The sequence below is a fragment of the Colletotrichum tamarilloi genome, assembly GCF_030869305.1.
Source record: "Colletotrichum tamarilloi strain Tom-12 chromosome Unknown Scaffold_27.1, whole genome shotgun sequence".
In the NCBI taxonomy this organism is placed as follows: Eukaryota; Fungi; Ascomycota; class Sordariomycetes; order Glomerellales; family Glomerellaceae; genus Colletotrichum; species Colletotrichum tamarilloi.
Window position 1 is genome coordinate 86,303 of NW_026849410.1, and position 134,453 is coordinate 220,755.

Sequence of the window (134,453 nt, forward strand, 5' to 3'; positions counted from 1 at the left end):
CTGTGGGACGCAAGCCTAGAGACGCAATGGGAAACGCAATCGAGGTCATCGTAGGATCGAGCTCATGATGAATTCCAACTGCTGGATGATAACATGGTGTACTTACATTCCAATTCCATGAGGTCAAGCCCTCGATAGACTCCGTACATGAAGTGGAGTCCACGGGTTGTCTGTCGCGTTTCTCATGTGCGCGAACCTGTGTTGCCATTCTCACTTGGTTTTGGAACCAATTTCAAATACAGAAAGAAATTCAGCAGAGAGGGTGTGCTTAAGCAAAAGACGATTTGATGCCCTAGAATATGATAATGATAATGTAGGAACCATCTTTGAGCGCTTGAACCGAAGGCTGCTTCTTGTTGAGGCTTTATGCCTTCACGACCAACTTACATGCTGCCCTCGAGACGGGAGTTCGGTGAGAGAAGATGTCACCACGGTGAGCATGGCACGTGAGCAAGCCTCATTTCTCATCAAGGTGTGGCTCAAATCCACTTTACACGACTCACGGACCACCTCCCCCCGCTGTTGCTCGTTGCCCTCCGCTGTGGCAGGACCCCGGTCCCCTGAGGACTTGAGTCCCGAAGGGCGTAGGCAGGCACGCCGCACGCAGAAAAGACCGGGCGGGCAGGCTCAGAGGCTGCACCGGCCGTCATGCGTTATCGATAACCAAAAATTTCTTTACTTCCGACCGCGTCGCGTCCCGCACTTGACTCTTGACTCTCTTTCTTCCCTCCCCTCCATTCTGCCAAACAAGAGTTGATCGCCACCAGACAGCCTCGCCCCCCATCTTGAACGTATACGATACCCTTCTTACGAACGATTTTTGTTGTCCTGTCGCAAAAAAATCAGCCATCATGCGTTACGTTCTCGTCTCAGGCGGTGTCATCTCTGGAGTGGGCAAGGGCATCATCGCCTCTTCCACGGGTCTGGTGTGTATCCGAATCCCTGTTGAAATTTCCTTATCTACGGGCTGTGACTTCACACTCTGAGACCACACTTTGAGAGCTTTGCCACACCAAGCCATTGGGGATAGCGGGGTGTTTTCTTCATGGGATCTCACAGCCATATCATGCATGCATGCAATGCAGCCAGCCTCGAATGATGCATCATTGCTAACGGTTGGGGTTTCCATGAACAGCTCCTCAAGACCTTGGGACTGCGCGTCACTAGCATCAAGATCGACCCGTACCTGTCGGTGAGTGAAACCTCCCCTGAACCCCTCTCTTGACCGTGTGTCCCAGTAACTGACGATGACATACAGGTCGATGCTGGTCTTATGGCTCCCGCCGAGCACGGCGAATGCTTTGTGGTTCGTATTCCTTGAACCCTGGAGTGCCATTCCTGGTCCGGGGCATAGGGACTAGTGTCTCTATCCAAGCCACACCTAAGATGATGAGGTGTTGGTAATTCTCGGAGCAGTCTGTAATGTTCTGATTTGACGGTAATCGCTGACCATCATCAGTTGCACGATGGCATGGAGGTAGATCTCGGTAGGTGAACCTCTGGACGACAGCTGGCCCATGGATCCCTCCCCCTTTTCTCCCCCGGGGGAGAAGCTATTGCCATTCTTATCAATCGCAAATCTCTGACAACGAGGCTCGCACACAGACCTGGGCAACTACGAGCGCTACCTCAACATCCGTCTGACGGGCGAGCACAACATTACCACCGGCAAGGTCTACAGGCATGTCATTGACAAGGAGCGCCGCGGCGATTACCTTGGAAAGACGGTTCAGGTGTACGTTTGGCCTCCACAGGTTTACCTACATCTTTCAATTTGCTGACAGATGCCAGCGTGCCTCACGTCACCGATGCGATCCAGGACTGGATCGAGCGTGTTGCCAAGATCCCCACAGACGACTCCGGCGAAGAGCCCGATGTCTGCATTATCGAGCTTGGGTAGGTTTCCAGCTAGCCCCCTTTCCAACATATAACCATATACCTGCAAACCGGTTCTTCGATTCGAGATCGCGTCTTCACGAATATCAGTCGGTTCAGATGCTAACATGCTACTACAGAGGCACAGTCGGTGATATCGAAAGCGTACGTTACTCCGGAGACGTGCTAGACGAAGAGGTCGTACTTTTTGAAGCATTTGAAGCATACTAACACCACATCTAGATGCCCTACGTCGAGGCATTGACTCAATGTTTGTGCTACAAACTCTCCCGGGCTGGTTCGACTGCTGACCTCTCATAGTGCGCCACAGAGCCGGAAGCGGCAACTTCATTCAGATCCACGTCTCCTACGTACCCACCATCCACGGTGAGCAGAAGACGAAGCCCACACAGCATGCCGTGAAGACGGTTCGCAGTTACGGCCTGGTTCCTGATATGGTAGGATTGGTTGTTTCTGATGGTTCGTCCCACTGCTAACGACTGCCCAGATCGCCTGCCGCTGCGAGCAGCCCCTTGAGGAGGCTACGGTGAGAAAGATTGCCCTTCTTTGCCAGGTCGACGTCCCTCAGGTCCTCGTCGTTCGCGACATGCCCACCATCTACCAAGTTCCTCTCCTCTTGGAGGAGCAGAACCTCATCCCCTGGCTGCGCAAGGCCGTCAACTTGGACGCTCTGTCCATCCCTCAGTCTCGCATCGCCGAGGGAGCGGCACTATGGAAGACATGGGCTTCCGTCGTCAGCCGCCCGTACGACGGTGAGATCAACATCGCCCTTGTCGGCAAGTACGTCAAGTCTCAGGACGCCTATCTGTCCGTTGTCAAGGCTCTGGAGCACTCGGCGATGCACCTGCGCAAGAAGCTCAACATCTGCTGGGTTGATGCCGAGCATCTCGAGATCCAGGCCAAGTCCGCGGATCAGGCCCAGTACCACAAGGCATGGCACGATGTCTGCACCGCCTCCGGTATCATTGTCCCCGGTGGCTTCGGTACCAGAGGTACCGAGGGTATGATGAAGGTTTCCAAGTGGGCGCGTGAGAACGGTACCCCGTTCCTCGGTGTTTGCCTTGGTTTCCAAACTGCCATCATCCAGTACGCCCGCGACTTCCTCAATATCGCTGACGCCACCTCGGAGGAATTTGATGCTCAGGCCGAGAACAAGGTCGTCATCTACATGCCCGAGATCAGCCGCGACAAGCTCGGCGGTACCATGCGCCTCGGCTTGCGCCCGACCGAGTTCCAGCCCGGCAGCGAGTGGTCTAAGCTGCGCGCCCTGTACGGCGAGGCCGACTCGGTGGAGGAGAGACACCGCCACCGTTACGAGGCCAACCCGGCTTACGTCGAGAAGCTCTCCGAGGCCGGCTTGAACTTCATCGGCAAGGACGACACTGGTGAGCGCATGGAGATCTTTGAGCTCCAGAACCACCCCTATTTCGTTGGAACCCAATTCCACGCAGAGTACCAGTCCAAGGTCCTCAACCCTAGCGTACGTTTGCCCACCCATATCCCCTTCCCTCGCGTGATACTGACAAGCAGGACAGAGACCCTACCTCGGCTTCGTTGCCGCCAGCGCGGGCTGCCTCGACCGCGTGGTCAAGGAGGAGCTCGCCGCTTCCAAGCAGGCCAACGGCGCCAAGCACGTCGTTTAAGAATCTGTTATCGATTTCGCATTTTTTCTTCCAGCATTTCTGAAAAGACGGGATACACGACAAAGAATGTTTATCTCAAAGTAGACATGACATGGGCAGGCAAGGCATCCGAGAAGGCAGTTGGGATTGTTTTCTTTTTCTTTACTCAAATCACTAGAGATTATATTGGGCTATCCAGAAATGAACCAACCAAGACAACTCATGAATGAACGCGCGTCTGATTAGATGGGGAACTTATCTTGGGGGCAAGGCGGATGGCATTCTCGGCGGCGCGGGCGTTTTCTTGTTTTAAAATAGGATAAAATCTGCATGTTAGATCATCCTGGGTTACAAATATAGGGAGAATTGCTCTCATTTTCAATCTTGACTGCACAATGCTGCATCTTTTCCAAACGTGCACAGCAACGATGACCGGCCTGCTTGGCCTTTCTCCATTCACCATGGGTTTTCCTTAGTGCAATGTTCCTGTGCTTTGGATTCCCCTTGGCGGATAGGGATAAGGTAGATTTTGAGTGCCTACAAAAAGATGGGTTCACGAGAATCATGCCAATGCATCTGCCGAAGCACGGAAAAGCTGCCAGCTGCGAAGCATACTCCAACGGACGTATTTCCCGCCAATGAAGGTCTGGCGGTTATGTTCATTGAACTTGCTTGTTTGGAACCCTAGGATATGAATGCATCTCACACTGGTCAGCTGCGCACGTGGACATATCGGAGCCATGTTACTATCTTGGTTTGTTATAGGGTTAGAGCGAGATGCGGTGATATGAGCTGCCGTCTTGGCGTAAACGTGGGATTTCTCGTACGTCTTGTATCTTGTCGTTGGTTCGTCTGGATCGTCACCCCGCAGTGAGAGTGAGGGGTGCATGCGGCGACATGGGGATGTTTTCGGGGTGAGGGATGAAGCAGGGGGTGGTTGTCATATCGCTCCAAGTCTATCGGTTGGACTGCCCGGTATCTCCAGATGGTCATCCTGGGAGGGCAAGGTCCGGGGAAATGCCGTCTGTGCGAATGGTTGGGAGCCTGACCGCAGTAGATGTCGAGCCTCTAATATAAAGTTGATGATGAGGGCGTCTTGCTCACCACCGTACCTAGCCTGAGCAGCCACCGCCGCAAGATCGAGCCTCTCTATTACAGATAGCTTTTCATGCAGGAAAGAAACACCAGCCATGGAGAAGCAGAATGAAGCTACAGGCCACCGCGTCGAGGCGACGACCTCCGCCTTGGACGACGAGAAGAACAACGCCCTCGCACACCGCCACGCGAAGGAAGTCAATGTCCAGTCCGTCGCCCTCGCCGACGCTATTGCCAAAGACAAACCCGACTACAAGTCAAAGTCACAAATGACGCTCTACGCAATGATGTGTCTCTGTGTTCTGAGTATGTCTCTCAAGCCCCATCAAAACCTCCCTTTCCATAAGACGTGATGACTTTGTAAAAAGATCAAAGACATCCCTTAGCTGACAATCTCCAACTCCACAAAAGACGGCATCATGAACAGCTACGACGGCTCCGTAATGTCCGCCATCAACGCAATGGACCCCTTTCAAGCCCGTTTCCGCATCGGCCTCACGGGCGAGCTCAACGGCGCCGTCTTCTCCATCTACACCGTCGGCAGCATCATCGGCAGCCTGCTGTGCGGGTACATCATGGACCGCTGGGGCCGCCGCGCCTGCATGTTCTCCGGCGCGTCCATGATCGTGTTGGGCTCCGTGCTGCAGGCGAGCAGCTTCCAGCTGCCGCAGTTCTTTATAGGCAGGTTTATCGTCGGTACGGGGACGCCCATGTGCGGGACGTCGGCGCCTGTGTTCTTGGTGGAGATTGCGTATCCTACGTGGAGGGGGTTGGCTGGGGGGTTGTATAATGTTTTGGGGTGGTATATTGGTGCCAATAGTGAGTTTTCCTTTTTTTTCTTTTGGTTTGCTTTCACTTGGATGGATGTCCTTGACAGGAAGCTGACTGTGAGTAAGTGGCCGCGTGGACATGCTACGGCACGAACTTCATCCCCAGCGACTGGGCGTGGCGCATCCCCTACATCGTCCAGCTCGTCCCGGCCACCATTGTCATCTCGGTCGTCTGGTTCCTGCCGGAGAGCCCGCGCTGGCTCTGGTCGCAAGGCCATACGGACCGCGCGGCGGCGATTCTGACAAAGTATCACGGCGACGGGAACCCGCACTCGGCGCTCGTCAAGCTCGAGCTCGACGAGATACGGACGTCGCTGGAGGCTGAGCAGGAGCTGAGGAACAACAATTGGAACTATAAGGTTCTCGTTAACAATCGGCCGAACCGGTACCGCATGTGGCTCATCATGCTTGTTGCCGTGTTTTCACAGTTTATTGGGGGATCAGTGATTTCGTACTACTTACCTGCGTGAGTAACACATTTACAGCACGAAGCAGGATGGTACATGTATTGATTGTGGATTTCTACAGTATGGTGCGCGGGGTTGGCATCACGGACTCGAGCCGACAACTCCTTCTCAACGGGATCAACACCGTCATATCCTTCGTCAGCGGCATCTTCGGCTCCTTCTTCGTCGACAAGGTCGGTCGCAGACCGCTGTTCCTCTGGGGCACCCTGCTCACGGGGCTCGTCTACATTCCCATCAACGTTCTCGCCGCGAAAGCAGAGCACCACCTAGACGAAGGCACCGCGGTCCCCAAGCCGCAGGCCTACGCCTTCATCGCCATGATCTTCTCGTACGGTATCTTTTGGGGCTTCTGCTGGACGCCGCTGCAGGCGCTGTACCCCGCCGAAATCTTGAACAACGAGATCCGAGCCAAGGGGATGGGCGCCAAGGGGTTCATCTCTGGCGTGGCGAGCTTTATCAATACGTACGGGACGTCTGTGTCGATTAAGCATATCGGGTGGAAGACGTATACGATTTTCTTGGTGTTGCATTTTGTGCATCTCGGGTTGATGTATATGTCTTGCGTTGAGACCAAGGAGAGGACGTTGGAGGAGCTGGAGGAGATTTTCAGTGATGCGAAGCCGGTGAAGAGGAGTTTGCAGAAGACTACTGTTGTTGTTGATCATGGGTTGGGAGTCAAGATCAAGGACGATGCTTGAGTACCGGGTTTCCTTTTTTGGACTACCTGAAGATCGGTACCCTAGCTTGGAATGAGCCATTGCTAGGACTATCCGCTCAGGACAAAAAGCCGAGGGGTGTCATGACTTCCTCTTATGGAGCGTTAGTTGAGAAGTGAGGAAGGACCGACCTGACGGTCTGAAGATTCTACAAAAATCAAAACTTGGAAAAAGAGTTAACAAGACCGGACCGATCGAGGTTTGAACATTGGATCCCGAAATAGACCGGAGACTTCACGGTCTAGCCGGGGCCTCTACAGCTCAGAACCCCCCGACCATGCGGCCCAATCTTGTTGGGATCTAGTGATGATTCACTCCCAATAAAAGGTGCCGACATTGAATGGGGAAGTTATACCTCAGGCAGCTTCCGCCATCTGCGTATTCGTCTCATGTATATTCAAGAAATCACAAGATCACAAGAAGCGGGAGTCATTGACGAGTCTCATATGATAGCTCTTCTCCGCTTCATCCAGTGATTCATGAGACATCTCAACGCAGTATCCTATTTACTGTCAAGTGACCCAAGCCTTCCCATCCGGAACCACACACTACAGACGAGAGAATCTGCTTGATTCAGGGTCTCCAAGGTCCTGAGCTCGATTCACCTTCTTCCCTCCTTTAACGCGCTCTCATTCGAGACTGAGGACTACTAAAGGCGTGTTACGCACAGCGACTTCGAAGGCTCTAAGCATCGAAGGAACTCAGTTTTAAAGGTAGTATGCGGACGGGTAGACAGCATTTGAATAACACCTGAAGCAAGAAACTTCACAAGAGATCGCCCTAGTTCAATTTGGTAGGGTCAAGACCCGCCTCGGCCCATCTGACCTTTACAACCCGGGTCATAGGGGCATATAACTTGCAGGGCGAATTCGACAGCTGACAGGTTTGGGCGTATGCAAACGCCTTGAAAACCCTCAGAGAGCCTTCCAAACTCGATGTGGGCTTGTCCATCCCACCGTAGTGTTGAGACGCGTTCTTCGTCTTCGATTTGGCTTCGATTTGGCTTAATAAAGAGTTGTGGTGAACTGTGGACTGACTACTTTGGCTGCTCGATACCGGTGTCACGTGTGAAGGTAGGTTTCGAATGTGACTCTTACACAAAAGACCAATTTAGAATTTGATAGGACAAGGGCATATATGATTCTCTAGATCGCAGGCAGCTAAATTGGAAGGTCATTACTTGACTCGGTCTGGTCGTGTGCCTGAGTCGCTCAAGCCTATGAGGTTGGATGTGCCTAGTAATAAAGTAAGGTTCTAACTCGTCCCATACTTAATATTTTCCCACGTGGCCCTGCGCATTGACTGAGCTCTCAATGGCCAAGATTCGCCGAGATGGAGTTCCCCGAGGCCGATAATTTAAAAGCTGCCATGAGTCGTGGTTGCTCGGCACTCGGTTGCCTAAAAAGAGAAGGAAAGGAAAAGAAAGTGGTGGATATTAAGCTTCATTCTGATACAGCCATAATTTCGTATCAACCACTTTCATTCCATTTACGCGGATTCCACGGAGAGTGGCATCCCACAATATGCTGTGCGATGAAGTATTGTCAAAGAGAGATTTATAGTTCACAGTTAGTCTGAGCTACATCCCTCATCCCGGTCGTTATATTCACGAACAAATTGAGGGTATGGATTGAAGAGAATTGATTTTTAGAGACTCTTAGGTACTTAATGCTAGTGTCTTGCCGCTTCTCGATTCACTCCTTCCAAAACGGACCTCCCATCAACGCCTTTGATTCCAGAGCTTCATCAGCCCCGAAACAAAATGCAATTCTCCTCAATCTCTGCGATACTGGCGCTAGCCACAGTCGCCACAGCTATCCCCGCAAGCGATGGGTGCCGCATGACGGAGGGCGTCAAGACCACCTGTGTCATGTCGAGCAACCGCATGGCCTGCGACTGGCCGGCGTCATGCCCGGTTGGCCAGAGGGTCAAGTTCGTCGACAACGCGCCGCAGTGCAAGGGTAAGGATTGGGGTACGCCTTGCACCGGATACTGGAAGTGTTGCCCTCGGTAAATGTCTTTGTTGGACTGAAGTTGGGAGGAGTGAAAGGTAATTCTCATAAAGAATAACTTTGCGCGTGTACTTTTGCAACGCCCGACTAATAATCAGCCTAGTATACCCTGCATATATGAGGATTTGGTGTCTGAGGTTCTGTGAATATAGATCCGGGCCTTCAGTGGGAGAAGTTGATGCTGGCTTAGCCCCCAGTGCATTGAGTCAACAGGGGCTGTTGTCCATAAGCTATCATAAAGAAAGATGTTTATATCGTGTGAGCCCTAGTCTCTGCCGTAGTGTTTCAAGTCTACGAAGGTACAAGGGAATGATGGAAATTGTCGTCAAATATGAAACCTGCAAATTTCCACCAAGAAAGATATTGGTATCCCTGAAGTTTGCTGACTTAAAGCCAGTTGTGAGACTTTAAGGTACGTCGTTGCTGAAATCTTTTGCTAAGAAAACTCCATTGCAACCTTTCACTTGTTATCACCACCATTTCCCGGCCGAAACGTCACACCTCGGTGGCTATGACGGAGAGTGTGTCAACTATTATGGAATTCGAAAGACTTCATATACCATTAAGACGCGCTAGGATTTGTGGCAAAGAAAATTAGCTTGTATGGGTTGATATTATGTTGCTATGCTGAGCTGCCACTCGTACCGATACAGCCCCCAATTCTCTCCGAGGCGAGGGGCTGGTATGACGCACGAATCCCAAGCTCAATCAGTTACCCGAGATGCTGACGATGGTAAACCTTGGTGTTGTCGATGCGCCACGCGACCGAGGCGCGTAAAACAAGCGACATTGTCCTTGATGCCTAGGTATCTTCGCTGACAAGCAAATTGAGGTCTTGTCCAGGGCTGCGGCAATGAGAATCGATCACGAGGAATTACGGAGTCTCTCCCTCCTCAAGTTCTCCAACTGTAGAACCCACTCAGGTGCATTTTCTTAACATAATCGTCTTCGTATGATCCGGTTCGATCATGTCGCCTCTCACGATATTCTTATACCGCTCCATGACACCTTCTGGCATTCGAATATCCTATTCCCATAGAAGTCTTGCAATGAGCATCTTAATCTCTGTAGCAGCAAAAAAAGCGGCCTGGACACGCGTGGCGGCCAAAGCCAAAGGCCATGTTCTCCTTGGTCGATGACACGAATTGATACTGTTCCTTGTTTGCATACTGTAATGGATCGCTGCGGGCCTCGCTGCGGATGGACACGAAGCGGTAGGGATCGAGTTGGGTTGATTCAGTGTAGTCAAGATTGTCTTGTAGTGGGCCGACCATGGGCACCGCGATGTTGGTGCCAGGCAGGAGCTGAGTGCCATCTTCAAGCGTCACTGGTTTTGTGATAGTTCGCATGAAGCTGATTAAGCTGGCGGGATTGAAACGTTGGGACTCGCGTAAGACTGAGTCGAGCAGCTTCATCTGGAAGAGGGCGCTAGTTGACCATTCGTTCTCATTGGCGGCTAGAACAGATATTGGACCTCTTTGCGGAGAGCGGGAATGACATCGGGACATCGTGCAGCAATGTCATACAACCTTTCGTCCGGTCAGTCTAATGAGCCACGCCGCCTCCTCGAACATTTTATGGCCTGGGGTGACCTACGTATGTGTGGCTGCCATTGTGGTGGTGTGCATAGCAACGACGCTCAAGCTGAGCTGCGTTTCGGCGAGCTGCTCATTCTTGCTCATGCCAAACTTGCTAGATTTGACAATGAACCATTGCAGCATGTCCTCTGGTACCTCGGTAACTTCTTTGTGCAATCTTTTGCGTGCTTCAATGACTGGGATCAGGACTTGGGCAGCGCGGCGTCTGTGTTCAGCCAACTTCTTGATCTCAGGGACATAGTGTTTGCCGATGAAGCGCAAGAACTTCGGCCACCTCTTTATCTTGGCCGCTGCCTGGAAGAGGTCGACGACAAACATAGTGCTGGCCTCTAGATACTCTTCTTTGTGGCAAAGCTCGGGGCCAATGAAGACGCGGCCGGAGATGACAGCTACCATTTTTAGTAGTTTCTCATAGAGTACTACCTCCTTCCATTCAGGACAGGGACCGATGTTGTCCAACACGGTGAGTTCGATATGGCTTGATAGCGTGACGGAGATCTTGCTGAGACTCGGCGTAAGATTTGATTTGATACGTTAAGTAAAAGGGTGTTGATTGGATGGTAATCCGTCCATCTGGTCTCGCAAAGCTAAGGCAGCATCAGCATCAACTCTGTAGAGTACCGAGTGAAATTCACGAACGGCTTCCAAGAGAGGAACGTTGTTGACAGTGTCATTCGGCATCGTCCGAAGATCGTCGCAATGTTGAAGCGGAATCATTACGATATCGCCTGTCATGGTGTGAGCTGCCTTAGCAGGCCTGGCGGCCACGAGTATTCTTCGGGTATACAATAACGTCATTACCTAATCGCGTGGCAGCCATGTCGTGACGGGCGGATAATGTCAATCTAACTATCTTACCGCCGAGAGAATCCTCAAAACTATAGGATTGAGAGCTGATCATGCTGGCGGTGTGCGTTACGATCTACGCAAGATTTCCAGCGGTGCCATTCACTCAATCGTGTACCTTGCCACAGTATCATGATGAAGGTGTCACCGTGCTCTGACTTTTGCACTTTGACGAGGAAAGTAGCAAAGCAGTCGACTTTTGAGAAAGTTGAAGCTTCGTCATCACTAACATTTTCAATCTGCTCGGAGCCGTCAAGCTTTGTGCAGTTACTACAGCCTTTGGACTTAGATTGCAACCATGGCATCTAAGTGGAACTGGTTGATGCGCGAACACGTCTGGTACATCTCAATCTCAGAGTACGCATCACGTTGCACCTTTCCGTTATGGAAGAACTTTTCGGCCCGAGGAAAGGCAACTGGTCTTGCTATCTTATCTTGGTCTGGCGGGAGCACTGGAGTCCTCTTCTTGTCGCTAAAGCCGACCCTTTTGACCTTTGAAGGGTCTCGGAAGCCCTCAAGGCCATTTAAACAAATTCGGCATGAACTAATCTCAGTATACTCAGCAGAATATCCAGTATAATCGTGCAGTGATACATAGAATGACCTGCTTGGTCGATCTTTTCGCTGATGCGGTAGATTGACAAGTCGTTTCTTAGACAGTCAGAGTTGGTGCGGCGAGGAGCTCCGCGGAAAATGACGCATCTTCCTGCCGCTCAGCTGCAACCAATGGGCACAAAGCTGCACGCGCTGACAGACCGACTAACTAGCCCTTCATAAACTTATGATACTCTCGACTGGATTGCTCTTATCCCGTTGCGTCAGCAAAATACTTCCCTTCATTTATGTTTCAACACACGCCACCTCCCTTGACCCCCCAGCTCTACTACAATAATAGCTCGGATGTATCCGAGTCGGCTGGCCAGCCGGTGCATCCGGATCTTGGTTCTGCAGCCTGGTCCGGACACTAGCCCTATTCAAATCGAACTTCAGGAAGCAAGTATCGATGACCTCCCAATGTTCGAGGCGCTGTCATATGTCTGGGGAGACCCATCAGAGCGGCGACAGATCGACTGCTCTGGACAACTTGTCTCGATTACCCAGAACCTTCACGATGCTCTGCAACACCTACGGCATCCAGACCGAGAGTTGTTGATATGGGCAGATGCTCTGTGCATCAATCAAGAGGATATGGACGAGAGAGCAGACCAAGTACAACTCATGAGAGACATTTACTCGCGTGCTGAGAGGGTAGTGGTATGGCTAGGCCTGGACAACGAAGGCCGGGCCCCCCGTGCGATGTCTTTGATCGAGACGATTCATCAAGCTTGCGAAGATCACGCATTAGCTAAGAACATCGATCTTGTGACCATGGCTCACTTTACGCCGGCGACACAAGCGCTAGAAGGACTCGCAGGGATCTCTATCGAGAATGTTGCTGCGGCTGGGATGCGTTTGAGTAAACCAGAGCCGAAGGCAGAAGACTGGGAAGCGCTGGGGTGGCTGCTGTCTCGACCTTGGTTCACGCGAGTTTGGTGCGTGCAAGAAATCGTTCTCGCCCGATCTTCCAGAGTTTACGTCGGCTCTGTATCCTTAGACTGGGTCAAGCTGGGAGTCACGGCTGCCTGGTTAAGCGAGCAGCATCTTGCAAATGACTACGATGTGCCGGCTGAGATCGAAAATATGCCATTTGACAATGCGCATGCCATGTTCGACACAAGCGATATACCAGAATCAACTTTCTTGGAAATTCTCATTGCTTTTCGAGATCACCATGCCACAAACTTGAGGGACAAGGTCTATGGGCTGTTGGGGCTCATGCGCCCAAAAGACCTCGAGCTTTTCCCGAGTGTTGACTACCGAAAAAGTGTGGCAGAGGTTTACGCCGACGTTGTCATTACTGCTGTCACAGACAGTAAAACATTGGCTTCTTTGTGCTATGTCCAACATGGAGTCGAGTACAAACAAACCGATGTTCCTTCATGGGTACCAAGATGGGATGTGAGTGGCGACGTGTCATCTATTCTCGATAGCCGATCCCTGACAGCCTGGAAAGAGGGCGACAAGCATGGTCTCCCGGAACTGACAGATTTTAACCCATCATCAGATGGCAAGTTAGCCGTAGCTGGTGTCAGATTCGACACCATTGCTTGGATAACCCGCGCTCTGGACGTTCAAGACTTCAAGGAAAGATCCACAGGCTCTGAGGTGTCACCTCATCCGATGCTAGATCTATGGCATCGTGCGTCTTCAAACATGTCGTATCCAGAATCTCAATCTGAAGACTCGCTGATGGCCGTGTTGATGATGGCTCTCACTCTGACTGCTGGGGTTACTGTTGGGTATGAGCGTGTGGAAGAGCTCGAATCATCTGACGACCGTGAGCAGTTTCATGCAGACTACCTGACATACGTACACAGCTTACTTGAGGTTTCTGGCCTAGAGTCTTCAACTTTCGAGCCTCTCAATATCGCATTGAGTGACGGGAACGCCTCGCGATTCAGAGTCGCAGCGTCCCGCGCTTGCGACCAGCGATGTGTCTTTGAGACAGCAAAGAGGTTCTATGGACTAGCACCAGCCTGCGCAAGAGAAGGAGATGTGGTTGTGATGTTGTACGGTGGCCCATCCCGTTCGTTCTTAGAGAAGTTAACAACGGGTGGTGGCTACTGGGCGACTGTTTCATCGATCCGCTCATGCCCGAGGCTGCTGACGATACGATCAGAGCTCGGTTCGGCGAGGAGGAAGTCTTTTTGCTTGTCTAGATATGACTTGAAACGTGTGCAGCATTATGTCAGTACATCGTAATTCAAAGACCTCAAATATTCATTTCGGTTCCCATTATCCTGAACCCCGTTTATTCAGTAAGTTCCCCTCAATCGAGAACTACCGAGGTGGACCTCGCTTTGCTGTGCCCCTGGCCTGCGTAACTTGCCCCAACGAGTTACACACAAGTGATTACATCATTTTTTGGCATGAAATGCTCTATGTGAAGAAACTTGTTGGTCGCCACGATCTTGAACCACGCATATTGGCCGATGCCATGACTTTTATTTCCGGGTCGGGGCTGAAGGATCTTTGGAAAGCGGAGTTACTCACATAAAGTCGGGGAAGTCCCAACGAACCCCTCAAAAACGCTCTTAATGAATCCTTCTCCAGAAAGAAAGATCAAACTTTGGACATTGTTTGATTGACAAGAAGTAAACGAAACTCTTCAGAATGCACTCCATGTCAGAACCTCCGGAAATCATCACCCCGCAGGACCAGGCGGGGTCCACTGGGTACCAAGAAAGCTGGAGCTTTCTGGACGATGTGAAGGTTAGTCATCGCCTTGTAGTGGCCATTCAAGCCAGTAATGTGAACGGTATTGGTTTTCCTGACCGACAATTCAGCGACGCTTCGAGGCAACTCGGCCGGAGGTTTATGCGGCCTTCATCAAGGCCCTGAGTAACTTCTACACTTCAACACAGAACCCAACCGGAAACTCTGAGGCGGTGCTCTTTGAGACCCACGAGACAGTAAAGGCATTGCTGCAAGGGCATGACGACTTATTAGAAAGATTCGAAAGCAGTCTTCCCCAAGAATATCTTTACCGAAGGCATGAAGCAGCGGCAACAAGGCAAAGCTAGTACCCTGTAAAGGCAGTCTTTACATTATACATGCAGTCTCTTATCTCACATCAAGCCACATCGGAGGAGCGTCATATGACAAGATAGACTCGGCTCATCTGTGTTCGCATGAGCCCGGGCCAACGGAAGGGCTCGGTTCACAAGCATCTTGGTGTCTGCTTCTGAGCTTATCCGGTTCATGAAGCGTCCAGTGCCCTTTTCCGTGTTGAATGCCTTGTTCGCGCAACGCTTATTTCTTATCCCAATGTCCGAAGTTTGACATACCCAACATCTTCCTGGAAGCTTTACCCAACATGCGGAGATCCTCCGCCATTCCCACATCCAAAATCACCCAACCAACCGTGACTCGCCAATGCCGCTTTCTCCACAGCTGCCAATTGCTCTTGGCGCACTTCCCCTCTTTCTGAACAAAAGTAGAGTCTCAATCCTACCGCCAGCTTGTGAGACATTACTGCCGGCTGTTTCTCACTTTTTCCAGAATGGGCCTAGGAAGATCCCTGAGAACCCTGGTTGTTCTTGCCCATCAGCAACGCTTTTTTGCATTTCACGTACGGGGTTTTATAATGCCATCCAACTATAGGCCATGTTGTCAACCCCAGACTTTTGCAACTCCAGTCTGGGGTGGCGGGGTGACTCGACCATGTGGGGATGAAGAGCCAAGGTTTCTTGATATTGACACGCCTTGAGAAGCCATTTACCGTATATGTCAGCCAGAACAGATGTACCTCTCCAGATACCGAGACCTTCCAGTGTGATGTTTCGGATGCTACATCATGCCGGCTTTTTAAAGAAATCCTATACTTTTTGTCCGCCGTATCTTTATATAGATCAGTCAGTGACCCTCACGGATCCGGAACCGTCCGTCCCAAACAATCATTGTGCAACTCTTAGCATTATCTCTCATTTAATCCCTTGTATAGGTCTGGAAGAATTGCTCAGTCATAATGGCCTTAAAAGGCGAATCTGAGGTGCGCCATCTACGTAAGGCAGCTGAAAATGAAGTCGAGGAAAAGCTTGGTCAGTCGGCCATTCACGAAGCCAAGCAAGCTTCAGACGATGAACATGCGCAGACCCTTCGGCAGGCACTCAGCGAGAACCGCAAGGCGGTGTTTTGGTCTGTTATGATATCCATGTCCATTGTGATGGAAGGGTGAGTAATTTCTGTTTTGGGTCTTCGGAAAACCCGAGATACTTGCTCAACGTTGATTGCTTTCAGATACGACGTCATCCTAATCAACAACTTCTTTGCCTATCCAGAGTTCCAAAAGAAATATGGCAGTTGGTATGGCGAGGAAATTGGCTATCAGGTCTCTGGACCGTGGCAAACAGGTCTAACTATGGCTTCCACGGTCGGTGCCATCTTTGGTTCGTGCTTCCGATCTGTTGGCCAACCCCCCAACTGGAGACTGACACCGGCCAGGCGGGTTGATGAATGGATACTTCGCATCCAAATATGGCTATCGATGGGTCATGATCGGCGCCATGTTCTTCTTGAACTGCTTCATCTTTGTGGTATTCTTTGCGCACTCTGCCGCCATGCTTCTAGTCGGGCAAATTCTTTGCGGCCTTTCCTGGGGTGTTTTTGCAACGCTAAGTCCAGCTTATGGTAATCCTCATCACTCATATCTGAAACCTTCTAAACTACTGACTGGCCATGCCATAGCTTCCGAAGTCTGTCCCACGAACCTTCGCGGTTACATGACTACATATGTGCGTTGTATCTATGGGCTGCCATCAAGTGCCACGACTAAACCCGAGTTAGGTAAATCTTTGCTGGGCAACAGGTCAGCTTATTGCTGCTGGTGTTCTCCGCGGTTGTCTAAGCATTGAAGGCGAGATGGCTTACCGGATCCCTTTCGCTATTCAATGGGTGAGTTTGCCCTAAGAGTCTACCTGGTACTAGTTGTCAAGTCGCACCACCTAATAGAAACCTCGTCACAAGCTCTGGCCTGTCCCTCTGATGGTTGTTTCATATCTGGCACCTGAGAGTCCGTGGTATCTAGTCCGAAAAGATCGCCTCGAGGATGCTAGACGGTCCATCGAGCGGCTCAGTGGCGACAAGACTCAAGACCAAATCAATGCCCAGCTAGCAATGATGGTTCACACAACTAAGGTCGAATCTGGCGTGACAAGAGGTGTGACATATCTTGATTGCTTCAAGGGCATTGATCGTCGACGCACTGAAATATGCTGTGTTGCGTTTGCAGGCCAAGTCATGTCTGGCAGCAGCTTCGCTTACACTCCGACGTACTTCTTCACTACCGCGGGAATGAAGACTGCGAATGCGTTCGAACTGAGTCTGGGAGCAAAGGGGATGGCTTTCCTTGGGACCGTTCTGTAAGAGTCCCGGTGTTAAAAAGTCCGACAATTGAGGTCGAGCTAACTCTGTATGTTTAGATCATGGTGGCTCATCACTCATTGGGGACGACGTGCGATTTATGTTACTGGGATTGGAGCCCTCACTGTTATCTTGTTCATTATAGGCATTCTTGACGTGTCCGCTGGTGAGAAGGGTCTTTGGCCATCTGGCGGTCTTTGTGTCTTCTGGCTTTTTATTTACGTGAGTGGGACTCCCTGTTACATCAGAAATACCAAAATCAAAAGGGCGAAGCTGACGACTACAGTCTCTCACCATTGGACCTATTACTGTACGTCACTGAGACCCAAGTCCCTTTAGTCTCCCTGTCAACCTGGCACGTAGGAAGAGGGATCCTAACAAAGGCAACAGTATAGCGTCATCAGCGAGACGTCTTCGGTTCGGCTTCGTCCACTTACAGTCGTACTATCGCGAAATGCCTACCAGCTTGTCAATATTGTCTCACAAGTCCTACAGACTTACATGATGTGAGTACCACCTCGCTGAAACGGATATTAATCGCGAAAACAGATGCTTATTGACGATGTGAAGGAACCCTACAGAGTGGAATCTGAGAGGCAAGGCCGGCTTCTTCTGGGCGGGAACCGCCGGGATCATCTTCATTTGGTCATATTTCCGGCTACCTGAGTGTAAAGGCCGTACGTACGAGGAGTTGGACATGCTCTTTGCAAGAGGGATCCCGGCTAGAGAATTTTCAAAGGCTCACGTGGATGCTTACGAGGAAGCTTCGGATCATGTCGAAGATGTTATGGAAGCAACACCACGGAAGCAGGACTCTTGAATTACGCGCTTTGCTATGATAATTCGAGATAGTCCACCCAGCGCTGCTAATGCCGCAAGAGAGGCCACCCAACTCACTCAAGATTGTTGATTCTGGCCTTAAAATTTATAAAGGCTTCTGGCCAGTGACGACAATGAAGTCGAAGATGGGGTGAACGTCTCTCTTTCTTACCGCCGCTCGAACCCCAGCATTGAGGACAGTGACCTCCTCTGGAGACCATCCCAAAACGTCCTTGAACAGCGCGGCGGTGAATGCCTCTACCCCTTCCAGGAAATTAACTCCCATAAGCGTGCCGACCTCCTTCAATCTGGCGTCTCTCGGCCAGCTGCCGATGGGCAGCTTGAATCTTTGCTCGCCCACCTTCTGGAAACCAGCCTCTTCAGTCCAGCGCTTAAAGGATGGTGCTGGGTCCATTGTTCTCCCAATCTTCTCACAGGCCTCCATGAGTCCGTCCATCATCTGGACCATGGCGTTGTCAGGCTTAAGTGAGCCATCTTCGGAGTACAGAGTGTTTGCAGATTCCTGGAATTCGACCCAGCCGCCAGGTTTCAGGTTCTCGTAGATTTGGTTCACCAGCCGAGGCCAGTCCTTGATGGAACCTGCCATGTAACGACAGTGGATGTAGTCGTATTGCTCGGGCTCCGCCCAGTCTAGCTCAACGTCGTCGATGATGAACTTGACATTCGGCGGCACCCATTGTGGCTGGATGGGGCTGAGGTCGTTCCCGACAATCACTTCGGCCTCGGGGTGCTCGTCACCAAACTGGATAGGCCAGATACCCGTGCCGGTGCCGATATCGAGAACCTTCAGTCCCTCTGTTTTGATGGGCGCAAGGTACAGGCGATCATGCATCAACCTGAAGAAGACATGATGAATCATATCAAGCCGGTCCTGTTCCTCCTCGTCGTTGGGAAAATTGTAAGAACCGGATTGATAGCCATGGTACCGGCGACCATGCTTCCATTCGTATGTTGACGTGACTGACTTGAGAGAGGTGCTGGCGCGAGAAGCTTCATCATCGCCCCAAGACGAGTCATTTTCTTCCCGATCGACTTCTACCTCCACTTCGGGAGCGGGCCGCTCGGGTTCGGGCTCGGGCTCAGCCACGGCTTCAATTTGGGGGCTAGCCGGAGTCGAAGCGGCAGGAGTTGGAGTCGGTTCCGCCATTTTTGTTTCGTTGGAGGTGATGCGAGAGTCTCAAGGACTGAATTGATTGAGCAAGAGACTTTTAACGATCAGGGAATGTAAGGTGATCCGGGTACTCGGTAACGCCTCGTGGAGAAATGAAGGACGATCAGAAGAAAAAGAAGAAAGCGACGCTGTTCTTCAACGGTCAGTCTCAGTCTAAAACCCGCTGCGGGGCCCCATAGAACATGGTGTGGCACCCGACGGGGGCATCACGGACCTGTAAGGTGAAGACTCGCGACTTTGGTCGTAATCTTGATGGAGCGCATAAAGCGGATCGTCCGGTTTCCCGACTCTGAGAGGTCGATTGACCGCTAATTTGGTGTGCTAAGTTCAGACTAGAGTCGCTGACGACAAGGATACTCGTGGTGCAACGTCCCATCAACGGCTGGCCATTGATAGTATTCGGTAATTGATCTGCAAAGTTGGGATGCCACGGGAATTTCAATGTGTCTGTCAACCATCTTTTAGTGGTGATTTTCAGGAATGATTTCAGTCACCCCAACACAGCTTATTCTACTAGGCAATCAGGTGAGGCATACACCGGATATCCAGCTGCTCAATGTATTCCATCAACATCCCTTCTTTCTCCGACTGGTATGTCCATTGGCACATTCATTGCTCTCCTGGGTTGATCTCGGCGCATTTTGGTTGCTATACACCCTGTATAAGAGTGAGGTGCTTCTCTACATGTTGATAATACAGAAAGAGATTTAGGGCAGGTTTTTGGTAACTTATCTGATAGTGAACTAAAAGTTCTTGTCTGATCTTTTGGATGGCTTTGATTTGGACGAGCTTACGGGAGACTATGAAGAGATAGAGGATCGCAGCTGTGATGCAGACTCGAGCGCCAATTAACGCAACTTCCAGATCAAATTTTTAAAGAAGTCGGAAGTTGCAACATGAGTTTGCGTCCAACAAACGAAAATTGATTGGCCATAATCAGAATACAGACGGTACAAGTTATGCATTAATGGGTGCGTAAAGACTTCAACATCTTGGTGCCTGCATCCCTTTCGGCACATCTGAATCTGAGCCTAAATTCTTCTGATTTGAGCGACTTTACTCAAGTTCAAATGCCATGGAAGTATTGGGAACACCACTTTCATGAGATCGGAACTACAATTAATTTAGGAGAAGCCCTACGCCTGGCCTCAAAAGACCATTCCATTAATTCACGGTGTATGAGGTTTGACTAATCGTTTAGCATGCAGACATTGATTCACCACAGAAAGAGGTGGTTCGGAATTAACTCGCTTGGTTTTTCAGGGACAAGAAGTGGTCTGAAGGTTCAACGGATGCATTCAATGCGTTGAATGTCACACACAATACAAATTGGGCCGCAGACAACCACTGCGTGAGACAGCCGTGGACTAGCAAGATTGGCCTAATCATTCAGCCAGCCACGCAAGGGTTTTTCGAATGCAGCTAACGCGTGAATCGGCTGACACTATTGAGCGAGCACTAGCCACATGCACATATGTCTCAAAGACCGCAGTTTGCTGAAGGAAACAAGCTGTAAGAAAAGTGGGATACCGGCGTATCGCAAACTCTCCAATAAGGAGGCAAAGCCACAAGGTGATGGATCCGAAAACAGAAGCGCCGAAATGATGATTTAGACCTCTGGCGAGAATTGCAATTACCATCAAGATCCGGCGAAATGCATGGTAGAAGCCTAAGACCTTCAAGTAGTTCTGGAAAATTCCGAGTCTTGTTGCAGTTCGAGGTTCGGCTTTCACGCTGGCTATAAGATACACCGATTCCGTACACGATAACCATTGATGACTTCTCGCACTTGGCCCTCTTTCCTTACTTCATTTTAATCATCTTCTATTCTGATAGCTTAAGCTGAGCAACTATGCGTTTAACTGTACCACCGTCCATAGTCCCAGCATGGCATCAATCCGGATCCTTGCTGGTGCTAGCATACTTTGTATCTCCGGCCATTAGCCAACTTGTGGCCAGCACCAGCTTGGTGACTCCTTTGTTCCCACTGCTGCAGAATGAAAATACTACAGAACTCTTCCCCATGCCCGTTTGCGCTGGAACCTTCAAGTTAGAAGAAGCGACCATCGACCAGATGCAGAAGGCCATGGAAGATGGCATTTTGACGTCTCAACAGCTGGTCATGTGCTACATGCAACGCACTTTTCAGACTCAAGAGTACATCGGGTTAGCGTTCCTACGCTGTATATCCAGCTCATATTTGATAACTAATAATTCCATCAAAATAGTTCCGTAATGCAATTGAATCCGGACGTCATGACGATTGCCGCCAAAAGGGACGAACAACGAAAAGCAGGCCAAGTTCTCGGTCCCCTTCATGGAATCCCATTCACTGTCAAAGACAACATTGCGACACAAGACAGTATGGAAACAACTGCTGGGAGCTATGCACTATTGGGAAGCATTGTCCCTCGCGATGCCTTCGTCGTTGCTCGTTTGAGAGCAGCGGGAGCTGTACTATTTGGGAAATCCACAATGAGCGAATGGGCAGACATGCGGAGTACCGGATATTCAGAAGGGTACTCCCCACGGGGTGGACAGCCACGAAGCCCCTACAACTTGGTCTTCAATCCCATGGGAAGTAGCTCCGGCAGTGCAGTAGGAGTTGCTGCCAATGCGATCGCCTTTTCTCTCGGCACGGAAACGGACGGCAGTGGTAAGACTATGGCATTGTTTCATTGATCACGCGCATTTGTCACTAACTCGGCATCAGTAATCAGCCCTGCTCATAAGAATGGCGTAGTAGGCATCAAGCCGACTGTCGGACTGACCTCAAGAGACGGGTACGTTGATAAATCATCACTAGATAACTGATACCCCGCGCAGATAAGCCTTTATTGACCTGTTGAATGTAGAGTCATACCAGAGTGCGAGCACCAAGACACAGTTGGCACCTTCGGCCGAACTGTCCGCGATGCAGTGTACGCCCTCGATGCTATCTACGGGGTCGATCCAAGAGACAGCTACACCGAAGCCCAGAGCGGAAAGACACCTCCACCGGGAGGCTACGCTCAATATCTGACTAACAAAACTAGCCTGCATAACGCAACATTCGGCATTCCGTGGAACAGCTTTTGGGCTATTGCGAATGAAGAAACCAAAGCACAGCTTGGCAGCTTGATAACTCTCATCCAAAAGAATGGCGGTACCATTGTCAACTTCACTGAAATTACTGATCACGAAAATGTTGTGAATAAAGCAGGCTGGGATTGGAATTGGCAAGGCAAGATCGGCCACCCCGAAAAATCAGAGTACACCATCGTTCTGATAGACTTCTATAACAACATCAAGAAATACCTCTCTGAACTCCAGAACACGAAGATGCGATCGCTTGAGGATATAATCAAGTTCAATTACGAAAACGACGGAATCGAAGGAGGGTATCCTTTCGATGGGAGCTACACAATGTCCGGACGTTACAAAGTGTTTCACGGCCTACCAGCTTTTCGCTCCGGGCAAGATGGATTCCTGATGTCTAATGCCACTCAAGGCATTCGGAACGATACTTACTGGAAAGCTCTCAACTACATGCAGACCACCACGCGTGTCGGCATCGACGGTGCACTAAACCACACTGGAAACCCGCTTTCAGGCTTGCTCGTGCCTATCTCAGTAGCCCAAACATATCAGATAGCTGCGCAGGCTGGATACCCGATGATCACGATCCCAGCAGGAGTATATTCAGACACGGGCATGCCCTTTGGGTTGGGAATCATGCAGACTGAGTTTGGGGAAGAAGAACTCGTGCGATGGGCCAGTGCCATCGAAGACTTACAACTAACCTCAGAGACACCGCTCAAAAGAACGCGGCCGAAATGGCTGAGACACTTGGAAAAACCTATTCCCATCGGCCGTGAGCCGAAGGGTAATTGAAATAGCCGCGAGACCATCAACTCAAATTGCGCAAAATGTCAAGTAGCAGAAGCCTCCAAGCGACGAAAGAGATACAGAAAGTCACATTCAAGATAGAAATTGTTCCTAAATACACAAGCTTCAATCATACTTACCAAGCCTCGTTCGATCCTCAGACCAAGTCTCTGCATGTGCATGATGCCGAAGATATCCAGCTACACTACAGATCTATAATTGTCAAAGCCTCAGGTAGTTACTCCCATTGCTTCAAAAACTCCACAGTCTCGTCAAAACTTTGTCGGATGACCTCGACATGCTTCTCGCTTCTTGGGACAAACTTCACCTTGTATTTCTTAGGGGTGTGCAAAAGCCCCTCAATGTACCCTTCAGGGCTCGAATCTAGTTCGACCTCCTTCCCATCAGGCCCAATCGCTGGCTCTATCTTGAATGCCCAGAGGATTTGTGCTACCATACGCCATTGAGACCGCTCAGCGAGATGCAGCCCGACGCACATTCGTCGCCCTGCACCGTACGAGTAGTGATCACGCTCTTCGTACTTGGGTGAAGCGGCGAGTTCAGGCGCGAGTTTGTCGGCGACAGGGATGTAGCGGTCTGGGTTGTAGGTGAAAGGGTCCGGCGACAAGTCGCTATTGTGGTTGAGTGCGTATGCTGGAATGAAGATGGAGGAGCCAGCTGGGATGAACATGTCACCGTACCATCGGTCTTGCTTGGAGGCATGAGGTACACCGGTAGGTACTCTAGGTGCATTGCCTACATCAGCATCATGCTCGAACTCGGAACGGGTTGATCACTGATCAGAATACTCACACTGGTTTCGCTCGTAACCCTTCTTTCACAATGCAATTAATGTACGGCAAGCTCTTGAAGTCAGACCAGTTGGGAAATCTTTCTGTGCCACAGACTCTGTCGAGTTCGACTCTTGCTTTCTCCTGAGCCTCAGGGTGCTTCGCCAGGAGCATAATATTCGTCAAGGTCGCTGTGGCTGTGGTATCGGCAGCTGCCATCTGTAGGCCTCCTAGGAAGTTATTGAACGCTGTGTAGCTAAGGGGCACATCACACTTGATTTCTTCGTCGAGAAGTTTGTCAATGAGAGATTCCCTCCTAATACCCTGACTTCTTCGCAATTCCACGTCTTCGCGAGCTTTGGTCCAAATGTTTGTTATGGTGTGGTATAGTTCCTTTCCTCGTTGTCTGGACTTGGCTAAACGATCCGGGATCCATTTCAGAATTGGAAATTGATCCACAGGCAGGTAAGAACCAGGCTCGAGAATAGTAGAAACCTTGACAAGATCAGCTGGGTTCTTTTGCAAGCTTTGAAAAAGACACATCGACGATAGAACTGCTTACTCCATCCATGGCGATGTAAACCGCCTGGTTTAGATTAGCTTGTGTAACATGGTTGACACACCTGAATCAAGGAAGATGAACTTACATATGCCCAGAAGCTTTCCCAACTGGGAGCACGCTGACCGAAAATTGTGATGGTTGCGATAGAAGCGGTTGTTCTTTTCACACTCTCCATGAATTCATCAGGCTTCTCTAGTAGGTCGTGCATTAGGACAGAAATCCTACTCACGTTAGATGCAATGCTTCTGGGGGCTATATGAAACCATTCGAAGTTGTGCTTAAACTCACTCAGACTCTTGTACTCCCCTTAGTGCGCCGTCGAGATTCTTGGGGGAGAAGTACGTGGCTGCAATCTTCCGTTCTGCTCTCCATACAGGACCATCATGCATCAAAGAAGTATTCTCTTGACGCATAGCGATGTCATACTGCTGATCAATCGGTCTGTCATTGTAATACGCCCCTTTTGATGTCAAGAGTTCATGAACGGCATGTCTATCATTGAGCACAACCATAGTGCTTTGCCCGACTTTGAGAGAGTAGACCGATCCATATTGATCGGCCCACTCTTTGAGTCTATTCTTGATTAGTGATAAGGATCACTCTCACGGGACCGGCTAGTACTTACTTGGTGTACAGGCCTCTCGAAGGAATCAGATGAGCATTCCCAAGGATGGGAAGAGTTGGTGGACCGGGCGGAAGATGTTTCTCTCTACTGCCGAAGGTGAGGATTTTGAGTGCGAGGAACGCAGCGGGAATGGTCCAAATGAGTGACGGGTAGCTGCCCAGCACGGGAATCTCGATCGTTGTCACTGTCATGGCGAGTGTTCTGGCATGAACTAGGTGATCAAACCTGAGGATGGAGGATTACGGAGGATCCAGTCTTAGTCTTAAGTATGTTCTTTAGAGAGAGCACAGGCAAAAGCGTGGATTTGGAAGAATCATCGAAAAGGCCCAATCATAATTGCCGGCAGTCCATTGCATTTTACACATCGGATCTGACTTCCTCGGTCTGAACAGGCTACCTTACTTGGCGCATGTCTATCACGCAGTGGGGCGCGAATCGTTCCTATGCAATCGCGTCCCGTCCCGCCCGTCGTCTTAGCCCATCGGGTATCTTGCTAGAGCGGACAAAGATTGGCGTGTTTATGCAACCCCAACTGCATCTCCCGCTGAGTCAATCGGATGTTGCCAGGTTCGGCAACTGAATCGCAGAAAAGTGGTCTCTGCGTGGCCTCTGCGTGGCCTCTGCCGGGCGCCGGGCCGAGATACGTGTAAATTGGCCATCGGGTATCATCCTGCCGCTTGCTACTACTGAGTAGCCCACCGGGTTTCCCGTTATGGAAATGGATAGACGGAGTTCGGTGGGTAAGTTCGCCATAAAAGATCACTTGCACAAAGTGCTTCCTGCAAGGTGACGTGGTTTCGAGACAAGTTGTTGAGAAAAAGCATGAAAAGTTGTGAGGGTTGCACCAGTCTTGCCGTTCAACTTCACAAAGCGAGAGGTGGTACGCGTAAAACGCGCTTTGAAGTGTGTGGCTCTTCGGGCCTCGTTACTACCGCCGAGAGCTTTGATACGATGTCTTGAAAGACATGACTATCCAATCCAAGTAGTTATCTACATATCTGACGAGAAGAGCATTTGATGGCCGTTGCCGAGTTGGGATACTGTCAACTTTGAAGTGATGGGGTGTGGTTCGTGAATGGTCAAGCTGACTGCAGCCGCCGTAATTGCTTTTAACTCCATTGGCTCCGCTGGCATGAGACCAACCCCGTATAAGCTGCATTGAAATCCCCTTTGGGCATCGTGAGCGATGGGATCTTCCCGGAGCAAAATCTCATGTGCATCCGGGACCTTGATTGATAGAGACGACCCAGTAAATCGTGCAGGTGACGAGATGCAGCGATTTTCACGCGAGTGCCTGCCCTTTGACATTAATCTGTCAGCCACAGTGGGGCAGCAACATCATTTCTCTCGTTTTGAGCTTCACGTGCAGCACCAAGGAAGACTCTGCTTGTGTATTCTGCCTTGTGACTCAATGTCTTGCCTCGTGATTAAGTTGAGGGATGTCACTGAAAACCTTTGACTCGGCCTTCTTCATTTCACTTAAAACAGGTTCAGCAGCGGGCATTCCATGCTTACTTACCTGTAAACTAAGTCTCTGACAGGCAAGACATGAGTTGTGACAAGATATTTGCACGTATAAGGTGCCATCTATTCAGAGTGACTCGCTCAAGCAAGTGCCCTCTCTAAAGAGACTCGACCGCGCAGGAAAGGCCTGAGAGTCTTGTTGGCAAGAGAAGGAATAGAAGACCCGAGATCGGGCCGTGTCTGTCCGGCATTTCCGGCCAACCACGGCCCACCACGGCCCCACTGCGGCCGTCTGTGCTCCCAAGGTCGCAGTGTCAATGTCATGGCCGCTATGAAACAGGGGATGAATGCTCAAAGATAAGATGAAACCGAGCTTGTATTATTGTATTCATTACTTGAGACGACAACCTGTCCAGAAACAAGACGCGGATCCTGCGCCGCGCGTTCTCGTCATGGAAAAGCCGGTCTCAGAAGAGTCAAGCTTCCGGCACTTGACAAGATGTGTCGTTGAGATGCTCGCGCCCTTGCTTAGAAGACGCTAGCAAATGCGCCCAGAAGACCAACTGCTACTGCAGTCAGAAGCGCATTGCTTGAGAGACTCATCGACTTGTGTCCTGAAGAGATGCCAGAGGGAACCTTGGACGGTGTTACGGCACCGGTGGGGGCGGTGGTGGTGGAGTTGCTCTTCTTCGCATTCGCTGCAGGTCCGGGGTTGGTGACAGTGAAGAAGTTTCCGGCTACCACCTTGTTGGCTAATCCAGCGGTGGTGAGCACAGCGTTGACATCAACCCCTCCGCGGGTTGACAGTGTCTGCAGGGCAGCCGTCCCGTCCGCCGTGATGTCGCTCGTGTCGACAAGCAGCTCGATGTACCGGTGCGAAAGGGGAACTCTTGCTGGTGGTGCGGGGCCCTTGTAATCCGCAATCGCGTTTGAGGTGGTCGTCAAGGTGTGGATGACGCGCTCGCCGTCGTTCAGCTTGACAGTGGTAGTCTGCGCGGCTGGCGTCAGGTCCGCCTGAGCCCAGTGCAAGAAGGTGCCGGTAGTTGGAGGGCTCGCGGTAGGGATATCGATGTCGACCATGATGATTGCGTAGCTCTTTCCGGTCAGGGGCTCGGTCGTGCCAACTGTAGGCTCCGTTTGCGTGACTAAGATACAGAGTTAGCTTATTTCCGTCTTTGCAGCAGAAAACTACTTACGGCTTTTGGCCAGATCCACGCCATTGAGACCCGACGTCTGACCGTATGCAACAATGAGGTCGACATTGGAAGCGGGCTCAAAGCCCTCGGGCGTCTTGGCCCATGCCACCAGGGCACTGCTCAACAAGACGACAAAGGTAGGGCGATGCATTGGAATAGCGACTATTTGGAAGAGCTGGGTTGACCAAAACTGAAAAGATTTGAAAGAAAGTTGGATGGGCTGTCGTCTTATATCAAGCATGCGGAGTCGTGAAACGCCTGTCCAGTCAGCAGGGATGTGGCTCGAACACGTTCCACGCGTCTGATCCCCAGACATGAAATTTTTCTTCTACGACCCAAACTGCATTGATGGACGAGCTCGTCTCTGAGACGACGCAGTGGACACATTACGCAACCAAACTATTTCGACTTGAGAGAGCCCTAGCTACTTGTTCCTTTTGCTGAAGTATTATGCAGTTCCTCGCATGTTCATCGGATCTGAGCTCGTAGGTAGTGTACTTATGAAACCCACGGGGAGGATAGCAGGTAGTGACCGATGCCCTCAAACCTTCCATGCATAGGAACTTGATACTTACGTTATCGGCCGTTAGACGCCATCGGTTCCAATCGTCTCACAAAGAACTGGACATGTGTCGTTCCGAGATGAAATTGAAGCAATTTGATTATCGTGACTCAACAATAACGTGCATCTATTATCTGATTATCCGAGCTAGGAAGTGTATATACTAGTGACATTGCTCTCATGCCAACAGATGTGGTGTCCCAAGCTGCTTGATGCTTTTGGTGCAAAATTCAAGCGGCTATGGCGATGGACGTACCTTTCGATACTCTTCCGCGTATGCACACTGATATCAGTACTATTGTTACCATACATCTATCGTCATAAAGCCTTCGTACCTGTAGAAAAAACCGCATACCAAAGCCTTGGTGATCTGGGAAACTTTGGGTCTAGCATGTGCTCGACGCAGCAAGTCAGCGACAGACCAGATGCATGATGCTAAGAAGTACCCGGAACGGGCCAAGTTTAGAGATATTGAGGTTCGCTAACAATAGACAATAATCACAATGTGAACTATGTGTTTAAGCAAGTTTCGATGCAAAGAAAGTTAGCTGAGGGAATGAACAAGCGCATGTTGATGGCATGTTCAGCCAGCTTACTTCACCGCTTGGATCTGTGTAGAATACTTGTAACTCTGTCAGAACATCGCTGAATCTCTCTTCTCCAAGGATTTCTTCAGTTCATGAAATGACGCATTTACTATAGGCTTGCGTCAGTCTTGTCGGCATCACGGCTTTCAACCTTGTGTATGGAGTTTACCGGTGCCAATGGAAAGTCGACATTTCGTGCCACATTTTGGTTATAGTCTTGCCTTAAACATCACGCCTATCTAAGTGCTCACAGGACCAAGAATGGTTGGTACTTAACACTCAACAGAGAGGAGCAGCAGCAGCAGTAGTAGTTATTGAAGGATACAGCCTTGTTTATTGTCTATGTAGCTGAAGTTGCCCAGCATGTGCTGCGGCCTTACCTGCCTCAACAGGTTAGGCCCTGGATCCAAGTCATCCGCTATCGTACGTCGTCAAATACTCGACTTTGAATTTACTCACGAAAATACAAACCAATCTGTGGCATGAATCGACACAATTCGATGCATTTAATAGCTAAGTAGATATGAAAAAGGGCTCATGCCGACGCAAGTCATAGTGCAGTCAAATTAAATGTGAATGGCAGCGATAACGTTGGATAAGCAACATGGAATATTACAAAGTGGATTTGTAACTTCGAAGTTCGAAGGGTGGTATGATCTTTCATCCAACAAGGGCGGATATGAAGGTATGAAGACGCGTTGCCGGTAACTTTGTCAACAGCTGTCCCTTGTTGAGAAAGGCCGGAACTCAAGTGTGTGTATCGACCGCACCAGCTTACAAGACTTTGTCGAGTGCGCTAATGTGAGGCACTGAGACCAGGGCCTCAACGTTGTGTTGGTAGGTACGTACTATGAAACTAGAGTTCTCAGCCATTGATACAATCCACGAACGGCTTCCGCCGAAGTGATTAGAAGACAGAAATATATTTGTTCTCACGGATTGGTAACTCGTTGCAATCGAAAGCATGTTATATGCTTTACTGGTCCGACATTTTCGGGCATACGGTGCTTCGATAGGCATCACTTACCTGTCCCCACTGAAGAAGACATTCGTCAATCTACAACTCAATCGCGGCATCGCCAGATCACATCACTGGGTCGGACCCTGCGCTGGGTTTCTCGGCGCGATCTCGACCGCCTCATCTTTCAAAGGTCACTATAAGTAGTTGTTTAAATAAGCCTCCAAAAGCGAGTGCCATGCCTTTTAGACGTTTGGGGCTGATCGTATACATAAAGTCGAAATTCGCCGCGGACCACCTGCTGCTCCGAGCCTACGATAAGCGCTGACCTGCAATCTTGTCAGCTGACAGCTTCCAAGATTACAAGGGGCATCGGATCCGGGGAAGCTGCCGGCTCCCAGGATATTGGCGTATTCCTCGGGAAGAGCGCCCCTTGGCGATAGGGTGCGAATCCGATTATTGAGCATGGAATAGAGTTACACTAAAAGCATCGCTGTTCCCGGTTTTCCTTGCGGCTGGAATTGCGCCACGCGGGACGACTTAATTTATTTTGAGCGCTTTGACCGTGCTATTTGACAACGTCAGGCCACATCGAGGAATTTACGACTCGCTGAGCGGTAGGTCCTTTTGTATCCACAAACCGACGAAGCGCCAATGTTTGACCATTTTGGAAAGAATTATACTTGATCCTTGTTGTCATCGGCTTCTCCTCAACACTTATTAGCCGAGGTAGACGCAGCCTTCAGTTTCAAGTTTCACTATGTGCCATATCGCCGTCTACACAGTCCAAAGAGGAACGAATACTACTGCCACGACTCAATAAGCGAGCTTCGTATCCATAGCAGCCCACCGGCTTACTATTCTCTCTCGTAGCGCGGAGCACTAGCTCAAACATGATTTATGCCGACACCTGCCCCAAGCGGATCATCCAAAGGGGAGTACGGAAAGTCGCTGAGGAGCGGAAAACATAGGTCTCCCATGCTCGTCTTCTCCACGCCGCTCGCGGTCCGGTCGCTATCCGCTGGGCAGAACTACCGGGGAATTTTTACCAATCACTCGATCGTAAGTTTGAGTTGAGAACAAGCGGAATGGTGGTATATGACGAATGCACGATGTAACAAGGTCTCGAATGTTAAACAGAGTGTAGTAAAGCTTGGTCCTGGAGACTGAAGCGGAGTGGGTGGAATATCCGTAAGGCCATTCAAGAATCCCACCATCCAGCGAGGTAGCACTGTAAGTTGAAGCATGTTTTGAACTCCGTTAGACACATCTCGCAGCCAGCCACCTTTTCTCTACCTGGTCAATCAAGTCCTCAAAGATCATACGGCTGAGACAAGCGCCTCGAACGACACCTGTCAGACAAGCAGGCCTGCAGATCTCGCTCAAGGCCACGTGTGTGGGGAGATAACGTCAGACATCCGCCGCGGAAGCCGACATTGACATGGTCTTTGACTCGAGTCCGAGTCTCGTTGAAGAATTGTTGTTGTTCCAACACCTGTTTTGCTAGCCCTTGGCAGGCGGACAGAGCACGATGCTTGAATCATAACCGTGGTCCCTCCACCTGCACCACTACTAATCAGGCCAAGCTAAACCAGGGACCGCAATTGCTGCGACCCTAACTTGGCGTCGTTTATCCTTGCGTTCATCCCATTTTGACCTTTTAATCTTGTTGATCAATCTAATTGAGTTTCTGTGCGCATCCTTCCCGAGGCATGGACCGAGTAAGTTGATGACTGCTGCGATGGACTTTGAGATGCGCGCGGTTCTGCGATTGAGGTACATGGTGGCCCTGATCCGTCCTTTGTCCGTCTGTCCGCTCCTCTCGCCAAGTCATATCTTCCCCATGTCAGCGACTTCAATTCTTTCATTATTCGTTGGATAGCTTCTCCCCGTCTGGATCTTCGTTTCTTCTTGCACCTCTTTGTGCGCTTCTTGGCGCAGTCGACTTCTTCTCAATGTCGTCGGATACTATGTCAGCTCGGGACGCCGAGAATAAGGGGCCAACTGCTCTGGCAATCGTCGTATGTGTATCAGTTCTCAGCACAGTCTTTACCGCGGCAAGACTCTTCACAAGGGGGAAGGTTCTCGGGAAAATCAGTCTGGACGACTACTTCATTGTTGCGTCTGTGGTGAGTTCTACAACTTTTATCTGTACTCCCTTGTTCATGGCAGAACGACTATACCAATAATACCAATCCGCTCTGTTCTTTCTCCTTCCATTCATCCGGTCTTTCTAAGACAAGTTGCCGCTATGGAAGTGGAGTTCAAAATGATCAGTTGTCAGATCGAGACATAGCATCGTTCAACTAACTGTTGTGACTTTAGGTTTGCGGTTGGATGAACGTTGCAACTGTAGCAGTTGCTGTTTCCTATGGATATGGACGCCATGCCGATACCCTTTCTGTCGATGAAAAGTCAGGTGCCATGCTTTGGAGCATTGCCGGTTACCCGCCCGGACTTCTTTCATTCGGTATTCCGAAACTCGCTGTCGTCGCGTTGCTCACCCGAATTCTGAACCCAAGCAGATGGCACAAGAGGTTTCTTTGGGCCTTGTCCATAATTTGCGTGGTCAACTTGATTGGGTTCATCACCATCATCTTTGCCCAATGTTCACCAGCACGCTCTCAATGGGATTCATCAGTGTCTGGTAAATGTTGGAGCAAGTGGATCCTTGTATCGTTCGCGACGTACTCAGGAGGTAAGCTACTATGGTTACCACTCAAGGAATAGCTTTGGATTGGCTAACAAATCCAGCATTTTGTGCCTTTGCCGATGTCTACCTTTCCGTGTACCCCGCCGTTGTCTTGTCGAAATTACAAATGAACCGAAGGAAGAAGATTGTACTCAGCGTAGCTCTCGGTTTTGGTTCGCTGTAAGGCTTCAATGTTCGAGTCGCACCCCGACAACAGTTGACTGAGACTCTTTTAGTTCGGGAATTGTTGTCATCTACAAGTGTATCAAACTCCCAAGCCTCACAAGCTCGGATTACACATGTAAGTCCTGGATCTTGATTAAGCGATTTCGCAGTAGCAACTGACACTTTGTGACAAAGATGACACCGTTGAGCTTGTAATTTGGACAGTGTAAGGCGAAGAACCCCTTACTCAAGACTCACAACAACTAACTTGAGCTCTGTAGTGTGGAAGGCAGCATCATTATCATAGCCGCATGCATCCCTGTCCTGCAACCCCTCGGCGAACTCCTATTCGGCAAACGCATCTTCTCCTCAGGCAACGGCAAATACTTGTCAGGAAACTCCAAATCGAGACTCAGTGGCAGATTGGGGACAAACAAGGGACTTTTTCGAACTCCTGTCAAGAAGGCTTCCCAAGAGGGATTCGACGCGGATAGTTTCAACAGCGTTGGCAAGACGACAGTTGTTGGAAGGGGTAGTCAAGAGAGCATCCTCGAGCAGCATGACTCTGATGGGAAGATTGTACGGACAGATGCTTTCACCGTCACCATCGAGATGAGCAAGACGGACAGGCATTGATTGTTTTCCCATTGATTTTAGTTACTTTGTTAAATTTCAACTGGGACAACACTCGTTGTTTTATCAATGCACAAGAACAAGTCTGCTATGTCGTAACCTCACGCAAATTTCATCAAAACTTTTTGCATGTCGTTTATTAAATATTAATCCAATCGTCTAATGTTGTTGCATCTTGCATGTCTCATGAGGAAACTACACAGTGGCATATCCGCTTATAGAGCTATTGTTGAGCTAAGGTACCTTAGGTACTGCTTTCGAGATGTCGACATCAGTGCCATGTTGAACATTGCTAACACAACCTTCGTCATCAATTGAGCTCAAGACCCCGGAATCATAGCGTGGGCATCGACTTTATGTGGATTCGCACTCAAGGTGCATACTTAACAACATGCTCTACATTATTGGTAGCAACTACTTACTTAAAAACTTCTGCGACGATTATCGGCCAAATTTCTTAGCGGTTTTGTTTCTCATCACATTGTACACGTATGTAAATATTCCAGTTCCTACCAAGTTTGCATTGCTTATCATGACACCAAAAAATGTTTTCCGCCCTGTCATCGACTACCTTATTGGCGCCATATGTATGGGGATGCGCAAGCTTGATGCCATTATTAGCCGCTTCGATTTGATACCAATGCGAGCTTTTATGTTTTGCAAAGGTCAAACCGAAAGAAGGAGAGTATCTTTGTAAATAGACAACTTCCCGGTACCTCAGCCAGCTATACTTGGTATAACAGATGGCACAACGCATCCAATGGCAGTTCAATGGCACAAAGGTGTATTCTGCATCCTCCGGGTCTGCCATAACTCGTAAGTTTTGACTCAAGCATCCATGGAGAATTTCTTGGTCATCGGTGCTCATATGTCCCCTTGGGCGGCTGGATCCGGGTTTGCAGTGGCATATCTCACCCTAAGATAAATATTCTTCAAACCGATGATACTACATGTAGGCTTATCCAAATCCTGATTCTTAACCAACCATATGTCTAATATTGTTAGTATCGATGTTGCTAATGCTAGGTAGCTAAATACTCAGGTAGGGTTTTTTGATGATGGCATTGTGTGCAAGTTGAATTCCCTCAATGTATTGCAGCATATGTAACTCAACACCTGATGATATAACAGTATTATAAACTTCGGAAATGGGAGTAACACCTGCAGAGAATCGTCATGGAACTTTCAGCCGGAGGAAGTGCGGCTGCCATAGACACAACCAGGTGTATGAAAGAGGTACCCCCGGCCTTTCCCTATTGACAAAGCCAGTCGAGGGGCTGGCCACAGACACTCGATGTGACAGACGGTCAAGCATCAAAACGTGGCCATGTGTGAAGCCGTCCCCTCACATTCTCACCCAGCTGCTGTCAACAGGAGCAACTTATTCCCGTTTCAAAATCATGTCTCACAATCATGAGGTTTTCGCAACCTCGCGTGGCTGAGAGCGAATTTTGCGGCTGAATTGCGCCAGTCGCAAATGTCTCAAACCCTGATATTCCGCGTGCGGCGTTCATTCTGGACCATGCCAGCGGGCTGCTGCGGGAGCACCCTTCCCCATTCCTCAACCAGCGTACATGGCCACAGGTTATGATACAGACTACGCCAAGTTCAGGAGTCTTCGAAATGTTCTCGACTGAACGGTGGCACTCGTGGCTTTGGAACTTACACGCTAGGGGCGGCAGCTGAAGGCGGGCCGCCCTAGTAACCCGACCCTTGGCGCTGGGGAGAGGATGGCCGATGGCGACAGTTGGAGGAATGTCGTGCCATGGAAGAGGCGCCTCGTCGTTGGATTCGTGGGTTGCGGTTGTTTTCGAAGCGCCACCGCCCACCGCCCGGGGATAAGTTCTCGGGCCGCAGGTTTCTGTCAGCTGTCGTTGATAGTCCGTGGTGGAATGCTCTGGCAGTCCTTCTCATTGCTTGAACTTCATGCTTGCAGCTCAGCCACGTCTCCTGGCTATTGGTTGCCGAACGACATATGAATTCCCTTTGCAATCTTTGAGCCAGCCACATGATTCCAGGTTTGTGTATGATGAAAGCAAGAAGTGGTGATCGGCAAGGGTTGATATTCATGCCACGTCAGTTTGATGCCAGACTACAGGGCGTATGTACTATAGTGTTTATCTGTAGCCTTTGAGCTTTCTGATCCAGGGTAGAGAATAGGGGGTCAAATTGCAAAAGATTCTAAGGCAGAAGATATGACTAGCAATGGAATAAAAATCGATCGCTAGTCCGCAGTATCAATGGGATGGAGTCCAAGGTGAGATGAAGAAAGTAAGATATTGCGCTTCGAAGTGATTCTTCTGGTAGGCGGAACCAAGGACTTGCTACGAGACGAAGACGAGATCTAGACCATCCTTCTTGACGCGAGTCTACCATTTCTGGCTAGGTGATCTCCCAGTCCGAATGCCAACCGATATGTTCATCCTCAGCCGCAGCAGTGGTGATAGGCTGCTTTGGCATGTTGATGTTCCTTCCGTGATGTTCCAATCCGAGTTGAGAAGCGGCTGAATGGTACTGGGTGACAAAATAAGAAGCACGACCATATTTATGCTTCGAGATTTGTGGTATAAAAGGTAGAGATATTCTTGCCAAATCGACCGTCGTGTCCTCATCATCAGCATCTACATCTTCACTCGTCTCTTCCATTTTCAGAAACAGGTCTCGACTTCTCACTTAGATTTTCTTCTCCATCTTTCAACTCCAAATCTCTACAATGGCTCGTCTCCTCTCAGCTACCGATATCGGCGCTCTCTACGAGAGCAAGACCCATCAGCTCGTCCTCACGGCTCAGGCCAATGGTCTTATCATCAACGCCAAGTTCGCACGCCTCGAATTCTTCGGTGGCCTCAAGTTCGCTCTGGAGGGTTTCCACGGAGGCCCGGGCCCTCATGGACCGAAGGATATCACGCCTGTCACTACCCCTTTCCCCATCACCCTCCCTCTTCCTCACTTCAACAACAAGACCGTCTTGGTTGAAACCGCCGACGGCCCCAAGACCATTGAAATCAAGTACACTGGTCTCAATGGTACTGCCCCGGCCGACTTGAGCAAGGACCTCAAGATCCAAAACACCAACATCGGCAGCGTGCTTACCCCCATCAATCTCCACCTCCCCGCCGAAGGCGAGACCTCATTCACCGCCGTCATCCCCAAGCCCGAGGGCGACTACCAAATCTCCGTCGTGCCCTCTTTCAACGAGGACCTCCTGAGACTCGTCAACGCCACCGTTCGCAACGGCGTTGTCACCTACACCTTCCGCTGGGCCAAGACTCCCACTGGTGACCAGAACCCCCAGCTCATCAACCTCACTACTAGCTACTACAACGGTATCACTGGTCCTGCCGCCCACACCACCAGCATCATCCAGGGCTACCTTGTTCACCTCGTTGTGTTCCAGAAATAGGAGGATGACTGGTGCCGAGGTACTACGCCTCTCATTAGCGACCAAAGCCATCCGAAAATTCAACCTTTTGTTATGTCTGACCGAAGCTGGTGAGGCTCTTCAAGAGCGATTGTTGTAAAGGGGACGATTTTGGTTCTTTCGCCTTCTATAAGACATTTTCTTTTTGTTTTAGCTGACTCCGTATTCAACAACAAACTTTTATTGTGTCTCCTACTCCTTCTTCATTACGCTAATTGCCACTTTCTTCGTGGGAGCGTTCGTGTGCGTCGCTCTCCCATCGAATGAGTCCCTGAACTTCCCCTGAGTGACACTGCCAACGCCTTTAGCATGTTCCAAAGCGATGTAAACATCCGTCCTCCAATGTGAGAGAACCCCAAGTGCCTTCTATACAGACTCACAAACAATCTACTAAGGAGTAGAGAATAAGTCCCCATTTAAGTACTTCAGACCCGAGTCGCACGCGATGGTAACTACCTTCTTCCCAGCCCCTATCTCCGCCGCCAACCGAATCGCAGCAACCACATTCAAACCCGTGGACACGCCCGCGAAAATACCTTCGTCTCTAGATAGACGCCGACACATGGCACGCGCTTCATCCTCCGAGACGGCCCGCGCCTCGTCATACAGCTTCTTATCCAAGAGAGGAGGGAGAAAGCCGATACCGATTCCCTCGACACCATGAGAACCAGCTTGACCTCCTGTGATGACGGGCGTTGACGCGGGCTCCAGGACAACCACGCGCGTCTCTGGCCTAGCTGCCTTCAAGACTGCCGAGACACCCATCGCCAATCCAGCGGTACCAACAGCAGCGCAAAAGACATCGACGCACTCTGGAACTTGCTGAATGATCTCATGGCCCAGGGCCGCGTATCCGACCAACGCGTCCCGGTTATTGAACTGGTCGGTAGAATACACATTCCCCTCCCTCTCGACCTCCTTCGCCCGCCGAATCAAGGAAGGAATCAAATCAGCAGTAATCCGTCCCGTCGGACTGTGAACAATATCAACCTTGGCCCCAAACGCCGCCATAGTCTTGAGCTTCTCCACTGCATAAGCGTTGGAGCTAACCGGTTGGAACTTGTAGCCCTTGACCGCGCAGACGAAGGCGAGCGAAGACCCCGTGCTGCCGCCTGTGGCCTCGACGACTTTCATGCCCGGCTTGAGGGCGCCTCTCCTCTCGGCTTCCTGGATTATGGCGGCGGCCATGCGGTCTTTGTGGGAGCCTGTTGGGTTGGTGCATTCGAGTTTGAGGTAGACATCTGCGTGGTTTGCGGGGACAATTCGGCGGAGACGGACAAGGGGTGTTTTGCCGATTGCGGCGAGCGCTGTTTCTGATGCTTTTAACATCTTAGGCGTTGGGAGTTTGGCTATGTTACGGTGTTTGATGGTGGGCGAAGATGGCGATATTGGGAATGCTGGCAAGGGGTTCTTGAGACTCAGCTGGGTGGGTCAGTTTGATGCTCGCGCCCTTTTGAATACATGTATGGTAAACATCAAAGAGACCCAAGAATGAGATTTGCCTGAGCTTCATTACGACCATATATATGTGAGTTATTCCCTGATCGATCCGGCAACTCTGAAGGACTCATGATACCACATAGACAAGTCTCCAAAAAGCAGTTGTGGTCTGCGATTACCTTTGGTGGTAATTGAAACAAGGTCGTGATCCTACCAACATGTCTTAGTCGTTGTGCCTTCTGACCTGGGCAAAATGTAGTTCATAAATCACAAGCAGTGCGTCAACACTTATGCAATCCAATGACTAGCTGGATGATCTCGATCGACCCAACTTAGAGTTAACTATGGATACCTTGTTGAAGTGGGTTGCTGAGGGGATTTCGCAACTCCCATGTCCGTTCAGGCCTAAGCGATGAAGATGAAAATGAAAATGTGACCGGTCACCGCGGGACGTTTGTCGAGGCGGCGATTACGTGATCAATCAGAGGTCCATGCGTCCGTTCAACGGTTTGGGTCCCACCTGCTGCACAGTCTCGAACGGTAAACCCACCACAGCTGCGCGTCTCCGGGATGAGCTTGCTCCATCGACTGGCACGCATCACAAGCCAGACGACCTTCACTTACAGACCTAGTCATTTCTTGCCCTCGTGCTCACTTGATTTACCAATCGCACATACTCAACTTACTTCTCAGTCTCGTGTTGCTGCTCTCACAATGCCCGCCGTCACCCGCAGCCTGAGGTCATCGACGCGCCTGGACAAGGCCGCCCCGCCAGGGGATAAGAAGGCATCGCCAGCGAAACCCAAGCCCACCACCAAGACAGAAAAGAAGACCAACAAGCAAACTCCACAATCTCCACCTCCGCCCAAGGCCACTGCAGGTCAAAAACGAAAAGTAGCAGCATCAATCGAGAAGGAAGAGGAGACCAAAGCCGAGGCTATCGACCACGAGGACGAGCCGAAGCCGAAGCCCGCCAAGAAAGCCAAGGTAAGCTGAGTGAAATTACACACCGGCTATCACTATGAGCCGTTCCGTTTTCTATTCTTGGTCTCATTTACGGATACTTATGCATGAACAGAAGCCGGCGGCAGGGAAGAAGGAAGCGCCGCCAAAGAAGACAAAGGACGAACTCAAGGCCCTCCGCGATGCGCCCGTCCCGGACGTCAACGCCGAGGCGGAGCCACGGGATCCGCCGGGCTCGCGGTACTGGCTCATGAAATCTGAGCCGGATGTTCGCATCGAGGATGGGTATGAGATCAAGTTCTCCATTGACGATTTGGCGGCCAAGAAGACGCCCGAGGGCTGGGAGGGTACGTTCATCGCCCTGGACTTTTCTGTGTAAGTGTGGAGCAAGTAATTGACAAAAAGCGCAGGTATTCGGAACTATGTCGCGCGGAACAACCTGCGGGGGATGCGGAAGGGCGACAAGGCGTTCTTCTACCACTCGAATTGTAAAGAGCCTGGTGTTGTCGGTATCATGAGTATAGCCAAGGAGCACTCGCCCGACTGTGTGTTCTCCCCCCTTCCAGCTCATACTCATGAGATTATTTGGTTGACATAGCTATCAGGGAACGCATGCATCAATGACAACCCGTACTACGACGACAGCGCTCCGCACGACGGGAGCAAATGGAGCCTCGTCCACGTCAAAATCGAGCACAAGTTCCCTCGCATCGTGCCGCTGAGCCTGCTCAAGGAGTCGCGTGGTAACGGCCCATTGCAGAACATGGAACTGCTGAAGCAGTCTCGTCTCAGCGTCAACAAGGTCACGCGCGAGGAGTGGGACGAAGTCATCCGCATGGCCAAGGAGCTCGATGAAGACAAGGAGTGGGATAAGACTGTTAAGGAGTCGAAGAAGTTTCCCAATTACACAGCAGCGTAGCGGGAGCGGGAGCAGGAAGGAGGATTGTCTTTAATTGACCTTGTTTGATTAGGCTGACTGACTCTGCAAGTGGTATCAAGAAATCGGGATACTGGATACATCCCGCCGGGGGCCGCTTCTAATTCCCAACGTGTTGCGCCGAAAACACTATTCAATACCCATACTTCTTTCTTCCACCTTTTTGTTTTGTACCAACATCCATATATAGTCAACAAACATATACCCACAGCGTAATGGCAGAGCTATGACTGCAGCTGATCTCTCGTGTGCTCCAAAACCGTCCTGATACCCTCGTCGAGACCCTTGAAGAGGAGCACCAGCTCGATCCACACCAGCGACTTGCTCTCCAGCGCAGCCTTGTCGGACGTCTCGTCCAGTCCCTTGCCCAGGCGCGACAGAACCTCGCGAAGGCCGAGAGGGAACTCGGGCGTGTCGGGGCTGACGCCGACGAGGGGCAGGCGGATGTAGCAATTCCACGTCGCCGGGTGAGCGGCGTCCTGCTCCCTCATGACATCGACGACGTGCTGGAGAATCTTGGACGCGGACGAGACCTTTGCGAAGGAGGCAAACATGTCAAAGAAGCGCTCGGCCACCTCGGGGTTGTAGAACGGCTGTTTTCTCGAAATGTCGAAAATAGCCATCGGTATGGCACCGTCCAGGGCCGGGTTGTGCTTGAGCGCCTTGCTCTCCTCCTCGTCAATGGCCTTCTTCTTCTCCTTGCCGGGCACGGGGAGGCTCAGAACGTCCTCGTCCTCGTCTTCCTCATCGTCCTCGTCAATCAGCTTGATCTCGTCGTCGTCGTCCATCTTCTCGCCAGCCAGCGGATTCTCCTGCTCCGCCTTCTTCTTGCTGCCGCCCTTCTTAGCCTGCATCTTGGCCAGCCACTCCATCTCGCACCGCGCGTACTCGATCCACAGCGTGCCCTCGCTCGTGCAGAAGCGACACCCGCGCATGAAGTATCCTCGGGCGCCGCCCATGTCCCCGTTGGACGCCGAGCGCCGGCCGGCAAAGATCCACAGGTCAGCGTCGGTGGGCATCATGCGGAGGGCGCTGGCCATGGTCCGGCGCCAGCGCTTGGTGGCCTTGACGTCGGCGGTGTATTTGAGGTACTCGAGCCACAGGTCCTTTCTACCGGGGTGTCTGCTGACGGCGCGGTCGAAGATGGCGAGGACGCGGGATTGAGTGGTGTGCTGGGACGTGACGTGGCCAATCTTCATCCGCTTGCAGCGTTTCTGGCGGAGGGACTCGAGGGATTGTTCCCATTTTGCATAGGCGGTGAAGTCGTCGGGGTTGGAGCGGGGGGCGAGGATGCGGTGCTCGTAGTCGCTGCGCTTCTGCACGATTGTACGGATCTCATCCTGCAAAGATTTGTTAGGGTACACTGTGGTGTAGATGTTTGGCCGTGACTTGTGGTCGAGGATGGGGGAGGGGTTCTAGGTTGCATGGTGGCGTGCGTACCTTTGTGAAGATTTCCTTTTCCTCCCATTCGCGCAATTGGGGAACGGAGCGCTCCAAGTAGAAACGGGCCTTTTCAGCGACAGACATGATTGCGGCTGTGTGGTATCGAGCACGGAATTCGAGTCGCCTGGCTGAGATGTGCTGCAAAGATACTCTGCCTGACGCTGCAGATCAAGAAGAGGGAAAAACCAGTCTAGGAAAAAAGTTGACAAGGCTGAGAAAGTAGACCAAAACTTTAAAGCGGGGCATCTGGCAAGGTGTGGCTCCCCTGGCCGAGAGTGGACTCTGAGTGGTCCGTGTAGCTGTGGCTGGACGCAGGAGTCCCATGAGACGGACGTCACAGACCTCAGCCTTGCGCCAAGCTCCCCCTGTCGAGCCCGGTCCAAATTGGGACTAACCCCCGACACCTTGAGGTACCTTGTCAAGTAGCTTTAAGCCCGAAGAGCTTGCCCTTGCGTGCATCAGCACCTTGCTGTCCCCGTACACCAAGGTAGCGCAGGCCTCAGGGTCAGCATCGGTCCATCAGCGGCAAGCTCAAAGCTCCGTCGTCTCCCGGTCGCGTGTCCCACGGGTGCCGCTTCTGTCATCTTCCCTGTCGGCGCCAAACATTTTGGACTGATTACGTTCAACAACCTTACCAGAAAAGACTCCGTACCGTCACGGAAACCTTGCAACTTCTCTCTCCAAAGTCTCCACGGTCAGGGGCCGCACTGTTGCAAACTCCCACGACACCCAACCACACGATTCCCTTCGATCCAATCGATTCCCCATCCGCGGGCCGCCGAGGCATGCTGGTTAATTAGTTGTGCAATTGCCAGGCACAATTCTTTCTTATTTCCGCCCTTCTCTCGGCTCTCCCCCTCCATTCATCCTTCTAAGTTCTTGCCCCCCCTCGTCAGCTCGTGTCATTGCATCCCCGGATCCCCCGGATGAGCTTCTTTTCTCTTTGTTTTTGTCGTTTGAGCTGAGAGAGAGAAACAGAGAGAGAAACCATCCCCCCGAGAGAGGTTCAGAGCAAGTAGAGGTTCGCAATGGCGTCAAGGTACAAAGACAAGGACGGCGGCGTCGCGCTGGTCTTCAATGGCCAATGGATCAGCTACCTGCATACTGTTACAGCTTACAGTAAGTCTTTTGCGCCCGGAGTTGTTGCCGCCGCTGGTCGCGATGCTGTCGCGGGGCACTTTTTGCCGTCGTACGACCGTCCGCGAAAGCTCCCAAAGCTGACTTTCCACGACAGCTGCCTTCATCAGCGCATTCATTGTAGGCGTTTCGCTGCATTACCACAAGATTGTCCAAAATGAGTGGTACGGCTACCCTGACGAGTGGTTTCCCTCCGTTTCCGCGACAATTGGCGACCGATACCCCGAGCGGTCCTTCTTCATGTTCTTCATCGCAATCACATCGGGCCCGCGATTCGCCCTCGTCGGACTGTGGTATCTCTTGACGCGGAGACCCGGACAGACTCTGCCAAAGTTCACCCTGGCGATGGGCATTCTGCGCACATGCATGTGCGGTGGCTTCACCTACGTAACCTCGACCGACGACCACGACTGGCACGACATCTTCATGATCTCCTACATTGTCGCATCCCTCCCGTGGACAATTGGATGCGTCATGCTGAGCCCGCCGAACCCCCAGGCCATCAAGTACCGCAAGCTGATTGCCAGCTCCTTCTTTGGTACCCTGGTGCCCTTGATCTACTTCTTCATCCAGCACAAGGTCCACCGCGTTGCGGGAGGTAAGGTTTTCGGCCTTGGAGGGTCTGCGCACAAGCGTTATAGCTAACCGCGCACAGCTTACACGATTTACGCCTTCTTCGAATGGGCTCTGATCCTCTTCGACGTTGCCTTTGACGCCGTGACGGCTCTCGACTTCAACACGTTCGAAGTGGTGATCAAGGATGTCAAGGGAGCAAGCAAGGGGTACGTCCAATGGCTCCCGAGATAGTCTTGTACATATTGTACACCAGGCACAAAAAATAGATCCAGTTGAAGAGCACAATCTAAATCTTGCTATAGTGAGAACCGGTCATCCGTTCCGTCCGCCGTGCTTGAGAAGCAGTAAGTTTTGTGGAAAATTGTGATCAAGGGTGTAGCAGCTGACTTGCTTCAAGGAAGGAAAAGGCGAGCGCAAACCTGTTGACTGGCCGATTCACCTGGACCGAGGCACTCGACACCGCCGCCGATGTCTACCACGGCTTCATCTTTTGGTCCATGTTGACCAGCTTGGGAGTTTTGGTGTGGTACTTCCCCCTTTGGCACATGGGCATCTCTGGCTACGAGGCCTTTGTTATGTCAACCATCTTGCCCGCAATCTTGGGCATTCGCAGTGTTCGCTCCCTCGTCGTCAACAATCAGCGCGCTATCCACCTCATCTCGCTGGTCGGACTGCTGGCGTACCAGGTTCTTGACCCTGCCTACCGTCTCTTCACCGTTGGCTTCGCCGTGGCCACGTCTTGCCTTGGCTGGACTGCTTCGTTCTGGTCCGAGAGAGCACATCAGAGCCGTCTCGAATCCAGAATCATGGCTTGGACTCTTGGCCTTGTCGCCTCATCCACGGCCAAGTTCATATGGTGGACCAACAACCCGCTATGGCCTGTTATGCACGCCGCCAACGGAGGCTGGAACGCGACTGGCTTCGCCATTGCTGTTGTAGCTGCTCTGCGGTTCACTCGGAGAGCGCCCCTGACTAGTGGCGATATCCCGGAAGACTCCAAGAAGGGCGGTTCCTCGGTCCTCGCTGCTTTTGGCGTTGGCGGTCTGTTCTTCGGAATTCACTCCCTCCTCTCCGATACCAGCACCATGATCCTCTGGGTCTGGGATGGGTACCCGATCCGGGGCCCTACTGCCAACACCTATGGCTGGATGACTATTGTCGCAATGACTGCTGGTCTCTTGGTTGGCCTCTACCGTCCTTCTTTGATGAGCTCGTGGACGGCCTACGGCGTTGGCTGCGTTGGTGCGGCTGTCTTGACTTCGTACCACCACTGGTTCGGTTACTATGGTGCTCTCACCACGGCCTTCTACCTGATGGGTCTGTCTGTGCCATTCCTTTCGACCGCCGCCAAGAGAAGCCCTGGCACGACATTTGGTCTCGGGTTCTTCATCTACAACTTCATGGTGCTGTTCCACGTCTGGGTCGTCGCCTACGCATTTGTTCCTGGTGGCCCCCTTGTTCGTGAGCACACTGATTGGGTCATGATGACCACATTTATCCTCATCGGTGCCGGTGTCTTCGACCTCACCTCCTCGCAGGCCCGCCGCCGCGATACCCGCCGCGCATCCCCGTCGCAGCACAAGAAGTACAACACAATTGCAGCAGCCTTCATCAACATCGTCTTCCTGGCCGCAGCCTTCATGCGCTTCCCTACCAACGACTACAAGCCCTACCACCCTGAAGATCGCATCATGACGGCCGGTATCTGGACCATCCACTTCTCCCTCGACAACGACATGTGGTCTTCCGAGTACCGCATGCGCGACCTCATCAAGGAACTCGAGCTGGACGTGGTGGGTCTCCTCGAGTCCGACCTGCAGCGCATCATCATGGGCAACCGCGACACCACGCAATTCCTTGCCGAGGACCTCGGAATGTACGTCGACTACGGCCCAGGCCCCAACAAGCACACCTGGGGCTCCGCGCTGCTCTCCAAGTTCCCGATTCTCAAGTCGACGCACCACCTGCTCCCCAGTCCCGTGGGCGAGCTCGCACCCGCCATCGCCGCCACCCTCGACGTCTACGGCCAAGAAGTCGACGTCTTCGTGTTCCACTCCGGACAGGAAGAGGACCCCGAAGACCGCCGTCTGCAGACCGAATACCTCTCCAAGCTCATGGGCGAATCAAAGAACCCCTCCGTCCTGCTGTCCTACCTCGTCACCAAGCCCCTGCAAGGCAATTACAACACCTACGTCAGCAGCACATCCGGCATGCACGACGTCGACCCGACCGACTGGGACCGCTGGTGCGAGTACATCCTCTACAAGGGCCTCAAGCGCACGGGCTACGCGCGCGTCAGCCGCAGCACCATCACCGACACGGAGCTGCAGGTGGCCAAGTTCGTCATCCCGCAGTCCAAGGACGAGGCGCTGCAGATCGAGGCGGTGGACGACAACACGCGGAATAAGCGCGTCACGGAGGACGAGGTGCCGCAGGGCTGGCGGTTCCCGGCCATGTTCCGCGGCCAGGGCGTGCGGGACCACCGGTACCACGTCTTTAACGAGCCGAGGTACTACAATCATTGATTTATGGAAACGAAAACAAAGTTTATGGGGGACTGGGATTGGATGAAGGGTTGTAATGTTGAATGTTTTCTTATGTTGATGGCGGAGGTTGGGGGCGTATATACTTAATACAATGCGAGAGCGTGTTCAATGAGCATCTGGGTGTTTGCGTGTTTGGCTTGAGAGTTGCTGCTGGGGGACGTTTCTACTATGTACACCCGCCACTGCCTTTCCATCATGCCATTCCTCCGCACCGCTGTTGTTGGCTGGACCATGATTCTTCTCGAGCTCGTCCATCAAGCCTACGTCTCGGTCAGCGCCGTTCACATTGTTTTCTTCCTATCTCAATACCGCTTCTTTCAACCTTTCTTGGGCCTTAATGCCGGCCTGTCTATCTTTCAGGCGTCGCTGTTGACGTATTCCTTCGAGACCACTCCGCTAAGGGTGAAGAGTAGTGACTTTGTACACACGCACATACACGCCTTTTACCCAAGGTATCAATGTGTAAGATATCTTGGCACCACACTTTTGGATCTAGGGAACACACACGGCAAGTATCATGGGCCCATCTAACTATTTACCCAAACCAAACGCTTGCCTCGTGAGATGCATCTTCTGTATTTTGGTTCGTTTCATATGAGGTCAACACAGCATCGCGAATCTGCCTGCTCAGGGGCTCAATAGGTCCTGTCGCTCTTTGAGTAAGAATAATTTGTCCGCTACGATAGGTCTTGGCCTCTAATACGGACCATTTTCAGTTAGTGCACACATTTGATGCTTCGGGAAGATGGGCCGGCTCAGTTTAGTTTCGCACTGAGTCGATTATCTCCATTCGGTTTACAGAAAGTTGTGGGTGTTTGGATTCCCAGGGGTGCGGCCTCGACGGAAGTCTGCCGTGGTGATAGAAAAGGACCTTGGACTGCGGGTACCCATGATTCCTGTTGCCCGTTACACGAGTAAGCAGGTTGTTAGATAATCCTCCGTCTTGCCGCCGGTATGATCAGGAATCCCCTATTTCTCAAAGAGGTACGATGCCACTAAAGACATCATAGCAAGGCTGTTGGTGATAGAGTATGTAGGTAGTTGAGATACTTGAGAAACACCCAAGTTGATGTATTAAGCGGGGATCTTCCGGATGAGCCAGAAATACTTCTACCTACTTCCACCTGTTCTTGGTATACCACATCTGGAATATGTTCCAAAAGGAGGCAGTCGGTGGAGAGAGACGTAGCTTTGGTATGGACTGTGTACTGAACTTAAACGTCGAACAGGAAAACGGCAAGCTTCCACATCGAGACCACGACCTAGATGCCGTCATCACCATGCTTCTTACGGATTGCGACAAGTACCAATATACCTCTCACCCTATTGTGATGAATCCAGAGCTGTGGAAGTACGGGGTGCCTTATCTAAACGTGTTGCATTGCTACCCAAGTTGGGTGAGAAGCCCAGGACTTATTGTATGTATGTGTGTGTCTATCTATGTATCTCCATGACTATTGTCTTGCCAGTCAATAACACTCCAAACCCCCACACCTCTTCAAAAACGAGCCCACAACGAGTCAAATCCTCCAAGCCCTCAAGCCGTTGCCAAACGAGGAGATCGCGGACCTGGAGCGGAATTCCTCCCCCGCCATCCAAGTTTACCTTCTTCCCCCGTCTTCTCCGCAGGACCCGCAACGGTGACGGCCGCCGAAAGCCGAGCCCGATGCATTTCTCTCACCAATGATTCGTCCAGTGTCTCCAATTTCTCCAAATCCTCGGGAAAGAAGAAGCCCGTCGGGAAAGAGGATGTTCGGGAATGATGACAAGGTTTCGAATGTCGGAAAAAAGGGTACTAGAGCTCGGCAAAGAGACAAGAAAAGGCCAAGAGGCACTCTGAGCAATGAGGGTGACCCTTACTCACCGCGCATGGAATGTGTAATCGCCTCGTCTCCGGTTGGCTCACATGCACACTTGCGAAACCTTGCTGCCGGGGGAGCGCCATGCCATCCACATATATTGCATTCGTGTGGCTTTTGGCGGGCGTGGATTGGGGCGGGGGAAGCTTGCCGGGTGGGTAAATAGCAGATGCGAGATCTTGGGGTAGTATGGACCTACTGCGTAGGGAACCCATGGCAGGATGGCTATCTACGGGCTGAACGAGCCGGGGAGAGAAATGGGAACGCAAAGTCTGGGGTAAGCAGGTATTGCGGCGTCACCAACGAGATCCAAGTCCGTCTGCTCTCAACCTCCCTTTCTCTCTGTGCATCCCCGCGAGTAGCCGCAGCGTTCCAACTCCCGCTTTCGAAGGCCACCTGAAGCAGGAAGGTTGGGCGGGCGCAAGCGTGATAAGAGGGACCTGCGCCCTTGCCCGCCTCTTTTCTTACAGGCGCACCTAAGTAGGTACCGGTATTGGTAGTAATCAATGCCAGACACCTTAGGGCAGGTAAGACGTGTTGCGCATGGGGACTGTGTCACTTGTTACAGCTGATATTTTGGCGCTGGCACAGTGCCTCGTACTCGTCCCGCCTATTGTCATTTCTCCAATTTCGTGTCCATGGAGGCCCGCCCAGTCCTTGCGGCGTGGGGTAAAAGCGCACACCCGCCAGCGCCGTCATCCATTCCCGTCTTGGACCGTGGAAAGCCGATGGGTAGCAGGCCGGGAAAGGGTTAGGAGCCGTGTAAGACAGATAAGAAGAGAGGTGCACCCCTCCTTCTCGCCGGGAGACACGGATGAGACGTGAGGTGAAATTGCTGTGAAGAAAGAAAGAAAGCTGGAAAGACTTCATCGGGAAAAGGACCGAACTTGGTGTTTGGCATACTACTATATCGAACTATATTCACGGCTTCGTGAGTGTTTCACTGCTGTGTGGAGGTTACTCAAAACGGCGAGAGACAAACGGCTGCTGCTTGACATCACCATACCGTTGAATTGAGAGGAAAGGAAACAGTGAACATGGATTCAAGTCATCTCTGGGCCTGGCTAGGCCTCGCCGCCGTGGGAGGCGTGCTCTATGTAAGTTCATCAATGTCACCATTTACGCCAAGAAGCGGCTCTACGAAGCCCCAGCTGCGTCGGCAAGAGAATGGATGGATCCGATCTGACAGTCAACGATATAGGTCGCTGGTATCGTCGTGTACCGCATCTTCTTCCATCCTCTGGCAAAGTATCCAGGACCGTTCATCGCAAAGGTCACGGATGGGTACCAGCTCTATCACGCCTGGAATGGCGATAGACATCTCGACTTCTACAAGCTTCACAAGCAATACGGTACGTCACTTACCCATCTTCAGCACCCTCCCCATTCATCCTTCATACCCTTTGAAAACCGGGGGAAGACATTGCCAGAGTGAGCAGAAGAGGCTGGCAGGACGGAAAGAAGAGAGACAGGAGCCTTGGGGACACCATCACTAACACCCTCGAAGGCAAAATCGTCCGCTTCGGGCCCAATTCAGTTTCCTTCAACTCCGCCACGGCTCTCAAGGAAATCTACGGCTTCCGCTCCAACGTCGGCAAGGCAGAGTTCTACAACGCCTTCGTCCACCCGGCGCCCAACACTCACAACGCCCGCGACAAGGACGTCCACGCCCGTAAGCGCCGCGTCCTCGCCCACGGCTTCTCCGACTCGGCCATGAAGGAGATGGAGCGCTACATCATCGGCAACGTGCGCTCCTTCACCGCCGAGATTGGTCGCGGCGCGTCCGCTGAGACAAAGGGGTGGTCGACGCCCAAGAATATGACGGACTGGTGTAATTACCTCGCCATGGATATCTTGGGAGACTTGTCGTTTGGAAAAGCGTTTCATATGCTCGAGGCGCCGGATAACCGGTTTGCGTTGGACTTGATCGCTGCGGCGACCAAGAGGCATCTTCTTGTGAGTAGACGTTGTCGACGGAGTGGTCTGAAAGGAACATGAACTGACGGACGACAGTGCGGTACCATGCCCATCGTCGACAAACTCAAGCTCGACAAGCTCCTCTTCCCGACCATTGCGGCTGGACGCGCGCGGTATATGGCCTACAGCAAGGCGCAGCTGACGGAGCGGACGAAGCTTGGCGAAGATACGGATCGACGCGACTTCTTCTACTACCTCCTCAAGGCGCGTGACCCGGAGACTGGACTGGGCTTCTCGACGCCAGAGCTCTGGGGCGAGTCGAACTTGCTGTAAGTTCATACTACTCCTGGCCAATTTCGAGGCACAGAGATATGAGCCAAGACTGACACACAAATCAGCATCATCGCCGGCGCCGACACCACGTCAACAGCCATGGCAGCGACCCTCTTCTACCTTTCCCGCAACCCTGCGGCGCTCCAGCGCGCAACAGCCGAGATTCGCAGCAAGTTCTCCGAAGTCGAGGAAATCCGTCAAGGCGCGACAATCAACACATGCACCTACCTCCGCGCTTGCATAGACGAAGCGATGCGCCTGTCCCCCTCCGTCGGTGGCCTGCTCCCGCGTGAGGTTCTCGCAGGTGGCATGACCATTGACGGCGCGCATATTCCCGCCGGAACCGTCGTTGGCACACCGCACTACACGATCCACCACAACGAGGACTACTTCCCCTCAGCGTACGACTACGTTCCCGAGCGATGGATTGTCGGCGCGGCAAACCCGTTGTTTGGGGGCAGAGAGACGACCGAGGCCGACACGGCGAGGGCGCAGAGCGCGTTTTGTCCGTTCTCGATTGGAGCCAGAGGATGTATTGGCAAGGGGCTCGCGTATGCTGAGATGTCGACCGCATTGGCGAGGACGTTGTTCTTGTACGACGTGCGCAAGGCGGTGGGCGTACTTGACCCGGCTGAGGGACGCGCAGATTTGGATGAGGGCCGGAGGCGGGTCTCGGAGATGCAGTTGTACGACACATTTACGAGTATGAAGGATGGACCGTTGTTGGAGTTCAGGGCGAGGGCGTGAGAGCGAGGCCGGAGAGGTCGACATTGTTGTTTCCACCGAGGATGGCTTGGTTGAAGCTGGGGTCAGACAACCCCCACTGCTTCACCTTCGAAGCTGCTAGTTTGTGAAGTTGTCGTCATCGAGCGTCGAGAGAATCTAGTAGCACGTGTCAGTTGATTCTCGTGCATGATGAGAACCAATAATGGCAGAGAATCCACCTCCTCGTTCCAAGGTATCGCGGTGGAGCCAAATGCTGGTGAGAGTTCCTCGCGAGAACTCGTCCGTCCGAACTTGCGCGCCATTCAGATCGCTCGAAAGCTCTCCCCGCTTGCCTGTTCCCCCAACTGCCACATTTAGTCTTTGTGGTCCGGCTCTTGATCGGCAGCGGGCATTTCCCTGTCAGGCACGTCGTCTCCGCTATTGTCTGTTTTCTTTCGTATCTTTTCAGACTTTGTTTCGTTCGGCTTCCGGGGATCACGGAGCCGGGGTACGGTGAAAGTTCTCTGCTCCACTCCCATGCAACATCAACCATCCAAACTAGTATCTTGTGATGGCGCAGAACCGGCCGATTTGGGGATGCTTGGGCCGTTGAGCGGTTCGATGAAGAGAGGGGTTCGGAGTGTGGGGAACACCAGCACTAAAGGCATCAGAGCTGGGGAGCCGGGATCCGTCGTTTTCCCCATCGGCATATTCGACAAGCGATGCGGGGGCGGGACGCAAGAATCTGTCCAGGCTTCAGCTTGTCTCGAAGAAGGCGGGAGCCGATCTCACACCGTCCGGCACAAGCTTGCTGTTCCTGGCGACAATCATCGCCTGACTCTCTACCGTCCACTCAATGGTAAATCTTGGACCCTTGGCTTCCATTCCCAAGAGTATGTCTGCCCCGGCTGTGCTCGTCTTCTCGGGCGAAAGCCGCCCCCGAGGTTCGTCGCTACCCTGGCAACTTGGTATCATGACCTGAGGGAGTACCCGAGAGATGCCCCGCTGCGGCCTGAGGGAGGCGGTCGAAGACTAGTCATGACAATGGCGACCGTTGATTCAAGGAACGTTGCACCCTCCCAAGGCTAAGCTACTGCCGCCAATGCTCGTGATGTCAGTGTCGCGTTCCTGGTCTGGCTGCAGGTCCCGCTCTCGGTCCGTGGGATGAGGTAGCAACGGCGAGTGCTCGATTGGAGCGGGAATGCTTCCGAGCTGCATGCTCTGTGAACTTTTGAGGTCGTATAAGATCCCAATGGTTCCCGCAAGATGATGCCATTGCGACCTTCTCTGTAGTGATAGCTTCCATCTCGGACGCGTCGGTTTCTCAGTCAAAACTGCCCGACATCATGAAGTTCTTCACCTCCCTTCTGGCCGTCGCCTGCTCCGTCGCTCCTCTTTGCGCCGCTCTTCCCCAGGCCAGACAGACCAGCTGGCCCAATGGCCCGCTTGTGACGAACGGTCGCTGGGCGGTGGATGCCGCTGGCAACCACATCCAGTTCGCCGGCACCAACTGGCCCGGCCACGGCGAGGTCATGGTCCCAGAGGGTCTGCAGTTCCTCTCCGTCGAGGGTGTCGTGTCTAAGATCAAGAGCATCGGCATGAACGCCATCCGTCTGACCTACGCCATTGAGCTCGTCGATCAGATCTACGCCAACGATGGCAAGGACATTGACATCAAGACGGCTTTCATCAACGGCCTCGGTGAGACCAACGGCACCGCCGTCCTCGCTCAGGTTCTGGCCAACAACCCTTCCTTCACGGAGGCGACCACCCGTCTCGAGGTAAGTTATCAGCTCTGCCGCGACGTTTGACACCCGCTGACACATAACCCCAAAGGTGTACGATGCCATTGCTGCCGAATGCGCTAAGCAGGAAGTCTACATCCTCCTCGATAACCACATGTCCACCGGCAAGTGGTGCTGCTCTGGAAACGACGGCAACACTTGGTGGGGAGACCGCGAGTTCGATGCCGCCAAATGGGTGCGCGGCCTGACCTACATGGCCAACCATGTAAGTGAATCGAAAGAAGGCAGAATATTGTTGAACCCAAGCTGATAACCATCGCCAGGGAAAATCGTGGACTGCTCTCGTCGCCATGTCTCTCCGCAACGAGCTTCGCGAGGCCACGGATAACGCCGAGCTGGTTGCTGCTTCGTACAACTGGCAGGATTGGTACAAGTACATCCAGGAGGGCACCAACGCCATCAACGGCGCCAACCCTGGCCTTCTCATCTTCCTCTCTGGCCTCAACTACGACACTACCGTCGCACCCGTCTTCCGCGGTACTGCGCTGACACCCGGTAACGGCACGTTCCAGCTCTCTGACTTCCAGGGCTACGCCGACAAGCTCGTTCTCGAGATCCACAACTACGAGGGCTCCATCGGCAGCTGCGCGAGCTTGAGCAACAACCTGTACACCAAGGGCTTCCAGGCCATGAATGCATCGGACCCTGTGACGGTCAATGTCTTCCCCGTGGCGCTAACCGAGTTTGGCTTCAACATGAACGACAACACATACCTCAACACGTACTCGACGTGCCTGGCATCCTACTTGCCCCAGATCCAGGGCAGCTTCTTCATCTGGGTTCTGGTGGGTAGCTACTACATCCGCCAGGGAACGCAGAACTTTGAGGAGTCGTGGGGTCTGTTGAACGCGGACTGGTCTGAGTGGAGAAACCCCAACTATGTTGAGCAGCAGCTGAAGCCCATGGTTGCTGGTGTTATTGGATAGATGGATTCCACGGAGTAGCTATGACCGATTTGGAGTAATGAAACAATGATCTCGATTCTTGATTTGCTTTTGAATATGTGACTCGTATGGAGAAGATTGTGGCGTCGACGAATTAGAAAAACGCTGTCCTTGCGAAAGCGAGGTAAAATGCTTGGCTCTCAATTCCTAGGATTGGTAGAATCGATTTTCGGTGGGACATAAAGGTGAAATTCAAAGGCCGGGAAGATCTTGTTGATGATGAAAGCCGATTAAAGAACTCCGAGTCATCTTGATTCGACCAAATAGATGAATTCGAATGCTTCTTGAGGAAGTCAAGAATTGATGTTGAATGGTCCTGGTGTAAGTGCACCTGTCTGGACCAGAGGAGGCAAGGACAGTGCTTGCGCTTTGTCCACTGCTTACGCACAGTACGTATTTCCCATTGGCTTACCACGGCGCGCTAGGGGCACGCGCCGGCAAGGCTGAGAAAGGCTGCCAATGATTTCTTTCTCGACGCCCAATCTACGAGCTCTGGAGATTACAAGAGCTTGATTCTTTGTCCACCGTCGAATCCCTGGCTAATCTCAGCTCTTAACACGTACGAAATGACATAGCCGCTGTCATCACGCCATTTGCATTGCGAAACCGCCCGATCAACAACCAGAATGGTAGTCTGCAAGTTCTACGAGCAGGGGAACTGCAGGTACGGACGTACGTCACTCGCTGTGCACCCATCATTATCCCGAGGGGTCTCGATCGCAAACTCGGATCGAAGAGGCTAATACGTGATATCGTAGAGAATTGCCGATTCGAGCACCCACGGTCGCAAAATAACAACCGTTTTGCAGCCTTTGGCCAAAACACAGGAGGAGGATTCAATCGAGGCGGCAACAACAATGATGGTTCGCCCAAACAATCGCGGCTCCTAGGAGTTTTAAACGAAGCATTCTACTCACATGCGACCAGGGCTTCCATATGCGCTATCAAAGGAGACCATTGAGAAAGACTTGACGTCGGAAGCGCCACAATGGATCTTGTCCGCTTATGGCCCCGGCAGGGACGCTCCGGAACAGCTCTTCGGAGGCAACTTGCGCGAGCAGAGTTTTGAGGAAATGAGACTCGTTCACATGATGGCGGAAGCTTCTGGAAATCCCCAGCAAGCGGTAAGTCACCTTATTCAGGTCTACAGGTCTATCAGCTGACGGAATCCAAAGCTCAATCAAGCACAAGAGCTATACCAGCAAGCCCAACAACAAATGAAGACGGCGGTGGGCAACCTTGACGGAGCTATTCAATTCATCATTTCTGCCGAGCAAACGCACCCCAACAGGATAGACATTTGCAAGCAAGGCACATCGCCAGGCGGGACTACAGGGGAGTTTGCGGTTGGAAGACGGGGCGGCGCTTCTTCACAGCAGAACCCTTTTTCGTCAAATTCGAACACAGCGACGTCAAACCCATTCTCCTCTAACAACACGAACACGACTTCTGCCTTTGGCGGCGGCGGTGGAACTTCAACAGGGAGCGCCTTTGGCCAGACTGCGACCCTGGGGCAACGTGCGAATCCCTTTGGCGCGCCAGCTTTTGGTCAAACATCGCAGCCATCGCAACCGACTTCAGCATTCGGTCAACCATCACAACCTACGTCGGCGTTCGGTGCCACGAGTAGCTCCGCCCCAGCCTTTGGGCAAACATCGCAACCTACATCCGCTTTTGGACAACCCAGCGCGCTGGGAGGGGGCACATCGGCTTTTGGCCAGGCCTCAGCCCTCGGTCAGAAGCCCAATCCCTTCGGCGCGCCTGCGTTTGGGCAGCCGGCACAACCAGCAGCGGCATCAGGGGGCAGTGCCTTCGGCCAACCATCTCAACTTGGCGGAGGCGGCAGCGCTTTTGGCCAAGCAAGTGCTCTTGGGCAGAAGCCGAACCCCTTTGGAGGCGCGACGAGCGGTGCCAGCCCGTTTGCCAGCGCCGGCAGCAACAATACATCCAGTCCATTTGGTCAGGCTTCGCAGAACACGGCCAGTCCCAGCCCCTTTGGACAGCCCGCGCAGAATACGACACAGAATGCCAACCCTTTCGGGGCTCCCGCCCAGACGAACTCAAGTCCGTTTGGTCAGCCAGTACAGCCTGCGACAGCAAGTGCATTCGGACAACCGGCTCAGACTGCATCTTCCAGTCCCTTCGGTCAGCCTTCTCAAGCGCAGCCGGCGGCGACCAACCCCTTTGGAGCGAAAACCGATGCGCAGCCCAGCACCTTCGGTCAACCGGCGGCGACTGCTCAGCCTACGCAGCCTGCCAGCGGATTCGGACAACCAGCTCAGCTTGGCCAGAAGACGAACCCCTTTGGACAGAACAATGCGTCCCCGTTTGGCCAGCCGTCCGGTGGCCTCGGAGCAGGCGGATCGGCGCCAAACCCATTTGGAGGGCAGACCGCTGCACCAGCTCCGCCCGCCGCGCAACAAGCGGCGGCGCCTGGGAGCGGGCCGTACCCGCCGGGGAGCTCGAGGCAGCATCCACCAGTGTCGAGCTACAGCTCCAAGGACATGAACGGGCGGTTATCCAATTGGAAGGGCAAGCCCGTCACCTACCAGGGCAATCTGCCTGGCATTCGAGCCTTCAACGGCGCGTGGACGAGGATATGGTTCCCGGATGGTCCGCCAAATTATTACAAGGACACTGAGCTACCCGACGAGTTATATGATGACAAGTCGAAGCAGCAGTGGCAGTCGTTTACGCAGACTGGCAAGTTTGAGGGTCTTATGCCCGAGTTGCCTCCTAAGAGAGAGTTCTGTCTCTGGGATTTGTAAAGGGGGTGGGCGGGAACAGAGGCGACGATGCAAGGGCCAAAAGTGGTCTATCTGTACTTGTGTAAAGGGGGCTGGCATTACACGGCGTTGATTTCAAAAAGGATCAGTTGGTGACCGTGGGTTGGGGTATCTGGCTGAGCATGTGATATTATGGTGCTCATACTGCGTTCTAGTTGGGCACAAGTTCCCAAACATTGAGTATCTTCCTCAACATCCTGACACTCGCAATCCTTCGTGCCCACCGCCCTTGACTTCACATGCAATATGGCCAAGATCACAGTAGGTACTTCAACTGGGCTTCATGCATATCCATACGACACATCACAGTAGAGGAACTCAAAATGGGGGGTCATCAGTTGATTCGGGTGGTATCTAGACCGCCTCACTCGTCCCGCCGCCTTCGCATAGCTGCGTCGAGGCGTAAAACCTTTCGGCCAGCCCTCATCGCTGGCTTAGCGAACGCAGCATTCCCAAGTCCGAAGCCCATACCGTTTTGTCCCTCCTACAACAACAACTTGTCTTTACAACATTTTTGTTTCGGGGCTTGGATACCAATCGCTTATGCGGCAATGGTGACCTCGACCTCGACACCGGCCTCGATGTTGATGATGATCTGCTTGACGATCTCGGTGGGGGCGTTGAGGCTGTTCAATCATTAGCATTCTCGCTCCAATCATTTTACGCCTACAGCGAAAAACTCACTCAATGAGACGCTTGTGAATGCGCATCTCGAAGCAATCCCAGGTCTTGGAACCCTCACCGCAAGGGGTCTTGCGGGTGGTGACCTTGAGGGTCTTGGTGGGCAGGCGGACGGGGCCGGAGACGCGGAGGTCCTTTGACTTGGCGCGCTCAATGAGCTCGGCGCTGACCTTCTCGAGGGACTGGACCTTGCGGGAGGAGAGGGTGATGCGGATCTTGTGCGTCTTGGGCGCCTCTCCGAAGTCCTTGTCCTTGTTGTAAGACATTTTGAAGTGTTGTTGAACGAAGAGGTTCGGTTGGGTGTTTGGTAAGGTTAGGGAGAGATTGAATTTCCTTCACGACTCGAACGGCTTGGTTGCGGCAAAGTGATGAAGGCTGATGATCTTTTGGGCTATCTGAGAGCTTGCAGTCGGAGGGAATTGCGATCGCGAACTTTTTTTCGTGGGGTTTGGGAAGTAGGGCTTTACCGAGTGTTGTGGCTAAGCCTAGGTAGGCCTAGCGCAGAAACTGGGACGTCGAAAAAAGATACGTATCTTCTGAGCTGACCATTTGCGGCGGCAACAAGCAAACAGGCGTAAGAGAAAGAACGAACCCCACCATGAAGGTACCCACTTCCGCATTCGCAGCTCCGCCGAAAGCTCACTGCATGGCCCGGCTGGGGAGAGGCACCGACGTCAATGAATGAATCATCCGGCGAGATCTGAGAGAACGACATCTCACGGCCAGCCGCCTCACTTCACCTCATCGCCACCTCCAAGCGCGTTACCAAAACTCACCAGATGCGCAATTACGACCCGACGTTGAGCTCTTTCTAAGAGCATTCTGCTATTCCTGCATCCCGCGAGAGAATCCCTCACATCCCTGAGAGCATCTTACCCCGCCAGTTCCAGCGCACATCTCACATTAGATCTCACTCACCATCTCACGAAACCCCAGAGCTCCAGCAATCATGGCAACCTCCCTCCCGCCCCTGGCCCCCTTCCCCACGCCATCGTGGCGCGCAAAACTCACTTCTCAAGAATGGGAAGCCCTCCTCGAAGCCTGGACGGCCCTCACGCAAGCCTACCTCGCCCTCTCAGATAAAGACCTCTCCCGCGCCGCCGTAAAAGAAGACGCCTCCATCCCAGCCTTCCTCTCCTCCTTTACAACACAAGTCGCCGAAGCAGGACCCTCGCCCATCCTAGGATGCTCCTCCACGACATCAAAGGCCCTACTCAGGTCGTCATTCACACTCACAACCCGCCTCCTCACAAACCCAACAACACCACCCCCAACACCCCTAACCACAGCCCCCTTCCTCTGCGCCTTTTCAAAACTCTACCGCAAAAATGCGCCCACCAACCTCTCAAAAGCCTTCCACCTCCACGCCAGCGCCCTCGAGCACCCCCTAGCAGGCCTCAAAAAGTCACTCGCGCAATCCATGGAAGCAGGTCTCAAAGCAGACCTCAAATCCCTCGAGGCCCGCCTCGCGAACCTGAACCATCTACTCCACGCCTCCCCACACGCCGCATCCTTCTTCCTCGCCGGCTCAGACTTCTTCGACGGCCTGGTCACGGCCTACAAGATCACGAACCCGCCGCTGCGCAAGGTCCTCGTCGCGACGATGTACCTCTGCCTGGTAGGCCTGACGGAGGGCGAGCAGCCTCGCTTCGGAATGGTGGCTGACGTGCTGTTCTCTTTGAAGTCCGCTGCAGAGACGCATAGGGTTGGCCCGTTGAACGTGAACGATTCCCTCGTGGCGGAGCTCGTCACCGTCACGCCGGTGCTGAAGCAGCTGTCCAAGAGGGCCGAGGAGAAGGGCGCGGCGTCGACGGCGTTGAAGTCACGGATTTCAGCGCTGGAGGGATTCAAGAAGCCTGGTGGCGGAATGATGCGGCCAAAGAGGCTCGTGAAGAGGAAGGTCGACAAGGGCAAGGGCAAAGATGTCGCGGAAGAGGGACAGGTTCAGGCGGAGTTGCACATGCACCGGCAGAGTCAGATATCACTCATTCAAGATCTGTTTCCGGATCTGGGGTCAGGGTTCATCTCGAAGCTGTTTGACGAATACGGTGATAATACGGAGATTGTTACGGCTCATTTACTAGAGGATTCATTGCCTCCGCACCTTGCGGCGATGGACCGCTCTGCTCCGTTGTATGTTTGCACTGTTTCTTTACTTGACTATGGTAAGGCTGACGATATCATAGATCCCCCACGTTGGAAAGAAGGAAAAGCCAGCTTGAACCTAGACCAACGCCACCGCAGGTACATGAACGCCACAATGTGTTTGACGACGATGAACTCGACAGACTGGAGCTGGACGTTTCCAAGCTCCACTTTGGAAAGAAGGGACCCGAAAAGACAGCCGACGACGTGCTCAAGGATAGATCGACTGCACCGAACAAGGCAGCCATCTTATCAGCACTCGCCGCATTCGACTCCGATGACGACGAACGTGACGACACCTACGACGCAGACGATGTTGGAGGCACGGTCGACAACGCCAATGAAGAGGCCGACGGCCAGAAGGATGCCAGCGAAGAAACACTGTACAAAGCCTTCCAAGCCGACCCCAGTGTATTTGACAGGCAGGCTACGACAAGGAGGGGCCAGGCGAGAGGAAAGTTGAGAGAAGAGACTGGCATGACGGATGAGGCCATTGAGGGTTGGGCACTGATGCTGGTGAGGAATCCGGGTCAAAAGCGACGTCTCGAGGCCAAGTACAGCGGCGCCGCTGCATTCACCGGTACTCAGACCGAGATTCTGTCAACGGCATGGCGAGCTAGTCCGGCTGGCTCTGGCGCAGAGGACTCTGAAAATGGTGGTGGCAGCTCCTCACGGGGCGGCGGAGGCGGCCGTGGACGAGGAGGTCGCGGCCGTGGTGGAAGAGGAGGCGGAGGCCGTGGAGGCGGTAATGTGGCCGGTCCTACTGGCGAAAAGGAGACCGAGGCTGCGCGGAGGAGAAAGGAAGCCAGCAAGAGCTCTCGGGCAAACCACAATCGCCGCGATCAAAGAGCAAAGAAGATGGCGAGAGGCGGATTCCCTGGCTGATACCGGAGATATCAATCGGCCTCGGAATAGCATATTCAATGCAACCTTTGCCTCTTGATACTATGACTTGAACTTCGTGCCAATGGAACTGCGGCTGCTCGCTTGCTGGAGCCGCGTTCTGTCGTCCCCGTGAAGTTGTCTCCGTAGAGATCCTCTACGCTCAGGGTCAGGGCGTACGGGCTTTTGATATCTACGATACCTGGGGTACCTGGTTGTGGCGTGAGGGAGGGTGGGTAAGCGCCGGAAGGTGACATGATACTGGTAAATGAGGAACCGAGTTCCTCGAAGCCAGAGGTCCGGGCCCAGAGTCCGTGGTCCTTTGGTGTCGCCAGCTCTGATGTTCCACCAATCGACGTCAAGTCTCCGTGATCGCCTTCGTTGTGCCCGATCATGGACCGCAGTGACTCGCGGGAACTCCGTCGGCTGTCGAGGTAGGTTCGTAGGTCGTAGCACTGTCGACAAGAGGGGTAGACTGGATAACATTCTGATTCATCCCGATACTGCGGGAGCTGAGGTCGAGCTTGCTCGCCACATCTCTCCTGAATATCGTCAAATAGATCGCCGATGGGAGTGAAATACGTTACGCGAGGACCGCTACCCCAATATCTATTGCGGCCCCAAAGCTGGCCGACCAAGGAGTTACTCTCAGCGTCAATAATGGCAGCGCCGCTGTCGCCCTCCACGCCTATGCCTCCGCGAATCCACCCTTCTTCGTCGTCGTAGGGGCACGGCTCTTCGATAAACCACTCGCGCGTGGCCTTGCCAGTACCATTCATCTCGGCGCTCACGTACGCTGGAATGTCACAGACCTCACCCCTTTGCTGGCCAGATGTTCGACCCGTCGACACAACAGTGGCACTCGGCACAACGGCGCTTGTTGTCTTGATTGGTGTTTCTTTGAGAAGAGGCATGGTCTCCGAGGGGAATCGGCGGAGAATATTGGCTTGACTGGTCTTGGAAGCGACGAGAACCCAATCAGTCGCGATAAGAGGGTGCTCCTTATCGCATTCTTCCCAGTAGGGGTGATGTGAAATGCGAGTCGTCTTCAGGTCGAGTCCCGATGTGGCGGCGAGGCTACCTAGAGCAAAGTCTGTCTCAGGCAGCGTATCGTGCTTTTTTTCCACACAACGGGCTCGGTCGTTGGGGGATGGGTGTTGAACGCTGACCGACTTCGAGTTCTGGTATGCCTCCACGAAGGGGTGGAAGTTGGCAAGCCAGTAGCTGCCGCCACCGATGAGCAGACAGGGCCCTAATGTCGACGTGCTTTCCTCGAACTCTGCACCGCCTTCGATACCAATGCTGTCGCCCATGCACGGGTCTTTGAAGTAGTATGGGTTCTTGGCCATGCAGATATCATCAGGCATCTCCTTGCTCAACCCTCTGGCCCAGACACTTCGTTCAACATAGCCCTTGAGGAAGAGTAACTTGACGCCGTCTCGATGCGCTTCGGGTAGAAGGTCTCTGACGTGTACTGCAATAATGATCTTACGAGCTCGCGAGGGCAATTCGCCTTCAATTGTGATGCGGATTTGCCGCGCGCCCGGTGTCTTACCGCGAGGGGCGTCGATGCTGTGCTTGGGGCCGCACCATTTTGGGATGAACTCGGAGAGAAATGGTAGAACTGCATGCTCCCACACTAAAGGGAAACTCGCGTTATTGAGCAACTGTGTCAAGAGAGGCCGGGACAAGTCGTTTGGGCTGTCGGCTGCGAGAGAAGTTTGACCTGCCGATGTCAGAATACCGGCCTCGTGAGTTGGAGTTGGGATCAGTCACCTTTGTGTGCTCTTTCTCTTCTATACCTCCTCTCAACAACATCCCTCAACTTTTCTCGACACTTCATTTTGGATACCGTGACGGACAGTATCTGCTTTAAAGCTCGTTCCTCCAAGCTATCTTTCTGGAATAGTCCTGGGAAACTGCTGGTATCGTGAGACGAGGATGGCGTAGCCATGGTTTGGGCGAGAGGCGTCGGCTTCGAAAGTGGCTCCTTCGATTTCCCTTTGGAATTGCCCTCGGTATCTGGATGAGCACATCTTAAATGACTCTCAAGGATCTGTCTGGTCTGGAACGAGCTCTCGGTACATCCAGGGGCCGGGCAGACGACGAGATGCTCCAGCTTGACGTGCCAGGTGAGACCGTCCTTTGAAGAAAAGCTGGGTTGTTCGCAGCCTCCCCAGTTGCATGTGTGAGTGTGGACCGCCTTGAAATGGAAGGCCAAGTCTTGTTCTTGGTCAAAAGTCTCGTCGCATTGGTGGCCCAAGCAAATAAAGCGGCTTTGAGCTCTGGCGGTAGAGGCGGTAGAATCAGTAGACCTATCAGCGGCACCTTGAGTTGTGGAATGCTTTGTCGAGGCAGCCCTTGTAGTCGGCCATTCATACGGGAAGTCAATCTGTGTGGGTGATACACCGGAGCCAGCAGATGAAGGCTGGGAGACAATGGAAGAGGAGGAATATGTGACGCTGGACACTGTGCTCAATGCTGGGGGAGGGGGCGCCTGCGCAAGAAACGAGGTAGGCTGGAAGATGTTGAACGCAAATGAATCGTCCGTGGGCAGAGCTTTCCCGAGCCTCTGATCTAACTGACCGATTCCATGGCTTTGGGACCAGGCGTTATCGCCGTAAATGGAGGGCCCATGGTAGACGTCCGCGAAGGAAGAGTCCTCGGCAGGCGTCCAGTAGGGCGGAATCGAGGCAAACTTGTCAGCATCTGATGGGGCGACGCCTGCAGCGAACAAAGTTCCTTGGTTGGTAGGCGACTGTCGTCGAACCTTCTTCGGCGGTGGCAGGTTGAATATTTCTCGAGGAAGCGGCATGGTGAGAGATGACTTGGTGGTGTCGTCTACGGTTGACTTACACCGGCCGCCGAGCCAGCGGATACTGCGAATGAACCACGAAGGATGGTCTCGACGAAAGTCAATTCGTGGACATTTGATGTTGGAAATGGTTATAAGGCAGAAAGAGAGAATCCAGAGAGCAACGAGGTAGCGGGCGGGCGAGGAAGAGGCAAGCGGCCTCCAAGAGGCGGCGGCGGCAGGCGGATGCGGCACAGCTCTTAGTCTGGTTGCCTGATCTGACTGCCGCCCTTTGCCAGCCGATTGGCACTGTATGTTGTGTGCAGTTCTTGCCCACGATACAGTGTTATTTATATCGAACACTATGTGGATCAGATCACCCCTCCTTCTCACTCTCACTCTCATTGAAGATGGCGAACCACCTCATTCACCATCAATGAACATTGTCAATGTGTAAGATTCATCACCAGACAGCCAGACACTAGAGATGTAGATGAGAATTCACATTTATATAAGAAAGCTTTGGCAAAGCAATCTCCTCATCTGGTCTCACGCAACCAGCTTCTTGCAGACGTCTCACTTTCTCAGTGACCCGAGCCGACGAGAGGTTGAGAAAGACTCCCGAAGAGGCCAAGGTCTCGACAACGCAGGAGTGCTGTCCTCTTTCTAATACAAGAAAAACTCTGCCTCAAGGATCGAATAGCCTCATGGTGTGTAGATTGGCTCACTTAATACACACTCGGCTCATGTCTCCTCAGGACCTCCGTGTTACCCGCGCCCCAGCTTCTGACCTGAAGATGGATTCGCATGGTCAATAACCACAAGTGCATTCAAACCACAGAAGCGAATGAGTACAATCGATTTGTTCAAACAACAGATCTAGATAGAACCGCCCCGCCCAATCTAGCTGGTTCCTCAGATCCTTATTCAACCCACTCATGCTCATCTACACTCGTCATCTTGAATGAAAGTGAGGTGATTGCCTAGATTCAACATTGATTACATGAATTGAAGTGAAACTCCAATTCAGCGCAAGGCGTTCTGGCCAGCTCCATCATTTGAATGATGCAAGACGAAGTGCGAATTGAGTTGAACATGTACCAACACTGAGCCCATTCGGCATCCCTCGATTACCTCTGAGCTCTTGCTGGTTTGCAGTCTTACGGCTAGAGCTCACACCGCAAAGCCTTGATGTAGTAAGTGAGAAGCTAGAGGCTTCGATGAGCCTGATTTTCATGATCTCTGGGTGCTCGAGGTTGGCTCAGCCTTCACTCCGCTATTCGATGAGACTTATGTAAGGCAGCTTGGCCCCGCTTACTCCCGAGTCCCGCAACCCGAATGCTGTACCAAAACCAAGATGTATGAGCAACCTCACTCGAAGAAGTGATCACCCGAAGCCTGGGTCTGAGCCTTTTAATCACCTCAAACTCCTTATTCGAAGCCCACTCTCGGAGCTCGGAGCATCACCGATAGCGACCAGCCATGGTAACATCGGCCCTCCGAGTTGAGCTTATTTTACCACAGGGCTAAGCGAATCAAGGCAAATCTCCACGGCCTCCCACCCATCCCACCGCAACGTGCAGACAACACAAAAGTCTCCATCTCACAAAGCCCTTAGCAATGGCTGCAATGTATGGTGTTTACATGCCGAGCTCCACAAAGATTGATTAGATGAGCTGATAAAGTTCGCACCCCCGGCCTTCCTACAAGTGAGTCTTTTTCAACGACCTGCCGCTTTCGGGAATACGGGCAGAAGTCAAGGGAAACACGGTGCCTGCCAAGCCCTCGGAGTTACACCCGTCTTTACGACCCTGAACTTTTCCCGTTGCGCTCCGGTTATCGGTTGACTGGCCCATAAAACTGTAATTAATAGGCAATTTGGTTGAGAATTGTGATCTTGGATCTAATGGGTGCGGTTCCAGCTCGTATCGTGGGACCCTGTCACTACTTCAAAGTCCCATCCCGTATTGCGGGATCGTGAAAGATGATGAACTGGATAAATAGAAGGGAATGGACCCTTAGGGGGCCTTGATCTAGAAGAAGAGCTCAAGCAACAGCTCCCGTCTGCTTGTCTCTCGTTTATATTCCGAGATCGATTGTCAACTTGCCGATCTTAGTCGAGCTCACTACAATGGCTCGGGTTTCCGGAATCCTCCAAGCGGCCCTCGTCGCAGCCGCCGCCGTCTCACCGGTCACGGCAGCCGAGGGTGGCTTCGCCAGCGGCCGCACCCGCCTCACAACCCCGGCCTCCGACGCTGCTTCCGGCCGGTACATCGTCGAGCTCCAAGACTCGACCGGCCCCAGCACCCGCCAGGACTCTTCTGTCGGCGACTCCATTGTCGGTCAGATCTCATCTCTCGGCTACGAGGCCACCGTCAAGGAGGACTTCTCCGCCATTTCGGGTCGCTTCAAGGGCGTGTCTGTCGAGATTGTAAACGACGATTCGTCCGGCGTCGTCGACGACATCAAGAGCCTGCCGGGCGTCGCCAATGCGTGGCCAGTACAGCCCATCACCCTGGACGTCTCATTCGAAGTCACCTCAGGAACGAAGAAATGGAACCCTCACATCGCTACCCGCGTCAGCGAGCTTCACGATCGCAACATCACCGGTGCCGGTCAGCGCGTCTGTGTGGTTGACAGTGGTGTAGATGTGTCGCACCCAGCTCTGGTCGGCAAGATCGCCGGCGGAAAGAACCTCTTCGAGGAGAACTCTACCGCCCTCACGGACTGCGCTGGTCACGGAACCTTTGTCTCGTCCATCATCGCCGCTTCTAACCAGGACTTTGCCGGAGTTGCGCCCGATTCGGAGATTTACATGTACAAGGTCTTTGGCTGCGAGGATGGGACATCTAACGACATGGTTCTCAAGGGTATGCTTGCTGCTGATTCGGATGACTGCGATATTATCTCCGTTTCCATCGGCAGCAACACTGGCTACGTCAACTCGGTTCTTTCTCGTGTTGCCAGTGAGATTGCCCAGGATAGACTCATTGTCATCGCTGCTGGTAACTCGGGCGCGATGGGACCGTATTTCGCCAGCTCCCCCGCTGCTGGTCGCGGTGTCGTCTCTGTCGGCTCGGTCGAGGCAGCGCAGACCTTGGGATGGCCTGCGACGATTGTTTCATCCGGCGGCCAGTCTTTAAACATCTCGTATGTCACTTCTGACGGCAACAAGTTCAATAGCACTATTGATGTGCCCATCGTTCTCGACAAGGGCGACTCATGCAACATTGCCGGCTCCGGCCTTGACTCTACCGCTGTTCTCGCAAAACGTGGCGTCTGCGAGCCAGCTGGATCGTACTCCTCCATCGCCAGTGCTGGATTCGGTTACGGAATCCTGTATGACTCTTACAACCAGGGCGCCTACTACATGGCTGACGTTGTCGCTTGGTCTGACACACTCAAGCTTATGGCTGTCACCACTGCCTCAGTTGGAGACTGGGCAGCCGAGCAGATTGCTAAGAACTACACCCTTCACTTGAAGATCCAGGCAGATGCTCAACCGGCTGCTTTCGCCGCCGAGGTCCCCAGCGCTGGTCAGCTCTCCACCTTCACATCGTGGGGTCCAACCTACGAGAACGACTTCTCTCCCATTATCTCCGCACCTGGGGGTGTGGTCTACGGCGCTTTCCCCGACGGCAAATTTGCCATCTCTTCCGGAACCTCGTTCGCAACACCCTACATCTCAGGTGTTGCTGCTCTGTGGTATGCGCATGCAAAGAAGGACCGGGCAGAGTTTGTTCGTAGACTTACGTCTACTGCTCTGGCTCTGCCTGCTTTTGAGTCTATCGATGGCAAGATTCTTGACGAGGTTGCGTCGCTTGCTCAGCAGGGCGCGGGTCTTGTTGATGCCGCCAAGTTGTTTGACTTCACCACCGTGCTTCTTTCCGAGCCGACTCTGTCCCTGAACGACACGGACAACCGTGTCAACACTCATACTATCCGCATCCAGAACACCGGATTGGAGGAAGTGACTTACAACATCTCGCACATCGCTGCTTCGACTGTCTCATCTAGAAACAGCCTGTTGTATCCCAATACCTACTACCCGCCCTTGATTTCCGCTGCTGGATCCTTAGCCGAGGGCAAGACTATTATAGTGGCCGCAGGTGCGACTCAGGACATCGAGATCACCCTCTCTGCCCCCGACGTCGCTCCTGATAGCGGTGCTCTGTGGAGTGGCAAGATCCTTCTCGCAGGTTCCAACGATGAGCTGCTGGCCGTGCCCTACATTGGTATCGAGGCGTCGACATATAACTGGACTGCGCTGCATCACGGTCCAGAGTCATACCGTTATGACGATACTGATGGCATCCTGTACCCACTTGACTACCAAGGCAAGGCGTACCACCCTGCTGACGGTGACTCCCCTGAGACCTACTTCGCTTTCCGCTATGGTACTTACGAGTTCTCTGTGGACCTGGTCGGCATTGATTGGAAAACGGAGCAATTCGCGTATCCGCCGCAACACGGCTCAGGCTCGAAAGCTTGGCTTGGCTCTGTCAGATCCCAGCCCCTTGCTGACGGAGGCTACATGGACTTCCCCATGAGGGAGATTGTGCGCTTCAACTTGGGGAGCTACGTGACTTTCCGCTCTTTTGCGAACGGTACTGCTATCCCGTCTGGACGATACCGCATCTTCACACGCTCCCTGCGCATGTTTGGCGACGCTTCCAAGCCTGAACACTGGCAGCTGTTTCTTTCTGATCCGTTCTCCATCCAACTCGGAAGCGATCCTATCCCGGGCCAGAATGCTACATGGACCTCTAGCCTCCCATCGTCAACAGCTGCTGTGACTACCACCGCTACCGCTGTGCCCACCACATCTTCTGTCCCGACAACGACTGCCCCTATCTCCGTGCCAGGCACAATCACAACACTCACAGCCACCGCCACACCCACCGGTCTCGAAGGCGCCTTCACCTCCCTGAAGCTTCAGAGGCTGAAAGAGGATACAGCCTTCGTCATTGATCCGGCAGCATGGATGGAACTCCACATCCAGATTTCGATGCCGTCACCTGTTGCCGCTGATTCCGTCCTCACATTCGCTGTTCCAGCCGAGATCACCGACATCGCAGAAGGATACCAGCTCTCGGCGTCCGGCGCACAAGCCGGCGATACATCCTTCGATCCGGTGGCTCGGTTATACACAATCGCCCTCGGGGAGTGGACAACCTGGAACAAGAACATGATCGGCGACTTCTTCCTCATGTGCCGCTTCACACCAGAGTTTGCTGCATCCATGAAGCAGGGCACCTACGTCGTGCAGTTCCCTACCGTCGGCAAGGTCTGGGAAGCACCCGTGTACTACACAGCCGTCAACCGATCTGTCATCTACGAGCGGCTTTCTACCGCTCCATACGACGGCACATCGCTGTACACTGCCGAGGTAGAGGTGCCTGCTTCCTTGGGACCGTGGGACTTTGTCCGTTTGACCACGTCTCACTCGGCTGATTCCGACGGATTCGTTTGCGCCAACTCTAGCGTAGTGATTGGAGAGACCCTTGATGCCGAGAACCGCATTGAGAGCTTCACTGACGTCACGGCCTCGGCTACAGAAGTTTGCAATATGAAGAACTTTAGAGCAATGTACAACGAGACGTTGACGGGTGATGATGTTCTTCGGTTCACGGTGGGCAGCATCCAGGGCAACCGCGATCAGTGGACACTGAATGTGGTTTATTTGCTGGATGTTCAGCTTTCCAATGGAACCTTGGTGTTGTATGATCAAAGGACGCTCGAGTTCGAGAAGAACCCGCGCTTGAGGTCGTTCAACTTCAACGCTTTCTCTGGCGAGAGGGCCTAAACCATTGTCTCTTTAGAACCTTAGAGTAGATTAATTCCCTCGTTATTGTTTCATAGACTTCATCAACCTGGTGTTCAACCTCCGCTTCCGGACAATTTCCCGTTGTGACACCCAACTTCTTCTTACAGTATATCATATCGCCACTTGCGCTCTTCACTGCAAGGAAAACCACGCTTATCGACTGCGCCTCCGGCCCTTTCAAGCTTAACCACAACCTTGCGTCGTATGAACCCTGAAAACCCGTTTGGCATGTGAGCTGGACTTAGCTGGGGCAGTTCCGAAAGCCAAGACCCCAAATTCACCATTTACATAACAACCTCGTATATCAAACTTTGTGGGTCGCATTCATGTGGGTGGATTCTCGGACATGAAGAGCCCCATTGAGCAGTCTTGTCCCGGCTCCCCACAAGGATCCTGATTATCAGATGATCTGATTAGATTAGATGGCATGAGGAGCATAACCGCTCCACGCAGGGGACCGGGGGCCAAGGGGATGAGTCTCCGCTTTCAAAAGGTTCGGACGGATGTCGGCCGCCCCGCTGAATACGCTCGGAAACCCGCTTCTTTCCGGGCAACGTTGGGGCAGAAGGTTAACTGGCTCTCTAGAAATCGCTCGCCAAGATCTCATCCTTCCAATAGCGCCGGCGATATCGGTGCGTCGTTACAGTGTGGGATGCCGTTTGGCATCTGCTTTCGGATGAAGAGTCTGGGCATTCCGAGGGACTGGAGGGGAACTGGAGACTGGAGAGGAGCTTTGTACAGACCGAGAAGGAAGGTAGCATTTGCCAAGCTGTGATATTGAATATAAAGAGTCGTGAATGTCCTGAATCAGTATGAAGTCTCTTCTTGATACCCAGCTGCCTTACTCACCTCAAGACTAAGTCTCGCCAAACTCTCTCAAACCTCAAAGCCTACCTCCAAATCATCAGCATGCGCTTCTCCGTCGCCTGCACCGTGGCCTTCGTCGCCTCTCTGGCTTCCGCCAACCCTCTCATTAACCGCAACCAGGGCGGCTGGGAGTTCCCCGAGTCGATGCCCCTCGTTACCCGCCAGGACGTCCCCGCCCCCGGCACGCCCGCCTACCTCTGCCACGAGAACTGCGGTAAGAGCTCTCTCTCTTCCTCTCCCTTTCAACCACTCAATATGACGTTGTCGGGTCGCTGATGATGATGAACACTAGGTACTTCCATCACCTTGTCCCGCGAGACAGGCTACTGCACCAACTACCAGTGGATCGCTCGCTATGATGCTTGCCTGCAGTGCGCCAACGCCCAGAACGTCTGGCAATACTACGGAAACTCCGTCACTGCTGCGGCTGCTGCTTGTGGCCTTACCGCTGTTCCTGTCTAGATGCATCCATCCGCGCGACGGGTATGAGGGTGGCAAAGAGGCCTAGAAGAGGGCCGGAGTGAATGATCTGAATTTTTGAGCGAGCTGATGAGAAAATGGAACGCATTCTTGACGAGTAAATAATGCAATGTACATATTGTGGCAGAAACATACATCGTGTCGTTCTCCATCTGTGATTATCCGCAGGTCCTTTTCTACTTGGATCGGCTGGCCCATGCAGGTATGTGTTTTGAGACACTTTCTAAGAGATGCTATGCTGGCAGCTTTGGTCTTTGCCGGAGTGTCATGTCCGAGTTGACCTCACTCTTTACCTATGGTGCTCGTTTCGGCGGCCGCTTCGGATGCAACTATATGATTTATGCAAGGAAGTCATCTTGACTTTAGATGATAGAGGGTTCAGCTAACCTAATTGGACAATCAATATGTACAGACAGACAGCTTAGAAGGAAAAAGCTTTTTACATCGTCTCTTGAGTAGGGTACTTGGTAGTACAAACATATCGTTGCTGGTAGTCTTAACCTAAAGCACGGTGGAATCCTTCCTTATCAAAGGGATATACCTATAGTTGACGTAAGTAAGTATTGCCCGCACTGACGGTCCTGGTTTTATGACATTGGTCAGTCCTGCTAATTGAAGATCCGGAGTTTCAGTCAGACCTGCATGTGCTGCTAGACTACATCCACAAGATGAAAACCCCGGCACCTCGTTGTTCAGGAGATTCCAGATTGAACTTTGTATGAGTCAAAAGAACGATAGTACAGAATAGATAAAATAGTGTAGTGACCATCCCTCAAACACTTCATTCGATATACCGCTCTCAAGCAATTTAAACCCGATCTCGAGTTGACCTCGTATGCCCGAGGATCTTGATCTAAAGTTCATGTGGACACATATTGCTTTCGCCACAATTGTAATCATCTGAACTTTTGGGCCAATATTTCGTTCTTTAGTTTGCCGTTTCATAGAATCCGAACTTGAACATGGCGACAGAAAGCACGATTTTTGGATCGGTCTGGGCCTGGCGCCGGCTGAGCGGTTCGCATTCCTTGCACATGTAGATCTTGGAGCAAGAAAAAATGGGGCCAACATGAGACCGTGTTGGCTTAATGGCTAGCTAGTGGCTGTCAGGGTAAGGAGAGCTGTAGGTAATATGACCATGAGAGGGGTTTGCTTATTGGAGGTGGCGAAACCGACCCCTAAATTCGATGTCGAGCGTTGCCAGGATGATGGGGAGGGGATGCTCACAGATGTAGCGTCTGACCACACCGTCCGAGGGTCGGCATCCTACACCGTATTCCAATAGGTCGGGTGGCTAGCTTGCATCATTTCATCCATTTATCACTGTCGATGCGTCAAGTTAGCTGATATGGAGTAGCTCAGTAGGTAAGCTCCTGGGATGCTATGCGCAATGCACGTTCAATCCTACCAGCCAGGATGACACGAGAACCCTCGGCTTCACCAGGTACCACAATTGACGTATCTCTCTGGAGATTTCGTTGTAGGTTGGTAGTTTGTAGCATCCAGAGACACGGCCTCAAGTTTGGTGGGTTGAGTATCTAGAAAAGGCTGGCAAGATTCTTAGTTCTGACTTTGGCCAGCTAAGTCAGTATGACAGATCCAAGCTCAAACGTGGCCCTCACCGAGAGAAAAGAAGATATCACCGTTATGGTGACCAGGATCTACATACCAAACACCTCCATATTTCAACTGCCGATGGCCCATTGCTTAGTGAATGTACCTACCGAAGCTTATATCAGTCCATGTCCCAGCCACATGTAGCCTTGTGAGACACCGTGACAAGGGGAATAGGTGATGAAGTGTCCAGCCAGCCACCGACCGCTGGCCACGTTGTCTATGAAGCCCATTCAAGTAGGCATCCATGGGGTTCCCAAGGAGCGGTAAAGATTGCATACCTACGCTAACATCGTCCGCAGGAAGTGTGGCTGAGACAGCAGGAATTTGATGTGGTTGGCGTAGATTCAGAGTGATTTTCAGGACAGCCGGGAAACTTCCGCCTGCTTTTACCAGAAAGAGAGGATTTCAGCTTTCAAGTGCGAAGTAGTTGGGAGTGACGAGACCACGCTGTTTGTGCCATCGAATCCTAACCCCGATAATCCTTGTGCAAGGATCATAGCTGCAGCACATGGCTGATCACGCATGTAATAGGGGGTCGACTAAGTCGACATGCCGTTGAACAGCTGCCAGTGGATGTACTCTACGGGCTCATGGGTTGGAATAACATGTGGTTTGAGGGAGCAGTGGAAGCACTTACATGGTCTGCAATGTTCCATAGAGGTGCTGTCTGGTTGACGGACTGATGCTGATAAGCTCAGAAGAGCGACCGATACAAGCAGGCGAGCGGGACGTTGACCCCTCTTCTTACCTGCTGAAGGCAACTGTACAGTACCACATACATGTACTTATCAACCCTTTGTACGACGCCAATGCTTGACCGAAAGGAAAGACCTGCAGTTTCTGGGGGCTGGAAGGGAGGGGGGCAAAGAGTTGCTTATCTATCCCTCCAATTAGAAAAACCACCGTCTTTTCATCGCGCACGTCTGCCACCGCTGTTACCCCGGAAAAGATTCACCAATAACGAGTCCCGGACACCATTCCGGAATTCAGGCTCTTGCAGATCTTCCTCGGAGATATAACCATGAATGGTCTAGAATGTAGCCAGACTTTCTTTCTCGATATTGGGACGACGGTACTGGGCGGCGTTGTTGTTGCTCTAGTACATCTGAGTACCTACAATTTTGTCCCTTGCACTCTCATATCGATGGAACTAGCCTGGAGACCATTGCGAATGGTCTTTGCAGAAGGTCTAGACCCTTCCGTTGTTCTTTACGCCCTCGCGAATTGTAGCGATCGTATTGGAAATGCAACATGCACTAAGATCGCTCTCCTGACTTTCCGATTGGACGTCATTCTCGCCCAAATTCGCCATTTCTTCTTCGTTTCCCACATGCTACGCCCTCCCTCAAACCGCCTAGAGTAGGCACATGTCTCCGTAGTAAACAGAGCTTCCCCCCTCAAGTTGGAGATTGTCACTGCTAGCTTGATGTGCCGGTGGGCTCGCGCTGGAATGCGAGCCCATGATAGGACGAGGCTGATCTGTCGCTCAAACTGTCAGTCTAGGGAGATGTGGCCAGGCTTCATGTTGGCTGTGGGAGACTACAAGATCATTTTGTATCTCTGTCTGAATACCAACTGTCAATAATGGAGGGGCGCTACATGTACGTTAGGCAGCTCGCAAGTCACCAGCAGCAAGAGTAGCGTCGCACTGCATCGCTTCACGGCTGTTGACCTGCGGCTGCATCCGCGTTGGGGGCAAGGGTCTTCTGGACTGTGACTCTCTGCGGGGAAAGCCTGTGAACCCATGGCAGTGACACATATTAAGAAGCGGCCGCCTGAGCTGATCCTCAAGCAGGCAAGCAGCGGCTCCAAGCCAACTATCATCCGTCGCCTACATGGGATCTCATAAAACCACGGAAAGTCCAAGCCGGCGGACAACGAGAAACGATCTCGCTCGATCCCCATGATCGTCATGAGTCTCGAGCGATGTGAGAGTTGATAGCAAGACGCAAAGCTGTCAGAACTTTGTGGTGATAAATCAGTGAGCACGGGCGGACTCGATCAAAACGACTGGGAGATCACAAGTACACCGAATCCTGCCGGGAGGACCAACCTGATTGCAGTTGTAAGTTATTACCCCCTTAGACGTTGACTGACGCTAGCGCCTCTAACTTGTAGAAATAGGCTATGGCCAGCACCGTTCAACCAAAATTAACATCGAAGAACAGAAACCATAGTAAACCAGTAATCTTCACCAAGGAAGCTTGCGATATTTGTCGACAACAGAAGGCTAATGTAGGTTTATGGACAAACTTTGCAGGTTTACTCCCGAGTCTAGTCTGACTGAAATACAGTGTGATGGCGAGCAACCTTGCTCAAGATATATCTCTTGCGGAGGACACTACAACTACGATATTCGACCGCGGGACAAGCTTCAACCCGGAATTCAAGAACCAGCAGGCCTTGAGAATCAACCTCGCGTCTTTCTGGAGGCCTTTTCATCGCTAAGCCCAAAGCTACCCCAACCTTGTTTGGACTACGGCGTCCAGTTTGATACGGTCCACGGAAGCATCGACTGTCGCAACATCCTTTTGCCCTCAGATGCTCTTGAACAAATCCCCAATGACAAAGACAAATCGCTTATGATGCTTCTACCAACCACCTCGCTGGACACGAAGCTCAACCACTCTATCGCTTCACTTTGCGAGCCCATAGAGAGCGTCCACGACGAGGTATCTGTAGCTTACCAGGCCCCATCATGGGGTGGAATACAATCTTACGACTCAATGGTACGACGGTGTTCTACGAATCCATTTGATGTACCGGTATCGCCGAGGGATATGACTTACTACAACGATACAATCTCGAGCTCTAGTAGTCCGCGGTCAAACAGCATGGACGGAAATGCGATACCCGTGGATTCAAATGCACTTCACGGAAACCTCTGCAATACTCAGCCCACCATAGAGTTTGGCCCAGTCGACTGGTGGACTTCAACTAACCTCCAACCTACAACACCGTACTTCCCTCTAGACTCTGGCATGGATTCGACTTTCTGGGACTATTCCAATGCTCCCGGTCTGCTGCAGCCACGCATGCCCATGGTCTATTCCCTCCCATCTGCTACACAATCCCCGACCAGCATCAATTCATCCTATGGATTTACATCTCCTGCGAGTGGAGAGACTACAGGTCGTCAAAGTTTTGCTTCTAGCGAAGGAATGGACGAGCGAGAAGTTGACGAGGAGCGTGCACCTCCCAAAAAGAAGAGAAAGTCGAACAACGATGTTGTCGAGAAATTTCAACAGGCGCCTGGCAAGCCAATCTTGCAGAGGCGCCATAGTACTATTCCCGCCACACAGCCGCCGGCTCTCGGCCGCGAACGTCATAGGCGAGCGTCGGCCCGCAATTGGCAGAAGCAGAAGCAGCAGAGTGCCGACCTCGAGTCAGCCAAAGATACCGCCGAGGCTCGCAATCGGGAACTTCACCAAGAGCACTCGAAAATTCTGAACCAGGTCATGAGCCTCAAGAACGCTCTCATGGATCACGCCGAGTGCAACCACCCGGCTATCAACGGGTGGCTCCGCTGCCAGGCGGCTAATTATGTTCTCGCTAAGGGCGGATCAGTCGACATGGGATGGAAGGGTGAGGTTGAATCTAATGCGGGTGAGCTGTCGATGACGGGTTACACTCCGGGCTGGACTGGGACTCCATGTGCTTGAAAGCCATGGTGAAACACCTCACGAGAGGAACCTTCATAATTTTAGTGACCCAGAGCTCATCTTGGGGTCCTTCATGATCTAGTTGCTTAATTTTTAGCCTCTTTGTCAACCTGAGCAGTGTAAGTGGTGATGGGTTGGAATCCAGTGCTGGTCAATTTCGTCGTTTGCCTTGAGCCCATATCCAGTCTCGTGGGTAATACTACAGCCTCGAACATCAGAAGAGCCAACGTCGCCGAGCCGCAGATTCAGCTAATCCAACCCTCAGAATTTGGTACGAATTATGCTTTCTGTTAGTTAAGGCCATCTGCTAAAGACTACATTCCCGCGATAATATCGAGAAGCAATGCGTAGGACATTTGAACCCTTTCGGCTTCCTGGAACAAAGCTTGTTTCTATAACCCGATCTTATCTACCGAAACTGATACTCATCCTTGTCCAGGTGATCTGAAAGACAGTAATACTACCCTCACCATCCCTGTGTGACCAATCGAGTTTATCGTTCAACTGATAGACTCTCGACGGCCCCGTATCCGGTGACCCTGAGTTTGATCTTCAGAGCAGCGTCATCCTGGCGAATTGGTGAGACCTAGTGATCAAATCCTTGAACACAGTTCACTTCACACCGATACCTCAAATTAAGACGAAAACTCCGATCGTGGACGCACACCTTAGCAATTTGAGCACACAAGTGGAACTCACGATCAAGTCGAGGGAAGTTGCGGGGGCAGCGAGATGCAACTCTTTCATAGGACAACACGAAGAATTATCGCATATCAAGGAGGGTAACATAACGTTAAAATAAACCCAAAACTCCTGGTATCCATGACCCGTCGTAAGACGTCTAAATAATCATAAATCTCATAGCCCTTCATATGGCAGCAATGGGGAGGCTTTTCGTTGTTATCGTGCTTTCCACCGGTGCCTTCATTCCGCCTGATGTTTTTCCCGTTATTTTTTGCCTACCCCATTTGCCAGTCGGTTCACCAGCAAGCCACCCAGCGTAGCCTGAATAGTATCCTTTTTGCTTCCGCCACCGTCTTTTGAGCCGTGCTGCCCATTGGTATTGTTATTGAAAGCCGCGATGGCAGCAGCACCAGCCGCAGCCGTCGCCATCCTCGTTCCCTTCTGAGACCAGGACGTCTTTTCCTTCCTCATCCTCCATACCTCACTTGCGCCCGCCACGACGGCGGCGGTAGCGGCAGCCTGTATGATTGCAGCCTTGTCAGAATCGTTGCGTTCTGGTCCTCTCGATGACCGAGAAGTCTTGCTATCCTTCCGACGACTGCTGCTGCTCTGCCCATGGCCTCGTCGACGAGGCCTATCATCTCCGCTGTCGGAGTACTCAGCGTATGTATCGTGCCTTCGGGCAGGAGGCCGACCATAGCTCTCCGAACGGGCGCGGGCAGGGCCGACGGGGCTGTAGGAATCGTGGCGGCGAGTGCTGCGCCGGTGACCACCGCTGGCCTCGTACTCATGTGCGCTACGAGAAACGCGGCGCGAGGCCCTTGGACGCTCGTAGTCGTCATAGTATGGGTCGTCGTCGTAGACAACGCGCTCTTTGTGGTGACGTTCCTGGCGTGGCATGACGGGCGGAATCTGATACGGATCACGATCAGCACGTGGGATGTGCCTGGACTTCGTTTGACAAGGGCCGGAATGGGAAAGGCTCGGGACGCGGGGGCGTTGCGGAGACGCAGGCTACCGATGAAGCCGCTCGCTTTGGTCCCTCTTTAGTCTGGATAGTGACGAGTTGACTTTATTGCGCCCGGGGGCTGAAAATGCACGATCAGATCGATAGAAGCGCTGAAAGAGCCAGGGTGGGGAAGAACAAGACGGTTGTGGAACGTCGGAATTCTTGGTATTATTGTCGTGGATCATCCAAATGTTTTGTGTGAATAAGGAAGAAATCAAAGCACGGAAGTAAAGGCAGCATTGTCAGTGGGGAGTTATCTGATTATGAGATAGCAAATTTGCTCGCTCTTGAACACTGGAACTCACACCACCGGGGGAACCTTGTATCACTGGGCACTCGTTCTGCTGGCACTTGGTACCCGACTCGGCAGGCTGAATCTTGCTTTCAAGGCTCGCCCCAGAGTTTCCCGGTTGCTTTTTGGTGAAGGGGGGTGATGTAAGATTCGAGACGCCCGAGGATCATTGCTGTTTCGGTGCGCAGCTGAGGTGTGTTGGGGCGACGGGAGACGTCAATATGATGCGGCCCGCGCACCCGTTTCTGTTGCCCACTTGAGCGAAACACGACATGATGTCAGACCGATCGTGCGCAGGGAGTTTATTTCGGTGAGGTCTTCAGTTGGTTCTAGGCCTTGAGGGATCTCGGTGAGTAGATTGGTCTATGGTTATCCTCTATGACCAGACCTTTGGGTAAAGCCGGTAGTCAACTCTCCATAGCCATAGATGAGCCTATTTCAACCTAGATTCGTTTCAAAAGCTCTGAAATGCCTCTCTTACGTTTTCTATTGATTAATGCCCCAGCTGAACATGAGTTCGAGAGCTCAAGATGTTGAAGAGTGATAGTGCGATATCAGCTATACCGATGCGGCCCCCGCACTCACCGAAAATAAAGTCGGGGGCTAGGCTTCCACCAAATCCAAAAAGCATCATGACTTTCGTCCATTGTCCAATCGGGTTTCATGCGATCGATCAGGGACGATCGATGGGGTTCAAGACCCGGGAACGAGGCTGAAGCGATGGTGACTACTGGTACCCGTACGGATACCTAGTAGTCTTATTTGGCCACTCTCCCATGCTAAGGGCACCTTAATGAGGCGGCTGGCGCTCGTTGCCATAGGCTCCATCATTCCATCAGGCTAAGGTAGATCTATCAACGCGCGCCAGTCGGCTGGACCATCGCTTTGAGATGCTTTCTGCAATCAAACGTGGCGCCGTTAGCTTAAGGGGGCCATCGGACACTTTGCTCCATGTCGCGTGCAAGTCGACTTTAATTGATTTCTGCACGGTGGTTATGCGCCAGGGAGGCCAGAGCCCCTTTGATGCGCGTTTCTACGCGTAAATGACAGCGTCATAGACTTACAGACAATCTGTGAGCTCGACAATGATCTCAACATTCGTTACTATGGTGTTTGCAGTTTAGATCGCAATGATAATCGTTGATAGTGAAGAGGGATTTGTATATGAACTGAGGAAAGGGCCCTAGACATGTGGTGAGAAATTCGCAGTTCATCAACATCAATAACAACAACACCCTACAATCACAAGCCCAGTAAACGGCAAGCTTTCCCAACATCAATACACGCAGTTTTACATAACATCCCCAACAGTATCATGTCTTCCGAAGCCCCCACCGGAGATGTTCAGGACAACGAGTACGTGTCCCGCCAGGGTGACCGTGAGCCCGTTAGCGTCCTCGGCGATGATGCTAAGGTCGAGGACCCTATTGATGCTGAGACTGCCGACTCCGATGCTCAGCTAGGTAAGTCCAAATTCTACCTCAGGGAACATAGCATGAGTTCCTGACGCATTCTACAGAGCGTGATGACAAGGAGGCCATCGACAAGAGCAACATCGTGGAAGGTCGTACCCGGGGTGCTAAACCGACTGGCGAGTACCGTGAGCCTGGTGACACCGAGGGGTTGGAGGACAAGCGCCTTGAATAAATATTGCTAGCGATCACCTTTGGACTGCGCGGCGTTTGGATTAGGAGCTGTACGATTAGTGTTTGAGACAATCGATCGATAAGCTGAAGTTTATATTATGGTATCCTCCACATATACATGTGACGCTGAATCAATCGTACAGCCGAAGCTCCAATGTCAAGTTTTGTTGTCATGTTTCGAGTACTTCGAGTCAATGATCATGACTGCATTCATATTCACTCAACCACATCACGCTGTTCCAATACACGCCCTCAGCATGACTACGACCAACCACAGCTTCGAGTTATTAGGAACGTTCATATTTGGGTATTAGCTGGCAATGATAATGTGACACGAGAACAATAGTTGTAACCATGGCGGCTTCAACCATTGAAATTATCTACGGGCCAAGATCTCAATCAATCGGCCCTGAATGGCCGTGCTTTGTGCTAACCTTACGGTATCGAATAACCTCATGACCTTCCTCGTCATAAGTCCTCTCGGCCACGACCTTATAGCCACCAATAGCGGGGAAGATCTTGGTCCAGAAACCCCAGTATACACCGCCAAGAAGGAGCACGCCCACCCCAACAATTGGGAAGACGTAGTACGGGTAACCCTCTGCAGTCCACGATCCCGTGGGTGGGATGAAGGGAACGATGCAGAGGAACACGTTGGCAAGGACATAGAGGATGGTGATGGGGAAGTAGGTGTGCCAAGGTGATGTCCAGTTCTCTCTCTTGTTCCATTGGAGGTAAAGGAGACCACTGGTTGTCATGTTAGCTGATATCAATGAAGTAAATCTCCCAGGACAACTTACATCCCAACAAACGCGTTTATCCATGCGCCGGGATATCTGTTTATGTGTCAGTAAATACTTAGTTGTTACTCAACTTGAGGGACTAGACATACGTGTAAAGATCTGTAATGAAGTTGTAAGCTGGCCCTGCAGGAGGGGCGACAAGAACGATGACAGTAACGATCCAATGGAGGAAAAGCTAGTAGTGTATTAGCTTGAGAACATGTGACGCAGATTCTGGGCACGTACGGCTGCAGCCGGAGCATTGAATGGCTTGTTGGATGCCCAGAAGGTGCTGAATGGCAAGAGGCCTTCCTTTGCCAACTCTTGGTTCAGCCGAGCATGGGCGAAACTGACGGCAAGCACATTTCCCAAGTTGCTGATGGCGACGAACGCTGGAAGAGCTCTGGCACCGGCACTGTTACCAAAGACGTTGCGGAAGAAGACACCTGCAACAATGACTTCGGACGTGGCGAGCTCGGTCTTGGGGATGGCGGCAAAATACGCAACTAGAAACCACGGTTAGTCGACGAGCAAACAAACCCCCCGATTTTGAGTAGTGAAGTGAACCCACCATTTGCAAGGACGTAGAGAATTGTCACGCCGCCGATGGCCAGAGGTGCAGCAATAGCCAGAGTCTTGCGCGGGTTCTTCAACTCGCCCACAACGTAGTTGGCATTCTCCCAGCCCTTGTAACTGTAAATGATGCGAAGCAGAGCTGTCGCGTATCCATAGACACCACCGTTACCGTAGCCCTCTCCCTCTTCGATTCGGAAAGCATTGTCAAAGTTGTGGGGGTTTGGCACGCGACGTCGGCCAGCCAAAGCGGCGAACCCGGAGAAGACGATGAAGAGTAAGACAATGACCTTGAAGACGCCCAAGACATTGAATAGGCGGATACCCCATTTAGGTGTAATGGCGTGGATGCCGACGGCGAAGGTGGCGCCAGCGATACCAATGCCGCGGGCGGTCCAACCATCCGGGGACTCGGATCCCGATGCGAATAAGATGTATCGGCCGAAGGCAAGGGAGTTTCCGGACGAGAAGCCGAGAAGAATCATCTGCGAAGCGAGCACGCAGGTCGCTAGGTATTTGGGGTGCTTGTAGGCGCGCTCGAGGTAATTCTTTTCGCCGCCGGATCGAGGGATGGCGAGGCCGAATTCGAGGAAGACGCTCATACCGCAGAAGGTCAGGACACCACCGATGACCCATAGCATGAGAGCGACTCCGACGGAGCCAGTTGACTGGAAGATACCGGAGGGAGTTGAGAAGACTGAGAAACGGGGTGTGAGTGTTATCCTCATCGTGATCGACCGTCTGTTACTTACTACCGGTACCGATCATCTTATTCAGAATGAGGAAGACCGCGCCAGTAACACCAATCTTGCGCGACTCATCGAAGGCGTAAACTTCCTGCTGTTTGACCACTCCTACTTCTTCCGCCGAAGCATCGTCACGTACGACGTGCCGGTCCTCCCCGACATGATGATCGTATTTGAGTGGTGAACTCATAGCTTGCTGTCGGCGCGGGAAGTGAGATTCGGCCGAGCTCGAGTTCTTGTGATATACACGGCTTTCACGTGCTGGCAAGCACTGCCGGTAGGAGTTCCAATGAAAGAATGTGTAGAGCTCCAAGCTAACACAAGCGGATCGGCAAGCGGGCGGTTCTTCGAGAGGCCGACGGGTGCTATATATGTGTCCCTGCCTCGCAGACAGCTAACGGCTGCAATGCTGCGTTGCTGCGTCGCAACCCAAGACAAACGGTGAAAGTGATCATCCCAGGCTTTGCAGAGGTCCCCGCACGTCATGGCACTGTAACGTCACGCAAGGTTCGACCTGCGAACCGACTCGCTGCCTGGTACCACGAGGGCGGCACGGCGGGACACCAAGGAGTAGACGGGCGAGAGAAAGAGCACCCAAGGTTAATGAAAGCGACCTATCGAGGTTCGAATGTTGATGAGTCTCGGGGGTCACCGTAGCTCTGACGAACCAGATCTTGCGGAAACCACAAAATAGCCTCATGAGCCAACATCCATTGCTCCACTCCAATCAGCCAAATCTTAAAAACTTTGCGTGCTTCCAGAAGGAATCGAGCATGGGTGTTGTCTCGGGAGTATGTGCCGCCGTGGCTGACACTCTTGATACGAGGTGATGGTCGCTATGGCTTCTCAAGCTCCCTGAGCTGCCTCTTGAGGCTGAATCGTCATAAATGCCGGCAAGCTCGCGAGGATAGCTTCAGCCAGTTATCAGTGCTGTTCTACGCCTTGAAAATGCGTATCTGTCTTGGAGTGGCCAGGTCAAGTGAGATGAGCATCGCCGCCAAGAGAGCGTCAGCAGGCTGGGCTGTCTGGGCAGCGGCGAACGCAGCCAGAGGTTCAGTGACTTCAGTCCGAAGGCCTTCCAGTTATGGAAGGTCGTTTGGGGCCTTTGAACACGGCCCTCATTGCAAGTTGCTTGGCAGTCCTCTCAAGTTAGGTGAGAGCCTGGGGCCCCAACTAAGACAGCAGTGGAGTCAATCGAGGGGGGCTGGTCGTTTGCCCTGCGGTGCGGCGTTGTTGCAGTGCCAAGTGAACCGGTGGTGAGAAAGAGGAAAGCCAAAGGGATTTTGTTGATGTCGTGCTCGCTGGGGTGGGATGGCGACAGTCGTTGGACCGAGACGTGCCGATGGGCTGTCTTTTTGTTTTGTGCGCTAAAACCTCGAATACCCGCTGATGTGCAGCGTCCGCCCCAGCTTATAGCAACTCTAAATGAGTGCCTTATTTTCGACAATCGAATTGAGTAGCATCCATGCATTCTGTCGTGCGTGCTTGCTACGTTAGTTGTGACCTCTTCTTTCTCAGCCTGTAAATTCGGGCAGACTTCGTTGTGTACTTAAAGCACTTTAGCAGAGTGCTTAGGATGACTATATCTCAGTGGGTAGGTTTTATCTCGACTTCAGGCAACTCGAGTCACCAACTCGCCTGAGACAACATAAACTAAGGTAACATTCTATCAAGCCAACTACTGGAAGTTGGAGTGACACATGCACTGTCTCATCTTGTATCGCTCAGGATGGTGATCTACTTCTTCCATTCATCCTCTATCTGCAGATGCCCATGATGCCCATCGTATCGTCTTTGGCTCTTACTGTTTCGTCTTGTGCACAGCGTCTAGTCGTTATGGTGGCCCCGCCCAACTAAACTATCCGAACTAGGTGTCGACCTCCCTCATACTTTACGCACGGCAAGGTACTCTCTTCCGCATTGCTTGCTAGCAAGCTCTCTCTCAACTCCTTGCCCCAACCGCGGGCGATTCCAATGCGACGAAAGGTGCCGTCTTTTCCATTTTCAAGCTGCAGCAATAGCATGTAGATGCTTCCGTCATTGCCTGGTCTTGTTCTCGCTGGCATACAGAATAGTTCCGGTCGATGGTTCTGTGTGCTGACCCACTGCTGGTTGTCATCGAGATAAACGTGTGGTTGATATTCTTTCATGACTGAATCAGCGCGGACACTGACCGAAACGCCATTAACAATCATCATCAAGAACTCGTAGTTGTTGCTATGACTGCTGAACAAGGCATCGGGCAGAAGCTCAAGTTTCTTGAGGCACCCCCAGAGCTGTAGCCACCCACCGCTGATCAGGCCTGTTGTATCGCTTGTAACATAGTCGAGATGTAGATCCTGTACCTCGATCAACATCTCCACTGCTTCGACGTCCATGATACCCGGAGTAATGTGTCCATCTACCGCCGCCCAAGACCAACTTGGGGCCCGGTAGACTGATGGCCTAGCTTGCGCCTCGCCGACAGCGACAGACCACATCAGTTGCCGCTCTAGATAGCGGCGCCACATCCCTGCAGCATAGCTATCCTGAAGTAACACTCTCATAGCCTTCGCGACAGCTGAAAGTGCAATCAACTTATCGCCGGGAAATGTCAACTTAGCTCGAGTGTAGGTATTCACAATGTTGCACCAGTAATGGTACTTTGACAGATCGCCGTGATCCCGGGGTCTCCAACCCATTTGGTTGTGACAGAAGCCCTTGAACCGGCTGGGAAATCGAGATAGGTCTATCAGTAAGCCTTCCGGATAAATCTCAGCGTCTTCTTTTTGATGGCACTCCCATAGAATCTGCCGTTGACCAAAGTAAAGCACTCTAGGAGAGAGGAGTCTCTCTTGGAGCACCCAGGCTCTTGTGTTGATGACCGCGCTGGAAACTTCTGTCCTCCAGAAGTTGTAGTCCATCAAGAGAAAGCGATTAGTTTGTGAACCAACAGGAAGCTCTACAATCTGCGGACACAGAGCATCGGGATTGCGGTCGTGAAAGAGGGAGTGGTTCGCGTCTGGGGCATCGGCCGCTGAAATGTTGACAAAGGACCCCGAGTAGATCTTGTCCATGTGCATTGATTCTTGTTTCCAGTCAACGAAGTCATCACCGTGCTGAATAATACACAGGGAGTCGATCCACAGGTACCGAATGTTAAGGCGACGACTCGTTTCCATGGCGTCACGGTACAGGGGAGGGAGGGTGTCGAATGCGATTTCCTGCTGTAGTTGTGCGTAGTTGCTTGTTGTAAGGTTGAAAGACTCCTTCGTACCCCAACAATGACTGAGTGTCGCGTAAGAGCCTTGGATAGGGGTGATGTTCGGTAGGACGAGTCGGCAACTTGAGCTCTCCTGGTCTAGAGGTCCTGTATCTAGGAGGCGGCTGGGGTACCACTGCGTAGTGGTAGATGCATTTGGTTTGGCACCGCATTGTGGGTGTTCAGCTAGACATTCCGTAATCCATCTCTGTGCGACATGAAAGGTTCCTTCGGATCTTGTACTACGGGAGTGGGATTTGATTTGGTATTGAGACGCGTAGACTATGTCTTAAGATCAACATCCGAGGACGCATAATTGAAGTCAAGAGGTGTTATTTCGCAGCAGGTAAACATACATTCTTGTGGAAGAAGCAGAACAGTTTCGCGGAAAAACCCTTTCCTTGGATTTCTCTCTAGATCTACAACTTTGCCTCGGTCAAAAGTGAGTTGTAGTAAAAAGGCGCGGGGATATGCGAGTGCTGCTCCGTCTTCCCAAAACACCGAGGTGAGAGGTGACTCGGTTGCTGGAGTCTTTCGTTTCGTCGGTTCACCATTTGACTGCCTGACCTTGCATCGCTCTTCGATATCCAGAGCGGCCCAAAGCCGATTGCAAATATAACATCCAGCGTCCACAGACGCCGTCAGACTTGTGCTATCGCGGTGATGCGGTATGAGGTGATCCGCGCCGTCTCGCTCGTTACTGGTCAGCGCGTAGTCCTTCCTGAGCTCAAGGACGTGGCGACAACAAGAGCAGATCATCTTGACGTCCTGAGCTCTGCAACTTTGCAAAGTTGCTTCTGATATCAATGTCCCTGCCGAAGACCTGTGGCGAAAATTGTCAAACGGCTGCGGTCTACGGTTCAGCTTTATCGCTTGAGCGCGTCGATAACATGCGAACTGTTTTCTTGTTAAAGATCGTTTGCACCCCTAGGCTGCCACGTTGCATACCGCTCGCCATTGGGTGGCTTCAAGGGCCAGATGGGGGCGCAAAAGACATCAGGCGAATCATGTCCTTAGGATGATTCGAAGCAACATCAGGAGGCAATTCACAGGCATCTCATAGGTTTATCTTCTTCCATTTCCTTCAAGGAATGGGCCCCTGTGGTTGCATGGATAAGCAGCGATTCCTGCAGGAGCCCTCCAACAGCAGCTGAAAGTGAAGCGCCGTGAGCACTAAGAGGCAGGATGCTTTCAGTTCGAACAGCTGTCCCTAAAGTAGTTCTTGAAATGTTTACACTAATACTTGTAATACAGCAAGTCTGTCGTTGTTGACATGACTTGTTGAATGGGGATATCGGCCGCCAAGCCAAGCGTTGGCAGCGTGTCGTTCAGAGACGCTGGCCGGGTATCAGCTTCCCCCGAGGGCAGGTTCCTTCGTCCCGAAAAGTCCAGCATCCGATTTGTGAGATCAGCCTGCTGCCAAAGCCACCAAAGTCTGTCGATCTGCACATGGTGGAGGAAGAATAAGGGATCTGTACTCTCTTTTAGTCTTTAGGTGCCCGAATGACGTAGGTGATGAGGGCTTACCGTTTGGAGATGTCGAAGGGAACAGGTCTCCTCCAACGGCTGAGTGAATCGCACCGTGGGGCCCGTTTTCCAAAGTAGTCGCGAATGTAGAAAAGTTGCTAGAGGTTTTGATGATTCCTGAGATCTTCTCGAGCGAGTACAAGCCGCCTTCGTAAGGGCCGGCATTCACCCCAATACCGTCATTGAAACCGCGATTCAGACAATGCGAGAGCGCTGTCGTTGTATAGTACGATACGGTAAAGTTGGCGAAAGCCCCGTCAATTACGCACATGGTCAACGGGTTCGGTCGCGTTGGTGAGACTAAACCGCCATTCAGGCCGTTTCCTCCGAATCCGATGGTGGTGTCGTTGGAGAAAACGGGGCTCTTAGACATGTCTTCAGAGTCAAGGGTCCAGTCCCAGTAGGTCATTGGGCCTGTGTACCTGCACTCATCTCTCAAGGCTGTCTCATAGATGTGTACAAAGTACCGATGCCAGGGGAGGAATTGAGCGACAAAATGAACTGCGATCGTTGATTAGCATGATGCCAAATGTTGACGCCTGGAAAGAAAGGACGCACTTTCATTGTTGAGCTGCGCATGGACATAGGGGAAGTCGTTGTATCGCGACGATTTGAGACCGATCTTTGACGGCAACCCATCTAAGCACTTTACTGCGCTGATGTAGTCTGCTTTTGCGGCGCTTGACAGGGATCGCCACTCGATTCTTAGCGGCGCATCTTGAACTGGCAGAGCGATGGTCTCGCTGACCAGCGCTGCTAATAACGCAAGATATCCGGCGCTCTTGGTGAAACCCTTCATGATGGCGAGTTGCTAGAGTATCGAATCGGTGTACGAAGCAAAGGATTCAAGTTGACGATTATGTTGCGGTTTTCAACCTACAAGTATCCAAAATACCATGGTCATCTTCTCGTATTACTCGGTTTAACCCCTCTTAGCGCATGCTGCAATTTCGGTACCGCCTTCGTATAAGGGGGGCACCGAGCTTAAATTACGGCTTCGCGGATGATCCCTCCTCCACTTGTCGCTCGTCGCCCTTTCAGATCTTCGTACACGAGTTCTTTCAGATCACCGATGGAGATGCTCTATGCGTTACTCAATACGCTGGAGCTCGAATCCCGGAGCTAAGTACCTACTCAAACAGCAGTTTGAGAGGCCGCAATATCGAATGCGTCTTCCTCCATCCAGGCCGGGTTAGGTTCTAGGGTGCCTTAAGACATCAATTACAGGGTATTTCGAGTCAGCCAGCGCAATCTCTACAACGACTTAGCTTTGCATGAGAACCCGCACCCGAAATTCCCGATAACATCGCTCTTAGGCGAAAGCTTCCTCCGGCAACGCCGTGCGCTCCACTCCGCGTCGGAGAGTCGGGGAGTTAACAGTTGAGTTCGCCGGGTCCGATGAGATAGGAATCACACCACAAAAGACATTCTTGAGCGCGCTTCGAATCAATAAAAGGTATTGGCACAGCATCAATGGATTCAAGTTGGGCCTTGATGCATGGCATCGGTTAGCTGACTTGAGTATGCAAGGATACGAAGCTTTGTAAATCTCGAAAAAAACGACGCTTGCGATCTAAAAAGCTTCAAGAAGAAAAAGAAAAGAGGTTTAAGCTGTCACCATCGCCGAGCTCCGTCGCATTACCAGTACATCGGTGTCATCATCCGCCGAGATTCTAGCAGCATTACGGGAATGAGAGTCTCGATGTCCGCATCCCATTTCGCCCTCCAAAGCCTTTCCAACATCGGTCTTCTTTGCCTTGCCTTCACCAGATCCTATCGAATTGGTCACACTCTGTGCTAGAGTTGACTGAGAGAAGGATTCAACTACTCCATCGGCACCACCCGTGGACGAACATGCCCGGCTCCGCGGTCGCGATGGATTTAAAGTCCTCTCGTCGGCCTCCACATTCGAAGGGTTGGGAGCTCCATCTCCTACATTCGCTCTATTCGAGAGGATGAGGGAGGGGCCCTCCAAAGTGGGATATCTCTCACTGATATCGTCGAAAATGTCCCAGTGATGTGTGAAGTATGTCACCCTGGGAGTTTGCCGGTGACCTTCGTAAACATTTCGACCCCATATTTGGCCGATCAGTTCTCCCGTCTCATCGTGCACTACGGCCGCACCCGAGTCACCGCACACGCCGGGACCCTCGGAATTCCAGTCTTCGACCAGCATGAGATCTCCAAGGTTCATCAAACACCATTCCCGGGTAGGCATATGTGGGTATTGGCGGACTTTGGCAGGTGTCTCGCATACCACAGCATATCGAAATCCACTACTTCGGCCAGTTGTCTGGACAATCTGCAGTTGGGGGCGTTGCACAAAGGCTCCTGGGATTGGGTCCGAACGATCATCAACCTCGATACCCGATGGTGCATATCGAAGACAGTTCTGAACTTCATTTTTCTCGGCTTTGCAAAAGGCCCAATCCGTAACTACTTGCGTAGTTGGCTTGCATTCTCCCTGAACACTTGGCGCAAAATGGCTTAGAGATCTCGATGGACGAGTTGTTCTGTACATCCGTCCTGAGTAAGCCTGAAGCTCCCCAATCTGTAGTGGTCCCTCGTCCTCGTTGCAATCAATGTAGGCTGGGTGGAACAAACCGTAGCGCGGCACCGGGTACGGATTATCCAGCTCTTTCCAATTCTCAATACCATGGAACATATGCCAGTTGACAATCCAGCCATTACAGCCGCCGAGTCTGATAGCTGGTCCAAGGGTTGCGGCGCAATCGCTCTCTTCAAAGCTGACAGAATCCCCAAGCAGTCTCTCGCTGTGCTTGCGACAGTTTCGAGGCTTCTTCAGCTCGTTATCTGCGTCCTGACTCGAAGCGAATGCGCCTGCAGCACTCCCGACATGCCCGATGCAAAACTCGACCGTGATTGTGTCCTGAAGCTCTTTGGATTCCGCAAAATACAACAAGATCTTGCTCCGGATCTTGTTACTGGTGTCTCCAGGAAGCTCCTTGGGCGTCATAACCTCGACAACTCTGGTGCCGCTGTCCTTGCCAGGGTGGTTCCCGAGTACGTAGCCGCAATCATATCCGACAATATCTCTTAGATCTTGATCGAAGTTCGGCGACACTTTCGAATCCCAGATGTCTACGAAGGCTTTTGATGTAGACTTCAGTGCGTTAAAATGCTCACGTACTGCTTTGAGGTCGACAGGCTGTTGCGCCATGACTCCAGCGGGCCTCGATGCTTCCTGTTTCGGTACGATGGATCTTATGATTGCCCCTTGATCTTGAGGAGTCACGATTTCTTGGCGGCTCTCTTCCGTAATGGGCCTGGGGAAGGTGGGCGATAGACCTGGGACGGAGTTCCGCTTTTCCGACTGCCGTGAAAGTGGCGATGGCCTTGGAATCCCAGTATCTGAATGTCGACGTCGGAATAGATACCTGATTTTTGATGTGGCAGAACTCAGAGAAGTTCCGCTGCTGCTCAAGAATGAGCTCAAGGTAGAAGATCGAGTCGGGTTTGGAGATGGGTGGCTGAAAGGCGGAATTTCGAAAACTGGATGACAGAGTTCAGCTGAGTCGACATGTAACGCGTCGTCTAGATGACTTGGCCTTCGCCACGGGGGCGGCTGTGCGAAAGTTTTCGGTGCAATGCTCGCCAGGTTCCAAGCCAAGTATGGGTCTGGAACTTGCGCTTCCGAGTCCTCATCTAAGAATTGATGTTGGGCCTCATGTTGGCTTTTAGGCTCGAACCTTTTCTCCCTAAGGTGTGTCAAATGTTAGCCTGAATGTGGACCCGAACATGCTCCTTGTCGAGTGAACATGGAACCCGAGTGCATGAAAGGACTGGACAACACAAACTTATTTCTTTTGTTCTTCCTTGATTTGCTACGCTTCCGATTCTTTTCATTACGCTTGGATTTCTGCTTGACGCGTTTACAACGAACAATTTCTTTGATCGATGTAAAGGAGGTGAAGTTTTTGAGATGCATCTTGGCCTGTGTATTGGCATCACACTGCAGCTGCTTGTGTTCAAGTCGCTATACGCAATTCTCGAATCGTACAAGGACAGAGCGGAGCGTCGGCGATCATGGCACTTATGCACTCGAGGTCCAGTCTCATAGAGGCCATGTATTTTACGTCGCCCCATCTCAATGCGAATCTGCCTGGTGCTTGCTGCCCTGGAAATGGCGGAAAGCCCCTGGCTGCCTCATGGCGTTGCGGCTGTGCCTCATGGGAAACTGATCTGGAAAAAGCCCATCTGCGGCCTGAAGCGGTATGGTGTAAGCTGGTGTAAGACAAGAGGAGCTCGACTAGGCCCAAAACCTCTAGCTGCAGAAGGTTGCTGTCTCGGGCACAGTCAACAGGCAGATTGAGGCAACCTGTCAGCTTTTCGGTGACCACACGGAGGTTTGATTGGCTGCGTATGGAACCGAAATCCTCCACCCTTGTCCTTGGTTGAAAATGCTTCTTCTTCTTCTTATTTTCGTGTGTCTTGTTGAGCATTGCTAAGTCAAAGAGCCTCATTCTCACCGTGACCAATGCGTTGTTTGGCATCTAGAACCAGTCCGCGACATCCAGATTTCTATGTAGGTACTTACACTTTCTGTCTAGTAGATGACTCAAGTTAGGATTCCTTCCAAGTCGAATGACTGTAGGCGATGTTTTGATACATTCAAATCCGAGTTGGCCATGGATATGAGGTATTGGCTCTTTGGGAGACGCTCCCGTGCAAAATCCGGATCGCAACCTTTGCAAGCCCCGCGCTCAATGAACAGTGATTCACTGGTCTGAGTTTCGACGACTAAGCAGATGCCTTCAAAAGGCGGGAAAACATTCCACCACTTGCAAAATTTGTATTTTTCCAAACCTCAGGGTGTTCTTTTGGCGATCAGCAGGCCAAACATTATCACAAACACGCGTTTAGAACATCAGAACCAAGTGTCTCGAAATCGTCAAATTGTCGAACATCAGCTATCACGCGACATTCACATAAAACCGCACTCTCGAAGAATCGGAAACCAAGTCACAATGATGAAAATCCGTGGCATCCTTCTCTCGGCCATGGTAGTCACTACGATTGCGCAGCAGGCCAACTTTGGATACGAGCGGCTTGGAGAGCGTCGCGATGTTCTTCCCCTCCTCCCCGGGATGGGTTTCGTAGGTTTCGCATATGTGCCTTTCGGAAACAGCTGCTAATTAGTCGAGGCAGATTCACACATTTCTGTATGACACGATGAACATCATTCAGGAATTCGGGCACTGGCTAGCGGCCAACACCACTGCCTTGGAGTGAATGAGGCCTGAATAGGCTGGAGATGGCGAGAGTCGAAGGGGAGATGGAGAGGAAGTAGGAAGCATGAGGCAGATCCTTACTTAAACAAGAGTACAAGACTCGTTTCAACGGAATGGCATCGTGGCTCACAAGCTGCGCGCTGCCCGCCAACCAATCCCCGTGAATATCCCGCTGCGATCAAGTATGTGAGCACTTACGTGAGGTAAGAAGTAAACATTTATTTATAGCTCTAGCCACAGCTTGTACTGTATAACCCGTGTATCCAAAACTCCATTGCACCGTTACCAGCACGAGAACAAGACCATCTCAGTGTCAAGGCTAATTCCGACTAATTCAAGCCTCAACCTCCTCCTCAACCTCAGCATCCTCGGCATTCTCGGCATTCTCGACCGCGCGGCGACCGTTCTTTCTATTCTTCGAGTTCTTGGAGTTCTTAGAATCCTTGGAGGCTTGCGAGTGATACGAGGCAAGCGAGTCCTTGCAGCCTTTTCCACAGTTACCAGCGTCCTGCTTCTTGTGGTTGGCGTCGTGCTTCGCGACATCAGCCGGAGTGTTGGGGCCCCTGGCCTCTCTGGTCTCAATGTTGGTCTCAATGTCGAGAGCCTCAACTGGGGCAGCATCCTGGAGTCCCTCTCCGGCGAGCGCAGTCAGATCATGAGGCTGGGCGACGGGCATGGCCGTGACGATACCGGTAGCGCTCAAGGTGGCAAGGAAGAGAGTGCTGAAGAACGCATTTTGGCGGTTGATGATTTAGATTTGAAGAAATTTGAATTGGTGTTCTTTCTGTAAGAGACGAATTGATAGAGTGTTTGAGCAAGCTGGAGAAGCTGAAGTTTGATACAAGAGATGGCAGTCAAGTGAGCTGATGAACAAAGAGAAAGCCGTTGAGGAAGGGAATGGCTTCATCCTTTTATAATCGACGCCAGCCACATTTCATCCCGCAGTGACACCTGCCCTCTCAAGCCTGAAGCGATGAATGATCCACGATCTGCCGACTCATGAGAGTTCATGTTGCCGTGCTACATCCTCAGTCGGACGATAGCCCCACTCCTCGATCAACAGCCTCATGCAAGCATAGCAAACGGACGGCCATCATTAGATGACGCGGTTATCGACTTAGACTTTGGGGCTGTTAGTCTACCCCCTTTGTATTGCGACTAGTTGTTAAGGTTAAAATAGTGTTGTGGTAAGGTCTGGAGCCAAGATCCATAGAACAAAACGGTTTTCGTGAAACGAAGAACTCTAAACGCTAACATGGACTGTTTACTTGTAAAGGCCACTTACACTCGGCGTAAGTCAGTAAACAGAGGAGCAGTCTCGGAACGCCGAGCCGATGACTCGCGCCTTTTTCCCGCCTGTGCGAGTGATCGCTCGGTTGATCTGCAAACCCCCTCAATTGGCAAGTGTCCGGACGAGGGATCTCCCTGCATGGGCGTTTTGTCGTGGTGCCAAACAACCTTTCGGCACAACCTTATTCTGCACCTCAAGCCAGCCTTTAGGATAGAATCTATCTGACTCTTCTAACCAAGTTGAAATCAACTCTACGATAGAGGTCTCGGTCTCGCCTCATTAATATCAGATTGTTCTGTCCTTGCGAGGTCTGGCCGAATGGAGGATCTAGTTCATAGCGCTGTGACTAGTCCAATGTTCATTAGCATCACTCTCTTCAGCTAGAGCAGGGCCCCCACGCCCGCCATTCAGGTCGATCAGGAGCGCTTGCGAAACTTGCTCATATCAGAGCTTCTTGTTGAAAGTACGCCAGTGTCATCTCTTCCCAGTCATGGCACTTGAGATGCCAAGTTGGGGGCCAGGAGTCCATGATCTGTGAACTCCCTGCCGATCTAGGGCGCCGACACGTCGACAGCGTCGGTGCTAACATGGGTCCAAATACTCCTCTCGCTTTGAAGACCATCCTTTGCTATAATACGAATCCGATATACCGGTGCCGGCTTTACGATTTGAAATCCGTAAAGTCGTGTAGGTAGTCGAACAAGCATCGTGCCTACTTCGATAGCTGCAAGGTACGAACTTTACTCGGCGAAAGGTTTTAGCCTCAACCAGTTCTGTGGGATCACTACACCGCGAAAGAGGCATTTAGGTACGTGCAAGCCGTCGCACCATCTGTATTGTCTGCTAACTCAAGGACAGAGTTCAAGGGACTGGACAAGCTTGAATTCTTGCTGCTGTTCAGACGGCCGCACCATTGAACCTTACAAGCTGCGCCCCAAAAGATCCGAGGGACGTAAGGCTCAAGATGGCCTGGCACAAAAGAGACCATACTCATATGACAGCTATTGGCTTGCTAGTCCATATCCCTCGGATTCTATACGAGTATGGGTGCCTACCAAATGTTATCGCCAGGAAACATAGGAGGCCAAGAAGTCCAGAGGCCCATACCTAGTTGAACCAGTGCTGGAAACAAACCCCGCGTACTCTTTACAAACGGAAAAAAGAGCGCACGGCACGCATTACGCCAAGTCCATGACGGGCGCGTTGTCAATCCCATAGTTACGTGTCGCGCGGTGCCATGAAACACGAGAGCGAGCGAGACCGAGCAGACTTGCGAGGCAGAACGACAGCCTTGGCGGGTAAACAGGTCGTAGATACCGAGGGTCGGGCAGTGTGGCCGCTGGATGGACTATGAGCGGCTGGGAATACCTTGTCACGTTCGGCGTCGAGCGAGCCACGATGTCTCGAGGAGCACAGATGACATGAGAAACTTTAAACACAAGGTCTTCGAGGTGCCGAGTCGAGTGGGAGATGCGGTAGGTGATAGGCGCACGGAGACTTTTTCTCGGCCGGCTTTGGTAGGGCGTACACGTGGCCGAGTTTTACCGGGGAGTGTAGCGGTGCCGAGCTTTGATGCCTCGGGGTTAATTATTCGACGAGCCCGATTAGAGATGTTGAGAAGACACTCCGTGGCCGATTGTGTTTCACGGAGGTCATGATTCAACCTCGAAATCTTGACCGGAGGTTTCTTCTCTCGAGTCGAAGAAGTAGCCATGGTCAAACGCAGGACCGTATTCCCCTCTTTGTTCAGAGAAGTAATTGCGAGGCCGTCGCGGAGTCAAGGCAATGACAAGTCGGAATTATTGCCGCAGACAGTTCAGTGCCCAAGAAACGCCTGGGCGTTGACGCGCTTTGGTCAGTGACTGCATCGCAAGGTAGTCGAGAAGCTGCAGAGGTTTTGGCACTAGACTTTTGTCAGAAACACGTAAATTACTCCCAGCTGATTCCATAGTGAATCGAGGAGTCATACACTGTAAAGAAGCTTCCGAATTGACCAGTGACCGTTGCAGTTTGGGTCAGGGATGGCCATGCCTGAGGTACTCAGTGTCGTTTTGCCACCCAGCGTGGTGTAATCAGACAAACAGAACTCAGTGTGATTCAATAATCAACATAGCTCGATTCATGGCTTTGGCAAGATCATCTCAGAGATCCCTTCCGAGAGCATACTTTTCATTCCGATGCGCAACGATAGCTCTCTGCAAGCGGGCATAGTCTGCAACTCATCTTGATTCAAGTTGAGGCAGTTATCGCTTTTCGCTGAAGTTTGCGTATCTCAGCAAGCAGGCAATCTCGACCATGATAAAGCGTCCGGAAACGAGAATACCAGAGACTGAGGTATATTTCCCCATGGACTAGGTAGGTAACTGACCACAAACACACCTCGAGCATGCTGGAACAGTGTCTAGATGAGGCCTGTAGCTACATTTCGGTGCCACACATACTTCTGTTACTTCTGTTTGATCTCATGAGAGGGGAAAAGGCAGTCAGGCCCACAAGGGTAGCCACTGCTCGAAAGCCGTGACATCGCAGCCTTCTCGGTTTCTTTCATATTTTCATTACACAGATATCACCGTCCAGATGACCTTTAGCGATCCCGCGAATGACGGTAGAGTCGACGCAGCAGAGTTCTTCCGATCAAGAACGATTTTGAGCCTCGCGAGCAAATTCAAAATCACGTTCCGGGCTAGACTTCTTTCTCATGTACAATTTGAAACCTAACTTTGTTTTTTCGGGAGGTTTAATTAGAAGCTCAAAATTCTGCTGTTGTTTAGGCTGACATTCGTCATCCGAAAAGAAGAGGGATCGACATTACGCACACAAGCCTCCCAGTGGGGTAAGCTTCCTTGACCCGAGCCGAAAAGCCTGCCGATATCCAGATTCACTAGTTAGAAACTTACGTTTACATGCCATTTCAGACCAGGATGAAGATTACGATTCTGGGTAAAGAGTATGCATAGCTCGGTACTCCTCGTGCTGTAATAATTGTTTAAAAGATAAACCTCATTAGAGCAACGATATATAAACTATCGGATTAGAAGTCCAATTCGACCGTAGTATACGGCTAACTGCGCAGGGGCTAATTAGAGGCCCTATTTATAATTATTATAACTAGCTTAACTTATAATTAGAACCTTTTTTTTATACTTATATAAAAGTTTATATAATTTAATTAATTTCTTTATTAACCTATAGTTCGAACTAACTACTTTATAATAAGGATACTAATACTAATTAATAATTAAATTTTATTATTATAGATTAGTAAAGTATCTTATTACGTAAAAAAAATGATTTTTTAATACTATATAAAATAAGAGATTTATATTAATTAATTTTATAAAAGTAAATAAAAAAGGAAGTAATTTTTAAATATTATATAGAATTAAGTAATTATAACTTTTTATTATTTACAAGAGGTTAATATTTATTATATTAAACTACGTTAATTAATAAAAATACTTAAGTAACTAGTTTTTTACCGTTATTTTAAATAGTTTTTTTAATAAATAACTTTTTTTATAACCGGCTTATAATTAAAGATTAACTAGTTTAATTAGTAAAAAGAAATACTTATATAGTAATTATTTATTTAATTAATTAATATAATAAACGAGCTTAATAATATAATATAAAAAAGTACTATATAAGTAAAAAAAAAGATTTTTAAATATAAATATTCTTATTTAGTAATAAAAATAAATTTATAAGAGTTATAAAACTAAGAAATTTATAATATATAAAAAGGTTTATTATTATAAAGATTTTATAAATATAATTATAAGCCTATAATTTAAATAATCTTTTTATAACTCCCTTAATTATTCCTTAAATATTATTTAAAAATATAATATAAGGGACGGTTTTATAAAAAAAGAGGGGATTTAGAGGTTTTAATAATATCGAGCTAAGAGTATTACGGATTTTAGAAATTAACTTAAAAAAAAAGTAGCTATTTTAAAATAGTCTTATAACCTCCCACTATAATTATTATTAATTTAAAAAAAAGCTAAGAAAACGAGGATTTAAGGGGGAAAAATTTTTTTTTAGAGGGCTACTAAAAAACTTTTTTTTTATATTAGTTCTTAATACGAAATTACTAATTTTAAGAAATTAACTAAATAATAAAAAGAATTATTAATAAGTAATAATTACTTAATAATAATTAAGTTATAGAAAAGACTACTTAAAAAATATAAAATAGGGTACTAAGAAGTAGTTAAAAAAAGGATTTTTAAAATAATTAGCCCTATTTAATACGAGTAGCGAGTAGTATTTTTAATAAGTTTTTTAGCCCCGCGATTTTATAAAAAAGAGGGCTTAACTTTACTAACTATATTTAATTATTTATTTAGTTCTTAATAGCTTATTTAGCTTTTTTATAAGCTACTTAGCGTTTATTTTTAATTATTTTTTTAAAATACTACTCTAAAAAAAATAAGTTAAAAAAAGTAGTAATTTAAAAATTATAAAAAGTATAAAGCTTAAGAAGTTAAAAATATATAAAATAATAAAAATCGGTAACTAATAAAAATCCTAAGACTAATTATTTCGTTTTTTTATAATAATATAGACGTTTATTATTATTATTAAAAAAAGAATTATTAGAACTTACCCTTTTATATTAAATAAAAAAGAGGATCTTAATAAGTATAATAGTTAATAATTTAAAAAAGTAATAATAATTATTAAAAATAGTAAAAATAAAAGTAATAGCAAGATAGTAAAAAGAAATAGGAATTACCTAGATCTTAATAAATTTATTAAGTAATAAAAGTATAGATTTATTATAACTAATACGCAAATTAAATATATTTTTATTAAAATTAAATACGTTAATAATTATTAATACGAGTACTAACTAAAATATAACCCTTAGTAAGTTAAAAAAAAAAAAAAAAAAAAAAACCCCGATTTTAAATAAAATTTTAATCCCTTATAAATAAGTAAATATTAATTTAAATTATTAAGGGACGTGGATATATAAGATTGCGGATTAGCTTAATAATAAGTAAATTAATATAATATTAATCTATTTAATTAAGGTTTATAAAAAAAGGGGCTATAGGGGTAACCCCTATTTTATAAAATTATAAATAACCTTAGTTATTAACTAAATAAATAGTTTATAAATATAAGCTTAGGAATTATAAAAATAGTTAATAAATTTTTTTATAAGCGAGGGGTATTATTAATATAATTATAATTATAAGAATTATATAAAATCTTAGTAATAATAATTATAAAAAAGGAATTTATATTATAAAACTAAGTATAAGTTAATAGAATATATAATTATTTTAATAAATTTAAAAAAAGGGTAAACGACTTAGATTTCTTTTTTATAATTATTAATAATAATTTATTATTATAAAAAGATATATAAAAGTAAAATATAATACTAGTTATATAATAATTAATAATTCTACTTATTTTAATTTATAGCTTATTATTATTATTAATACGAAATTCGGTACTTATTAGTTAATAAAAAAGGAAATAGACGACCCGAAGTTATTAATATTACGTAGTAACGTAAGGATTATATATAAATATTAAAAATATAGTAGTAAATACGAGGTAATTTATAGATTTTAAAAAGATCTTTTTAAAAAAGAAATTATATTTTAGGGAAAAGTACGAGGTTTTATAAAAAACCCTAACAATATTTTATAATTATTATAAAAAAGTCGGGATTAGGGAATATTAATACTATTTAGTAATTAATATTATATTCGTAAGTAAAGCTTTTAATTATTATTATAAAGCGGTATATAATTTTAATTAAAACGATTTTTTTAGTATTATTAATATAATCTAAAGCTATTTTAAGATTTATAATAAGAATTTAGAGCTCTTATTTAAATTATAAGTAATTTCTTTTATATTTATAGCTAGGATAATAGAGGGTAAATTATAAGTAGAAATTTTTAAAGAGCTTATTAATTAAATTAATAAGCTAATAAAAACTTAGCTAAATAAGGGGATTAATAAATAAAAAGTTAAATATTTTTATATTATAATTTAATACGTATTAAAAATAAAAATAATTTTATATTAAGTACCCGAAAATTATAAAACGCTTTATTAAAAGCTAAGATTTAGTTTTAATATAAAAACGAGAATATTATACTAAACTTATTTTTAAATATATAACGGCCCTTATTAATAATATTAAGTTAATTAGATATATAATAAAAAAAAAAGAGACTAAGTATAGTAATTATTAATAAAGAGGCTTAGATTTATTAAATAAGTAGAGATTTAATTTATAAATAAACTAATAAAAAAAGTAATACTTTATTTATAAAAAAAATAGATATTAGTTAAGTAACTATTTTAAAAAAGAGCGTACTAATTATATAAATAATATAAAAAGTTAAGAGTAGTAAATAGTAAAACTAGCCCTTATTAGTTTAGCTAATTCTTTATTATATATAAAAGTAAATTTAGGGGTATAGAACTTAGTAATAGTAATTAAAGTAGTAGCTTAGAGTATTTACCCCTTATAAAAAATTTAGAAAATAAAGAAAATCTTACCCTTTATATTAATAAATTAGATTATAACAAAATTAATAATATTAATTACTTTTTTTTAACTTTATTAGTTTTTAAAAAATATATAAGGCTAAATAAACGAAAAGTAATAAAAGCTTTTAATAAGTAGGTTTTTATTTATAAATAGTAAAAAAAGGTCCTTTAAATAACGGATTAAGAAGTAAATAAAAAGACGAATTTAATAAAATAAAATTCTATTTTTTTAATACTTAAGGAGAAAATACTACTTTTATTAATATTAAAAAAAAAAGATAGTACTAAGTAATTCTAAGGGTAGTTAGAGGGGTCTTTTTTATATTACTTAGATTATTTAAATACTAAGCTCGTATAAGTATTTTATATAAGTAAAAAGTATAACCTAAATAATTTTTATAAGATTATTTTAAATACTAAGGTATTATAATAGTTAATAAGAAGAAGGGAGTAATTTTAAATACTATAAAAAATCGCGCTAGTAATACTTAATACGTTAATAATAGGTATTATAAGAATTAGTTTTAGCCTAGGTAAGGAAATTATTACTCTAAGTATAATAAAAATAAAGACGTATTTCGGAACGATAACTTTTTATATTTTATTTATTAATACCCCATTTTTTTTATATTTAAAAAATATAGATTAACTAAGTATTATATTTAATAATATAAGGAATAAAATCTTTAGTAATAAGTATTTTAAAATAGTTAAATAATAATAAGGGTATGCGTTTATAAAGCTTATTAATAATACGAAATTAATTAATTACTTAACAGAAAATAAGCTTAGATAATTATATTAGAGATTTAGGTACTCGTTAGTTATAAAGCTATATAACTTCTTAAAGTAATTAAGTAATAATAATATTAAAATAAGAGCGCTAAAATAGTTAATAAAAATATATTATTAATACTAAATAAATACGCAGAGCTTATATAAATTTAAATTTAAATTATATAATAAGCTTAATTTTAATTAAAAAATCGTTATTAATATTTTTTATTTAAATAGTTAACCGGTCCTATATATAATTAATAAAGCTACGTTATTTTAAGTAAGGTAATTCTTTTAGGATTTATAAATAAAAATAATATAAGTAGTTTTATAAAAAAGCTAGATCGATATATATTAAGAATTATTAAATAGTATTAAAATTAATATTAGTATGAGTTTTAAGTTAATAAAATTTAGGGAAAATGCGATAGCTTATAGTATATAATTAAAAGTCGTACTTATAAAAGCGTACTATAGTATTAAAAAAATAAAAAGGGTATATTAATAACTAAAAAAGGTATTTAGGATTATTAAAAAGGAAAATCCCGATTTTACTAACAACGAATATTTTTAAATAGTATTTAAGTACTATAATAATATTATAGGGCCTAATAGGCTTATATTAACGCTATTAATATTTAAAATATATTTTAAAACGACTTTAGCTTTATTACTATTACTAAATATAAGCTAACGAGCTTAAGTAATTAAAAAAGTAATATAAGTATTATATAAAATAAGTATAAAAAAATAAATTAACGAAGTAATTATTATACGTAATAGGCCTAATATAGGGGTTAATTTAAATATATTCCTAAATTTAGATATACGAGTTTAGTACGAAATTACTTAGTAATAGGCTAGGTTATATAAATTAATTTTTATTAACGAGCGTTTTTACGTAGTTACGAGAGATTATAATTAGCTACTCGAGGTATTAATTATTAGAATTATATTATATTATATATATCCTATTAAAGTAATTTTTAATTTATAAGAAGAAGAAGAGCTAAGGGAAATTATATAACTCGTAGTAAAAGTATGAGAAATTATTTTTAATAAAATTATTATAGTAGTACTAATAAATAATAAGAAAAAGGAAATTACTAAAAGGGTATTAATATTATTAGTAAGACGTTATAGAAAATTACGATAATAAGCCTTAACGTAGTAATTTATTATTAATAACAAAGTAATTAATACTTTTTATATAATAAAAGAGAAAGCTGATTTAGAGTTAATAATTAAACTATATAAAAAAAATATTATTATAACTATTAAAAAGCTATATAACGGATTAGATCTTATTAAAATAAATACTTTACGTAATTAAGGGGTTTATTAATTTATTTTCTATAACTTTAAGAAATATAAAAATCTTTATATATTTAAATCATAAATAGTATATAAAATTAAGGGAAAAGGAATACCTTAACTATATAAGAAATTTAAATATATAATTTAGGAGTATAGCGATATTAAAAAGGCGACGCTACTTATTTAATTATTTATAATATAGTACTATAGTTAATAATTAATAATAGTATTAATAGTATTACTATAAAAAAAGGGATATAAGATTTAGAGCTATAATATTATTTAGGCTTATATTTAATTAGTTATAGGGTTTATAAAAAAAATCCTAGCTTATTTACTAAAAAAAATAGTTAGTAAGTACTTAGAAAGTATAATTATTAAAGTACTTAAATTAGTATATAAGCTCGTAGAATTAGGTACTTATTAATAGGCTATATCTGGTGGTTTTTTTCTAGCTTTATAGGCGTAAAAAATCGACCTTAATAAGATTACGCTTTTAAAGGAAATTATATAATATAATATACTTTTTAATTATATAATATACGTAATATATCCTAAGTACGCGCTTAACGTAATATAATAATTTCGATACGAAAATTACTATATAATTCGGGATAAGTAAGCTACCCTATTACTTATTAATAATAAGTTAAGTAATATACTTATATAGCGGCGCTAGTTAAAAAAGTTAATAATAGAAGTCGGCTATAATAGTTAGCTATAATAGTCGGCCGTAATAGTTAGAGGTAGCCTTCTTTAACTATAGAAGTTCTAAACTTTAATAGCGACGTAGAGGTTTTTAAAAAAAGGGCTAAATAGGCTAATATTTATTATTTAGAGCTCGTAAAAATTCTTTTTATCCTTATTATTTTTAATATCGCCCAAAGCTCTATTTAAACTAAATAAATTTACTAAATAAATTTACTAAATAAACTTATTAATATATAAATTATTACCTTAATAAGAACCTACTCTCTTAGTATATAGTTAGTAATTAGTAGGCTAGAACTCTAAAGATGCTTATTAATAAGTCTACCCCTCTTAAGCTAGGCGCCCTCTTTAGCTAGCTCAATACTATAGCTATTATAACTAACATAAATATGCTTAAAAAGTAATAAAATACCTTTTAATAGTATAGAATTTAGCTAAGTAATAGTACGAACGCTATAAATAGCTAAGCTAATATAGATATTAAGATCTAGTATATTAATACTAATTTAGAAATTATACTTTATAGAACTAAAAATCTTTTTAATATAGGCTATATTATAAATATAAGGGAATATATAAAGGGCCCCCTAATCTTTAATAAAAAAGAGTATATAATATAGGATTTAGTTACTTACGTAAGCTAGTATTAGGAGGTCTTATGTGCGTTAAAGTAGGTATAACTCGCCCTCTAAATAGCTAGAAGCGGGGGAAGGTTAGGAGCTATTAATAAAAGGAAGATAATAATCGAGTTAGTTAATTACTATTTTAATTAATAGTTAAGTATAGAGCGTAATATACTTAGTTTTCCTTAATATATAATATATAGTACGGCCCCGGTAGATTGCTCTATCGGGGGGATTAATAAGCTATATATTACGATTTTTATATTAATTAATTATTAATACTTATATTTATATACGACCCGTATTTATTAGTTTTTAAATATAAAAATAAATAATTTAGAATTATTAAAATATAAATTAATAATATATTAGGCTTATTTAATATTAACTTTATAAAAAAGGAGAATAAGGAGTTTTAAAAAGCGGGTTTTATAACTAAGTTAAAAAAGGTCTTTATAATAAATAACTTATTAGTATTTAATAATAAGATTTTTATAATTAAAAAGGAAACTATTATTTTTTAATAAAAGGAGTAAAATAAGAAAATTATTTTTATTAACTTAAATATAATTAATATTAAAAAGTAGTATAAGGCTAAGCTCGTACGAGGGGTATATATTATAAGTATTTATTAACCCGAGGCGATTTTTAATTATATAAGAGTAGCGTAAGTTATAGAGCTAAATAAACGAGATATTGAAGTACTTAATAAGTAGCTTAAATAGTAATAATTAAATCTCGATCGAGGCCTCGTTTATTATTTAATTAACTTTATTATTAATAAGTTCTATATTTTTATTAATAAGTTATTTATAAATAACGACGACTTTATTTTATAATTAGGGTATATTATTATTTTAGTTAATAAGAGTATAAGTAAGAGCGAATTTATTATATATAGTAATATAATCTATTATTTATTAATTAAAAATAAGTAAGTAATGAGAAGTATATTAATATTAGAAGTTTATAATATAATTAATAGTATTAACTTCGTTTATATAATTTTAATAACGCTAAAGAGGATTATTAATTAACTTAATTTTTTACTAATCTTAATAATTATTTATACTAATTCTTATTTATTATATAAATACTTTATTAAATTAAGAATAATAAAAGAAAAGAGGTTTATAATTAATATTATAGCCCTTAGGTAATTATATAAAAAGTACGAAATCCTCGAGATTTATTAAATTAATAATAATAATAACTTTATTAATACTTTTATAAAAATAGTACTTAATAAGGGGCTAAAATAATTTATAAATAGTAAAAAAATTAATATATAAATAGAGGAATAGGTTATATAAAAAAAATAAAAAAAAGGGGGAAAAGGAAATAACTTAGTAAACGGGCCCGAGGTCGAATTATATTTTTAATTATAATAAGTAAATTAATTAAAAAAAAAAGTTAATATTAAATTAAAAGTTTAATTTAACTATAGTATATAGCTAATTATATAGGGGCTAATTAGGGGCCCTATTTACGATTATTATAACTAGCCTAACTTATAGTTAGAACTTCTTTTTTATACTTATATAGAAATTTATATAGTTTAATTGATCTCTTTATTAACCTATAGTTCGAACTAACTATTTTATAATAAGAATACTAATATGAACTGAGTAAGTAGAGTGGAATTTTTGTGTTGAAATGATATTAATGCCTCCGATGACCCAGTGAGTCTAATAAAAACAAACTAGGCCATGTAACATTCCGTTCCTCTTTAGAAGCACCCGGCAAGCTGCCAGCGGGATGGTTTGGGCTCTTTTCGATTAGCTGATGAAGAGGGGAAGTTGTCCGTTCGAGCCGAGCTGCTGCCCACCGGCCCGGCGCTCAGGGTTCTCTGGCGGTAGTTAAAAAGGGTATGCGTCTCAGCAAAGGATTTGCCCATGTAACAATGATGAGACAGGCAAAGTGCATGTCTAGAGCCCGCTGAGCCAATAGGACATACTCCATGGCATGGTTACAATAGGGGCTTTCTTGGCGGCAAGGTCCGCGATGAATGATATTTCTCGTCCGAGTAATCAACAATTCCGATGTTTGGTTGGAAATGGCTTAACAAGTGAGTGTGAGTACCTAGTCGAACTTTGAGTTTATTGCTGGCCGAAAGTGGTTGATCTGGCGTTCTAGTCATCTCCCGTCAAAGAAAGTATCGTCATGAAAATCAGCTGCTCTCTGAATATTTCGCTTGATTTTCTCTTAGTATGATGGCGCATAAGGTAAGGGGCAATTGGGAGGCGAATGGACCATACGAACGACTCTTCCGCCAGATACACTTACAGCCAACGGAGGACTCGTGGGCTATACCCAACGACCTCGTCCTTTCAAACATAAACGCAGTTTGATATACGATTAATGCATGTGTCTTCGTACAAGCCGGAAGACCCTGCCCTGCTGACTTGTATGCCGACGGTCTGGTTAGAACAGTAGCTGTCTTAGTATCTGATTGCTCTGCTGCGCAAGGCTTGGGTAACAGTTTTCTTACCTGGCACATCATCGATTCTCTTCAGGTCATAATCACAGAATCATGCCTGGGTGAAGATCGTCACACACAACTTCTAAGCTAGAGGGCCTGAGTCGCTTAATATAGATATTCAACTGGCCAGACTGCGTGGTCAGACACAGCGGATTGGCACGGTAATGAGCCTTGATCCCAAAGTTATCGACGAATGTACAGAGTACCCAAGCCCGAGTGGCGGATTTCCAATCTCTCCTATGCCGGACAAGCGTCCTTTTCCGAAGGATACCCGTCTCGGTGAAATAGCTCTAGATCTGGATGATAAGTTAAGTACTTAACTATCCCGTTATACGGGTACGTCAACAGATTCTGACTTTCGAAGTTCTCAGTGTAGCTTGATGCTCAAGGAGAGGGGAGCTGTGAAAATTTCATTTCAAACTTTCATTTTCCTTGATCATTCTCAAAATCAGATCAATATATCCTCATCGTCACTGTGATTCAAGTATAACTCAAATTAATGCCGAAACTCAATCAAAATCCACCGGCAAGTTAGTGCCCATACTCAGTCTGAACAGAACTAGCGATGCGCGCCTTCTGTCTGAAGTGTGATATTGAGGTCATGTCGGAGCCACCTTTGCCATCGACTCTCGGTGCTTCTAGAGAGGTACATAAGAAGAGGCAAGTAACGTTGCATGACCTGAAGAGATATGATGGGTATCAGCGGCAATTGCGAAAGCAGACGTTTTCTTTTCTCTTCAAAACTGTGAAGATGAGGCGGTTCCGATCTTGTTGGTGTCTAGTCGCATTTTACGAATTTGGAATTTCCCTATACCCCAGTGCACACTAAAGTTATCCGAGGTCAACGGGAGCCAAGTACGGCGTAGAGTCCAGAAGTGACACCCTTGTCTCTCCCACCTACTCGTTTATCCTGCACGAAGTAGGATGAGGGTTCAGCTTGAATGTGATTGCAGGGCTAAGAATCGCGCCTGACCGCTACCTATTCATTGTTGGTTGAGGCTTGTGCAAGATTGCCGCACGCAATAAGCAAGGGGCGAATTGGAATGTTGTTCAGCTTCTTGTTTTCTGGTTATCTGGTTGGTTGAAGAACACTTGGTGCCAAGAAGGAAGTGCGAGGTGCATGCTACGTAACCATTATGTGCATGAAAGAAAAGGTTCTGAGTCTCTGTAACCATGTGGTATCCAAGATTGATCAACTGGCAACCAAATAATATGCGTGCGATTTCTTTGAGTGAGTAATAAATGGCGCTGGTTGTGAGGTGTCATCGCAGCCAGCTCAAAAGCGGATCGGGCGATGGACTTTCATTGGGGGCTAGAATTCAAGATTCAGGCTGGACCTGCCGTCGCACTTCACCCCACAAACATTTAGATCGTCTGTGCATGTCTTGCCTGTGCCCATGTCTGTGCTAAGAAGTGATCGGCACCATTCGAGTGTTGGTCTCAAGATGAAACTTGGCGTTGGTTTCTCTCGAACGCGTCTAGATGATTCTACGTCTGACTGATAGGCGGTCTTGGGTGAGCTTATTTGATCAGCCAGGATATTGACAGTGGATGGGAGCTCGATAATTCAGGATTGCCACAGATCCCATGACGTTGGCGTGTCTCAGTCGGCGCAGTCAGTACGACACCAAAGAGTCAAAGGCTCATGTTGGATTGACATCTTCAAGGGCAATACCAAGGGAAGAAGCAAGATGCGAGGTGAGCTGAACCACCCCCACGGCCAAATCTGTCCACTCACAGAATCAGGTGCGGAATCCGGGCTTATCTCCAGGCCTGATCCGGGGGGATGAGAGTTGCGGTGTAGAACCAACAGCGCAACGTGTTGGAAAGATGGAATATTGAAATTGAGGAACAAAGAAAGGACACTGTGACGGGGGTGCCATGCGATCAGTGGCTGCGGCACAGCCACCTCTGGCTGCGCCGTCGGCGAGTACGTACCGAAGTGCCGTTCTTGAAAAACTTCCATTGGGCAACATTGCGAGGTACAACTGTACGGGAGTACCTTGATCCCGTGATCTAAGTTGGCTAATTGTGGAAGGCAGAAGCACCGGAAGGCAGGCGCGGGTCGATGTTACCTTATCGCGCGAAGGAGGAAACAACACACCGCGGGCCTTCCCTCGCAGCGCTCTTTCCTTCTTCCCCGTCCCTGCGTGTGCCACAAAGAAAGAGTACGTATCGGCTTAGTCAGATTGACTGTTTGCTCGCTGGGGCGCGGCTCCAAGTCCACGTCCACCCGACGTCCCCTCCCCCTCCACCTCCACTACTCTCCCGGCCGTGTCAATTTCAACCTCGATCTGCCCGTGTGTTCTCCTCATCTCATTCTACGTTTGATGTTTCCGATCGCTCCTCGGACGCAAAGAAGGAGAACGCAGAAAAAAACCCCGCCAAAGCCTGTTTCCTCCAGCACATTTCAGCCCGGTCAGAAAAACCGCCCCCATTTCGAGGTTGTACAGAGACGGCATCCTCCCGCCGATTGTGCCCCTCCGGATCGCATTCATCTACATATCCGAGATCGGGCCTGCATTTCTTCAGCGAATCCATCCATTTCATCGGCAATTAGCACACGTGTAGCCAGACGGTGGATCTGCGCATCCGTCAACCGTACCAGGGAGGAACAGAGAAGGATTCCTTGGGGTGCGCGGCCCCTCACCGTGGCTCAGACAGTAGGAAAACTTAACCCGGTTTTCCCTGACCTGTTATCCCTCGTGTGAGAAAGATATCCGTACGGATATTGTATCCACCGCCAAACATCCCGATTGCCCATTGTCCTTCGCCATCGCGCCGCCGGATGGGACTCCCGTGACCAGATTCGACGCGTCCAGCGCTCGCTCGAATCATGGGCCAGAAACAGGAAGACGACGATCTGCTAAACGGTGATAGCAGACGGCACAGCGAGCCCAGCATCAAGCGTCGTCGCATCACAAAGGCCTGCGATTTCTGCCATCGCCGAGGACGGAAATGCAAGCCCGTGCCCGACGGAGGCGGGGTCGCCTCCGTCGCCAGTCCTGGTGGCACGCCAAGTTGTCTGACCTGCATCGAACACGGCGCGACCTGCACATGGAACCGTGTTGCAGCCAAGCGAGGCGTCAAATCAAAGACGTCGCCGTCGTCTTCAGTGAATAATAATAACAAATCCCAATCCTTTGACGATGCCGATGGCGATAGGTGGTTCTACGACGAGAGCCGCCACGGGAGCAGGGGGCTCATTTATCGACTCATCGTCATCTTTTTTGACACTGTATACCCAGTGTGCGTTCATCCCACCATCGTCCCTATTTGGTCTGCATCTATTGTGCTACAATGAATAAGCTAACATTGGCTGAAGATTTCCATTTTTCGACGAGGTGTCCTTACACAAGGAATGGGAGGCAACCAGCCTGTCATCTAGCAGGGCTTCTTTCGCCCGGCTAATGGCCATATGCGCATTGAGTTCGTGTCACGTCAGAGATGGCGCCTTATTCAACCCGGATACGCCCACTCCTCTTCTCCCTGAGTATCACGAGGCCTATATGCAGGATGCAGAAAGGGCGATTCCGGAGAGAAATCGCGACATCCGCAGTTCCGAAGCCTTTGAATATTTACAGGTTCTTGGCACTTTATCCCTGGCCGCCACACAGCTCAAGGACGACCCTCTATTCCATGAGTGTATGGGCCGTTATCACACATTAGTAGCTCAGCACAACTTCCATTTTGAAGCGCGCTGGCCCTCGAATCTTACATATCCGGAGAAGCATGTAAGGCGGCAGTTCTTCTGGTCAATGTACCGCCTAGAAGTCCATGCAGCGCTGATCGACGGCCATGTGGTCCGGTGCCCCGAACTACAATGCGCTGTTGCATATCCGCAGCAGGTCAACGGCCTAGCCGGAATTATAGATGCGTCAGGGCAGACCGAGAAGACCCGATTCAGCCATGGCAGCTGGCTCACCGGCTGGAACTACATCACCGACCTGTATCGCGTTCTGGAACATGTCATTGTCCGAATGCGCAAAGATCGACTAAAGACGCTCGACAGAGGTCCAATTCAATACGAACCACTTATGCCAAACATCGACGACATGTTGCAACTGGTTCTTGGAAAGAAGAGCAATCTTCCTCTATATGCCACCAGCGCTTATACGGCGTCCAAAGACGTGGAGGCAAACCTATGTGGATTTCAAGTGGCCAATATCGCTTGTACCTTTCAGGTGGGTTCGGATCTTTGCATAGCAAATGGTCCTATGGCTAACATCAACTCGAAGCTACTCCGGATGGCGGCATTCGCATGCCACAACAAATTTGAAGATGCTTGTGGCGCTGCGCTTGAACTAATACAAGAGATTACTCTGGTGCCGGTGGAGTACTTGCGGGCAATCGGATATCCCATGGTATGCTCCTCTCTTACTTGACCGATGCTGTGCTGATATTGCTACGCAGCTGCAAGAGTTGGCAGGAGTCGCCCACTTGCTTAGTAGCTTCATTGCCCGCCAATTGGTCGACTGGCAGTACTACAAACTTCGCGAAGTCATGTACGTTGGAGCCTGCATACCCCTTGTCCTATATCTAAGGTATGCTGACTGGTCAGGACTTCCATGGCCACATTTCTTCAGAGCCTCGCACCGTCTCTTCCTTCAGCAAGCCAAGCAGGCGCACGAATCTTTCAGTATATTCACAAACTAGAAGAGATACTTCTTCGACAGAGCCAGGCAATACCAACAGTGACAGCAGTACCGGCAGTATCGGTAGCGCCGGTCATGCACCATCAGCCCGAGATAACGAATGACCCACGGGTCATGGACTTGATGCCCCAGCCGCCACCACAGCAGCAGCACCCAGGGTTTCTCGAGCAATATGCGTTACCAAATACTTCCTTTTACAATTTTCAAGCAGATTTTATCGGCAACATGTGGAACAATGCCTTCAATGACGGGGCGGAGATTGATTGGGCCGGCGCAATTGAGAGCTGGGGGACGACTTGATTTTGCGTTAATTCCTGCCAGACCTATCATCATATCAATATATCGACATCATTTAAAGTGGCTACTAGCCCCCGTCTTACACATCGGGCCCTTTCTACGTCACAATATCTGCTGCCTGTCCCTCATCAATTCCGTGCTGCTTACCGCAATCTTAGTCTTGGTATCGTCGAGAAGAGAAAGCACTGGTTTGGTTAAAGCCGTCTCCTCAACCCGCCGCGACAAGATCGTCATCCCTGAACGAACACCATCAATCGTCTTGATCGAAGGTGGAAGAGCCGAGAGTATATTGTCTTCCAATACCGCCATACCCGCACAGCCGAGGATAATGCTTTCGGCACCGTTATCAATCAAAGGCTTCGAAGATGTAGCAATGCGATCGATCACGAAATCCCGATCCAAGCTCTCCAGTTCAAGTGGGCTCAAGCCAGTCGCTGCGACGCCAGTGGAATACGTCCCGAAACCGAGGTCGTCAACAGAGTCTTTCAACGGCTGTTCCCATGAGGTCGATGTTGTAACAATGCCGAACTTGCCTCCACTTGCTGTGGCTTCCTGTAACGCGGCTTGGAATATTCCGGTGACGGGAACCTCGTCACCGTAGCGCTCCTCCAGTGCGTATACTAGCGGGTGGTCTGAGAAGCAGCAGACGAGGACGGCATGCGGGCTGTGGGTGGAGATGTACTCTATTGCACGGGGGAGAACTGCGTTGGTTGAAGATATGGCCTGCGCGTGGTTCTCGATGCACGGAGGGCAGTCATCGAGGTCGCGGCCGTCCACAAAGGTAATTTGGAAGGTTGCCGTGGAGTGATATACACGTGCGAGGTCGTCTGTCATGCCTGTTGTTGATATAGGGATGATGCATAGGAGTCTCACGGGCTGGTCAATTGCCGGCGCCATGATGCTTGTCCGTTTGAGAGAACAAAGAGGAGGCAAGGGTCGGGATATTGGTGGATTTAGGTATTAGTATGTCGACCCGACGCGCATAAACGGGATGAATTTTGCCTTTTATCAACCTGACCTTTGACGTTATTGACACTCAATAGACAGCTTTCATTTCTATTGACATGCCGTTTTCAGGAATTGAAGCGCACAGGCGGCCAAGTGCCCTGGTCGCATTCGCTGGGTTCCGAATCGGTTCATCTATGGATTCAGCAGCTCATCCGCCCGCAACCCCGCCTTTGTGCGGTGGAACACCGCGTCTTTTGCTTCTTGTTGTCTCCCGCATCGGCACTTGGGGACGATCTTCCATGCAGGGCTCGTACGATGTGGGACCCATTTGAATCCAGTTGGCCCTTTTGGGTCATTTTGCCCTCTTTTGCGCTATCTACATGAATGGAGTTGAGCAGGGGAAGGTCCTTTAAGGTTCTTTGAGGTGGATGATGGCGCGGGATGGTGGAGGAGGGGGATGTCACGATTCACGAGGCGAGATGATGAACTGGCGCAATGTGTGGATTGATGAGCTTACTAGGGCTTGAAGGTAGAAACCAGGGTATTGATTGAGTGGTGGTTTGAATCCAATAAGTGTGCATGATGGCCACCCACCCCATTCTCTTGAAAATATTCACTTCTTATCATCCTGGTGGTGTGAAATATGCACCTTTGCAGTGTGAGTTGCAACCAATACCAGCAACGCTAGGAAGGCTTGCAGATGAACCGTCACATTTAGCACGAAAAACAGGTCCTTCTTAGAGTTATGTACTCATGATGGGTCGAGTGGAACATACACATTGGGTCGACGGCAGGCTGCCGCTTCATCGCCTCTTCCGACACGTCACATCTCACCTCACTCACACTTGAACTGAGAATTGATGGCAAGTCATTAGAGCCATTATGGTATATTCTATTCGGGCAGAAACCGCATGCACAACAAAAGGTATCCCGCGCGCTATAACAAGGAAAACGACAAGAGCTGGCTCGAGATCATAACACACGTCCTTCAAAAACCTATCCGCCTTCACACCCTCTTCTCGTCGGGCTCCTCACGAATCTTGCTAGTCGAATCATCTCTATCAGACGCCTTGGAAGACGACGACGGAAGCTGCTCCCCGTCCAGCACCGGCCTCTCCGCCGGCCCAAACGTACCAAAATAGTCCGCGTCGTCAACCGCATGAGGGTCCCGAATCGGGAACGCAGCATGCAGTAGGCAATACGATACCACGGCAAGGGTACAACCCAACGGCCAAGCGAGGTAGTACAGGTGCGACCACCCCGCCTTTTCGACCGTCGGATCCTGCACTCGCTGCACAAACCCGGGCAGCAGGGAGAACGTGCCCACCGTCCACGACACGCCGGCGCGCCAGTTGACGCCCCCGCGGTACCAGTACACGCTCCGGCTGCTCGCCTCGTACAGGTCTGTCAGCTTCAGCCGCCGCGCGCGAACGAGGTAGTAGTCCGCAAACATGACACCCGTCATAGAACCCAGGAAGACGCCGTAGCCGCCCATCACCGTGAGGAACTTGCTTGCGCCGTTGAGGAGCTGCCATGGCTGCATGATAAAGGCCACGGCTGCGGTGAGGTACCCGCCGCGGCGGAGGTTAAAGTAGCGCGGCAGCAGCGCGGAGAGGTCGATGCCGTTGGAGAGTGCGTTCTCCGCGACGGCGATGCCGAACTGGGCAAAGATGAAGGCGAGGGCCGCGAAGAAGACGGCGGCGCGGGCTCCCGCGCTGTTGTCGTAGTGGGCTTGAAGGGCGTCGAGGAAGCGGTAGGGTTCCCATACGAGCGTGCCCTGCGTCTTGGGGAAGAGCTGGGCGGCGCACGAGGTGCAGACGATGCCGACGAAGGCGACGAGGATGGTGTTGACAGGTACGAAGACGAGCTGGGAGGCGAGCTGGTCACGGGGCCGGCGGGCGAAGCGCGTGAAGTCGGACTGGGAGAAGATGTGAGTGCTGATGCCGCCGATGTTTGTGCAGATGCCGAGGGCGAGCATCCAGCCCAGGTGGGAGCCCGTTGCTTGCTTGACGCCGGCGGTGGAGGTGATGTCGTAGAGCATGGGGCCGGCGCCGCGGGCTGTGGCGAGGCACCAGATTAAGAGGACGAAGACGGTGGGGATGACGGTGCAGGCGGCGACGGCGAAGGGGATGTGGTAGCGTTCTGGGCGGATGTAGATCAGGGGCAGGCAGAGGAGGGAGAAGATGATGAAGCCGATGAAGTCTGCCACCGTCATTGTGCCGTTGGCGAGGGGTGTGTCGAGGTTGTTGAAGGACGGGGCCATGGAGGCGATGAAGGTGCGTACGCATTGTCCGCCCCAGTAGACTTGTGTAGAGTACCATATAAACGATAATACGATGCGCTGGACGAGCGGGAAGAGAGCGCCGCGCATGCCCCAGGAGGCCTTTTGCAGGATGGAGAAGCCGATATGCCATTTCGCGCCCGGTCCGCCGGCGAGGACGCAGATGAGGCCGACGAGGCAGTGGCCGATGATGACGGTCAACATGGCCTGCCAGACGTTGAGGCCGAGGGCGATGAGGGAGGAGCCCGTCGTCCAGCCGCCGATGTTGAAGGAGCCGGTGACGACCCAGAGGCCGACGAATTGCCAGGGCCCGTAGGTGCGGCGGGAGGGTGGGAGGGGCCGGGTGTCGCGGTTCATGTAGGCTGTCGTTGCCACGTCCGTCTCGCGGGGGACTTGGACGCGGCGGAGGAGGGCCGTTGCGGTCGTCATCTTGGCTGTTTTGGCGCCGGTGGGGGTTTGGCCGGAGAAGGGCACCGTGGGACACCGTCGATGATCACAACAGATTCTTGTTGCTAGTTCCCTGTCTAGTTCCAACTTCTCACTGCTGGGATGTACCGCTGAGGAAGCGGGTTGTTGTGAGGTGTTGGTGGTATTCACTTGAGGAATGCGTGATGTACGCCGCGACGCCGGCTCTGCGAACTACTGCGGTGTGTATGCCCGCCCGTTTGGCAAGAGGACGGGGACCAAGAGGCGGGTGAATGTGGAGGGCGGGAAGATGGGGGAAGGGGCCCGCTCAGGAAGAAACGGGATGGGATGGGGGCCAGTACAGTAGGTAGGGTTCCTGAGTGAGAACGGCCTCTTTCAATGAAGATATGAGACGGACCTTACTTAGGAGTGAGGCGGTGCGGGAGAGATCTAGAAAGGGGAGACGGGGAGGGCGCTAGGCCAGACCGTAAGCGGACCGGACGATTTTGAGGCGGGCCTTTTTCTTTTTGTTTGGTTCGATTTTTTAGCGTCTAGCTTGTCAAAGTTTCGTACGGAAAGCTTAGTTACGTCGCACAGATCGTGGGGTGTTCAGTTACGTGCAATGCGTAACGGGCAAAAGGTTAAAAAGTTGGAGGCTATGAGGGGGACTTGGAATGAAAGGAGGAGGCAGGGCAATGTGTAGAGACACAGTGTGGTCGGGACTTGGGTTGTCCTTCACGGCTGATATATGTGTCTCTCGAGGGTTTCCATTTCATGTTCAATGCCTACGTACGGAACTTGATAGTACCGGGAGTCTGGGTCTGGAGGAGCTGGATGCTGGACGCGGAACCTGTCCCGGGCAAAGGGTTGAGCAAGCGGGCGAGACAGAAATCCCAGAGGCGTGGTTAGCGACTTGCCCAACGGGCCACCGACAGGCTGACAGGAGAGGAAAAAGAAAAGAGCAAGAGGGAAGTGGTCTTACCTTACTGTGTATGGATTGCCATACATGATGGAGGGTGCGCCTGCGAAGCCCTGGCTGACCAAGTGCAGGGTCAGCTTTCACCGATGATACCACTTCAGGGGGTTTCAACCATCCCAGCGCAATATTCCAGATGGGCGGCCGGGTTTGCTCCAGTCGTTTGAAACAAGATATCAGCACCTCGGTCTACGAATAGCGGGACTTGAAAGGTGACGGAGGCTATGGGAACATCCATGGCGAAAAGGGAGGATATGGTTGGGGGTTGGGGACCTTGGGAGGGGGGAAAAGGACTCTAGAGGCAAGGTTTGTAGAAGCTAGAGGGACGCCATGTAATACTTCGTAAGCTGAACTTCCAGGTTTACGACAAATATCGCGTTTGATATCATGCAGTTGGAAGAGAACCTAGACTCAAACTACATGACCCCCTCCCGCCGTCCCTTTCGGACTCTTCCCCTCGTGGGATGCGCGGTCAATTTCACGATCCACGACGTGCCCGCCCCTCCACTGCCATGCAGAACCTGCAGCGGTGACGATGATCCCTGGCCCCAAAAGTGTGGGAATGTGGATAGAGCCCAGGGCAGAAGGGGGCGCGGACCAGGCTCTCGGTAGGGAGGGGAAAAGAGAATTGGTGTAAGGGTCTTTTCGGGTTCTAGTTCACGCCGGGGGTGTTTTTCTCTTTTCTTTCCTCCTGCTTACGTTGTGGGTACGAAAGCAGGATTATTACGTGTTGGATCTGGATGGGCTAGGCGGAATGGGATTTTGTTTGCTCTTCAATTTCGCTTGGCGTGTTGGAGCAGAGCGGACCGACGCAGGCCTATCATATGAGACATTCAAGACAGGGTCATCAACCTGATTCCCTCTCAGATTTCGACCATGTAAGTCTACGGAGAAGTAGGCAGCATTGCGTGTTCCTACACCGTTGCGGCGTTGCCTCAAGCACATCGCCAGATATCGTTTCCGTACAGATACCAATCAGACTTCCTCTCCCTCATGGTATGTATCCCGTACATCGCAGTAAACTGGAAAGTCGAGGGAACCGTCACATTCTGGCACTCTGGCATTCTACAGCTCAACAGCTCAACAGCCACTGTCTCGCTGTCTCGGCCGCAAAATTTATGTGGCTCGGGAAATGGTAACGAATCGCGATTGGCTCGAGCAACACCATCGCCCGTTCCATCACCTTTAGACCCCTCATTTGAGACATGACTTTTGACGGCTTCAGTCAAGAATCGAGATCACGATTGCGCTTATCTCCACAGTATGTTTCGTCGTTCTCTGCGGAGCCTTTTTCTGCATGGGAAACTGGACCGGTCATGGGGCCACACGCGCGGGCACTGCCGCTTCTTCGTCACACATATCGATCGTCAACCGCGGCCTTGAACCCCCGGCCCCGCCGTCCATTCTCCAAAAGAGAGGAATTAACCCAGTTTAGGGTTGCGTCTGGCGTCTGTACGGGCGGTCACTCTCCCCTTCTCTTTGGCCCGTCGAACGCCTCGAGGACCCCGAGACCCAGCAAGCCCACGTGTGTTTCCCGCGGCGGGGCTCCTCTCAAGACGGGCAAAAAGAGTGACAAAAAGGCAAAATGAGCGGGCTCTGAGATGGAGAATCTGCCGCTGTTTCTTCTGATTCTACAGCTTTAACCGCCTCCGAGACCGCGGAACCCCCAATTCCCCACGAGGTTATCTCGAGGTCGGTCCGTCGGAAGAGGGGTTCGTTCTGCTAGAGAGAAAGGGAAAATGCGCAACCAAGAGTTGTTACTTAACTCGAGGAGCTTGGACATTTTTTATCACTATCTGCTGTGAAAGTGGCGTTCGTCCATGCCGCATACATCATTCATTTCATCCTGCATACTTTAATACCCGCGCTTCATTGCCTCCTGTCGGGCGCGCAACTCGGATCGGACGAAAATTCTCAAAGGCATATTACGCGCGATATTATCAGAAACCACAGACGCTTCCTGCTTGTACTAAAAGTCCACTGTCCACATCTGCATCCCCTGCGTAATCTTTATGTTTGTTCTAGAGCGAGAAGGGTGTTACAAGAATACCATTGTCCAACACCCCCCGTCTTGCAAACCCCAGTTTGCGCGTCTGCGCGGTGCGCCGAAAACCAACGAGCCAACCATGACCGTGGCCGCAGCGGCGGCGGAGTCGGAGGCGGCGCTACCAGTTGTTGACTTGCGGTCCTTCGACTCGGTCGAGGACCTTGCGGCCGACCTCATGCGCGTCGGCAAGGATCCCGGTTTCTTTTACGTTGTTGGCCACGAGCTGCGCGACGACGTCGCAGCCGACATGTTTGCTCTTGCCAAGAGCTTCTTCAGCTCACCCCTTGAAGAGAAGTTGGTGTACGCCAACGGCAGCGGCGACCTGGTGAGTTTTCCTGTTTTGTATTCTGCACCTCGCCTGAATAGTCCTGTCTCTTGCCCGTCTCTCTTTCTCTCTCTTTCAGCAACCGGGAACGAGAGGGCGTAGAAACAGGATGGATTTATGTACATGTTGTTGGACGAATATGATCGGCGATTAATCTTTTGCGGTGCTGACTGCGTGGTTTGATCTCGCTTAGGGTTACACCGGTATGAGAGAAGAAACGTATGTTGTGCTCAGCCCCATCTACCATGCTTATGGTGTTTCCCCTTTCGTAAAGAAACAGTGAGATCACGCTTAGATGTTGATGTTTGTGGGGTGGAACAGGCTTTCGGGAGCAGGGCCAGGCGACGTTAAAGAGTCCTTTTACCTATCAGACCCCGGTAAAACGACGCAGCTGCTTCCAACCGAGTTGGAGTCCCGCCGAGAGACAATGTCGGCCTTCTTTGCGGGTTGCGACAACCTCGCAAAGACTCTTTTGGAAGGACTTGCAGTTGGATTAGGTGTGAGTGCTGCCATCTAAGTGTTTTATATGACATCCTACTGCGAAGGAGCCATCAAAATGAGGGGCTGGGTATAACTAAACTCTTCACTTCAGATGCCAAGAGATTTTCTATCAAAGGCTCATACTGGCGAATGTTGTCGTATGCGTCTCATAAACTATCCCCCGGTATCCGAGGTCTCATCATCCACCACCACCTCCTCGCCTCAAGACGACGCCCCAACCTCTAACTCGGAAGATATCCGAGCGGGCGCCCACTCCGATTACGGCTCACTTACCCTGCTTTTCCGCCAGCCCTCGGACCAGGGCGGCCTTCAGGTCCTGCGAGGAGGAGGAGGAGGAAACAAGCCCTCCGCGTGGGCTGACGTCCCCTGCATCCCCAATGCCATTGTCGTCAACATAGGCGACGCCCTGGAGTTCTGGACCGCAGGGAGGCTGCGGTCTACGGTGCACAGGGTCGCCTTTCCCAGGTCCGCGAGCGAGAATGTCGCGAGGTTAAGTATACCCGTGTTCATACAGCCTGATCGCCACGTCGTGTTGGCACCCATCAAGGAGGACCGAGGGGATAGCGGTGGCGGCGGTGCAGGTGCCGAGTTTTTGGAGGTTTTGAGAAGAAAGGGGTACGAAAGTGCCGAGCCTGTTACCAGTCGGGAGCATTTGGAGCGACGGATACGAGCGACGTACGGCAAGGCTTAATGCGCATTTTTCTCTCGGAATCATCAGCGATGTTGGTAAGCACGGCATGACAGCGAGCATTTCTCTTTCGACACATCATAATATTCCAAGTTTGAACCTCACGCTCGCAGTTGAGTCTGCAAATATCTGCACACAGGTAGCACTGGTAGGTGTAGGTACCTACGCCAAGGAACATATACGAGAACAATAGTACACTCTACATACTACATCCCATTAATCATGCACCCATGCAACCAACAGTGGCATGCCCTGTGCAGTGTTGAGACCCTGACAAGTTGACAACCAACCTCCCCGGACCGGGAAATCTCTGCAAGCTGCATATAAAGACGGGAGATGAGACAACTTTGCCGAACCCACCCCCACGCTTACGCTTTCCTCGGCGAGAATACCACATTGAGCGGAGCAACGGTCAGCGTACCCGTGTCCTTGTTGCCCTCCAGGAACATCTCCCCTGTCTGCCCCTGTGCATATCGCAAGTTGTACTTATGCACGATGGCGCTGGTCACAAATCGCGTCTCTAGGAGGCCGAGCTGTTTCCCAATGCATACGTCGTGTCCTTGAGAGTGAAGTTAGCAAGGTCGCCGTTTAGCTCACTCGATGGGAAAGAGGCAGTCAGAAACTCACCTGTCGAGAATGGCACGTAGACTGAGGCGTTCTTGATGAACTCTGGCTGGTCGATCCATCGTTCTGGGATGAAGTCGTCTGGTCTTTCAAAGAACCTGGCGTCTATCATTTGGCAAGTTTATCAGTAACCCATCCACGTCCGTGCTCCGAGACAAATCAAATTGCAACTTTTGCTGCTCAACTTTTGAGAGTGACTCACCTCTGTATTGTGTATACGAGGGCACAAAGACAATGGTGTCTCCAGGAAGCCAGACGTCGTCTACTTGAAGACCCTCTGGCGGCGTCATTCGCTGGACACCCGATGGCACAGGTGGATGCAGACGTAATGATTCATCGATGCAGGCTTGAAGATATCGTAGCTTTGAAAGGGCGGCATGTCCAGGCTTGTCATGTCCTCTGAAGTACTCATCGACTTCGTCTTGCAGCTTCCGGTACTCTTTCGGATGCCGAGCCAGCTCCATGAACAGGCATGACAGGACAGCTGCCACAGTGTCGCTAAATACCATCAAGGCGAGTCAATAATCCGTGGCCCGAGAAAATGGGATCACTGCGAGAGCATTACCTTCCAGCAACTGTAATTAAGATACAGTCTCCGTACAAATTAAGCATATCTTGGGCGGAGCGTTCCTTCTTAGCTTCGTAATCCTCCAACACCCACGTAAATATATCGGGGCTCTCGGGCTTATTCTGGATCCGCTGTTGCACCTGGCCAGAGATCCACGTCTTGAACTTCTTGACGCCGGTATTCCAAATGGCCATCTTGCGATACAGCGGCAGAGCCCACATGGCGTGCGTAAAGCGCCCGACGGCCTTGGTCTCATCGTGCAGCGAGTTCATGTAAAAGTGCGCGACGCCATCTTCAAGCATGCGGAACCCATGGCCCAAGGAGAACTCGCCCATGACATCAAAGCTGTAAAAGTTGAACCACAGGGATACGTTGAACTTGGAGCCTGCGCTGGCTTCGATGCCGGCGAGGAGTCGGTCGGTGTATTTGAGGACGCGGGGCTCGTAATCGCGAAGTGCTGCGTGGTGCCGTTCATCAGTCTCTGCTAGCATTGATATCGGTCACTTCTGTCAACGTCTCCATAATGACTTACATTTCGAGGTGAAGCCATGTTCCCACGCTTTTCGTCGTCTAGAATGCGCCTCTTTATCGCGAACCATTTGCATTGAGACCATGGGATGAAGCAGATTATACCATGGTCCTTTCATACAATCCGTGTCCAGGAAGACGGCGTCGATGGCGCCGGGCTTGTTGATCGAGAGTTCGGTCGGGCCAATCCTCACCACATCGCCGTACTTCTGGTGTAGCTTTCGCACGTCCTCATGGAGGTGCATCCGGTTCCAGATCTTGAACGTGACGTAGAGATTTGTGAACTTGGCAAGAAAGGGGCCGGGAAATTCACGCAGGCGGTGGAATAGGCCTCGGTATACTAACATGCTCGTGTAGATGCCTGCCGTAAGTGAAGACAAGAGTATAGCACTAACTTTGGAGACTTGGGCCAAGCTGGTCGCTTCCAATGAGGTTCTAGAAACCATGGGGATCAAGGACGGCAACGCCATGGTGACCCCGACGGTTGCTGCATAGGCGAGTGTGAAGTTCGTGATGATGCGTTGTGCCGAGAGATCCCATTCACCGGACCGGAAGACGGAGACATGGAGGATGATTCCGACGAGAAAGGAGAGCCCGCAGGCTTCTAGAGACTGAAGAACATCGATTGCGTGCATTGTGCAAGAACTTCGATTAGTCTGCTATGTATGTTGATCTTGGCCAGAGGTACCTGCTGGAGGCTCCGAGATACGTTCAAGTTGTGAGTTGACCGCGGCTTACCTTGGTTCATAAAACATTGCGAGATTCGCCTGAAGTTGATAGCATCAGTAACCTTAACCTAGCAGGTGCCGTGCTTCCCGCCGTACTTCCCCATCCTCGAGTAAACTCAAAACCTGCCGGCATATGACTAGTTCGACTAAAGCCGCGGGATTCGAAAAAAAAAAAAAAAAAAAAAAACCCATCTCATATAGTAGCATCAACCTGTCACATAGAAGTCTCAACTGAGGCTCGTAGTTAGGGTGCTCTGTTTCGTCTGGAGTACCCAGTCCGAATACGGCTCCCGTTCTTTGTGCGTCATACGTAACGGAAATCCGCATGCCGACCTGCTAATCGGGGGGTCGGAGCTCCGGGGCAACTGCGGCTGTTAAACTTAGATGAGAGTTTCAACACCATGGTAATTATAGTGCAAGTGAACATCATCTCCGCCAGATAATCGTATTTAGGCGAGAACAAAGGATTTAGAGGATTCCAGCCTTGAGACGCTCGTAGGCTGCCAAACACTCGTCCTGAAATACGATCTTAGAGTCAAAACTTGAATAACCTGACGCCTCAATACACTTCTATCATGAATGGCAAAATGTAAAGGTCCATCCAGGATTCGAACCTGGGCTTACGGAAGGAACTGATTTTCAATTGTGAATCAGAATCCGACGTCCTAACCAACTAGACTAATAGACCAATCAAACTGGAATTGCTTCCTTGAGGCTGCTGCGGCGACGAGACGATGATGTGGGCTCGAGGTGGGTGGTTGAAGCCCTCGTGTGGATACTAGACGTAAACGTTGGTTGCCCACGACCCGCAACTGACATCTTGGCTTCTGAGATGTGGGTTCAAGCTACGAAAGTCATCCGGAAATCTAGGATGATTGAAAAGGGAGATGTTGGGAGATTGAAGATGAATTTTGTCTTGAAAAATGTGCCGAGGCTTTACAGAACTAATACAAATACAGAGTGGAGTCTCTACATGTATGTTTTCTTGGATGGCTCTTGTCAAGGCCAGAGTTTGGCCCGTCCTCCATCAATGATGCGCAATATCTCAGAAGCTCCTCGATATGTGCCCTTTGGCGAACCGATAGCGAGGCCTCCCAGTCTGAACCTGAAGAAATTGAGATATGCGAACCCGGTGTATGTAACTGGAACGTAACGTGCGCCTGTACAAATCCACCACAGAGCCACTTTGGCGACCGAATCAGCAGACATGAAGCCGCGTCCCATTCTTGAAGTAAACGCTGCCGGAACTATGTGTCGATAATTGAAGAACTCGTCTCCATAGTATATTTGGGCGTGCGGTACGAATGCGCGTTTCGATTGTGTGTAGCCCTCCATGTCTTTCGTCCATGCCCCATGAAATTCGGCCTCGCTACCAATGTACCAAACTTCTGGCAGTAATCCAAGTTTTCGCCGCTCGCAAAATTTCTTAAACAGTTCTATGATAGCAACATGGGACTCGCAATTTGCCTTGTGGGCATTGTCGTCGTTCTTGGATCCATGGGCGAGAATGAGTATATCGGTGTTTGCAAGGATAGACTCAAAGTAGGAATAGTCGCCGTACGTCCAGTCGACTCCAAATCTGGGGGTATGAATGCATCGAACACCTTGAAGGTGAAGCTGCTTCGTTAGGGCCTGGCCGAGGGCTCCCCTGGACCCCGTCATGGTTACGCGCCGGCCCCTGAGTGAGACCCCGGTACCGAGGAACCAGTCGAGCAGGCGCACCATTGACCCAAAGTAGGCAAGAGGTTCGATGTGGTGAAGGGCATGGTACTCAGGCCCAACAAAGAAGGTGGAAGGGTCTTTCGGAAGCCGCGGGTAAGGAATATGGTTTGAATCGTTCCCAGAGTTCCATGCCACTACGGCTGCTCTACCAGCTTGGACTGAGAGTATGATGATCAGGTCATGGAACTGGGAAAGTGAAGCCTTGCGCACGAACAAAGGGCCGAGAAGCCAGCTCATTGTGCTGCCAATCATCTGACACGACACCTCAAGTGATAGATGCCAGACAATATTTCGATGACGGAATCGCTCGTTGAATCTCAGATTACGGTCAAAGTATTGATGGTGGATTGAGTGAGCCTTGGCAAGTAGTCGTAGTATTCGGAAGCGAGATCTGTAGGACCGGTGGGCAATCCAGTGTATGATATCAAAGAAGATGGATCCAAAGACGAAGTGAAGAAGGCAAAGCGTTATCCGCAGTGGCAGGTCGGAGCCTAAATGCGAGCTTTCGAGATTGAGTGAGAACATGATAACGTCTTAAGAGATCGACACTGAGATTGATTGTATTGTGGCATTGATGAATCTGGCTGATATATGGTGGGATGCTTCCATGGATTTATACCTTGTTTTCATTATTGCTCGAGGACTCCTGACTGCTGCTCCCGAAGCCTCCCTTGGTACGTGGATCACCTCTTGAGTCTTCATCACAACGGGGAGGCAATCTGCTCAATGACTTAGATGCATGCTTTAGGGGTAATTGCCACTTGTGACCAAAGAAAAGTGCGCGAGCTTGGGCAAATGCCAATGGAGATAGACCATATACTCCGCATCACTCCTGTGAGTACCTATCAGTAACCTCTTCATTGGGCTATCAAGCTCCGAAGCTTGCTGGCTATCTCTCAGGTATGGCATCCATGGTGTCTCAGTTCCCTTTTTGGACTACACAGAGGCTGTGCTGCTGGAACTCGCCCACTTTCTCGTATTGCCATTCATGATATTTGCACTTAATTCCATCTTGCTGCGGATAAGTTGTCTGCAGTTGGATTCGGGATGATGATCTTGGGAACTGGGCGTCGCCAAGACGCCGCCGGAAGACGATTCCAGGCACCAGGAAAGTGCATTTGAGCGATGACGCGTCGCATGAATATTGAGATGAACAGGAAGCTATTACCAACTTGTATTGCCAGAACCTTACATAGTGGACATGGCAACCAAAGTTAGTACATCCTCGGAAGCTGGTATTACACGATGAAGCAGGCAGCCAAGCACCCAGACTTCGTTACTTTAAGGTAGAAGAACCCCCAAGTAGTCACTCAATGGGTTCGATCAAATGCCGATTTTCTTAAAATGTAGAGCATCACCGTCATCTCTCCAAGGCTTTCTAGGTCGCTTGTGTGGTCCAGCATGGGGGTGCCCTAGAGTGTCCCAAAGGTAGAAAGGGTCAAAAAGCGCCTTGCACTACCTGCAGCAAAGAGCATCCTACCCAGTAAACGGCTACATATGGCTAACCTTGACTCAGGGGATCCATAAGATAAGATCCTGCGTTTTCAAGCTGCATGGAGCGAACATTGATACTCGGCGGACTTTTCACAACCCACAACATAACCTCACCCGCATTCAGGGGTCTAAGCGCATTGCCCGAGTGATGTCCACGAACATGCCTTCGGTCCATTGTTAACATTGCATCTTGTCTTTGAAAGGCAAGTAATAGAGGTAAAGAACTTTGAGTCCTGGATTACATGTATCATTCTCGGAGGCAGCCAGCTCAACATAGGGGTATCCCGTTTCGATGCTAGAGTGAAAATTTCGGTAATGCTGCTGCCTAACCGTCGTAGATGGCCGTGCCGCAACCAAAGGAATTCTAGGTCCACCTACTCCACCATCAACAGCTAGCTGAGGCCGAGATATTCAGCTTGTAGCCGGTATGTAGAGAAAAATTATCTGTCGAGACGTACTGAATAAGAAGTGTAGGCGTACCGGTAGGTTATTAAAGGCCCTCCCTCTAAGCCTCACCAACTCATGGGCTCGATTGCTACTAAGCGTCGTATGAAAACATGGTTCCGTATCACTCTAATACTCACGACTAGCAAGTAAGAAACTTGGACTGGGAATACTTGGTAGCTCTATCCTCAAGTCTGAGTCGATGGCGTACCCCTGGCCCTTTGCTCCCATGGTTCCAACTCAATAACTTACAAGACCCGCTCATCTCAGCGGAGCTTTTCGACGAGCAATCATTTCATATCTGGGTCTGAAGTAAGATGTATCGCCCACGACGACGAAGACTCCGGTGCAACCAGGCCATTCGACGAAAAGCACACACATGAGTAAAGTAGACGAGTGAGATACTCATGGCCAAGTTTGCGGAAGCAGGCGCAGAGCCACCCACAGCAGCTGTGGGTGTGTATATCATTGCCGTAGCAGGAGCAGAGGCACGAACCATACGTGTGAAGGACGCAGTCGCGCATCACGAGAAACATCTAGTCATGCGCGGGTCCAAAATTGCGACGAGCAAATACATGAGAGTACATAACTGAGGCTATGAGGGGCTCGGAAACTACAGATCAACGCCCAGGTCTACTTATAGTCTGTGTTGGTCGATCCAAAACGCATTCATCGATATGGAGCATGATTCTTAGAACACTGAAAGCTTAAACATAGAGGTCCTTGGATGGAGGGTTTTGTGGCCTAGGTAACTGAGGCTGTTGGTCGGTGGTCCGAAGAATGTCAGCAAATTAACAGCGGAGACAGGATAGGAGAACTGCTGCCTAAACGAGGTGAGGGGTATGGAGGGGTATGGAGGGGTATGGAAGTGTGAGGCTCCGTGTCGTTAAGCTTCGACAACATCTGAGCCTAATCAATTCCAAGCACGTAAGTTCCGTCGGCATTTCTTATGACCATTTCAAGTCTTCTTCTCAGAAGCTGTACAGTAGGAAGTTCTGAAGAACGTTAGGTCTTCTTCCGGGGCTGTAGTTGAGCCCGAAGCCAGCTAAAAACTTGGATATCCTTGCTTACCTTACTATGGGTAGTGGCTGACCCGGCTTTACAAGTTACAACGCCACCTTCGAATTGATAGATTCGGTACAAGGGCCTACTTTCCCCCGATTCAAGTCTGTCTAGTTCAGAAATGGCGGCGTTGACTGGCATGCAGCCGTTGTGCGCCCGTTGCCAAACCATCACTTTACCCTCGGATCTGGACGACCTTGATTGGTCCCGCATGGTGGGCAATTTAGCTGACATCTCAGCCTCGAGGGAAACTTGCAGTCTATGTATGATATTGCATAGAGCTTTCTGCTCTAAGGCAATCAATGTTAGCCAGAAGTGCTAGGGAAGCGTTATGATGAAGCTCGCAAAACGGCCCAAGCCCGCGAAAATAAGATCATACAACAAACCACCAATTAAAGTGATCCTCAAGAGCTACGAGAAGTACTTACTACTTTTTATAAAAATAGATGCAGGCACCATCTCCCCGCAAGAGTGTGTACATGGCAATGATGCCTCGGAACGAGAGCCGCGAGTTGTAGAACCACAGAGTATAAGTTGCAGGCTTCTAAATGGTAGCGGTAGGTGACATGAAACTATGGTCTTCTGAAAAACATCTCTAACTGTGTCAAAGACCAGTCAGTCCCAAATCACTGGCAAATGGCCCAAACAGAGATCTTTCAATGCCAAGCGGACCACGCTTGCTTCCCCATCGGGGAGGTAGAGCTACCAACACGACTCGTCGACCTCAGTAATCACGCTAACAACTTGATCACGATCAAAAACACAGCAGAAGTTGGCAAGAATATCAAATACGCCGCCTTGTCATACTGTTGGGGCAAATCGAATACGTTCACAATCACTTCGGCGACATTGGCCGACCGACAGCAAGGATTCTCTCCTTCGGCACTGCCTCTCAGTCTGCAAGATGCTCTTCGAGTAGCGCAAGGACTCCATATGCAGTACATTTGGATCGATGCATTATGTATCCTCCAAGACTCTGACGAAGATTGGTTATATGAGTCGGCCAGAATGGCCAGTATCTACAAGAACTCTTTCATCACAATAGTCGCAGCCAATGCCCCAGACTCCGACGATGGCTTCTTTTCTATAGCCGCGCATCAATGCCAGATTCCTGTCAAGCCTTCACACGAGGATACCCAGAACACATCAGTCATTCTAGACACCAGCGTTCAGTTCAAAGACGAGCCTATCAGTCGCCGGGCATGGGCTCTCCAAGAATGGGAACTGGCTCCTCGGCGGCTGCTTTTTACTTCCTCCAGGATCCATTACATCTGTCCTCATTCTTCGCTTGACAAGATCAAGATGAAACCTTTCTTTCCCATGTACACCCCTTGGCTCCAAAGAAAAGAAGTTTTTGCATCGTATTGGGATGGTCTTGTGCAGAACTATTCATCCCGGAGTCTTACCAATCCAGCAGACAGACTTCATGCAATAGAAGGAATGGCTCGGGAATTCGACACATTACTGAATGGTAGGCTAGGTCGCTACTTGGCGGGCCTATGGCAGAAGCAGCTGGAGAGAAGTTTGCTTTGGCGGCAGGGAGGGGCACTAGATATTTTCTTGCCCAAATCTCAGAAATCCCGACCAGAGAAATGGGTGGCTCCGTCATGGTCATGGGCATCCGTGCAAGGATCCGTTGACTTTGCGTTTGCACAAACCGGAGAGAGCCTCGTGTATATCATTGGTGCAGAAACCACGTTAAACTCCCCCGGGAATCCTTACGGGAGGGTTACCTCGGGGTCTCTAACCATCTCGGGTCCGTGCTTGGCTACCAGAGCTGCAGGCAGTCATGGTAGAGATTCTGATGGTATTACTAGATGGCTTAATTATAAGGACGAATGGGTCGGGTACATATTTCTTGACGCCGACCCATACAGCCAGGAACATCATGAGGTATTGCGGAGTCAAGACACTTTGTATTTTCTTGGTCTCAGAAGTGAACGGCACCCAGAACAAGTGGGCGAGAATATTAGGGGACTGATATTGATGGAAAGATCTCCGTCTTTGTTCTACCGCGTTGGTGCTTTTCTTGACCGGGGAAAGTCATCGTGGTTTGAGGGAGCAGAAAAGCGAACATTGACGATCTTGTAGTTGCGTTTCTCATGGAATCGAGGCTTACGAGAAGAGGACCATGATAAGTTGATGAACTACCTACCACTGTTGGTCATGTTCGCATAGATAGTGACGAAGTCTGTAGTGTGTAAGGCGCGTCAGGTGTATCGACAACTTGAAAAATGAGTCCGCGGTTTTCAGTGTGCGGTATTGGATCGCCGCTAAGGTGTAACCTAGCTTGAAGAGCATCCGGCGATAAGCGTCCCCACGAGGCCGACAATTAACCGAGGCGAACACCGGGCCGGGCCGATCGTCGCAATCCTCATAAACCATCGACATATTTCTCCGACATTAAGTCCAAAGATTACGACCAGCCGGCTTACTTTTGTCTTGATTTGTGTACACATTAAGAGTGCTCGTTTCAATCAAAACTCGAAATTCAACACGCCCCCGGGGCAGATCTGGGTTCGCGATGGTCGCTCCGGCGGACGGCAAGACATCGCCGCTACTCTCACTTGCTGCGGGAGGCATCGCCGGCGGTGTAGAAGCCGCCTGCACGTACCCATTTGAGTTCGCCAAGACGCGAGTACAGCTCTATGGGCACCAGAAAGGGACAAGGAACCCCTTCGCGATTGTTCTGCGCGTTGCGCGCGATGAGGGGTTGCCAGCGCTTTACAAGGGATGCAGCACGATGATCGTGGGGTCTATCGGGAAGGACGCGGTGAGGTTCGTCGCGTTCGACAGCATTCGCTCCGTATTTGAAGACAAGAAGACGCGTACGCTAGGACCCATGCAAAGTATCGCGTCAGGAATGGTAGCTGGGATCGTCAGCAGCACGATCATTGTCACACCGAGCGAGCGCATCAAGACAGCGCTCATCGACGATGCCAAGACAACGCGACGATTCACAGGTGCAGTGAATTGCATCAAAACTCTGACGCGAGAACAAGGAGTTCTGAAGGCTCTTTGGCGCGGCTATATAACCACAACCCTGAAACAAATCGGCACCACGGGATTTCGCCTCGGCAGCTATAGTATCATCAAAGACTTCGAGCGTAGCAAGGGAATCAGCCCTGAGGGTCCGATCATGAGCTTTGCCAACGGCGCGCTTGCTGGCACAGTCACGACCGTAGCGACGCAACCCTTTGACACGATCAAGACAAAGGCTCAACAGGCCAAAGCCGTGGGCACAATGGAGTCATTTCGAGCGATCATGGCCGAGGATGGAGTAAAGGGCCTTTGGAGAGGGACAGTCATGCGACTAGGACGAACGGTTTTGGCCGGTGGCATTCTGTTCACGGCTAACGAGCAAGCTTTGAAGGGCCTGAAACTATTGTTGGGAAAATAATGATGTAAATTGGGTACGAAACGAGGCGAACCCACGAGCAGACATAATTCGAACACGACAAGCCAGCTATCTAGATATAGACAAGACATAGATCTGCGATAGTGACGTGGTGCAGATAGAATCAAGCAGACTACTTAGTTACCAAATACCAACCCTGATCTTCCAAGGTTTGCGCAATTCTATCCCAAAGACCAGTCCGCAACATGCCACCCCACCAAATATTGCCATCTAGGTCCTTGCCAATTATCGGACCCGCAAATCTAAGTGGGAAGCCACTGACATAGTTCGCATTGAGAATCAGCGAGGGGCGCCCAAGTTTGTGCGGCTGAGCAACAGAGACTAAGTGAGGCTCGACGACGGCGGAAGAAAAGTCTGTTTCGAAGAATCTGGCTTTGCCCCAGTTTGACAGTAAAATCTGATGCATGTTCCTGTCTCCAAAGAAAGCTGCAGAATGTTTCTTTTCTAGGGCTTTGCGAGCTTCAATTTGCGCTCTAGTCCCTTGCTCTCGGATGGATCGTCGTATCGCGGCAGCCGTGTGGCTCAGCGGCCTTGTCCAGAGGTCCTCCGCGGTGATGGTGGTTAGGATCAGGGATGTGGCGTTTGATATAAATGCGGTCTTTTCTGGAAGAATGTCCTGAGCAAGCGCAGGACGTATATTGATGACGTTTCCGAGGACAATCGGTTTGTTGGTATTCGCAGGCAAATGTTGCGACCATAGGCGGCCGATAACGGCGGTCACGATGTCTCCCTCGCTGGCGAATAACTTTTCTTGGCCGGTGCTCTGGTCACTCAACTCTTGGTTGACCTTTTTCTTGAGTGTTTCGATGTAAGCTGCCGGTATACAAGCAATACGAGATTCTTCAAAAGGATGACGGAGGATGTCCCAAATATACTGCAGGACGATTCGGGCCAGTCCCCAGACTGAAAGACGCTGATCAGCCAGAACGAATGGCTCTGCAGTGTTCTTTCCCAGCTCTGCCAGGGGATCTGTGTCAAACCCGTGGAAGACTTTGACATCGTCGTCGCGACCCTCGAGAATGGCAGTCCACGCAGTCAGAAGTTCCTGCCTTCCGATCCCATCCCATAACGTGTGCAGCCATGTCAAACTGACAAGCGTCGCGTCATCGAAGGAGACGATGTGCAGACTCAGCTGAGGTTCATCGCGATAGATGTAGTCTTGCATCGACTTGGGGCCATCTGATCTTCGCATTAAATCCTGGAACTTTTCTGGTGGAGTTCCTATGACTGCTGGCCTTGAAGTTGCTTTCGGTAGCCGCGAAGCGAGCGGATCATATTTGATGCTGCAGTCGTGCGTCTGGTGCGAGTACGCAATAGCTGGTCTTTCGGAGTTGTATAGCTCAGGCACATGGTACTCAAGCTTTTTCTGAGACTGCCGCATATGTGAAAAGCTGTCTCGACGCATTTTCGAATACTTGAGATTGGAACTTACGTTCAGTCTTAGTCTAGCACCAAGCTTTCGCCATCCTTCACGGCCTAGCAACTTCGTAAGTGACGAGTGCAGCCTTTCTGGATTCAAGACGTCATCAAAGCGCATCATGAAGCCCATGACAATGCCTCTGTTCAGGGCAGTGTCATCATTGGGGTTCAAGGGGATGATCGTGTCTGTAGCCACTGTTGCCGGTGCTTTGGGCGCAGTCTTCGAGAATATGCTGCCCATCTTGATGACTACCTAGGTACCCACGGCTTGACCTCAAAAATGAGAAAGATGGTTACAATTAGAACACAGTCTCAGAAGAGCGGGATCACGCTCGTATTTACGGCAGTTGAAAAAATTGCAAGGATCGATCGGGTTAGATTCGTTCCTTCTTTACCGACCTGCATGACAGTCGTTGGAAGTCTGGACTTACAGTCCGCTGGACCGGACTTACGGTCTTGTCACGGTTGATCTAACGACTATAGGCGCACTGGCTACAGTCTTGGAAAGTTTGCCGCCATTTTACGTACCTTTGTCTGCTGTCGGTGTCGTACCTGTCAGCCGGTTAATCCGAGTTAAGGTCTTTTCCGCATGCATTGTTGGTGTTTTACCACATTGATTCGGGAGCACTGCATGATGCAAGGCAGACGAATCCTGGCATGTGACGGTTTCTTATCCTAGAAAATCATTCAGGTTTACCTATTGTCACTCGTTTCCTATGAGTATTCTCTGTTCCATGACCTTGATACGACAACTTTCCCCCGCAAGTTCCTTCGTGCCTTATCCAAACACGACAACCACCTCAAACTCGAATCTCCCCAGTGCCGAGCGTATTTTCCTGACAGAGAAAACTTGCCAAGACGATATCCGCTCCAGGGGCGAATCTCGCTTTGTTGGTCCGTTACCCAGCCAGGCGGGGCCACCTCAATTTTCGCCTGCTCCGTAAATTTTCCAACCAACAGCCAACTTACGATTTCTGGGAAATCCTGAGCTGCAACTATTGCACTCCTGCCTAATCCATCCTTCTCGTACCATATCCGTGCTCCTGCATAGACGAGCATTTTGACTACGTCTAGCCGACCCCCATGAGCTGCTGCCATTAGCGCAGTGCCAGTCGAAGCTCCCTCGAACTCAATGTTGCAACCCAAGTCTAGCAGCAACTTGGCCTCTTCAACAAGTCCGAGATCAGCAAAGAGGCACAACACGCCATATGATCTTTCGCTGTCTTTTCCATCGGACTCAGTCATGTCTTGTATGGATCCGTGCCCACTTCGCCGACACAGCAGACGAAGAAATCGCCGGACACGACCCCTCTCTCCAACGTAGTAGGCGTAGGATAGAATCTGCCAAAGCTTTGGTGCATTCACCTCGGATGCTATCGCATGGCCATAATCGGAGTTGAAAATAAAGGTCGCAAGCCGGATTTTCAGACACGCCGGTGCCCAGAGGGGTACGCCATACCTTCCTATCGTTTGAAGAGGGATGCCTGATTTTAGCATCAGAACCGCAGTTTCCGTCGAATCACAAACCAGACATGTGTCAGCATACTGAGGATATCTGACAGATGCCCCACGATCCAAAAAGAGGTTCACCATTTCGGTGTTGCCAGACTGAACTGCTTCTTCCAGAGGGGTGAATCCACGGTTATAATCTCTGGATGCAAGCGAGGCCCCGTGCTCCAAAAGAAGTTGTGCAAGCTCGATGCTTTCGTGATTTGCGGCTTGGTGAAGGGCAGTTCCCTTCGCTGTGGTTTTCTTGTCAACTTCTGCTCCATATTCGAGGAGAAGGCGGACAAGCTCCAGGTTGCAAGCATCGACTGCGTCCTGAAGAGGCGAGGCTACGTAGGGCCCAGAATGCCATCCAGTCCTGTTCACAAGCTCATAAGCCAAGTTTCTGTGAAGACCATCACCGATCTTAGCAGCGTGAGATAAGAGAACCTGTAGAGCCTTGAGGCTGCCGCGATCCACAGCTACATGGACGGCTATGGAATTGTCAATGAGCCATATCATGTCTTCTTCCGGAACGGAGCATAGCCATGTTGAAATTTTCTCGAACAAATCATCCTCCCACATGAGCATGTCAAGACTGGTAGATCCAAACGATGGCCAGGCATACTGCCGGTACTTTTTGTTATCATCACTATCAGATGATGAGGAGGACGAGGAAGATGAGGAGTTGTCTGAAGTGTAGTCGCTGAAATGGCGGATACCGTATCGCTTGAAATTTCCGCACGTATGGCGGGCACAGGTAGTTCCACGGAAACTTGCTCCGTGTTCCACCAGGGTGTCGACGATGTTCGCAGACACCTCGTTACGTGACAAAGCGAAAATGAGAGCTGTGCAAGTATGGCAAGATCTCATCTTGATGTCCACCGGGCAACCTTCCTTAAGAATCTTTCTACAAATTTTAGTATCGCCGTCAATGATGGTCTTTTCCATGGTCCGAGAGAGAGAGGCCAGCCATTGCTTGTCACAGTGAATTTCTGCGCCAGTCTTCAGGTTTTGTTGGATGGACCTTTGAACTCGTTTGATATAGTATTCTTCCTTGGGCATAGCAAAATCGAGCGGCGTTTCTCCTTTCTTCGTCTCCATATGGGCCGCGCTGAGCTCCAGAAGGAGCTCAACAGTGTCTTTCTTCTCGAGATGGATTGCGAAGTGCAAGGGGGTCCATCCGTCGCAGTCCTTAGCGTTGATATTTGACCCCCGAGAAACAAGTTCTTTGATGGTTTCCAGCTGCCCAAACATTGTGGCAAAGTGTAAAGGGGTATGCAATTGTGCATCAGTGATGTCAAGGTCTGAGGCAAAACCGTGATTCAGCAGAAACGATACAGTCTTTGCCGAGGCAAGTACCGCAAGGTGCAGAGCGCAGAGGCCACGGTAGGGCTTCGTGAATGAGGGAGCTGCTTCAACACCCAATGCCACCTCAACCTGGAAGTCCCAAATAGATTCAGAACAGGAGGATGCAGCCATCTGGTCGATGATATCCGTGTAGCCATGCGCGCATGCCCACGCTACAGGAGTCCACCCAAACTTGTCAGAGGTAGAGAGAGTCTCTGGTGATCCGCGTAAAAGTAAAAGGCGTGCCGTGTCAAGATAACAGTATCTTATGTGCGTACTCAAGGCTGAAAAATTACCCCTTTTGCTGAGAAGCTGGCGATCCATGTGCTCGTCAAGCAGTCGTTGGAGTATGCTAAACTTTGGGTTGTCGCGTGGTATCCTCAATGCCGCGAATCCCCCCGGCCCTAAACGCATTGGGCAAGCTGAACCTTGTGGTTGACTGAAGTTCTCCATCGGGATAAAACTAGGACTGAACAAGGGACTACTATCTGAAGATAAGTCCTCCTTGCCATATGGCATTCCTAGTAGGTGTAAGAGACCAAGGTTTCCGTCGGGATTCAGCTCGTTCAGACGATCTTTCTCAGCTCGTTCTAAAAGATTCGCGAGCATCCTATGACCGTTGAATTCGGTACCGTGAGAGCACACGTACTCTAACAAGTTTCCTCTCCCGTCCCTTTTATGAACATCAATATCCGTGTGGATAAGACGACGAAACAGGTGCCAAGAATTGTGAGCAATAGTCCACTTGATGACCTTGATATCCATACCACTACTTTTGTAGTACTGAGGTAAGGTCGTTGTGTCATGAACAATGCCGAATATCTCTTCAGTCGCAAGTACAGCGTCGTTGTCAGGTGTAAACGCCCTCGGCATTGAGTCGACATCAAAGAGAGGAACGATCTCTACCAGCCCAGATGTTTCTCTAGCTTTTTCATAATCGTCCATGCAACCGAGATGGACCATGAGCTTCACAAGTTCGACAACTTCCCAGGCCTCAGCTTCTGATGCTCTTCTGAAATAACCCTGCACGCTTTTGCAGAACCACTGCCAGGTATGAATACCGTTGACGATAGGTGCGGCAGACAGCTCTTTCTGGACAAGAAGTGCTACAAGTTCTTTCTTGTAGATGTTCAAGTCGGATCTTGACAGGTATATCCTTAAGGGTGTTGGAGGCTGGTCGGAACAAGGGTAGGGAAATATTTCGAGGAGTTGGCGAGTCGCTTCCACACCTGCTGAATCTTCTATATGGAAGTAATTGAGAGGCGTGTCTTTAGCCACAAATTCGAACATTTCGCAATCATGCAACTCCTTGAGTAAGACGCTATCCTGAATACCCGCCACAAGGTGAGGTAGTGATGGATGTCTGCTCTTGAGGCACGCACGATCCTTTTTGCAGTATTTGAGGATGATAGAGGCGTTTGAGTACTGTTTGCTGACTAGCGCTTTGGCAAGCACGGTACGGCCACTCTCATTCAACATTCTCAAGGCATCTTTTCGTTCTTCCTCGTCACTGTTTTCAAGTAAGATTTTGAGAATTCCAGTTGAGGTAGCTTTAGCAGCTGCGAGATGCCAGATGGTGCTTCCTCTCGCATTGGCTCTCATGGTTTGAGCACCATCCTTCAATAAGCATAAGAGGACTTCTTGCTTTCCATCTTCGACGCAATAAAGCACAGCTTTGCTTTTCCAATCATTTGAGCCGTTTTCGGCCATGTAATTTGTGAGCAAGTGGTCCAAGCAGTTGACAGCTGAGCATGCGGCAGCGAAGTCGAGCAGTTTCATCAAGATGTCGCCTTTTAGGAGGTCCTTAATTCTTGTGTTACTTTGAGATTGATCCTCGATCGCTTTCAAGTTGTCATCGTCGATTGATTTCCACATCTGTTGGACAAGCATGTCATCGGAGATGCCTTGCGAGACAGGCAATGGTATGTCGATGTCAGTGGTTTCCGAAACCGCCTTCTGGAAAGCTTTGAGATAAGCCAGCGATTCGCCCTCTTTCTTTTCAACCATTCCGTTTAAGATTTCCAAGATGTCCTGAATAAGTTCCTTGGCTCCTGCATCTTTATGCTTTGTCCACTTGCGACAGA

The 134,453-nt window shown here is 49.8% G+C and overlaps 44 protein-coding genes across 44 annotated transcripts in view; 23 read left to right on the forward strand and 21 right to left on the reverse strand.

Annotated features, from left to right (window-relative positions):
• Positions 1-851: 851 nt before the first annotated feature.
• On the forward strand, positions 852-3,539 carry CTAM01_08030 (CTP synthase; the record flags this gene model as incomplete). The annotated part of the gene is made up of 11 exons (XM_060524051.1): positions 852-926; positions 1,136-1,192; positions 1,259-1,306; positions 1,460-1,487; positions 1,606-1,735; positions 1,792-1,896; positions 2,016-2,040; positions 2,119-2,146; positions 2,197-2,333; positions 2,384-3,376; positions 3,432-3,539. 11 exons carry the CDS (start codon positions 852-854, stop codon positions 3,537-3,539), a joined length of 1,734 nt encoding a protein of 577 aa, XP_060381217.1.
• Positions 3,540-4,708: 1,169 nt separating this feature from the next.
• On the forward strand, positions 4,709-6,608 carry CTAM01_08031 (uncharacterized protein; the record flags this gene model as incomplete). Its single annotated transcript, XM_060524052.1, has 4 exons — positions 4,709-4,919; positions 5,025-5,432; positions 5,510-5,909; positions 5,972-6,608. 4 exons carry the CDS (start codon positions 4,709-4,711, stop codon positions 6,606-6,608), a joined length of 1,656 nt encoding a protein of 551 aa, XP_060381218.1.
• A 1,780-nt stretch (positions 6,609-8,388) lies between these two features.
• Positions 8,389-8,784, forward strand: CTAM01_08032 (uncharacterized protein; the record flags this gene model as incomplete). The annotated part of the gene is made up of 2 exons (XM_060524053.1): positions 8,389-8,636; positions 8,742-8,784. The coding sequence occupies 2 exons, from the start codon at positions 8,389-8,391 to the stop codon at positions 8,782-8,784; spliced, it is 291 nt and encodes a 96-aa protein (XP_060381219.1).
• Positions 8,785-9,696: 912 nt separating this feature from the next.
• CTAM01_08033 (ent-kaurene oxidase) lies at positions 9,697-10,632 on the reverse strand (the record flags this gene model as incomplete). The annotated part of the gene is made up of 2 exons (XM_060524054.1): positions 9,697-10,114; positions 10,235-10,632. 2 exons carry the CDS (start codon positions 10,630-10,632, stop codon positions 9,697-9,699), a joined length of 816 nt encoding a protein of 271 aa, XP_060381220.1.
• A 1,464-nt stretch (positions 10,633-12,096) lies between these two features.
• Positions 12,097-13,841, forward strand: CTAM01_08034 (heterokaryon incompatibility protein; the record flags this gene model as incomplete). Its single annotated transcript, XM_060524055.1, has 2 exons — positions 12,097-13,691; positions 13,802-13,841. The coding sequence occupies 2 exons, from the start codon at positions 12,097-12,099 to the stop codon at positions 13,839-13,841; spliced, it is 1,635 nt and encodes a 544-aa protein (XP_060381221.1).
• A 454-nt stretch (positions 13,842-14,295) lies between these two features.
• CTAM01_08035 (uncharacterized protein) lies at positions 14,296-14,705 on the forward strand (the record flags this gene model as incomplete). The annotated part of the gene is made up of 2 exons (XM_060524056.1): positions 14,296-14,394; positions 14,469-14,705. 2 exons carry the CDS (start codon positions 14,296-14,298, stop codon positions 14,703-14,705), a joined length of 336 nt encoding a protein of 111 aa, XP_060381222.1.
• Positions 14,706-15,649: 944 nt separating this feature from the next.
• Positions 15,650-17,863, forward strand: CTAM01_08036 (general alpha-glucoside permease; the record flags this gene model as incomplete). The annotated part of the gene is made up of 10 exons (XM_060524057.1): positions 15,650-15,855; positions 15,922-16,070; positions 16,126-16,311; positions 16,369-16,415; positions 16,468-16,575; positions 16,648-17,042; positions 17,103-17,265; positions 17,330-17,353; positions 17,434-17,549; positions 17,614-17,863. 10 exons carry the CDS (start codon positions 15,650-15,652, stop codon positions 17,861-17,863), a joined length of 1,644 nt encoding a protein of 547 aa, XP_060381223.1.
• Positions 17,864-17,968: 105 nt separating this feature from the next.
• Positions 17,969-19,030, reverse strand: CTAM01_08037 (uncharacterized protein; the record flags this gene model as incomplete). The annotated part of the gene is made up of 1 exon (XM_060524058.1): positions 17,969-19,030. The coding sequence occupies one exon, from the start codon at positions 19,028-19,030 to the stop codon at positions 17,969-17,971; it is 1,062 nt and encodes a 353-aa protein (XP_060381224.1).
• A 1,876-nt stretch (positions 19,031-20,906) lies between these two features.
• CTAM01_08038 (glutamyl-tRNA(Gln) amidotransferase subunit A) lies at positions 20,907-22,927 on the forward strand (the record flags this gene model as incomplete). Its single annotated transcript, XM_060524059.1, has 4 exons — positions 20,907-21,220; positions 21,283-21,710; positions 21,768-21,837; positions 21,910-22,927. The coding sequence occupies 4 exons, from the start codon at positions 20,907-20,909 to the stop codon at positions 22,925-22,927; spliced, it is 1,830 nt and encodes a 609-aa protein (XP_060381225.1).
• A 232-nt stretch (positions 22,928-23,159) lies between these two features.
• CTAM01_08039 (cytochrome P450 2D18) lies at positions 23,160-25,090 on the reverse strand (the record flags this gene model as incomplete). Its single annotated transcript, XM_060524060.1, has 6 exons — positions 23,160-23,664; positions 23,735-24,207; positions 24,275-24,298; positions 24,360-24,495; positions 24,563-24,847; positions 24,900-25,090. The coding sequence occupies 6 exons, from the start codon at positions 25,088-25,090 to the stop codon at positions 23,160-23,162; spliced, it is 1,614 nt and encodes a 537-aa protein (XP_060381226.1).
• Positions 25,091-26,891: 1,801 nt separating this feature from the next.
• Positions 26,892-27,710, reverse strand: CTAM01_08040 (uncharacterized protein; the record flags this gene model as incomplete). Its single annotated transcript, XM_060524061.1, has 2 exons — positions 26,892-27,508; positions 27,560-27,710. The coding sequence occupies 2 exons, from the start codon at positions 27,708-27,710 to the stop codon at positions 26,892-26,894; spliced, it is 768 nt and encodes a 255-aa protein (XP_060381227.1).
• Positions 27,711-31,621: 3,911 nt separating this feature from the next.
• On the forward strand, positions 31,622-33,159 carry CTAM01_08041 (uncharacterized protein; the record flags this gene model as incomplete). The annotated part of the gene is made up of 6 exons (XM_060524062.1): positions 31,622-31,795; positions 31,992-32,364; positions 32,421-32,538; positions 32,595-32,659; positions 32,719-32,749; positions 32,805-33,159. 6 exons carry the CDS (start codon positions 31,622-31,624, stop codon positions 33,157-33,159), a joined length of 1,116 nt encoding a protein of 371 aa, XP_060381228.1.
• A 2,710-nt stretch (positions 33,160-35,869) lies between these two features.
• Positions 35,870-36,559, forward strand: CTAM01_08042 (uncharacterized protein; the record flags this gene model as incomplete). The annotated part of the gene is made up of 1 exon (XM_060524063.1): positions 35,870-36,559. One exon carries the CDS (start codon positions 35,870-35,872, stop codon positions 36,557-36,559), a length of 690 nt encoding a protein of 229 aa, XP_060381229.1.
• Positions 36,560-36,967: 408 nt separating this feature from the next.
• CTAM01_08043 (uncharacterized protein) lies at positions 36,968-37,906 on the reverse strand (the record flags this gene model as incomplete). The annotated part of the gene is made up of 1 exon (XM_060524064.1): positions 36,968-37,906. One exon carries the CDS (start codon positions 37,904-37,906, stop codon positions 36,968-36,970), a length of 939 nt encoding a protein of 312 aa, XP_060381230.1.
• An 825-nt stretch (positions 37,907-38,731) lies between these two features.
• On the forward strand, positions 38,732-39,899 carry CTAM01_08044 (uncharacterized protein; the record flags this gene model as incomplete). The annotated part of the gene is made up of 4 exons (XM_060524065.1): positions 38,732-39,004; positions 39,096-39,327; positions 39,391-39,525; positions 39,586-39,899. The coding sequence occupies 4 exons, from the start codon at positions 38,732-38,734 to the stop codon at positions 39,897-39,899; spliced, it is 954 nt and encodes a 317-aa protein (XP_060381231.1).
• Positions 39,900-40,141: 242 nt separating this feature from the next.
• On the reverse strand, positions 40,142-41,444 carry CTAM01_08045 (U3 small nucleolar RNA-associated protein 6; the record flags this gene model as incomplete). Its single annotated transcript, XM_060524066.1, has 2 exons — positions 40,142-41,257; positions 41,358-41,444. 2 exons carry the CDS (start codon positions 41,442-41,444, stop codon positions 40,142-40,144), a joined length of 1,203 nt encoding a protein of 400 aa, XP_060381232.1.
• A 944-nt stretch (positions 41,445-42,388) lies between these two features.
• Positions 42,389-45,598, forward strand: CTAM01_08046 (Frag1/DRAM/Sfk1 family protein; the record flags this gene model as incomplete). Its single annotated transcript, XM_060524067.1, has 5 exons — positions 42,389-42,479; positions 42,595-43,095; positions 43,153-43,279; positions 43,376-43,417; positions 43,471-45,598. The coding sequence occupies 5 exons, from the start codon at positions 42,389-42,391 to the stop codon at positions 45,596-45,598; spliced, it is 2,889 nt and encodes a 962-aa protein (XP_060381233.1).
• Positions 45,599-48,515: 2,917 nt separating this feature from the next.
• On the forward strand, positions 48,516-50,475 carry CTAM01_08047 (cytochrome P450; the record flags this gene model as incomplete). The annotated part of the gene is made up of 5 exons (XM_060524068.1): positions 48,516-48,575; positions 48,680-48,830; positions 48,986-49,434; positions 49,492-49,724; positions 49,794-50,475. The coding sequence occupies 5 exons, from the start codon at positions 48,516-48,518 to the stop codon at positions 50,473-50,475; spliced, it is 1,575 nt and encodes a 524-aa protein (XP_060381234.1).
• A 714-nt stretch (positions 50,476-51,189) lies between these two features.
• On the reverse strand, positions 51,190-51,651 carry CTAM01_08048 (uncharacterized protein; the record flags this gene model as incomplete). Its single annotated transcript, XM_060524069.1, has 2 exons — positions 51,190-51,445; positions 51,509-51,651. 2 exons carry the CDS (start codon positions 51,649-51,651, stop codon positions 51,190-51,192), a joined length of 399 nt encoding a protein of 132 aa, XP_060381235.1.
• A 128-nt stretch (positions 51,652-51,779) lies between these two features.
• On the forward strand, positions 51,780-55,950 carry CTAM01_08049 (uncharacterized protein; the record flags this gene model as incomplete). The annotated part of the gene is made up of 6 exons (XM_060524070.1): positions 51,780-52,214; positions 52,270-52,443; positions 52,502-53,150; positions 53,758-54,045; positions 54,110-54,306; positions 54,358-55,950. The coding sequence occupies 6 exons, from the start codon at positions 51,780-51,782 to the stop codon at positions 55,948-55,950; spliced, it is 3,336 nt and encodes a 1,111-aa protein (XP_060381236.1).
• A 559-nt stretch (positions 55,951-56,509) lies between these two features.
• CTAM01_08050 (40S ribosomal protein S20) lies at positions 56,510-56,915 on the reverse strand (the record flags this gene model as incomplete). The annotated part of the gene is made up of 2 exons (XM_060524071.1): positions 56,510-56,594; positions 56,653-56,915. 2 exons carry the CDS (start codon positions 56,913-56,915, stop codon positions 56,510-56,512), a joined length of 348 nt encoding a protein of 115 aa, XP_060381237.1.
• Positions 56,916-57,598: 683 nt separating this feature from the next.
• Positions 57,599-59,679, forward strand: CTAM01_08051 (CUE domain-containing protein; the record flags this gene model as incomplete). The annotated part of the gene is made up of 2 exons (XM_060524072.1): positions 57,599-58,782; positions 58,836-59,679. The coding sequence occupies 2 exons, from the start codon at positions 57,599-57,601 to the stop codon at positions 59,677-59,679; spliced, it is 2,028 nt and encodes a 675-aa protein (XP_060381238.1).
• Positions 59,680-59,714: 35 nt separating this feature from the next.
• On the reverse strand, positions 59,715-62,491 carry CTAM01_08052 (uncharacterized protein; the record flags this gene model as incomplete). Its single annotated transcript, XM_060524073.1, has 2 exons — positions 59,715-61,402; positions 61,453-62,491. 2 exons carry the CDS (start codon positions 62,489-62,491, stop codon positions 59,715-59,717), a joined length of 2,727 nt encoding a protein of 908 aa, XP_060381239.1.
• A 2,110-nt stretch (positions 62,492-64,601) lies between these two features.
• On the forward strand, positions 64,602-68,276 carry CTAM01_08053 (alkaline elastase YaB; the record flags this gene model as incomplete). Its single annotated transcript, XM_060524074.1, has 1 exon — positions 64,602-68,276. One exon carries the CDS (start codon positions 64,602-64,604, stop codon positions 68,274-68,276), a length of 3,675 nt encoding a protein of 1,224 aa, XP_060381240.1.
• Positions 68,277-69,206: 930 nt separating this feature from the next.
• CTAM01_08054 (uncharacterized protein) lies at positions 69,207-69,626 on the forward strand (the record flags this gene model as incomplete). The annotated part of the gene is made up of 2 exons (XM_060524075.1): positions 69,207-69,378; positions 69,457-69,626. The coding sequence occupies 2 exons, from the start codon at positions 69,207-69,209 to the stop codon at positions 69,624-69,626; spliced, it is 342 nt and encodes a 113-aa protein (XP_060381241.1).
• Positions 69,627-70,367: 741 nt separating this feature from the next.
• CTAM01_08055 (uncharacterized protein) lies at positions 70,368-70,909 on the reverse strand (the record flags this gene model as incomplete). Its single annotated transcript, XM_060524076.1, has 2 exons — positions 70,368-70,710; positions 70,872-70,909. The coding sequence occupies 2 exons, from the start codon at positions 70,907-70,909 to the stop codon at positions 70,368-70,370; spliced, it is 381 nt and encodes a 126-aa protein (XP_060381242.1).
• A 2,255-nt stretch (positions 70,910-73,164) lies between these two features.
• CTAM01_08056 (uncharacterized protein) lies at positions 73,165-74,923 on the forward strand (the record flags this gene model as incomplete). Its single annotated transcript, XM_060524077.1, has 4 exons — positions 73,165-73,189; positions 73,244-73,326; positions 73,386-73,496; positions 73,556-74,923. The coding sequence occupies 4 exons, from the start codon at positions 73,165-73,167 to the stop codon at positions 74,921-74,923; spliced, it is 1,587 nt and encodes a 528-aa protein (XP_060381243.1).
• Positions 74,924-75,871: 948 nt separating this feature from the next.
• On the reverse strand, positions 75,872-76,507 carry CTAM01_08057 (uncharacterized protein; the record flags this gene model as incomplete). The annotated part of the gene is made up of 1 exon (XM_060524078.1): positions 75,872-76,507. The coding sequence occupies one exon, from the start codon at positions 76,505-76,507 to the stop codon at positions 75,872-75,874; it is 636 nt and encodes a 211-aa protein (XP_060381244.1).
• A 1,716-nt stretch (positions 76,508-78,223) lies between these two features.
• Positions 78,224-78,555, forward strand: CTAM01_08058 (uncharacterized protein; the record flags this gene model as incomplete). The annotated part of the gene is made up of 2 exons (XM_060524079.1): positions 78,224-78,371; positions 78,428-78,555. 2 exons carry the CDS (start codon positions 78,224-78,226, stop codon positions 78,553-78,555), a joined length of 276 nt encoding a protein of 91 aa, XP_060381245.1.
• A 394-nt stretch (positions 78,556-78,949) lies between these two features.
• CTAM01_08059 (amino acid permease) lies at positions 78,950-81,019 on the reverse strand (the record flags this gene model as incomplete). Its single annotated transcript, XM_060524080.1, has 6 exons — positions 78,950-79,301; positions 79,355-79,390; positions 79,447-79,532; positions 79,583-79,842; positions 79,908-80,606; positions 80,662-81,019. Coding segments are annotated over 6 exons (1,791 nt in total), but the record flags the coding sequence as incomplete, so codon positions are not given.
• Positions 81,020-82,392: 1,373 nt separating this feature from the next.
• CTAM01_08060 (uncharacterized protein) lies at positions 82,393-86,222 on the reverse strand (the record flags this gene model as incomplete). Its single annotated transcript, XM_060524081.1, has 6 exons — positions 82,393-82,459; positions 82,546-84,032; positions 84,320-84,719; positions 84,845-84,908; positions 85,424-85,924; positions 85,982-86,222. The coding sequence occupies 6 exons, from the start codon at positions 86,220-86,222 to the stop codon at positions 82,393-82,395; spliced, it is 2,760 nt and encodes a 919-aa protein (XP_060381247.1).
• Positions 86,223-87,029: 807 nt separating this feature from the next.
• Positions 87,030-88,604, reverse strand: CTAM01_08061 (uncharacterized protein; the record flags this gene model as incomplete). The annotated part of the gene is made up of 1 exon (XM_060524082.1): positions 87,030-88,604. One exon carries the CDS (start codon positions 88,602-88,604, stop codon positions 87,030-87,032), a length of 1,575 nt encoding a protein of 524 aa, XP_060381248.1.
• A 1,807-nt stretch (positions 88,605-90,411) lies between these two features.
• Positions 90,412-90,676, forward strand: CTAM01_08062 (uncharacterized protein; the record flags this gene model as incomplete). The annotated part of the gene is made up of 2 exons (XM_060524083.1): positions 90,412-90,540; positions 90,593-90,676. The coding sequence occupies 2 exons, from the start codon at positions 90,412-90,414 to the stop codon at positions 90,674-90,676; spliced, it is 213 nt and encodes a 70-aa protein (XP_060381249.1).
• A 333-nt stretch (positions 90,677-91,009) lies between these two features.
• On the reverse strand, positions 91,010-91,351 carry CTAM01_08063 (uncharacterized protein; the record flags this gene model as incomplete). The annotated part of the gene is made up of 1 exon (XM_060524084.1): positions 91,010-91,351. The coding sequence occupies one exon, from the start codon at positions 91,349-91,351 to the stop codon at positions 91,010-91,012; it is 342 nt and encodes a 113-aa protein (XP_060381250.1).
• A 15,889-nt stretch (positions 91,352-107,240) lies between these two features.
• On the forward strand, positions 107,241-109,359 carry CTAM01_08064 (uncharacterized protein; the record flags this gene model as incomplete). Its single annotated transcript, XM_060524085.1, has 5 exons — positions 107,241-107,653; positions 107,730-108,588; positions 108,643-108,768; positions 108,818-108,909; positions 108,966-109,359. The coding sequence occupies 5 exons, from the start codon at positions 107,241-107,243 to the stop codon at positions 109,357-109,359; spliced, it is 1,884 nt and encodes a 627-aa protein (XP_060381251.1).
• Positions 109,360-109,458: 99 nt separating this feature from the next.
• Positions 109,459-110,253, reverse strand: CTAM01_08065 (Asp/Glu/Hydantoin racemase; the record flags this gene model as incomplete). The annotated part of the gene is made up of 1 exon (XM_060524086.1): positions 109,459-110,253. One exon carries the CDS (start codon positions 110,251-110,253, stop codon positions 109,459-109,461), a length of 795 nt encoding a protein of 264 aa, XP_060381252.1.
• A 1,057-nt stretch (positions 110,254-111,310) lies between these two features.
• Positions 111,311-113,014, reverse strand: CTAM01_08066 (NCS1 nucleoside transporter; the record flags this gene model as incomplete). Its single annotated transcript, XM_060524087.1, has 1 exon — positions 111,311-113,014. The coding sequence occupies one exon, from the start codon at positions 113,012-113,014 to the stop codon at positions 111,311-111,313; it is 1,704 nt and encodes a 567-aa protein (XP_060381253.1).
• Positions 113,015-116,092: 3,078 nt separating this feature from the next.
• On the forward strand, positions 116,093-117,530 carry CTAM01_08067 (2OG-Fe(II)oxygenase superfamily protein; the record flags this gene model as incomplete). Its single annotated transcript, XM_060524088.1, has 4 exons — positions 116,093-116,338; positions 116,532-116,557; positions 116,660-116,837; positions 116,931-117,530. The coding sequence occupies 4 exons, from the start codon at positions 116,093-116,095 to the stop codon at positions 117,528-117,530; spliced, it is 1,050 nt and encodes a 349-aa protein (XP_060381254.1).
• Positions 117,531-117,895: 365 nt separating this feature from the next.
• On the reverse strand, positions 117,896-119,882 carry CTAM01_08068 (benzoate 4-monooxygenase cytochrome P450; the record flags this gene model as incomplete). Its single annotated transcript, XM_060524089.1, has 5 exons — positions 117,896-118,086; positions 118,155-118,256; positions 118,354-118,649; positions 118,753-119,176; positions 119,252-119,882. The coding sequence occupies 5 exons, from the start codon at positions 119,880-119,882 to the stop codon at positions 117,896-117,898; spliced, it is 1,644 nt and encodes a 547-aa protein (XP_060381255.1).
• Positions 119,883-120,974: 1,092 nt separating this feature from the next.
• On the reverse strand, positions 120,975-122,222 carry CTAM01_08069 (uncharacterized protein; the record flags this gene model as incomplete). Its single annotated transcript, XM_060524090.1, has 1 exon — positions 120,975-122,222. The coding sequence occupies one exon, from the start codon at positions 122,220-122,222 to the stop codon at positions 120,975-120,977; it is 1,248 nt and encodes a 415-aa protein (XP_060381256.1).
• A 2,806-nt stretch (positions 122,223-125,028) lies between these two features.
• Positions 125,029-126,337, forward strand: CTAM01_08070 (HET domain-containing protein; the record flags this gene model as incomplete). Its single annotated transcript, XM_060524091.1, has 3 exons — positions 125,029-125,254; positions 125,308-126,019; positions 126,178-126,337. The coding sequence occupies 3 exons, from the start codon at positions 125,029-125,031 to the stop codon at positions 126,335-126,337; spliced, it is 1,098 nt and encodes a 365-aa protein (XP_060381257.1).
• An 884-nt stretch (positions 126,338-127,221) lies between these two features.
• Positions 127,222-128,097, forward strand: CTAM01_08071 (uncharacterized protein; the record flags this gene model as incomplete). The annotated part of the gene is made up of 1 exon (XM_060524092.1): positions 127,222-128,097. The coding sequence occupies one exon, from the start codon at positions 127,222-127,224 to the stop codon at positions 128,095-128,097; it is 876 nt and encodes a 291-aa protein (XP_060381258.1).
• A 130-nt stretch (positions 128,098-128,227) lies between these two features.
• CTAM01_08072 (uncharacterized protein) lies at positions 128,228-129,775 on the reverse strand (the record flags this gene model as incomplete). The annotated part of the gene is made up of 2 exons (XM_060524093.1): positions 128,228-129,487; positions 129,548-129,775. 2 exons carry the CDS (start codon positions 129,773-129,775, stop codon positions 128,228-128,230), a joined length of 1,488 nt encoding a protein of 495 aa, XP_060381259.1.
• Positions 129,776-130,997: 1,222 nt separating this feature from the next.
• Positions 130,998-134,453, reverse strand: part of CTAM01_08073 (ankyrin-2 ankyrin) — a gene marked incomplete at both ends in the record, with an annotated part of 6,201 nt that continues 2,745 nt past the window's right edge. Inside the window, 2 exons of the mRNA XM_060524094.1 lie at positions 130,998-131,018; positions 131,095-134,453. The exon at positions 131,095-134,453 is cut by the window's right edge and continues 137 nt beyond it. Of these exons, the coding sequence (XP_060381260.1) occupies positions 130,998-131,018; positions 131,095-134,453 (3,380 nt within the window). The remainder of the gene's footprint in view (positions 131,019-131,094) is intronic.